Consider the following 144,179-nt stretch of genomic DNA (forward strand, 5'->3'; position numbering starts at 1 on the left):
TTCATCCCATGGAACAGTACGAGGCAGGAAAAGAGAATGAAATCTTGACATTTGCGACGGCATGGATGGACCTAGAGGGTATTATGCTAAGGGAAATATGTCAGATGGGCAAAGATAAAAATCATGTAATTTCACTCATATGTGGAGCATAAAACAAAAAGCAACAAACAAATTGACAGAGCAAACAAAAAGGAACTCACAGTCACAGCCAGAGCTGCCATGATAACCAGAGGGGAAGGAACTGGCGGGGCAAGAAGAGAGGAGAGGGGGTCACATGTGTGGGGATGGAAGGAGACCAGAGGTCAGGTGGAGAGCATTTTTATTTCCCCGCAGGGGTCCACAGCTGGATACTGTATAGAAACCCTAGATGTCCCACCTGCCTGTCTCAGCTTGAACGACCCCTGTACCTAAAGTGAAGGTCCATGTGCTCAGTGCACTGGCCATGGCAGAAGGACTGGAAGAAACAGTGGACTGTGCCCCTTGCCCCCAGTGGTATCTCAGAAGGAAGATTTCAGGCCAGTGAGCTGGCAGGTAGAGCTGGTTTCTAAGATGTGTTTATCAACTGGCATTTCTTACTGTCAATTGAATATTGCAGTGATCAATTTTAATGTTATCGTCCTATATTTCCCCATCATTGCTTGTCCTAATCCCAGTGTGCATGACCAGGAAGGCTTCTCCCCACAGTAATCATCCAGAACATGAGGACAGGCTGGTCCAATGGGAGACTCCAGTATGAGCTCTATGAGTGACAGAGAGGTATTACAGTGTCCTTTAAGTCACATGGACAGAGGGAGACCCCAGGCCCTCAGCAAGGAAATAGTGGCCTCAAGTGCAGGTATTTTCCAGGCTCAACACACCTCAGACTGGTAACAGCAAGCCCTGTGGAACTTGAATGCATAGGAAGACCAGCCAGGGGTCACACAGGATGACCACTGTGAGAGACCTGGGGACAGAAGAAGCAGAAGGCAAGGGCCCAATGGGAAATGCTGTGACTGGAGCTCCTGGTGCAGATTGTCCCTGCACCCCAATGACAACATGACTGTCAGCTCAGATTCTCCCCAAGGGACAAGGGACACTTTTTCTGCCTCCTGCTGGCTGATCCAGAGGGCCAGCTCAGTATTGGCCATCACTGTCTCCAGTCTCTAGACCTGCCTGAGGCTGCCATCTTGTGGTCATATCATGATGTCAGGTTCTTTGTCCTCATGGTCTGGTGCAGCCTCTCCATGGTGCTTCTCCTGCACAGACACCACCAGAGGCTGCAGCACATTCACATCCCACAGCCACCACCAATGCCCTCCAGAGACCAGAGCCACCCACACCGTCCTGATGCTGGGGGACATCTGTGTCACTTCCTATGTGCTGATTTCTGTGTTCACTTTAAAGTTGTTGTGTGAGTGCGCCCCCATCTCTGGTGGGTGCAGACCTCCCCTAGTTGCCTTCCTGTTCTCCTGCTCTTCGCCCCTCACTGTGGCTGCTCAGGGATCCTAGAGCTCCTGGGGTCATGAACTGTTGGAAGTGACTCTTGACAATCTCATCTGTGGATGTCAGTGTTTATAATATTCCTAATTACCTTTTTCACTGATCCCTCTAAATGCCAATGTTGTACATAAATCCACAATGAACTTTATTTTTAAGTTAAAATATAACTGACACACCACCTTGTGTAAGCATAAGGTGTCCAGCGTGTTTATTTGATGCACTTACATTCACTCATGTGCCACCTAATGGTGGTGATCCGCCCTGAGAAACACGTGGTTGTGTGATGTTGTCGTTGTGCAAACAGCACAGAGGCTCTCACACTTGGATGGTCTCCCTACTGCTCACCTGGGCTACAGAGCTCAGCCTGTTGCTTCTGAGATGCAAGCCTGCACAGCACGTAGTTGTACAAAACAACTTGTACAATAAATCAGCGCAACAGAAAACAACACCACCAAGAGACCCAGTAAAGAGACACATATGAGGCTGCTACAGCCATAACAAAGCTACTGTTCTGCAGTAAGCCTTAAAAAAACTCACTAAAGGCAATGTTAACTGATTTGAGAAAGAGAGAGAGAGAGAGAGAGAGTGTGTGTGTGTGTGTGTGTGTGTGTGTGACAGAGAGTCATCAATCAGTTCCTCACCATAGGCACCCTGACCAGATATCAAACCCACAACATTTTTGTATTTGTGATGACCCTCTAACCAATGGAACCACCTGGACAAGGCAGGCATAAATTCTTCCGTGGGATAGCATGTTCAGAATTTTGATAATTTTTATTGTTATTGTTTTCTGATTGTTGAGTTGAGGTTTGCTATGTCTTTTCTAAAAGAATTGAATTGCAAACATTTTCTCCCAGTCTGTGGCCTGAGCTCTTTTTACAGACATAACAACAACATTAATGCACAGATAGGTTTTCCTGGGAGGAGGAATCAGAAGTGACTCACTGTGAAGGTTTCCTGGGAGAGGACTTAGGTGACTGAGGGAGGGAGACATTGTGACTCATTTCTCTTATATATTCTTCAGTGTCTTTTGAAACCTCTTGTATGTGCATGAATAATGTTTTAAAATAAAAAGTTATACTAAAATCCCTTTACTTAGAAAACTCCTGACAGAACATTCTCACATCATGATTTAAGATTCAGATTCTGATCCTCTTCTCTAGGACCAACTGTTTGTCTTAGAAATGCCATGCTCAGAAATCTTGGCTGGACACTGTGGACAAATCCTCCCATGGAAAATAGCTAAAAATGTCATGTGTAGTACAAAAACCAACTTCTTAGAAGCAAGAGAGAGTTGAGGAGATATGAATGACCACACCCCAGAAGAAGGGAAAGACCCAGCTTGGCCTCCACAGAGGGCTGTGCCCCTGGGTGAGGAGTGGGGGAAGGTATGTAAGTACCTTGTCCAGAGTCCAGACATGGAGCCCAGCACTGTCAGCCCTGGGCTGTGCTCTTGACTTTCCTCCCCATCTGCCTTTTCTTTTATACATGTCAACAAAGCTTTTAAATTACTTATGTGGATATAGATAATATGCAATTTATATAATGAATATATATTCACTATAAAAAATTTAAAATGTTAAAAGTTATAAATGAAAAGTATCACTGAACTAAAGGGGTTCATTCATTGTGTGCACATTAAAGCCCAATCCAATGCAAATAGGAGTTTGCAGCAAAGAAAGTAAAGGTTTAGCCCTGGCTGGTGTGGCTCAGTTGGCTGGAACATCATCCCTTAACTGAAAGGTTGCAAGTAGATTCCTGGTCAGGGCACAGCCTCAGTTGTGCATATGATCCCCAGTCCAGGTGCCTATGGAAGGAAATCAGTTGATGTTTCTCACTCACATGAGTGTTTTTCTCTCTTCCTTCCTCTCTCTCTGTAAGCAATGAAAAAATAATGTCAAGTGAGTATTACAAAAAAAGAAAAAGACATAAACAGAAAGTAAATGTTTATTTAAGGGAGTGGCACCAAGTCACAGGTGATTTGTCCCCCTAAGACCTGGTTTTCTGATGGCTTCTAGGGGATGGGTTGCAAAGGGGACTGAGGGACTTAGGGTCGAGGCCTCCATTGATTGGTCATCACTAGGGTAGGGGGTAGTTGGTCATTGCATCTGGTTCAATGTCAGCCATGGGGTTGTTCTGCCAGGTTTCACATATTCATCCCACTGCTCTCCCCAGAGTCTAAATCTTCATGAGTACGTATTTGAACACATCTGATTTCCAACCATTTTCATCTCTGCAGATCTCTGGCTATAGCCCTCAGCCCTGCCACAGGTGGGCTGGGTCCCTGCACACCTGGAGCAGATGGACACCCTGGATGTCTTTTACCTCATCTCAGGCAGCCTTGGCCTCTCTTGTTCTGGCTTCCCTGTCACCTCGATCCCACATGTTCATCTTTTTTAGTTTACTTCCTCATTTTTCCCACTTTGTCTGGTGGTATTTTTCAAAAGAGAACATGGAAAGTTAACTATTAAAACTCTAAACACATGAGGAAATTTTAGTCTGTCCTAGCTCTTATTTACATCTTGACTTGATATAGAGCTCTGTGTTAAAAATACTTTTTCTTCAAAAATTGGAAGGTATTGCGACAATGTCCACTAGTCTCCAGGCCCATATTTGCTGCCTCTTGAAGTTTTCATGGTCTCTCCCACCCCCTTTCTGAACTTACATCATGAAGTGTCCTGGTGTGGACCTGTTTTTATCTGCTGTAGAAGAACATGACTAGGACATTCAAAATGAAACTTTTTAACTGTAAACTTTTAGAAATACTCTTGGAAAATTTTTAAATCATTTCCTTGTCATCATACAATTATTTTTATTTCTTCATACTATTTTAAAACTGTCATTATTAACTTGCTGAAATCTCATGACTGACAGACTAATAGGTTTTTTTTCTCCAGCTCACACAACTTTTCCATTTGAACAACTCAGCAGGAGAACAGCTTGAATCTTGCAGGTCACTACTGAAGTTAGTAGTGAAATTATTAATTTCTATGATGGTATTTTTAATTTCCAAGAGATCTTTCCTATTCTACGCCTGTGTATAATTGTTCTCTTTCAGATGCCATTTTCTTTTACATCTCTCACATAATGTGGAGACCAGTGGAGTGGACCCATAGGTCTCCTGGTTACCTGATTCCATGATATCAGGAAACTTTCCCTCACAGCATTTGGTCATGATTACATTTCTCTGTGTCATTTCTGCTAATGGCTCATCTGCCCCATGACAGTGTCAGAGTCACTACTCTGGCTCTGCATTCTGTCTCCAGACTCTGACTTATCCTGACACAGTGGAGGCCTTGAAACCCATGCTCAATGACGAACTTGGAAACCAAAGGAGTCCCATAAGTTAACTCCTTTGAGTTGGGCTGCACATGGGTTAGTTAGCAGTACCTGGAAAGGTCCCTGCAATGAGGTTGGAAAGAGTCCTTTATCTGATGTCCCTTCCAACAGACTGAATCTTTTAGTTCTAAGCCATGATCTTTGAAATCTGCATTTCCCGAGATCGCAGTGTATAATGAGTGGGTTACCAATTTATTAGTTTCTTTAAGCTGGTTAATAAGTCCCTGACAGCAATGTAGAAAGTCTCCTTCCAGGAAATTGGTCCATGTGCTTCTTCATACAGATGCACAGGGTGGCCAGAGACCAATCCCAAAGGAAAAAAGCTTATGTTCACCAAAGGGCGTGGCTCTCAGGTTGAGTTGCACTCTAGGGAAAGCTTCTGTCCAGGGCAGAGTGAAGGCTTCTGAAGTTCTATCCAGCTGAATTGTGATGGTCCCATTGGTGCACCCCCCAGTCCAGAGGACAGGGGTGAGGGGCACAGTGAAAGTGCTGCAGAAAGGGCCAAAGGTTGCAGCCGGATTTTGTGACTTGCCCAATGAAATGAGTCCCTCAGGCACAATGTCACTCAGAGGGAATTCCCCAATGGGGAGTTATTCTTTCTAACAAGAATTGCCACTCGTTAAGGCTGTCACTCTCCTGCAAGGCAACACCTCAACCCAGTGAGGAAACACACAAGTCATTACTTATGTACATTTGTGTTCCTGACACAGTGGTATTTGGATGAAATGCCAATCTTCATGTGGACCCACAGGGAGTGGGAGATGTCCTTGGGACCCAGGGAGTGGGTTCCTGGGCTGTACTTTGGACAGATAGGACATCTGCTGTGCTCCTCATGAGCTACAGCAGCAGAAGGTCTCCAGTGACATTGTTCACTCCATGAAATCACCTTCCCAGGACCACAGTGTGGTGGCTCATGTACAGGTTCAAGTGCAGTGAGTTGGACTCCTGCAGGTAAGATGGGTTCTGATTGGGTCCAACCCACATTGTTCTGTGTGGGTCAGAGTTTCCCCGTTTTTGTTGCCATATTCTCTTCTCTTTCTCCTTAGTTGTCTGTTGAAACTGTAAAAGATAATATTTTATTGATTTAATAGAAAGCAAGAAACATTCTTGGGTCTGGATAACGTCTCTGTTCAATGCTGTCTGTCTCGGTTCAATGTCAGCAAAATTACTTCCTTTCACTTCCATGGTGGCAGCTTTAGAATGCCCCAGAATTTTTTATAATTGCCCATTGTTTTTGGTTCCTGTGCAGAGTCTAACAATTTTGCAACCACTTTTCCACTTCTTATTGGCTGCTCTGAGGTAGTAGAGAGGCCTCCCTATTTCCATAGCATTCCACAGTCATGAGCTACACCAAGTGCACATTACTCTCAGTGTAAACATTGGCTACTGACCTTCGTCCAGGTGACAAGACTGAGTTAGAGCAATGAGTTCAGCATGCTGGGCAGATTTCATTTCCAGTCGATGAGAGTTCTCGATTATGTCCACCATGGAAGTTACTGCATATCCCTCTCAGTAATGTCCTTGTTCATCCATCAGATAAGATCCCTCTGTAACCAAATTAAAGAAGCAGCACCAATTGGAGTTTCCTGTAAATCATTCCTAGGAATCTGTAGATTGTAATTACACTATTCAGTATCAGGTTTGACAAGTTCTGAACCCGACACATACCTAGGTACCATTGCACATTGGAGGTCTTGCAATCCATCTGGATGATGAACTTGACTGCAGTCTGATTAGCTAAGGTATGCAGCCCCTTGATGTCCTCCTGAGCTCTGAGCCCAGCAGCCTCCTATCACAGAACATTCTAGAACATGGCAACAGTTCACTTGCATGGGTTGCAGAATCATAGTGATGCAGGATAGTAAGAAGCTTAAAAAAAATTCCTAGGCAAGAGGAATGGGGAAACTAAGACAAGAAAATTAAGCAAGCCAAAACAATTGGAACTTAACAGCCAGCTGGTGAATTGCAAGACATTATCTCCCCTAACCAAGGCACTTCAGAACAAGTGGTTGTACCTCGGCTCCCTAAGCAGAGAATACACAACTTAATTCACCCTGATCAGGGAAAATAGACAACAGACACCCAATTAATGCCATTTGTGCCAGACAAACCCAAGGATGGATGACCTCAGGGGAACAAATAGAAAATAAATGCCATTGGAACCAGACAGACTCAAGATAAAAGTAAAACAGCACAGCAGACCAAGAATATTCCCTAAACGCCACTATGCGCTCATGCGACACACTATCATATAAAAAAATACACCTGGGTGGTCTGAACCTTGTCAGCAAGGGGAGCCTGAGCTGATGTAGATGCAGATTTCCTAATGACTTCCATCTTGACTTATACTTTTAAAAACCTTCCCAGTACATCACAATGGGCCTTCAGATTTTCTATCAGATCTCTGAGCTGTTCGCCCCAGCTATGAGCAGCCCCAGCTGCCCAGACTAAATCAAAGAAAACCTTGGAAAACCCAATTTAAGAAATACCGTGGAGGTCGATGGTGTTTGTATTCCATTTTGGCTGTCAGGCACTTTGTATAAAGACCTGGTGCCTCGTGATCTGGCTAGAGTAGCACTTTCGGGTTCATTGACACGCACTAATATCCCAAAGAAAGATGTGGATTATATCACCTTTGGCACAGTTATAGAGGAAGTGAAAACAACCAGGGCAGCTAGAGAGGCTGCCCTCGGCTCGAGCTTCTCTGACAAGACCCCTGCTCAAACTGGCACCACGGCCTGCTCCTCTGCCAATCAAGCCATGGCCACAGGTGTTGGCCTGATTGCTTCTGGCCAGTCTGATGTGGTCATGGCAGGTGACGGAGAGTTAATGTCCAACATCCCTCTTTGTCACTCAAGGAAAATGAGGAAATGATGCCTGATCTCAAGAAGGCCAAGACTCTGGGTCAGCAACTATCTCTAATCTCCAAATTCAGATTGAACTTCCTTGCACCTGAACTCCCTGGGGGGACAGAGGTCTCCACCAATGAGACCATGGGCCACTCTGCAGACCCACCGGCTGCCACCTTTGCTGTTTCTCGGCTGGAACAGGATGACTGTGCACTGTACTTGCTTAGCCTGGCCAAGAAGGCACAGGATCAAGGACTCCTTTCTCACACTGTGCCCTTCAGAGTACCAGGAAAAGGTGCAGTCACCAAAGATAATGGCATTCGTCCTTCCTCCCTGGATCAGATGTACAAACTAAAACTTGCATTCATCAAGCCCTATGGTGCAGTGACAGTGGCAAATTCTTCTTTCCTGACCAATGATGCCTCTGCAATGATGATTACAGCAGAGGAAAAAGCTCTGGCCATGGGTTATAAGCCAAAGGCACATTTGAGGGATTTGGTGTACGTGTCTCAAGATGCAAAGGATCAACTTTCACTTGGACCAACATATGTTACTCCAAAACTTCTAGAGAAGGCAGGATTAACAACAAATGATATCGATGGTTTTAAATTTCACGAAGCTCTCTCAGGTCAGATTTTGGCTAATTTTAAAGCCATGAATTCTGACTGGTTTGTACAAAACCACCTGGGTAGTAAAACCAAGGTTGGAACTCCTGCCTTGGAGAAGTTCAACAACTGGGGTGGGTCACTGTCCCTCGGACACCCTTCTGGAGCCACTGGCTGCCGGTTGGTATGGCAGCTGCCAAGAGATTATGAAAAAAAGGAGGTCAGTTTGGTTTGTGGCTGCGTGTGCAGCTGGAGGTCAGGGCCATACAATCATAGTGGAAACTTTTCCAAAGTAGTGGATCAAAGAATGTTCCTGTGCCACACTCCCACTAGGCAATGCCATTTCAGTGCATTACCAAGTGACACCTATAGCTCCTAGCGCCTCATAGAAAACAAAATCTGTGGTCTTCTGTTAAATACTTTGCAATTAAGCCTTGCCAGTGTTCTGACCTGTCCAGTAGTCAGGGCTTACCGCTCCTTCAGGGATTTCGTAGTCCCCAGAATCTCACACGTGGTATATTGAAGCATTTGTTTTTGTTCTGTATTTTTATTATTAAAGACTAAACAAGTGGTTACAATTTGCAAAAGAGGTTAGCTGGAATTTGGAATCATCTTTGTAACATTTGCAAATTATATTCATTCCTATTTGTGACCTAAAGCTAAGTATTTTCTATACAATACAGACCAATGTGCCTATTAACTTAATTATGGAAAGATAATTCAGAATGTAAAAATCACTGAAAACTTACAGTAAATGTTTAGATACATAAATACTACATTGGTTCACCTTAATAAAGTGGAAATGTAGTAGAGGAAAAAATATGCACCTGGACAGCTGATGAATATTCTGTTGAAACCCTCCCCTAAGTGATGCAGACTCTACCCAGCAGTGTCTGTGGTGATGTGGATGAGACGAGACAAATTCACACAGACTACCGAGTCCTGTGGAGCCAAGGGACAGCATGGCCACTCTCTCAAGAGGAGAGTACCTCAGTTCTCGCCTTGATCGGCTTTTATTGGATTTCTAATAGCATACATCAAAGAACGTTCTCATTCATTATGCTCAGGTTTGCTTTAGGTAATTACTTTTTACAGATAGCAAAGGAAAGGATGTTACTGATTACTTCCTACAGATTAACAAGTAAAAAATGTGGCAAATGCAAGGGAGTGATAAGAGTAATTGGTCTGGTTACACCTCAGTCCTTGGGAGAATTAGCACAGACTCCAGGAAGTTACTTTAAAATATGCTGTAAGTATTTGCTGCTACAGCTCAGGGTGAGGGAGTTTTAGCAAGAGCAAGCCTTAAAGCAGCCTAGCTACAATGCAGGCCTGGTTTCCCACAAGAAAACCGACCCATGGGGTTGGTATCCTGTGTGCTGCCACGCACCCATGGGCTTGCCAATAGGGCTGGGCTACATTTGCCATTCCAGGAGGATAGGTTCCCTGTACCTAAGGTTCTCACCCACAGAAGAGAGATAAAACCCTCAGGACAAAGACTCAGGGCCCCTCTTGCTCTAGAGCACCTGTGCTCCTTCCTGGGCATGCACGTTTCACTTCCTCCCACATTCTATGGCTCCCTAGTAGTGACTTGCAACCAGGAGACCAGTGCCAGTTCCCCCTGGGCAACCCTCCTCATTCTGCCTCCAAGGTCCCCCTACCTTCTGACTTCCCAGTGGCCATAGCGCTTTTTGTAACACTTTCTGATCTTTGCTGCCCAGTAAGCTGGCAGCAGCCTGTCATTATCGTTGTTCTAACTGTTTGTGACCGTTGTTCCCTGGGAGCTGACGGCAGCCCCACCTTGGCTCACCCATTTCTATAACTTCTCTAGGGAACAAAACCAGAGTACAGCTTAGACTGTCCTGTTGCTTTTTCTACCCTAAGTCCTTCCTCAGTGTCACTGTCCCCAGCTTTAATAAACATCCTCTGAAAATCCCCTGGGTCAGGGTGTGAAACCTTCCCTGCATGAAGTCTAGAACCCTGCACTACACAACCCCCACCCCAGGGAGAACTGCTTAGGCCCAGGGACTTCTGTGACAAAGCTGCTCAGGGGCCCAGTGGAAGGGATTGGGCTATAGATATTTTTATATATTGAATTTAAGAAAGAAGGAAAAGCAGCCCCAACATCGGAACTGGTCTGGCACTTAGAGTGAGGTCCAGTGTTGCCAGGAGCCAGCCTGGTGCTCGCTGCTGGGCCAGGCTATTCTCTGGTTGGATATACATGCTCTCACAGATCATCAGCATCAGACGAGGTCATCCTGAGATGACAGCAACTGGACACAAAACACCACCACACTGCATGTTGTCTTTGCACAGACAGAAAGGAGGCATGGTGCAGCTCACACACTAACAAGCATCTCCCAGACCTGTGAACAGAAAAGAAGGCAGTGCCTTTCCTATCACCCTCGCTCCCTTCCACTGCATTCTGAGGTATTTCTGGAAATGCCCAGTCATAGACTTGCCCCCATGTCCTCACAACACCAATCTAGAGGGCTCCTGTGCCCACACATCCTCCTGAGATCACCGTCTAGAGCCCACATCTGGGACACATGGGACACTGTCTCACCCAGTGCCTCCAAGGTGCCTGCACCCCATGGGGGTGCGTTCCCCCTCGCAGCAGCGATGCACATAGCCTGCTGTCTGCCCCAGGCGCTCCTCAGGGTCTTTGGCGGAAGAACACTGACACACCTTACCTTCCTCTGTCAACATTTTTATAAGGTTAATCACATAAAAGCTGCAGCATGTTTTCATCTGCTGACCTGTGATTCTTCCTGTGTCCCCAGGTTCAGGAAAACACTTAATCGCAGATCCGAGTAAGGGGATGCAGTGTACCCCACAACAAGCTACGGTACTGAAAACAATGACAAGAATAAAAACAATGAGTACCTCACTAAGAATAGCGTTTCTAGTAGCCATGAGGTTAGTTTAGACAAATAAGCACCAAAGAACCCCTCTGGTTGTTTTGTCTCAGACACCACTATGTTTACTTGCTATACTTTATGCTCCATGGGCTGTGAATTATCAGGCAGTTTCAAAGAGCAGAGCCCTTTAAATTCTGCCCATCCATGATTATCTTTAAAAGGAGGAAGTCCATACTGGCACAATTCTCTAATACTGCTCCTCTAACTTGTCCCAGTTCTTGACCGAGGACCCTTAAGGCCTGACAGGTGTCACTCAAAGCCTTTGCCACAGCACAGGCTAATCTACATATTTCTATATACAGTGAGGTCGCCATGGCTGGCATTAGAAATATAGTCAAAGACATGTATTCAGTGGAGCTGAAAAGGTGCAAAATGCTGTTACAATCAGGTGCCAGGGACAGTTCCCATTGAGCCCAGGGAGGTGGGGCTTCTGAGGCATAAACACCACCCTTTTCCCATAGAGCGTGGTCCCCCAAAGCTGTTTGCAGGAACATGGGAGTAACAGTCCTTCTGCATATTATTGATAGAAACCATTCTGCAGGGAATTTGACATGGCCAAACCCATAAGATGCATTAGTGGTGGTGATGCAACTCATCTTCATGTCTGCAGAAAGCACAAAACAGTTTCTAGTACAGTTGACAAAAGCTGCACCCTCTCCTGCTGGGGCTGCATTAGTGACTTTTAAGGAAAACATATTCTTGTCCTTTAGAGTGACTGCAGGTCCCTGATTATAAATATCAGATAGGTTATTTTCTTACTGATGATATGCTGAAACAAAGCATGATTTCCATGGCTCTCCAGTGGGGTACAAACACCTACAAGACCTAAAGTGAAGGTCTGTTTGACACAGGTTCCTCCTGCAAGACAAAAGTCGGAGATACTGAGAGCTTTTTTTTTTTTGCTAAATATACCCAAATATTTTAATCTGGTTTGAAAGGATTGTTTACCATAACATGGGGTTAAATAAAAAGTTACGAAAAGAATACAAACCATGGCTTTCCAAAGATGACCTTTAGGTCTCCCTGTGATTCACTACTCCATTCTTATTCCGGTGCCTACTTAAGTCTGGTGTCAGGAGTCCAAGGTTCATTCCTGCTGACATCAATGAGGTGGGGCTGGTAGGAGTATGTCCCAAAATCCAGCCCACTTTTCTTTTAGGGAGCTGTCTGGTGATCCTGTTGTCCAAGGTCTAAGTAGCTCCTTATCTCCAGACTCAGAGGAATGTAGGAAACCTGTGGGGCAGACATCACTAATACAAGCAATGTCATTAGTTACAGCTAAGTTCTGGCTTAAATGTTGTACTTACTTCTTTACCTTCACTTCTTCATCAATATTCATGTCTCCCACCCCAATCATAACCTGAAATGGTCACCCACAAACACTGTTATAAAAACTCAGCTGAACCCCACTTCGAGGAGCCACCCTTATCCTGAGCAGGTCAATAGGCAAAGCTTGATCCCAATGGACATGAGTTTCTTGACACAGCCTGGCTACATTTTTCTCCAAGGTGTGATTCACCTTTTCTACCTTCCCAGAAGCCTGAGCTCTCCATAGTGTGAAGTCTCCACTTGATTCCTAAAAATTTACTAACCTTCTGTGTAATTTCTGAAATGAATGCAGGTCCATTATCACTCTGGATGCTGCCACAGAGGCCAAAGCAAGGGATTATTTCCTTCAATAAGGCTTTTACTGCCTTTGAGGATTTCTCTGTTCTAGCAGGATAGACTTCTACCCATCCTGAAAAGGTGTCAACAAAGGCTAGCAAATATTTCTACCCTTGGACCCTTGGCATCTGGGTAAGGGACTATTTGCCAGTCTTCAAATGGGCTCTGTCCTTGGTATAGTTTCCCTACTTTCTTTGGCTATGGATCTGTCTTGGGGTTGTTCTTCTGGCACACAACACACCCAGCAATTACTTTTTGTATGGCCTTAGAAATTCCAGGACCTGTGAACCACAGCTTGATATAGGTGGTTAATGAGTCACTTCCACAGTGAGTGGCCTCATGCAAATGCTTCATGACTGGCTCTACTGAATGTTCTGGAAGCAGTGACTCCTTTCTTATTCTCTCTCCATCTACTGTCAGGACCTTCTTCATCAAAACCCCAGCTCTTGTCTTTCTCTAAGTCTGTAGTCGAATATTCAAGGTGAAATTCTGACAAGTGTAGAAGAGGTACCAAAGGCATTATAAGTGTTCCTTTAGCAGCCCCTTTTGCTGCTCCATCAGCCAGAATGTTTCCCCTAGCCACTCCAGTGTCCTCTTTCTAATGTCCTGGGCAGTACATGACTGCCACCTGTAAAGGTACCTGAGCAGCCCCTAATAATTTCAAAACTTCTGCTGCATGCTTAATCTCCTTTTAACTGGAAGATAATAGTCATCTTTTTTTTCCAGATGAAACCATGTGCAAGCCAAATCAGGAAAGTGTACCTCGAGTAGGCACACCCATTCACTCTCTTTTCATGTGACAATTCCATCGTCCTCCTCAATGCAATCAGTTCAGGTTTCTGAGCAGATGTTCCTGGCAGCGAGTCCTGGGCCTCCACTCCTTCAAACCTCACTACTGCATACCCAGCCTTTGTGTTTCCTGTGTCCATGTAACTGCTTCCATCTGCACAGAGAGTCCAGCCTGCTTCTTCTACAGGATAGTCCTGTAAATCAATTCTGCTAGAAGACACTTCATCAGTGATCTCAGCTCAGTCATGTATTAGCACAGCCAAGTCAGGCTCTGGGAGAAGAGAGGCAGGGTTTAACTTAGTCACTGTTTTGAGGGAGACATAGGGGTGGTGGAGAGGAATAGTCTGGTACCTGCCCATTCTTCCAGCACTCAGGTGAAAATTTCCCTTTTGCTCCAGCAGGCTCAGCACTTGGTGAGGTCCATACATGGTGAGAGGCTGCCCCAAGGGAAACTCTTCAACATCTGGGTCACCAGACTTGAGACCAGAGGGCAACCGAGTCCAGGGCTCATGCTGTCTGTCACCACCGCTCCGCCAAAAAGAAGAGACAGGGATTATTTAAAATTGTGCCTTTCATATCAGAGGCCAGCAGTCTGAGAAGGTGGTGGATTAAAACCTTGACATCCACCTTATCTTGAGCTTTCAGAAGTAAGTATATATGGGGGAAACGTGGGAATTGGAAGGGGGAAATTCCTGGAGGTGGAGGGGGTTGAGGTGCTGTTTCTCTTGGACCTAAGGGGAGGAGGAGCTGAAAGGGGAGTCCTCAGCATCTTCCCAAGCTCCCTGCCTTTGTTCCACTGCTGCCTCTCTGCAACAGACTCCTCCTCCTGTCTTCCCCTGAGTCCTGTGATTTATGGGCAGGGAGGAGAAAAGAAACCCTTTCCTCTCAGTGTCCTTGGTTAGGGAGATAAGGTCCTGTAAATAACTGGCTGGCTGTGAATTGCTCACACTCTTTGGCCTTGTTTAACTTTCTTGTGTCAGTTTCCTCATCCCACTTGTCCAAGAATTATCCTACCTCCTTACTCTTCTGTCTCACATCTAGTCCTGACAACAAGCCCTTTCAGTCAAACCACTAAGTCTCATTTCAGGAGGTGGAGATGCAGACGGGCTTCTCTAGAGAGGCCTCTAGTGTGGACACAAGCAGCCAGGTAAACAATGTCATTGGCATACGCCCTATGAAAACAAGAAGAAGAACACAGAGGTTAGTGAACACAGAAAAACCTCTCCTGTTTTTGAGTCTGAAAGGCTGTCAGAGGAGAAGACTTCCAAACCAAGGGCTTTGCTGGAATGACAGTGAGCAGTGACAGGGTAATAGATCTTCCTTGTGAGCAGTTTAAATATCTGGTGATGTCATCAGTTGCGCAGGTGAATTCTGTAAGGCGGGCATTACATCAGCGGTTCTCAATAATCCCGAGTCAGAGGATGAGAAAAAAATGAAACATTCATTTGAAAGAAAACTAGAAAAATTCAGGATCCAAGTCAGTTTGTAGGTGAAAAATAAAATTTAACTGGAGCACATGACCCACAATTGAGCACTATGATTTCCATAGAAACACAATTTCCCTCCCTAAAAATGCCCTCTTTTTTTTTTTTTTACCAAAGAGACTGCATTAATTCCAGTGTTAATTTGGCCTAATTATTTGCACAAACACAACAAGAATAGTAATTGAGCCCTGGCCGATGTGGCTCATTGGAATGAGTGCCAGCCTGTGAACTGAATGGTTGCTGGTTCAGTTCCCAGTCAGGGCACATGCCTGGGTTGTGAGCCAGGTGCCTGTTAGGGAGTGCAGGAGAGGTGACCACACATGGATGTTTCTCTCCATCTCTTCCTCCCTTCCCCTCTTTCTAAAAATAAATAAATAAAATCTTTTAAAAAATAGTGATTGATTATATAGGCTTTCTTACATCTGCCTTGCTGGAATGCTACAAGAAAATTCTAGTTTGACCTTGAATTGCTCCTCAGGGCACAGAAGCCAAGCCACACAGTTGCCTCCAGGGAAAATATTAATTATATAAAAGCAATTTTCCTAGCATTCTTTCATCTGTTGACCTATGATTTTTTATTTGTGTCCTGGGTGGTGGCTGTGATTCCCTGGAGCACATGGCTCAGATATGATCTTGATCTCTTGCAGTCCCCCTGGGCCACAAAGATGGAATCCTTCTGTTACCTGGGTTCAGGTGGGTGGTTCCTTCAGTGCCTGAAACAACAGTGTTTTACAGGCCTTCATTACTTATTAACTATTACCTTACACTAAAATTTTCTCAACTCTTACTTCCAGAGTGCAGAGCCTCAAACAAGAGAAATCTAAAGAAGCCCACTCCAACACACATCATAATGAAAATGACAAAGGTTAAAATGAAAAATTTTAAAAAACAATGAAAGAAAATGACAAAGGTTAAAGACAAAGACAGAATCTTAAAAGCACCAAGATGCAAGCACTAAATTATGGACAAGGCAGCTCCCATAAGATGGTAAGATGATTTCTCAGCAAAAACTTTTCAGGTCAAAAAAGATTGACAAGAAATATTCAGAGTAATGAAAACCAAGGAGCTATCATTTTTAATCAAGAGACAAATAAAGAGTGTTCCAGACAAAAAAATCTAACAGAGTTTATCACCACCAAAGCAGTAGTACAAGAAATGTTAAAGGGTCTTCATGAAGAAGAAGAAGAAGAAGAAGAAGAAGAAGAAGAAGAAGAAGAAGAGTAGTATAAATAATAAAATGGCAACAACTACATATCTATTAGAAATTAGTATAAATGCAAATTGATTAATTGCTCTAATCAAAAGACATATGGTGACTGAACTGACAAGAAAATAAGACCCTTAGTTATGCTGCCTCTAAATGACTCAATTCAGATAGAAAGACACACACAGACTGAAAGCACAGGGATGGAAAAAGATATTTCACGAAAATGGAAATAAACAATTAAAGCTGGAGTAGCAATACTTCTACCAGAAAAGACAGACTTTAAAACAAAGGCTATAACAAGAGACAAAGAAGGACCCAGCCATTCCACTTCTGGGTATTTATCTGAAAACAAAACAAAACATGACGTCAAACAGACATACACATCCATATGTTCACTGCAGCATCATTTACAGAGGCCAATATATGGAAGCAACCTAAATGTCCATCAAGAGATGAATGGATGAGGAAGTGGTGATGTGTACAACAGAATATGACTCAGCCATAAAAATGCATGAAAGCTTGCCACTGGCAACTACAGGAATGGAAGGTATTGTGTTGAGTGAAATAAGTGAGACAGAGAAAGACAAATGCCAGATGATTGCACTTCTATGTGGAATGTGAGAAAGGAAGTAATCAAGCAGAACAGAAACAGACTCACAGATTCATGAAACAGATGCTGGTTGCCAAATGGTATGGGACTGAAGGGACTGGGAGAAAAAGGTAAAGGCATTAAGAAGGACAAACTGGTAGTTACAGAACAGTCATGGGGAAGTAAAGTGCAGCACAGGGAATACAGGCATTAATATTGTAATAACTACATGTGGTGTCAGATCGTTACTGGAATTATTGGGGTGATCAGTTTGTAACTTACATAAATATGTAAACACACAGTTGTACAGAACCCAATTTAATATTGTAGATCAACTGTAATTGAAAAATAAAAAATATTTTAAAAGAAGATAAATGTATCTTGAACTCATTTACAAATGAATTAGTTTCTTAACTCTCCTTAATGAAAATGGAGAACGAAAATGTAAAATATCTCCTATCATGACCAGGAAAGTGCACAAACACACTTCTGCTCCATTCATTCCCAAGTACCATGAGCCCAGGAAAGTGACCTGTGAGGGCTGAGCCAGCCTCTTCTTCACAGAACAGCAAGTTCACTTAAGAGAATGAGAGACACAGAAGCTGTGATGACTGAGGTATGGTGAACTGGCGAACACTCTCTCAAATGAATATGAACTTCTCCCTCAAGGAGAGTCAATGGGCAGTTGACACCTGACAGCACTTGTTGTCTGGATGGAATGGAAGCTCTCAGAGGAAAATCAGGGTTCCTGCAAACGTGTGTCTCACCTTGGCAGCCAGACAGCTTCCCAGAGCTGACAACCATCTCCAGTGGGGTCTGCGGTAACGTTAACAGCTGTGATTTTTGATGATGTGTCATTAAATGCATCAACACTGGGAGATCTCTATCAGTTAGTGAAACAATGCATTACTGTCAAATAACCCTGCATCAGTACAAGAGCCACTCAAGCAATGTAACAGAATAGGAGATACTCAATGGTGTAGTTTCAGGTTCCACTTTGCAAAGAGCTTTTCAGGAACTACCACTTGTGTGGCTTTAGTGTATGATCAAAGCTGAATATCCACACTTATCTGAAAAGATTATTAAAAATGCTCCTCGTACATACTTGTGTGAGGCTGTATACTTCTTTATATATCACAGCCGAAATAGCAGATTAAACACAGAAGCAAATATGAAAATCCAGCCGACTTCTAATGATACAGACAAGCACTGAGACTTGCAAAAAGTAAAACTTAAGCAGATCCACTCTTCTCTCTACTTTGTTTATTTGGGAAATAGTTATTTTTCATTAAAAAAATTGTTCTGTTAACATGTGAGGGGTTTTTAATATTATTCTGAACGAATTAATAATTTTCAAGCTGTTTTATTCTTTGTACGCTAAATATTGATAACTATAACCCACACTAACAAAACCGTTTTGGGGGTTCTCCCTATTCTGTGGAAGTGTATAGATGTTCTGATACAAAGTGTTTTGAGAGTCGCTCCCTAAAACAGCACGTGGGTGGGGACTGCAGGACAGAGAGGCCTCCCCCCCAGGAGAAAGGGGCAGGGTGGAGTCCGGTCCCAGGTTCTGAATATTCATGACACTTCCGCAGTTCCCATTCCCATGGGGTGAGAGCAGACTCTAGAGCAGCCAATCAGCGTCATTTTAGTGGTTTAAAATCCTCAAGGGGGAGCGGAACTCATTGTATACTGTACGTCTTGGTTGTTTATGAAGTCGGGAACCCTGATCTTGCTGCTCTCCGGAACCTTGGCGGTGACCGAGGATAGCGTGGGTGAGTGCGGGGTCCAGAGGGAACGGCCTCTGCGGGGCAGGAGCGAGCGGACCCGGCGGGGGCGCAGGACCCGGGAACTGCAAGTCTCCAGCACCCCAGGCCCAGACCCCAGACCCCAGATATCCAACTCCTACATCCGCCCCCTTCCCCCTTCCCCCAACCAGGACCCCTTCCTCCTACCGGAATGACCGCAGACCCAAGACCAGCGCCCTCCCCGCCCCCAGCGCCCCACAGCCTGAGAATCGTCGCCAGCTCCGTGTCCTCACCGGGCACCTGGAAGTCCCGTCGGCTACGTGGACGACACAGAGGTCGCGCGGTTCGACAGCGACGCTGCGAGTCCGAGGCTGAAGCTGGAGGGAGAGATCTTAGATGACCCGCAGAGGGGGCGCCTCACGCGGAAACTCCAGCAACACGAACACAGGAGCAGAGCGAATCTGAACAAGCTGCGTGCCCTCGACAACCAGAGCGACGACGGTGAGCCCCGCGTGCCCGGGTCTGCGCACCACACGCGTCCCCATGGACTCACCGCGGTCGCCCGGACTCTCCGTGTCCCAGCGTCCTCCTGAGACTGCGGGACCTGTCGGGCCCCATCATGAAGGACCCTGCGAGGATGCTGCCCAGTTTCATTTTCCGGTTAGGTTCAGTCACCACGGGTGGGGTCCGGACGGGTTGGGTCGGGGACACACCTGTTCCTCCAGCGGGTTTAAGTAACTGGAGACCACGTCGCGAGAGGTCAGGGTCGCACACCTTCCAGGAAATGACCGGCTGCGTCCTGGGGTCGGACGGGAGCTTCCTCCGCGGGTTCAGTCAGTTCGCCTACTACAGCGCCGACTACGTGGCCCTGAACCAGGACTTGCGCTCCCGGCCCGCCGAGATCCAGGACACAAAGACCGGAACCAGCCCCAGTTACAGATTAGTGCACCTCCCTGACGCGGATGTTCGGAGGGTCTTCCTGGAGGACTCTGCGTGCACTGGTTCCACCTGCTCCTGGAGAAGGGGAAGCAGACGCTGCTCCGAGCAGTTACCGGGACCGAAGCCTCCCCAAGGAGGAGATCTGTGGGCTGGAGCGGCTTCCTCAAGGAGAGGAGGAAAATGGGGCAGTGTCAGAATCCCTCTCCTGCTCGGGAGAGAGAAGAGTCCCCCAGGTACCCCTATTCTGTGACTCACTCATGGGCCCAGCTTTCTGTAAAGGACAATAAAGGACCCACAGTGGTTCCCTCACACCCTGCAGCACCTGGTGCACCAGGGCGCTCTCCCTTATTCTTGGGTTGAGACCTGTCTCTGGAGGCCTGACTCAAGGATTTCTGAATCATCAGCCTCCACTTGAATCTGTGTCTCCCCTTAGACACCTGGACACTCCTACCCTAGGTTTTCACTCTGATTCTGGAACTTTACAAGGAAATAGGAGATTATCTAAAAAAAAAAAAAAAAATAGGAGAACATCCCAGGTGCCTCTGCCCAGGCTGGTGTCTGGGTGGTGCACTCCCTTCCCCCACCCCAGCTGCCCTGTCCACTCTCAGGGTGGTCACATGAGCACTGCTGGAGTGTCCCATGACCATGCAGAGTTCCTGATTTTTCTCATCCTCCCCTCAGACCCCCCAAAGACACATGTGATCCACCACCCCATCTCTGACCATGAGGTCACCCTGAGGTGCTGGGCCCTGGGCTTCTACCCTGCGGACATCACCCTGACCTGGGAGCATAATGGGGAGGACCTGACCCAGGACATGGAGCTTGTGGAGACCAGGCCTGCAGGGGACGGGACCTTCCAGAAGTGGGCAGCTGTGGTCATGCCCCCTGGAGAGGAGCAGAGATACACGTGCCATGTGCAGCACCAGGGGCTGCCTGAGCCCCTGACCCTGAGATGGGGTGAGGAGGGGATATGGGCACAGAGCCTCTCCTCAGGGTGTCCCTAAGCAGGGTCAGGACACAGGCCTGAGGTTGACCTCTCACCTTCCCCTCCCAGACCCCCTCCTCAGACCACCATCATCATCGTGGGCATTGCTGCTGCCCTGGGTCTCCTTGGAGCTGTGGTCACTGGAGCTGTGCGGTGGAGGAGGAAGAACTCAGGTGGGCAAGAGGTGGGGCTAAGGTCCTTTCCCCCTGGGGGTCAAGCCCAAGTGGAAGTGTGCTCTGCCTTATTAATGGACATCATATCCCCACACGGGTGCTTGTCCATCTGGGGCCAATTTCCTAACACTGACTCTTTAATGAGGCCCGTGGGAAAGTGGTAGGCACACATTTATCACCTGATGATTCTAGCTATGGGGACTGATTCCCAGCTGTCCCAGGTCAGAGGGGGAGGTCCCTGCTGAGGACAGATGTCCAGAAGGGCAGTTGGTACAGTCCCCGCACATGTACTGTCCCTGTATTTCATGATCCTACTTTGGGTGTTCAGTCACAGTTCTGGAAATCTCCTTGCACTTCAGGGTTATAGGGTTCTTTTAGAGTCCCAGGACGCAGCCTTCCCCCTGACTTCTCACAGATCATTTTCTTCCCACAGGCAGAGGCAGGAAGAGCTACACTCAGGCTGCCTATAAGTCTGGGTGTTGGGGAGCTGATGTCTGGGACCCTTGAGAGAGTGTGGGCTGGAGTCTGTGAGGGGGACTCCCCGACCCTGTAACTGCTGTTGTGTCTTCCCCAGGCAGTGACAGTGCCCAGATCTCTAATGTGTCTCTCACAGCTCTCAATGGTGAGACCCTGAGGGCAGGAAGTGTGGGGCATTGGGATGTAGGGGTACAGCTGTGTTTTGGGGATTCTCAGAGTGGGACATTCTCAGCATGTGCCAGCTGTGGAAGAATGTGACACTTCTGAGACTGACCTGAGTTTGTTCACAATAACTTTCTTTCCCAACATGACAGAGCTGCTTTCTATGGGACCTGCTGCTAAAACAGTCACTGCAGCCTCCCCTTGGAGCTTTAAGGGTCCCCGACTACTATTTCTGCACCCAGGATCAGAATATGCCTACATTACATTAAAATTGGCTGTATATTTATATACATAATCTAAACAGAAGTGATTTAGATTAAAAATGCCAAGTTGTATGGTTTCCACTAGTGGTTTTCTACCTGTACCTTCACCCCATTTGTTAAGCTGTTCTAGTCACTTTAAGTTCATCAACTTACCATGAGGTATAGAGACAACCTGGGAGGGAAAGATAGTGTGACATGGGCCAAGAGGACCTCTTGGCTCCCCATTGATGTCCCTGTGACCACCTGTGCTCCATGCACTATTCAGGGTTTCTTCCCATACATCCAAGTGTATCCTTTGGAGCCTCTGGCTTTGATGGTATAGTCCCCTGATGCTAACCAATTGCTGCGTTGTTGCCTGGGAGTCACCTCAAGCTTCCAGGACCCACTCTTTTAGCCCTCAGGGGGATCAATTTGGGATACAGAGAGCTGGCCAATCCAAAAATGAGGAACACCTGATTTTATCAGGAACACCTGCTTACAGCAGGAACTGTTCCAGCGCCCACTGTCCTTAATCCACTGCAGACACTGTTATCATTCTGTGGATGCTGAGTCCTGGAAGGTCATGGACAAGGAGCCCATGTCCTTAGTGGCTTCCTCTGAGAGTTCCTCCCCAACAGAGAGCCCTCGGGCCACAGGGTCAGTCTGGCTGCTGGGCTGAGGACAGAATCAGGAGACAAGGGACCAGGGAGGCAGGAAGGAAAGGTGTGGGGAAGCTCCCATGGTTACAGGCTGCAGGTGCTGGGTGTTCTGATGGAGTTGTGAGTGGTAGAAACAGTGGGAAGGGACTGGACACTGAATGCGTTTGGAAGATGGATTTCACAGCATTTCCTACTGATTCAATCTGAGGTGTGGGAAATGAGTCAAGGAGGACACCCCACCTTTGTACTATGCCAGCAGAAAGATGGGGTTATATCAGCAGAGAGGGGGTAGACTCTGGCAGGAGCATGTGTGGGGGAGGGGTGGGCATTTCAAGTGTTCAGCTGAAGAGAAGGTCAAGGTGAGATGTGTGATGGAAACACCAGTGAGGTGCCAGGTTGGACAGATGAGTGTGGGGACCTTGAGGAGAAATGTCTGGGCTGGACACAGATGTGGAGGTGATGCTACAAAAATGACATTTAAAGTCATAAGCGTGGATGAGGCCACCAAGGGAGCCAGGACTGTGGAAGAGGACAGAACAAGGATTGACACCGCACCCACCTGTCCTGACAGTGAGGATGTTCATCCTGGTGACTCCCCAGCCTGGTGACGACCATGTTTCCCCATCACAGACTCACCATTTGGTGTTTGTCATTCATCAGTAATTTACGGGGAGATATTCTGAGATTGTCCTGGTGTGCTCTTCACCACTTCTACACTCACCCTCCTTAGCCCCTCTATTAACTTCCACCCAAGTCAGTGAAAATATGATGGTTGTCCTGTATCAGCCCTGGGCATTTATGAGTAGGGTGTGAAGTACAACTTAGAGAACATAGTCAATAATGTTGTCATAATCACCTATGGTATGAGATGTGTACTAGATTTATCAGGGAGATTAATTAACAAGCTATATAAGTATTTAATCACTGTGCTTTATAGATGGAACTAATAAATACTATATTTGAAATGTTTTGAAAAATAAAAAAAATATTTAAAATTTAAAAGGTGCTAACTTGGACATCATGCCCAATATCCTGGCAGCATTTTGGGGGAGAAATTTGAATATTTTGTAAGAAGCCCACAAGCCAGATTTTGAACCACACAATTCAGTGATGAGCTAGGGCCCACATTAGGGAAAGGACTTAAAACCCCACATAACTGTTTTTCCAAATGACTGGGGATGCCAAGATAGTTCATATACTGGCATATGAGGATGAAAGCTATGTGCTGTTTTCTCTACTGTGGGGTGAAGTCAAGAGGAAGATGGAGAAAGTGGCTCTCAGTTCAACATCGTGAAAATCTCAGAATGCTCGCTCTCTGCAATGATACCCCTTAGTGGTTTCTGGAGCAAATAGTGGAACCCAAAATTTTGTAATTTAAACATATAAAATAATTTATATGCAGATTATTGGGGGCTCATTTCATTTCAGGAAAAGCCACTTAACAGACCTGAGGCTGTGAGCAGGGAGAGCTGTAGGACTAGAACCCACAGGGAGACCATCCCCGGGTCACTCGGGATGAGCAGTGAGGTTCCCTTAGGTCTCTGAGTGTGTAAGGCTGCCACACAGGCCTCCCCTGAGCTTCTCAGGTTACTATGTGTGGCCCCTTTCCTTCCACATGCCCCCCTTTTGGTCATAAACCAATCAAAGCACACATTGCTGACTAACACTTTGAGTGGGTAGAGGTCCCACGGTGCTGGGAAGGCTCAGTCCTGGGCCTTCTCAGAGTCAGGTCTGTCTGGCTGAACAGGGCGGACCCCTGGGAACGGGGCCAGACCCTAACCCAGGATGGCATTAAAGGTCCAACTGTTATTATTCAGAGAAGGCAGGGAAATGGGAGGCAATCAGAGCCTTCACATCCTTGTTTGTGAATGTTCTGGATCTTTTCCAGTTTTTCAGCTGTTGTGACCTGAGTCTTTTCGCTGCTTGTGGTAAGTTGTATTTTTTTGCCTCTAGTGTAACATTTACACATCAGGGACAGGAGTAACTGTACTAAACCTGCAACACCGATTAGGAACACAAAACATCTAATACTAGGCAAGGGAGCGTCTGAGGGGAACTGGTGTCCCAGCCACCAAAACCCTGTGCATGTATCATCAGAAGTTTTATTAACCTAATAACATCTTCCTCCCTCGTCCACTGTCCTTTTTACCTTGTGTGTTATGTTTGGTCAGATGAACTATGACGTTCTACTATTTCATTATCCAGAGGCTCTAATTTTAATTCTGGCCACTTAGTTTCCATAGAAATGACCTCATGGGAGGATTAAGTTCAATTTCCCAGTATATTTGATTTATTTTTAAATATGTTATTGAATATGCTATTACAGTTGTCCCAATTTCCCCCCTTTCCTTCCCCCTCCGCCCTACACCCCCAACCTTCCATCATCCCCCCTTAGTTCATGTCCATGACATGAACATACAAGTTCTTACAAGTACATACAAGTTCTTTGAATTCTCTGTTTCCTATACCATGTTTGACCTCTCCCAGTCTATTTTATGCCTCCCAATTACGCTTCTTCTTCCCTACACCTCCCCATCTCATTTCTCCCCTCTCTCTCCCCCCTGAAAACCCTCCATGTGATCTCCATTTCTCCAATTCTGTTCCTGTTCCAGTTGTTTGCTGAGATTTTGTTTTTGTTGTTTTTCTTTTTTTTTTTAGGTTCATTTGTTGATAATTGTGAGTTTGTTGTCATTTAGCTGTTGATAATTTTTTATCTTTTTCAATTTATTAGGTAAGTCCTTTTAACATTCCTTATAATAACAGCTTGGTGATGATGAACTCCTTTAACTTGACCTTATCTGGGAAGCACTTTATTTGCCCTTCCATTCTAAATGTGAGCTTTGCTGGATAGAGTAATTTTGGATGTAGGTCCTTGCCTTTCATGACTTCAAATACTTCTTCCCTCAGTCTTGCTTAGACACAGGCAGAGGCCTAAAGATGGGATCCTCACCCACTCAGACGTGGCCAATGTCCTGGTTCTTCTCTCCTCTGGGATTCCCCACAGGATGGCAGCTTTGGTTTAGAGGATCTTCCCACCTCCCCAACCCCGGCCAGTCTTGGGTGTGTGTCTGTTATGTACAGAGAGCACCACCTTGTGACCACCTGAGTCCTGAGCACCTGTAAGTTCACAGAACCCTGGGAGAGTGGAAAGGAGGATACTCAGAGAAGTCCCAAGCTCCTGCATCCTTCCTGTTGCATCTGCTGAATGTTCAGCTGGATGTTCAGTTTCTTTCTCTGTTCCCCTCTTTCAAGATTTTATTTATTTATTTTTAGAGAGAGGGGAAGGGAAGGAGAAAGAGAGGGAGAAGGAAAGAAACATTAATGTGTGGTTGACTCTTGCACACCCTCCCACGGGGGACCTGACTTGGCGCAAAACCCAGGGATGTGTCCCCACCAGAAACAGAACTGGAGACCCTTTGATTCACAAGTCCTTGCCCAATCTATTGAGCTACACCAGCCAGGACCAGTTTCTTAATGAATATCTCTGCACTTGTGAAAGTCACTGCTCCACTGAACAGGCAAAAAAATACCAACAGCAAAGGGAAGTGTGAAGTTTCACCCTCAAAACCAGTGCAGGCATTGCCATCTTGTGGTCATGTCCTGATGTCATGTTCACTGTCCTCACCATCTGGCCCAGGGTCTCCATGGTGCTTCACCTGCACAGACACCTCTAGAGGCTACAGCACATTCACACCCCCACAGTCACCACCAATGCCCTCCAGAGATCAGAGTCACCCACACCGTGCTGATGCTGGAGCTCAATTCCATTTTTACTTCCTTACGTCACTCGCTTTGTAGATTCTGGTCTGTGGCTGATGCAGATGTTTCAGGTCTTGGTTTCCTGTTCACCCACTGTCAGCCCCTCCCTGCTGCTCCTCAGGGACCTAGAACTCCTGAGTCTGCTCTTGATGTGGCGAAACCACAGTTGAGAAGGTCAATATATAGAAGACAGCTTCAATAGTAACCATGACTACTCTGTTCAGGAATTATGTCTTCAGTACCATTTACTATGTAAAATCTGTGCTGACCTCAGAAGCTCAATTTGAAATTGGAGCTTTCCTGGAAGATTTTGAAGTCAATCCAGAATATAATGAGCTTGATAAAGATCCATAAAACTGTAGAAGAAATATGTCTCCCCACTGACCACTGCAGCTGTTGAAAGGAATTGCCCTTTTTTCAGGAATATTGAATATTTTCCATAAATTTACCTCAATGTAAATGTGGGTGACACTTGACTTACATTGGCACATAATCCAGTAGTGGTCTAGATTCATATTACTCTTTTGTGGGTGAAGATTTTATTTCATGGATGAAGAGAAAAACTTTGGGAATTGAAAAATTGAGTTAATCATTGTTTTGTATCTTTTCCCTTGATACATCTGCAATGTGCTGTCATGTTACAGAGAAAATCCAGTAGTTTTTTTTGAATTGCTTCCTCTTACATGTGCTGATTTGTTTTACATGGTTGGCCCTCTGAGAACTTTGTTCATTGGATGGTTAAAATCCCATTACAAAGAGATAAAGTGGCCACATATACATTCACCATGCAAGTTTTTGCTTTATCACTGAAATTTGGACCTGAGGTTCTTTTCACACTCGGGTTTTCCTGATTGATTTTTTTTAAAACAAAACACTACTTTGGTTTTGCTCACTTCTCCATTTATTAGAATAACCACATTTGGGGAGGCACAAAGCACTTAAGTTTCACACAATGACAAAGTTATCACAAATCCCAAACAATGTTAGCCACAGATATTTCACTTACTCTGCTTAAAGAAAAACCCTTTGAAACATCGGAGGTAGCCTGATGCACAGAGACCCTGAATATATGGGTATTCACATTTTTAAATGCTTGTATATCCTGCTTTAATAACTTCTCCTTTCCCTGGAATCCCGAGTGAAAGGGATTGAAATGTCTGTGCAGGTGCTTCAGAGATAGTGACACTAATCTGCACAGCATAAAAAGCTGTAGTGTGCACAGTTCTGCCAGGAGTCACTGGTCTTTTGGGTGTCCATGGCTTGTACTGTCCATTCTGGTGCTGTCTGAATAATAATTTTCTCCAAAAGGTTATTTACCTGGAAATGAAGCCACTGGATGTTTGTCCCATGTTAGTGGGACTTCTGGGTATTTCAAAATGAACTATACCACCAATCTGATCAATAAATCTATTCATACATCCTTCTGTTATTCTTTGCGAAGCTAACTTTTCTGCCCTAGCTACAGGGATCTCTAAAGATCCCCAAGCTCTTCAGAGGTAACATTACTTTATAATTTGCTTGCAGACAACATATTGCTTCAGTAACAGCTCTGTTCAAGATGCTAGAACCATCAGCTGAGGTTGCTTTTGGTGAGGTATCAGCAGGGCAGCAAATGCGTTAAGCTGATTTCCTCTGGTGACCCCACCCAGGTACATTTTCTCTAGGATCCCATGAGCAGCAGGTTGCTGGCCCCTTTCACCCTGAAAAAGAGTAGCTAGCATTTGACAGTGCCATCATCCTGCTGATGTTAAGATGTTTCAGTGCCAAGCACGTTTTAATGCCTCTAGTCTTCTGCTTTGATGCCCCGTTGCCTTGTAAGAGAACTCATTGTACCTTTGGGCAGCTTCAGTGAATTTCCTTTCAAATCAAGAACACGTGCATGGCATACCTATCGTGTATCTGTAACTATTCACTGGTTGATTCGTTCTGAAGCAATGAGGCTGGATTTATGGAAACCTCTGCCTGGACTGGATCATTGCCCTGCAGACACAGCCAAGCCATCTGCAGGGATATCTCCAGGTCTCAATCCATACAGTACTGTTTTTGTCCCATTTGCAAAGGAATTCTCACCAGCACTCACTCTGCCTTTCTCCAGTCTTCCTCCTTCTCATATGGGGATGCAAGATCCTCTCTCATGAAAGGCAACTAAAAACACTTTGTTGACTTGTATAAAAGGGAAGGCAGATGGAGAGGAAAGTCAAGAGCTCAGCTCAGGGCTGACAGTGCTGGGCTTCATGTCTGGGCTCTGGACAATGAACTTGCACACCTTCCCCTACTCCTCACTCAGGTCACTGCTCTCTGTGGAGGGCAAGCAGGGCCTTTCCCTTCTTCTGGGGCATGGTCATTAGTATCTAGTCAACTCTTTGTTGCTCTTAAGACATTGCTTTTTGTATTATACATGACATTTTTAGCTATTTTCTGTGGGAAAATTTGTCCACAGAGTCCAGCCAAGTTTTCCAGGAATTGAATTTCTAAGGCAAATGCTTAGTCCCAGAGGACAGGTTCAGAATCTGGATCTTAAACCATGATCTAAGGACGATCTGTCTGGAGTTTTATAAGTGAAGAGATTTTATATAATTTGTTCTTTGAAAACATACAAGAGACCTCAAAACACTCTCAAGAATACGCAAAATAAATGAGTCACATTGTCCCCCTGCTCCCTCAGTCACCAAAGTCTTCTACCAGGAAACCACCAAAATGAGTCACTTCTGATTTCTCTTCCAAGAAAAACATATCTGTGCGTTAGTGTCGGTGTTATGGCTGCAAAAAGAGCTCAGGCCACAGACTGGGAGAAAATGTTTGCATATCACTTGTTTTAGACTATATATAAAAATCATCAAACTCAACAATAAGAAAACAATAACTCAATAAAAAGTGATCAATATTCTAGACAAACATTTCACCAAAGAATCTATGTCAGCCCTGGGTGGTTGACTTGGTAATTTGGAGTATTGTCCCATGCAGCAAAGGCTGTGGGTTTGATTCCTGGTCAGGGCACATACTTGAGTTTAGTGTATGTTCTCCAGTCTGGGCACCCAGAGAAAGCAACCTCTCAAGGTTTCTCTCACACATCAATGTTTCTTTCTCTAAAAGCAATGAAAAAAAAATGTCCTTGGGTCAGGATAAAAAAAAAGAAAAGAGAAAAGAAAAAAAAGGAAACAAAAGGTTTATTTAAGGAAGCAGCACAAACCTGGCATCACAAGTAAATTGTTGCTCTAAGACCTGGCTCCCCAGTGGCTTCTAGGGGATGGGTTGCATAGGGGGCTGAGGGTCTCAGAAGAGACCCTCAATGGAGAGCCAAGGTCTCCATTGATTGGTCAGCACTAGGGTTGGGGGTGGTTGGTCATTGCCTCTGGTCCTATGTCATCCAGTTTGGCTTCACACGTTCATTCCACTGCTCTCCCCAGAGTCTAAATCTTCACGAGTACATATTGGAACACATCAGATTTTCAACCTCTGTCATCTCTGTAGACACCTGTCCACAGCCCTCAGTCCTGCTGCAGGTGGACCAGGTCCTTGCACACCTGGTGCCAGATGGACACTCTGGATGTGTGTCACCTCATCTCAGTCAGCCTTGGCCTCTCTTGTTCTGGCTCCCCTGTCACTGGATACCCACATGTTCTTTTTTGGTTTACTTCCTCATTTTCCCCACTTTTCCTGGTAGTATTTTCCAAAAAAGAACATGGAAAGTTAACTATTAAAGTTCTAAACACATGAAGAAACTGTAGGCTATCCTAGCCCTTACTTACATCTTGACTGGATATAGAACTCTGTGTTGGAAATTTTTTTTCTGCAGAAAGTGGAAGGCATTGCATCAATGTTTTCTAGTCTCCAGGCCCATATTTGCTGCCATTGAAGTTTTCAAGGGCTCTCCCACCTTCTTTCTGAAATTTCATCAAATGTATCATAGTGTGGGTCTGTTTTTATGTGCTGTAACAACACTTTGATTAGGCCATTCAAAATGCAAATTTTTATCTGTAAACTCTGAGAAATATTGTTGAAAATTTTTAAATCATTTCATACTCATCATAATTTTTATTTTGATTTTTCCATACTATTTTAAACTATCATTATCAACTTGTTGGGATCCCTTGACTGACAGACTAATAGGTCCTTTTTCCAGCTTCCCCACACTTTTCCATTTGTATGATTTAGTGGGAGTACAGTTTGAATCTTCCAGTTCACCTATTGAAATATTCACTTTTATGTTGATATTTTTAATTTCCAAGAAATCTTTCCTGTTCTATGATTGTGCATAATTGTCCTGTTTCAGATGCCATTATCTTTTACATCTGTTAGATAATATTGAGACCAGTGGAAGGGGACCTGTAGGTCTCCTGCTTATCCACTTCTGTGATATTAGGAAACTTCCCCTCACAGCACTGGGTCATGATTACATTTCTCTGTGTCATTTCTGCTAATGGTCCATCTCCCCCATGACCGTGCCAGAGTCACAGAGCCAGGGTCCTACTCCGGCTTCGCATTCTGTCTCCACACTCTAACTAATCCTGAGACATGGTGAAGGCTTTGAAACCCATGCTGGGTAATGAACTTGACTTCAGTCTCGACAGCTAAGGTGAAATATCCCTGATGTCCTCCTGGGCTGAGCCCTATCACAGAACATTCTGGAACTTTGCAAACATTCACTTGCATGGTGTACAGTCATAGTGAGGTAGGATAGTAAGGAGCTAGGAAAATTCCTAGGCAAGAGGAATGGGGAAACTGAGGCAAGAAATTTAAGGAAGGCCAAACAGTCTGAACAACTTACAGCCAGCTGGTGAATCACAAGGCCTCATCTTTCCCTAACCAAGGACACTGAGAAGAAATGGCTTGTTCCTCTCCTCCCTAACCAGAGAATACATAGATTAAATCTCCCTGCCTGGAGTGAAAATAAACAACAGACACTCAATTAATGCCATTTGTGCCAGATGAACCCAAGGACAAAAGAAGTCAGGGGAACAAATAACAAAACAAAACAAAACAAAAACCATTAAAGCCAGACAGGACTAAGGGAAAATTAAAACAGTGCAGCTGACGAGAGGATAATCCCCAACCCAACCATGTGCTCGTTTTGATGCATCAGCGTATTAAAATCACCCCTGGAAAGCTGGTGAATATTCTGCAGACAGCCTCTCCTAAGATTTTCACACAGAGAAGAGAGATTAAAAACCCTCCAGACAGAGACCTGGGGCAGCTCGCTCTAGAGCATACCCACGTCCTGTGTCAGACATGAACTTCTTTATGTCCTTCTGAGCTCTAAGGTGCCTTTGAGATTTTCAGCCAGGGGAGTGGGCAGCTAGTACTGGGCTTACCTCCATCCTGTCTCCGTGGCCCCCTTTTCTCAGACTTCCCAATGAGCTGACAGTTGCCCTGCCTAGACTTTCTCCAGTTACTTCTTCTACCCTAAGTCCTTCCTTAGTGTCACTGTCCCCAGCTTTAATAAACATACTTTCAAAACCCCCTGGATTTGGGCTGTGAAATCTTATCCAGAGGAAGCCAAGCACCCACACACCACACACCACACACCACATACCACACACCACACACCACAGTCTGGCCTGAGGCAGAACTGCTCACGCCCAGGCCTGTCTGGTGACAACAGCCAGTAACAGACCCAGTGAAAGTGAGTCATCAAGGCTCAGAGAAAACACCTTGCGCTCAACCGCAGACCCACCACCCCCAATCCTCTCTAAGTCTCCTTTCCTCTGTGCCCCACAAGGATGCTATACCAAGTGTCTCATGGGTTTGCTCTGAAGATTACACTTGACCCTCTATGTAGATCCCATGGTGTCACTGGTTGAGATGTTAAGAGATCTTCTGTCCATCATTACCGTCATTCTATTGATTGGAGCATTTAGAGACATTCCATCATTTTGCTTTTGCAAAAGCACAATATGAAACATTCTTGAATATATATATATATATATATATATATATATATATGGTGTGATTATCTTCTTAGGACACATTTGTGAAGAATTTCTGTGTCAAAATGTCAGCACATTTAAATTTCTGAGACCTTTTACAAAAGCATCCTTCAGGAGTTTTGTCCTGGTTTTCAACCCTTCAACTTTTACAACAGAATGTGTTCCCCACCCTCTGGCTGAAACGCTCATCATGTTCTTTCATCTTTCTCAAACTGATAGATTTTAATTTTCATTCCTATTTTTCTTAATCCACATTTGCATTTTTGTTTACATGTATTATTACAAATAGAGTTGTTTGACATTTGCATTTCTTCTTTTCCCAAATGTTTCTTGCTATTCTTTATGTTTTGACTGAGTTGTAAATACTTTTAAATATTAAATTTAAGAAGGAAGGAAAAGCAGCCCCAACATCAAAATTTGTCTGGCATTACAGTTAGGCCCTGTGTTGCCGGGCTGGTCTGGTGCTCACCACTAGACTGGGTTATTCCCCAGTTGGACATTTATGCTCTCATGGAATATCAGCATCAGACAAGGACATCCAGAGACCACAGCAACAGGAGAAAAAACAATGCCACACTGTGTGTTGTCTCAGCACAGACAGAAAGGAGGCACGGTGCAGCTCATACACCACCAAGCAGCTCCCAAGCCTGCAAACAGAAGGGAAGGCAGCGTCTTTCCTATCACCCCTCACCCTTGCTCCAGTCTGCTGCATCCAGAGGTATTTCCTGAGATGCCCAGTCACAGACTTGCCCCCACGTCCTGGCAATGCCAATCTAGAGGGGCCCCTGCACCCACAGACCCTCCCGAGATCACCGTCCAGAGCCCAGGTCCTGGGCACATCTTGACTCACCTGGTCCCTCGAAGCTGCCCACATCCCTGGGGGTGTACTCCCCTTCGCAGCAGCAATGCACACAGCCAACTGTCTGCCCCAGATGCTCCTCCGGGTCTTTGGTGGAAGAACAGTGACACACGTTACCTTCCTCTGTCAACATTTTTATGTGTCTTTGAGTTTGGTTGTGAGCATGAGTTTATGTCTCTGAAGTGTGTGGTTGACATAGAAAAATATCATGTTTTACTTCATGGTTTTTCACCTTTGGGTCTTACTTAGAGAATTTTTCATCCCACAATTGTAAAAACTTCAGGTAAATTTTCATCTAGAGGTGAGTGGTCCAAGGGTGAAGGGAAACAGAATTGCTTGAATTCTGGAGAAAATATTGGGAGGAGCAATATGTAAGGAATTCTAAGGTGGAATTCCAATGTTTACATCTTCTGTTTTACAATTTTATGAGTATGTAGGAGGCCTGCACATATTTGGTATATGTTGTGTTTAATAAATATTTTCTCATGAGTTAATAAAGACATATGTGCTTGCTGATGTCTCCAGGTTCACAAAAACCACACCAAGGGTCCCAAAGTGATGTGCACCAGGACCAGCTCCAGTGAGGAGTGTTTTTTATCATTTACAACTTTGAGGCATTAAATCACATTTTGGATAATGTCTAAGAGCCTTTCATAGGATATATGAGGTCAAATCAATTGTTATAGGATTAAGGACATCTTTAGCCTTTCCACTGTACCAACATTTGCACTGAGGTAAACTTAGCAAGAATGGAGGCTGGGGCACCCAACTGTTACAGCAGGCATTCTTCATCACCACTTCCTCACAGACTAGAAAAAAAAACCTGTGTCACTTTAGAATGACACAGTCAAAGTTCTAAAAATTATTATTGCTACTTATTAGTCATCCTTAAATCGACATTTTAAAAATACCTTGGTTTTTTGGTAATATGTCTCTGTAGGCAAATGTGGTATTCTCATCACCCAATGACCACATCAAAATTACAACTATGCTACAAACAACCATCACTCAGAACCCCTGAAATATAACTGAATGGAACTCCTACAATTAGTGAATTAAAGAAGCCACATGGAGATTGGTAGGAGGGGTGGAGATGCGATTGGACAGGTCCCACACTCACATGTGGCAGATAAAAATTGGGAGAGATATCTCACTTGTCAAGGTCCACCCTGAGGAGAGAGGTATCCCAACCTCACACTAGGCACCCCCAGACCAGGGTTCCAGTGAAAGGAAGACAGGCATCTACAACTTTGGTTGTAAAAATCAGTGGAGATTGAGGCTAGTCAGACAAAGTGCTTCTGGGGTCCAAGGCATTCCTTTTAAAGGGCCAGCACATGGACTCACTCACATTCACTCTCTCTGAGCTCCAGCCCTGGGACGGCAACTCAAGAGGAACAAGGAACATATGGAAAGGAACTGAATTGCCTGGTATGGGGGCAAGAAATGTGGGGGTGGGTAGATTTTCTCAGACAGAAGAGCTGACGGAGGTCATTGTTCCTTTGATGATCCCTCCCTCACAGAGCTGGTAGGTGTATACTATATCTGAGTTTCATCTACCTGTCTAGCACTATTCAAACCACTCTGGTGATGCCCTGAAACCCTGCCTCACCCAACTTGCAGGCCTACTAAAGCCCTTTCCAGTGACTTTTCCATATAAACAGCTTGCCTGGCTGAAGCTGTAGACTTTCCTAAAAAATGTCCCCAGGCCCAAAACTAACCAGCTTGGGTTTGCAGCTCGGCCTTTCTCAGGCACTCCAAGCCCAGCAAAAGTAGCATCCATGTGCAGATTGCTTTGTAGCTCATGCCGGATAGCTCTGGGCAGGACACACATGGTGGCTGATCTTGGCTTGCACCATCCATGAGTCCTCAGAGCCATCACACCTGTGGACAGCTTCCAATCAAAACAAAGTATCACCCAATCATCTCCACAGCAACACATTCAAGGGGTGGGCTCAGTGCGTACCAGAGCCTCTAGTGGTCACAGCCAGTCCTCCCAACAGATCTGCTTGGGGGTAAATACTTCCCATTGCTAACAGCAATCCTGACTCAGCTACAATAGGAGAGTGCACATAACCAAATTGGGGGGTGCACCTGAAGTGTCCAGGGAAGATGCACCACTGGGCCCTACATGACACCTACTGCATGGGGACACTCTACCAAGACAAGGAGACATAGCATTTCCACCTAATACATAGAAACAAACTTGCAAAGACAACCAAAATGAGGAGATGGCCAAAATGAAAGAACAGAACAAATTCCAGAAAAAGAAGTAAACAAACTGTAGACCAGCAATCTAATAGATAGAGTTCAAAACACTAGTTATAAAAATGTTCAATGAACTAGGAAGAAGAGTTGAACTCAGTGTGAATGTTAACAAAGTTCATATAAGAAACATAAAAATGGAGAAAGAAAACATAAGGAAAACAGTCATAAATAAAGAATTCAAAACTGAAATGAAGAATACATTATAGGGAATCAACAGTGGAGTATATGAAGCACAGGATCAAATCAGAGATTAGGAAGATAAATAAGCAGAAAACACCCAATCAGAACAGCAAAAAATAAATAAGTAAATAAATAAATAAATAAATAAACAACCAAAAAGAATCTTAGAAATGAAGATAGTATGAGGACCTATGGGACAACGTCAAGTATACCAACATTTGCATCATGGGGATGCCAGAAAAAGAAAAGAGAGATCAAGGATTTGAACCCCTATTTTAAAAAATGATTATAGAAAACATCCCTAATCTGGTGAAAGAAGTAGATATATCAATCCAGAAAATGCAGGGTCCCAAACAAGATGAACACAAAAAGATCTGTACCCAAGACACATCATAATCAAAATGCCTGAGATTAAAGACAAAGAGAGAATTTTAAAAAACATCAAGCTACCTACAAGGGAGCTCCCATAAGACTATCACCTGATTTCTCAAGAAAAACTTTTCATGCCAAAGGAGATTGGCAACTAATATTCAAAGTGATAAAAACCAAGGACCTACTCCAATTCTACACCACCCAGCAAGGCTATCATTTAGAATTAAAGTTCAGATAAAGAGCTTCCCATACAAGAAAAAGCTAAAGTAGCTTATCACCAGTAAACCAGTAATATAGGAAATGTCAAAGTGTGTTCTTTAAGAAGAAGGAAAGCAAAAATATATAAATAATCAAATGGCCATAAACACGTATCTATCAAAAATTCCTTTAAATGAAAATGAATGAATTGCTCCAATCAAAAGATATGGTGGCTGAATAGATGAGAGAACAAGACCTTTACATATGCTGTCTACAAGAGACTCAATTCAGATCCAAAGACACACTGACTGAAAGCACAAGGATGAAAATTGAAACAAATAAACCAAAAAAAGCTGGGGTAACAATACTTGTACCAGAAAAAATCTATAAGGTCTATACCAGACTTTAAAACAAAGGTGATATAACAAGAGACAAATAATGACCTGGACATTCCATTTCTGGGTATTTATCTGAAACCAAAACATGAAATCAAAAGGATAAGTGTACATATCCATATGCTCATTGCAACATTATTTACAAAAGGCAACACAAGTGTCCATCCACAGATGGTGAGATAAAGAAGTGGTGCACATGCACAACAAAATCTAACTCAGCCACACACACAAAAACAATGAAATCTCTCCATTGGCAACAACATGGATGGAGGGTCTGGTGCTGAGTGAAATAAGTTAGACAGAGAAAGACAAATGCCAGATCTTTGTGCTTATATGTGGAATCAGAAAAATAAAGTAATCAGCTCTGACTGGTATGGTTCAGTGGGTTGAGCACCAGCTGCAAACAAAAGGGTCACTGGATCAATTCCCAGTCAGGGCACATGCCTGGGTTGTGGGCCAGGTCCCCAGTAGGGGGCAAGGGAAAGGCAACCACACACTGATGTTTCTCTCTCTTCCCCTCTGTCTGAAAATAAATAAATAAAATATTTTTAAAAATAAAATAAAACAATCAAGCTGAGCAGAAACAGACTCATAGACACAAGGAACAGACTGAAGGTAGCCAGATGGGAGGGGGTTTAGTGGGGTGGGTGAAAAGTTGAAGGGATTATTAAGAAGTGCACACTGGTCATTACAGAATAGTCAAGGGGATGTAAAGTACAGCACAGGGAATATAGTCAATACTATTGTAATAACTACATATGGTGTCGGGTGAGTACTGGATTTCTTGGGGGAATCACTTTGTAAGTTATATAAATGTCTAATCACATAGTTATATACCTGAAACTAATATAATATTGTACATCGACTGTAATTGAAAGATGAAAAATATTAAAAAGAATATATATATTAAATTCATTATACAAATGGATTAATTTCTTAACAGTCGTTAATGAAAATAGAGAATAAAATATAAAATATCTCCTATGATGACCGGGAAAGTGCACAAACACACTTCTGCCACATTCCCAAGTACCATGAGCTCATGAAAGTGACCTGTGAGGGCTGAGTCAACCTCCTCTTCACAGAACAGCAAGTTCACTTAAGAGAAGGAGAGACACAGAACCTGTGATGACAAAGGTGTGGTGAACTGGTGAACACTCTCTCAAATGAACATGAGCTTCTCCCTCAAGGAAAGTCAATAGGCAATTGACACCTGACAGCACTTGTTGTCTGGATGGAATGGAAGCTCTCAGGGGAAACCCAGGATTCTGGCAAACATGTGTCTCACCACAGCAGCCAGACAGCTTCCCAGAGCTGACAACCATTTCCAGTGGGATCTGTGGTAACGTTAACAAATGTGATTTTTTTAAAAGATTTTATTTATTTATTTTTAGAAAGGGAAGGGAGGGAGAAAGAGAAACATCAATGTGCGGTTGCTGGGGGCGGTGGCCTGCAACCCAGGCATGTGCCCTACTGGGAATCGAACCTGCAACACTGGTTCGCAGCCCGCGCTCAATCCACTGAGCTATGCCAGCCAGGGCAACCAATGTGATTTTTGATGATGTGTTATTAAATACATCAACACTGGGAGATCTCTATCACTTAGTGAAACGATGCATTATTTTTCAATAATCCTGCATCAGTACAAGAGCCACTGAAGTAATGTAACAGAACAGGAAATACTCAATGGATTTGTTTCAGGTTCCACTTTGCAAAGAGCTTTTCAGGAACTACCACTTGTGTAGCTTTAGTGAACTATCCAAGATGAATATCCACACTTGTCTGAAAAAGTAATTTAAAATGCTTCTCCTACATATCTGTGTGAGGCTATATATGTCTTCATATACTGCAACCAAATAACAGATTAAACTCAGAAGCAAATATGAAATTCCAGCCAACTTCTAATTATACAGACAAGCACTGAGACTTGCAAAAGTCAAATGTAAGGAGATCCACACTGTGTACTATCTCATTCATTTCTGGAATATTTATTTTTCATAAAAACATTATTTCTTTTAACGTATCATTGGTTATTAATATTATTCAAAATGAATTAATTTTTTCAAACTGCTTTATTCCTTGCAGGGTAAATATTGATAGCCATAACCCCCATAAACAAACTTATTTGAAGGATTCGCTGTAGTTTGTAAGACTATAGATGTCCTAAACCCAAAACGTTTGAGAGTCGCTGAATAAAACAGCCCGTGGGCCGGGACTCAGGGAGACAGCGGGACAGAGCTCTCCGTGCAGGAGGCGGGGTCGGGGCAGAGTCCCGGGTCCCCAGGCCTGGCTCCCAGGGTCTCAGACCGAAGACCGCGTCTGGAGCGGGAACTCCCAGTGTTGGGGTGTGCCCTTCTCCCCCGGGTTTCCCTTCTTCTTCTCACGGGTCCTTCTGCCTGGATACTCCTGACGTTCTGCTGCGATTCTGGTTTGTATGTCCCAACTCTGCAGGGGCCAATCGGCGTCACCTAGGATTCCAGTATAAAGTCCTCACGTAGTACCCGAGTTCTTTCTCCGAAGACGCTCAGGGTCCGGATCATGGAACCACGAGCCCTGCTCCTGCTGCTCTCGGGGGCCCTGACTGTGACCGAGACCTGGGCGGGTGAGTGCGGGGTCGGGAGGGACGGCCTGTGCGGGGGCAGGAGGGAGGGGACCCGGCGGCCGCTCAGGACCCGGAGACGCGGAGGGCTCGTCCCCAGACCCCGGACCCTAGACCCCCTTCTCTGTTCTCCCCTCTTCCCGCCCCCACCCCTCTTCTCAATCACCGAATCCTTTGCTGTTCCCCGGGCGTCTGCCGCTACCGGCCCCACCAAATACCCAAGACGTCCGTCCTCCCTGTCCCCAGGCCCACACACCCTGAGACATTTCGGCACCTCCGTGTCCCCACACGGGAAGTTCCGGCACATCGTGGCCATCTACGTGGACGACACGGAGGTCACATGGTTCGACAGTGCTGCCCCGAATCCAAGGGCACAGCCGCGGATGCCGTGGAAGAAGCAGCCGTGGATGGAGCAGGAGGATCCAGATTTTTGGGCGGAACAGACGCGGGTCTGCAAGGACTGCGCACAGTTTTCCCGAGCAAAGCTGAAAAACCTGCGCGCCTACTACAACCACAGCGAGGACGGTGAGCCACGAGCGCCCGGATCCGGGTACGATACCCATCCCCACTGACCCGCAGGTGTCTCCCCGAATCTGTGGGTCTGAACGTTCCCCGCGGGGCTGCGGGATCCGCCTTGCGCCCATCCCAGGAAGAGCCCACGGGGACCCTAACTCAGTCTTATTTTCACTCACTTTACATTTAACCCCCGCGAGTCGGGTCGAGTCTCAACTAGTTGGGTGCGGGCTACCTCTGTCCTCCAGCAGGACTAAGTCCGAGGGGCTGACTTCGGGGCGGGGTCAGGGTCTCACACCTTCCAGGTTACTTTTGGTTGCGTTGTGGGATCGGACCTGGGATTCCTCGGCGCGTACGGTCAAACCGCATACGACGGCACCGAAACCTTCGCGTTGAACTTGGACCTGAGTTCCACCACCGGAGCCAATAAGACCACCCAGATCACCATACTGCGCGATTTGTTGCATCAAGATGTTGTGGAGATATGGAGGGCCTACCTGGAGCACACGTGTCTGAGCTGGCTCCGCATGTTCCTGGAGAAGGGGAAGGAGACACTGCTCCGAGCAGGTACCAGGGCGCGGGCCTCCCTGAGGAGGGGACTTGTGGGCTTGGGTGGCTTCCTACAAGGAGAGGAGGAGAATGGGGCAGTGTCAGAATGTCCCTTCTGCTTGGGAGAGGGAAGAGTCCCCCAGGTGTCATTCTGTGACTCACCTACCGGCCCAACTTTCTCTAAAGGACAATAATGGACCCAGCCTCTCCCTGAAACACCCCACAGCAGTTCCCTCACCTGGTGCACCAGGACGCTCTCCCTGGTGCTCAGGATGAGACCATTTCTGCAGGCCTTACTACTGCTTTTCTGAGTCATTCAACCCCCACCTGAATCTGTGTTTCCTCTTAGACCTGGACACTCCTACCCTAGGTTCTCACTCTGATTCTGGAGCTTTCCAGGAAATAAGTGATTATCCCAAGTGCCTCTGTCCAGGCTGGTGTCTGGGTGGTTCACTCCCTTCCCCCACCCCCAGTGTCTTGTCCACTCTCAGGGTGGTCACATGAGCACTGCTGGAGTGTCCCATGACCATGCAAAGTTTCTGAATTTTCTCACCCTCCCTCAGACCCTCCAAAGACACACTTGACCCACCACCCTATCTCTGACCATAAGGTCACCGTGAAGTGCTGGGCCCTGGGCTTCTACCCTGCGGACATCACCCTGACCTGGCAGCGTGAAGGGGAGGACCTGACCCAGGACATGGAGCTTGTGGAGACCAGGCCTGCGGGGGATGGGACCTTCCAGAAGTGGGCAGCTGTGGTCGTGCCCCCTGGAGAGGAGCAGAGATACACGTGCCATGTGCAGCACCAGGGGCTGCCTGAGCCCCTGACCCTGAGATGGGGTGAGGAGGGGGTGTGGGCACAGAGCCTCTCCTCAGGATGTCCCTGAGCAGGGTCAGGACACAGGCCTGAGGTTGGCCTCTCACCTTCCCCTCACAGACCCCCCTCCTCAGACCACCATCACCATCGTGGGCATCGTTGCTGCCCTGGGTCTCCTTGGAGCTGTGGCCGCTGGAGCTGTGCTGTGGAGGAGGAAGAGCTCAGGTGGGCAAGGGGTGGGGCTGAGTGTCCTGTCCTCCTGGGGGTCGAGCCCAGGTGGAAGTATGCTCTGCCTCCTTAATGGGTATCGTATCCCCACATGGGTGCTTGTCCATCTGGGGCCTGTTCCCTAACACTGACTCTTTAGTGAGGCCTGTGGGAAAGTCTGGGACACATTTATCACCTGATGATTCTAGGGATGGGGACTGATTCCCAGCTGTCACAGGTCAGAGGGGATGGCCCTTCCTGAGGACAGGCGTCCAAACAGGTGGTTGGTCCAGTCCCCACACATGTACTTCCCCATGTTTCCTGATCCTACTCTGGGTGTTCAGGCACAGTTCTGGAACCTTCCCTGTGCTCCAGGAGTGTGGGGTCCTTTAGGGTCACAGGAGCCAGCCTTCCCCCTAACTTCTCATGGAACATTTTCTTCCCACAGGCACAGAGAGGGAGAACTACGCTCAGGCTGCCTGTAAGTCTGGGTATTGGGGAGGTGATGTCTGGGACCCTTGGGAGAGTGTGGACTGGGATCTGTGAAGAGGGACTCCCCCACCCTGTAACTGCTGTTGTGTCTTCCCCAGACAGTGACAGAACCCAGGGCTCTGGGGTGTCTCACAGCTTCTAACTGTGAGACCCTGTGGGGAGGAAGTGGGAGACATTGGAACCAAGGGCACAGATGGGTTTTGGGGACTCCCAGAGTGGGACATTCTGAGCATTCAGTGGCTGTGGGGGAATCTGACACTTCTGAGACTGACCTGAGTTTGTTCATGACAACTTTCTTTCCCAGTGTGACAGAGCTGCCTTGTAGGAGACTTGGTGCTAAAACAGTCATTGCAGCCTCCTCTTGGGACTTTAAGGATACTTGTCTGCTGTTTCTGCAACTGCATCAGAATGTGTCTTCATCCTTATCAGCTTCATTGGAGGAGCTGGTCACATGGCCACCCTCCCCAAAGGGAAAGTGTGACCTGTGTCCTCTCCCCTGGGGACTGACCTGTGCTAGCAGTGTTGGGGTTTTGCCAAACTTTCCTAGTCTTTCCTCAGCTGGGTCTCCTTGTTCCTTTGTTTTTGCTGCTTCAGGAGAACCTTGTCCCACCAGGACCTGGGATCCCAGGGACGTCGGCGTCACCTGGGCCTTGTCATAGCTCCAGGTCTGTGCTCAGTGAGGGCTTCCTGGGTCTGGCCTTCAGCCCCTGTGTTGGGTGCTTGTTGTTTCTTTGTTTTTTTTTAGATATTGTGCCTATTTTTGTTTTCTTAATTGACTTATTAGGGTTTGTTTGTGTTTTTTACTAAGTGTATTGGGCTGGCATTGGTTAATGGGATCACGTAGGTTTCCCTTGTATATTTATTTCTATGATATTGTACAATGAGGAGTCACTCAACCAGTGGTTTTTGAGTCCTGGGTAAATGACCTTCCATTTTTACATCGGAAATCCAGAGATTCCTTGGAGATATTTTGGTTTTGTGTCCAGATGAACTCAGTAAAGCAACTATCACAATAAAGTAAGTCACACAAACGTTTTGGTTTCCCTGAGCTAATCATGTTAGGCTTATGGTATATGTAGTCTACTAAATCTTAAATTGTACTATGTCTAAAAACTAATGTATATGCCTTTATTAAAATATACTTTGTTAATAAAAATGTTACCTATCATCTGACCATTTAGTGAGTTGTAATGCTTTTGCTGGTGGGAAATCATAACTTCAATTTCAAAACAAATAGCTTGGCTTTGGGGCTCGGTTGGAGCATTGCCCACACACCAAAGGTTACAGGTTCGATCCCCATTAAGGGCACATGCCCGGCTAGTGTTGAATTTCTGGTCAGGGCGGGTATGGGAGGCAATCAGTCAGTGTTTCTCTCTCTCTTTCACTCTCCACTTTCTTCTGTAAAATCAGTTACAACAATCCTGGGTGAGGATGAAAATTAAAAATGCAGATCTGTGAAGTGTAGTAGCATGTTGTATACCTGTATGTCAGTGAACCAAGCACAGGCCAAATGGCCGGCCTCACAGGGCCTATGTTGTGTGGCAAAAGGACACACTGTGCCCTGTGACCACAGTCAGTAAGGAAAGAGTTCCCGTGAGCAGGTGGCAGGTGCTGTGGAGAAGGGGATGCATTGGGGTGTGTTAGAAGGGGCAGGAGGCCTGTTAGAATTCGGGTGGTCTGCATGGGCCTCATGGGAAGGTGGCCTTGGAGGAAAGATGAGAAGGACATAAGCCATTGCCCATGAGGATGTTTGGGCCAGGCTCCTTCCAGGTAGGGAGCCTCCCATGCAGACGCCCTGGGGAGGGAGCCTCTGTGTGTGGTTTTGGAACAGCCGGGAGCCAGTGTGGCTGCAGCAGAGTCATTGGGAGGAGTCAGATTCCAGGCACATCTTGCAGACCTGGGGGAGGTTGGGAGAGTTTTGAGCTTGACTGACACAGTTTTGAGCAAAGACAGATGTGGTAGGACTGCCCTTTCATTTTATTTCATTTGTTACAGAAATGTTTATTTTAAAATTAGCCATATATATCAGAAGTGATTTAGATTAAAAGCTCCAAGGTAAGTGGTTACCAGTAAGTATTACTCTATCTACACGTTCGCCCATATATTAAGCCATTTCAAGCCACTTTAACTTCATACACTTACCATGAGGTGTGTAGACAACCCGGAAGGGACAGACTGTGTGCCATGGTACAAGGGGACCAGATGGCTCCCCAGTGATGTTCCCTGTGACCACCTGTGCTCCATGCACAATGCAGGGTTTCTCCCTGCACTTCTGAATGTGACATTTTGAAGCCTCTGTCTGTGGCTGGTTGAGTCCCCTGATTCTACCAGAGTGCTGCTTTGTTGTCTAGGAGTCATCCGAAGCTTCCAGGCCTCCCTCATGTAGACCTCAGAGGTATCAGTGTAGGGGTTCAGAGAGCTGACCAATCAGAAGATGAAGAACACCTGCTTACAGCAGGAACTGTTCCAGGGTCCACTGTCCTTAACCCACTGCAGACACTGCTCTCATTCTACAGATACTGAGTCCTGGAAGGTCATGGCCAAGAAGCTCATGTCCTTTAGTGGCTTCCTCTGAGAGTTCCTCCCCAAGCGAGAGCCCTTGGGCCACAGAGTCAGCCTGGCTGCTGAGCTGAGAACAGAATCAAGAGACAAGGGACCAGTGAGGCAGGAGGGGAAGGTGTAGGGAGGCTCCCATGGTTCTAAGCTGCAGATGCTGGGTGTTCTGATGGGGCTGTAAGTAGTGGAAACAGTGGGAAGGGACTGGACACTGAATGCATTTGGAAGATGGATTTCACAGCATTTCCTAAGGATTCAATTTGGGGCGTGGAAAATGAGTCAAGGAGGGCACCCCACCTTTGTACTGTGCCAGCAGAAAGATGGGGTTACACCAGCAGAGAGGGGGAAGACTCTGGCAGGAGCATGTGTGGGGGAGGGGTGGGCATTTCAAGCATTCAACTGAAGAGAGGGTCAAGGTGAGATGTGTGTTAGAAACACCAGTGAGGTGCCAGGTTGGACAGATGAGTGTGGGGACCTTGAGGAGAAATATCTGGGCTGGAGACATAGGTTTGGAGGTGATGCTACACAAATAACATTTAAATCTGTGAGAGTGGATGAGGCCACCAAGGGAGCAAGGACTGTGGAAGATTACCAGACAAGGACTGGATACTACACCTTCCTGTTCCACAGTGGGACATTCTTCTTGGTGACTCACCCAGGTTGGTGGCAGTCAGATCTCCCCATCATACACTCACCATTTAGTGACTGTCATTCATTAGGTATTTATGGGGAGATATTCCAAGATTATCCTACTGTGCTCTTCACCACTTTTATACTCACCCTCCCTAGCTCCTCTTGCAACTTCTGCCCAAGTCAGGGGAAATATGGTAGTTGTCCTGTGTCAGCCCTGGGCACTTATGAGTAGGGTGTAGAGTACAGCACGGGGAAAGTAGGAAGTAATATTGCTGACTATGTATGGTGTCAGATGGGTACTAAATACATTGAGGATTTTATTTAATAAGAAATATATATATATATGTTTAATCTCTCTGTTTTACAGCTGCAACTAATATAATATTGTATGTTAAGTGTAATTGAAAATTTTTAAAAATTAACTCATGGACACAGACAACAGTGTGGTAATTGCATGGGGGAGGGGGTAGGATGTGAGAAGAGGATAGATGGTGATGGGGAAAATAGAGAAAAAAATAAAATAATTGTTTTAAGTTTTAAAAAAAGTGCTAAGTTGACCAGTGGGAGGTACTCCAGGACAGAGTTTGGACAAGAGAAGGAGCTGAAGGAACCTGCCCAGTGAGAAACACCATGAAGGGAACTCTTGGCTCAGATGTTCATGCACCCCAATGACATGTGACTCTAAGCTCAGCTCCTCCCCAGGGAACAGGGGACACTTTCTCTGGCTCCTGCCTGCTGCTCCTGAGGGCGTCTCAGTAATGGCCATCACTATCCCTAGTCACCAGACGTACCTGAGGGGGATCTGCATGAGACAAGTTTGCTGTAAGTTAGAGATGCCCTGGGCTCCCCACACAGATGATGTCACTGACAGAACAGATGACATGATAGTGGCATCTCTGTCGGGAAGTCAGGACCACACACTCTGTCCCTGTAACTGGGCTCAGAAGCTGCCCTGCCTGACTGGTCCCTGCTCAGACCAGCCAAATAAAGGCTCCCTTGCATCCATTCTCAGGGCAGAACTAGAAGAGGTCAGCCCAGGAGGAACTGGGTGGGACCTGTGGGTGAGCAGCACCCTGGGTGAAACTGTGCTGAGCCTGCCTGGTCCTGAGCTGCCCCTCCTGCCTGGGCTGGGCAGGTGGAAGATGGGAAAGTGCTGGGGGTGTTTCAGGTGAGGCCAGACTCAAGAGGGTCCCTGCAGGTCCCTATGCTCTGGAGTCCCCTTCAGTGAGGGAAAGGGGTTGGTCCCTTGCAACCTGGGTACAGCCTTGTATGGCAGAAACCATGGAGCTCCTCCACCCTGTACAAAATTCCACTTTTCTGAGACCTCCCAGGTTTAGAGTTGGGTGTGAGGACAAGAGTGTGAATTGCCATGCAGTATTCAGCTGTGACTTAAAAATCCTGGATCGTGAAATGAGATCCAATGACAGACACACACACAGCTACAGACAGAAGGCACAGAGAAGTGTCTGCCCTTCAGTGACCCCCATACATGCACTTGTCCTGTTTCAAATCCCCCTGCAGGAGGTGCCAGCCTCTTAGGAATTTCTACTGGGACATTGTCACCCTCCTGTGTGGTTACTGTGTGAGTGACACTCACATTTCTGTCTCTCTAATTGAATGGAAACACCTCTCTGAACCCTCTTATCCCAAGGCAGCAGGGAAGGAAAAAGAATTTGGAGTGAGATGAAGTCTCATTAATTTCCAAGTGTGCCTGAATGGGTGCATGGGGTGAAAATCATTAAATATGACTTTTTAAAAAATAAAATTGTGAACAAGACAATACATTCTGCAGTAATTCAACAGTGTGCTTCATATTTGGAAATATCAATGTTTCTCTCTCACATCAACATTTCTCTCCCTTCCTCTCTCTCTGAAAGCAATGAAAAAAAAAAGTCCTACAGTGAGGATTAAAAAAGCTAAAAAGGGAAGGAAAAGTTGATTTAACGAGGTGGACAAAAACACTGAGTTACAGGTGAGATGATTTCCCAATGCCACTAGGGTATGGGTTGTAGAAGGCACTAAAGAACATAAGCTCGAGGTTTCCATTGACTGGTCAGCACTAGGGTAGGGGGTTGCTGGTCATTGCTTCTGGTCCTAATTCAGCCATGGGGCCATTCTGTCTGGTTCACACATTCATTCCCCTGCTCTCCCCAAAGTCTAAATCTTCATGAGTATGTATTTGAACACATCAGATATTCAACCACTTTCATCTCTGCAGACACCTGTCCACAGCCCTTGGTCCTGCCACAGGTGGACTGGGTCCCTGCACACCTGGAGTTGGGTGGACACACTGGATGTCCTTCACCTCACCTCAAGGAACCATGGCCTCTCCTGTTCTGGATCTCCTGTCACCTGGATCCTACATGTCCCTCTTTTTTTTGTTTACTCCCTCATTTTCTCCACTTTGTCTGGTAGTATTTCCCAAAGACAACGTAAGAAGTTAACTATTAAAACTCTAAATACACAAAGGAACTGTAGGCTACCCTAGCCCTTATTCACATCTTGACTGGATATAGAACTTTGTGTTGGAAATAATTTTTTCTGCAGAAAGTGGGAGGCATTACTTGAACATCTTCTAGTCTCCATGCCCAGATTTCCTGCCTCTTGAAGGTTTCAAGGTCTCTTCCACCCTCTTTCTGAAATTCCACAGTGATGTGTCACAATGTAGGTCTGTTTTTATCTGCTATAGCAAGAATTTGATTAGGCCATTCAAAATGTAATTTGTTATCTGTGAACTTTGAGAAATATTCCTGAAAATGTTAAAAATCATTTCCTACTCATCATTATTTCTAGACAGACATTATAAGCTTGTTGGGATCCCGTGACTAAGAGACTAATAGGTATTTTCTCCAGCTTGTCCACACTTTTCCATTTGTGAGACTCAGTAGAAGAACTACATGAATCTTCCAGTTCATCTACTGAATTATTCATTTCTATGATGACATTTTTAATTTCCAAGAGGTCTTTCCTTTTCTATGACTGTGCATAATTGTTGTGTTTCAGATGTCATTATCTTTTACATCTTTCAAATTAGATGGAGACCAGTGGAGGGGACCCGTAGGTCTCCTGTTTACCTGTTTCCATGATATCAGGAACCTTTCCCCCACTGCACTTGGTCATGATTAAATTTCTGTTTGTCATTTCTCCTAATGGCCCATCTCCCACACAACTGTGCCAGAGTCACAGAACCAGGGTCCTACTCTTGCTCTGCATTCTGTCTCCAGACTCTAATGCGGATGCAGTGGAGACCTTGAAACCCATGCTGGATGATGAACTTGACTGTGGTCTGGATAGCTGAGGTACACAGCCCCTTGATGTCCTCCAAAGCTCTGAGCCAAGCAGCCTCCTATCACAGAACATTTCAGAACATTACAACAGTTCACTTGCATGGAGTGCAGAGTCATAGTGAGGCAGGATGGTAAGAAGAAAGGAAAACTAGGCAAGTGGAATGGGGAAACTGAGGCAAGAAAAACAAAGAAGGCCGAACAGTCTGAACAACTTACAGCCAGCTGGTGACTCTCAAGACCTTATTTCCCCTAACTAAGGACACTTGAGAACAAATTATTTGTACATCTCCTATTTAACAGGGAATGCATAGCATGAATCACCCTGGTTGGAATAAACATAATAGAGACCCAGTTAATGGGTCTCACAACAGTTAATGTCATTTCTGCCAGATGAACCCAGGACCAGATGAAGCCAGGGGAACAAAGAACAAAAAAAAAAAACCATTAGAGCCAGACAGACCTAAGATAAAAGTAAAACAGTGGAGCTGACCAGAGGATAATCCACAACCTAACTATGTGCTCATTTTGATGCATCAGCATATTAAAAACACCCATAGAAAGCTGATGAATATTCTGCTGACAGCCTCCCCTAAGATTCTCACCCACAGAAGAGAGATAAAAACCCTCCAGACAGAGACCTGGGGCATCTCACTCTAGACCTCACCCACATTCTATGTCATACATGAACTTTTTTCTCTCCTGAGCTCTAAGGTGCCCTTGAGATTATCAGCCAGGGGAGCAGTGGTCAGTGACAGCTTGTCTCAGGCTTATCCCCCATCCTGACTTTAAGGCCCCCTTTTCCCCTGACTATCTGGTAAGCTGACAACAGCCTGGCCTTGGCTCACTTCTATGTCCCTGAACTTTACTTCCCAATGAGCTGAAAGCAGCTCTGTCTAGACTCTCTCTTCTACCCTAAGTGGTTTCTTAGCATCAGTGTCCCCAGCTTTAATAAACATACTTTCAAAATCCTCTGGATTTCTATTATGAAATCTTATCCAGAGGAAGTCAAGCATCCACACGCCACTCACCACAAACCACATACCACACACTACCCACCACAGGCTGGCCTGAGGCAGAACCACTCAGGCCCAGGCCTGTCTGGTGACCACAGCTGCTAAGGGACCCAATGAAAGTGAGTCATCAAAGATCTGAGAGAAAACAACTTGTGTTCACCACACCTTCCCCACCCCTGAACTTCTGTGATTCTCCATTCCTCTGTACCCCACAAGGATACCATATTGAGTGCCCAATGGATTTATACTTGACCTTCTATGTAGACCCCATAGTGTTACTGCCTGAGACACATTAAGCAGTCCTCTGTCCATAGTTACCATTGTTCTGTTGATTGGAGCATTTAGAGACATTCCATCCTTTTCCTCTTATAAAACCACAACACAAGAAACGTCTCTGAATATATATTTTTAAAGTATGTGTAATTATCTTCTTAGGACAAATTCCTAAAAAAAGGAATTTCTGTGTCAATATGTAAACACATTTAAGTTACTGAGACCTTTTACAAAGGCATCCTTCAGGAGTTTTGTCCCGGTTTTCAATCCCTTCAACCTTTATACAAAACGTGTTCTCTCCCCTCCAGGTGAAACGCCTATCATGTTCCTTCATCTTTGCCAAACAGATAGACGGTTGGACATTCGTGCTCTCACAGAACATCAGCATCAGACAAGGACATCCTGAGACCACGGAGACAGGAGACAAAACAACACCACGCTGCATGTTGTCTCAGCGCAGACAGAAAGGAGGCACCATGCAGCTCACACACTACCGAGCAGCTCCCGGGCCCAACAAACAGAAGGGAAGGCAATGTCTTTCATATCACCCCTCTCACCCTTGCTTCAGTCCTCTGCATCCCTAAGTATTTCCTGAGATGCCAATCACAGACTTGCCCGCTAGTCCTCACAATGCCAATCTACAGAGGATCCTGCACCCACAGATCCTCCTGAGGTAGCCATCCAGAGCCGACTTCTAGGGCATGTCCTATCTTACCCGGCCCCTCGAATCTGCCCATATCCCTGGGGGGTGCAATCCCACTCCCAGCAGAGGTACACACAGCGGGCTGTCTGCCCCAGGCACTCCTCCAGGTCTTTGGCGGAAGAACACTGACACACCTTACCTTCCTCTGACAACATTTTTATGCATCTTTGAGTTTGGTTATGGGCGTGAGTTTGTATCTCCAGAGTGTGTGGTTCATGTAAGAAAGTTTTATGTTTTCCTTCATGGTTTTTCATCTTTTGGTCTTAGAGAATTTTTCATTCCACAATTGTAGAAACTTCATATATTTTTTCATCTAGGGGAGAGGCATCCAAGGGTGAAGGGAAACAGAATTGCTTGAATTCTGGGGGGAAGAGGAGGAAGACAAATTGGTAAGGAGTCTAAGTTGGAACTCCAACATTTACATCTTCCTCTTGACAACTTTTTAATTACATGTGGGGCCTACAGGAATGTGATACATGTTGTGCTCACACATATTTATTTCTTGAATTAATAAAGACATGTGTGCCTGCTGATGTCTCCAGGTTCACAAAAATGACACCAAGGGTCCCAAAGCAATGTGCACAAGGACCAAATCCAATGAGGAGCATTTTTGATCATTTACAAATTTAGGGCATTACATCACATTTTGGTTAATGTCTGCACACTGTACTTGTAAGCAGATACTAAGTAATCTTTCTTGAATATGCTGTATTTTGAGTGTAGTGTACATCTAAGACCCTCATAGACAAATGAAGACAGCAGAGTTGTACAGAAATTAATATAATATTGGTCATAAATTGTAACTGAAACACTTAAAAAACTTTTAAAAAGAAGATAATTTTGTCTTGAATTCATTATACAAATGGATTGATTCTTAACTACCTGTAATAAAAATAGAGAATAATAGAGAATGAAGAATAAATGCAGAATGGAGAATGAATGAAGAAAAACATAACTGCTTTGATGACCAGGAAAGTGCACAAACACACTTCTGCTACATACATTCCCAAGTACCATGAGCCCAGGAAAGTGACCTGTGAGGGCTGAGTCAACCTCTTCTTCACAGAACAGCAAGTTCACTTAAGAGAAGGAGAGACACAGAACCTGTGATGACTGAGGTGTGGTGAACTGGCAAACACCCTCTCAAATGAACGTGAGCTTCTCCCTCAAGGAAAGTCAATGGGCAGTTGACACCTGAGAGCACTTGTTGTCTGGATGGAATGGAAGCTCTCAGGGGAAAACCAGGATTCTGGCAAACATGTGTCTCCCCATGGCAGCCAGACAGCTTCCCAGAGCTGACAACCATCTCCAGTGGGGTCTGCGGTAATGTTAACAGTTGTGATTTTTGATGATGTGTCATTAAATGCATGAACACTGGAAGATCTCTATCACTTAGTGAAACAATGCATCACTTTAAATAATCCTTCATCAGTACAAGAGCCACTCAAGCAATGTACCAGAATAGGAAGTACTCAATGATGGTGTTTCAGGTTCCACTTTGCAAAGAGTTTTTCAGGAACTACCACTTGTGTAGCTTTAGGGTACAATCAAAGCTGAATATCCACACTTATCTAAAAAGGTAATTAAAAATGCTCCTCCTACATATTTCTCGGGCTGTATATTTCTTCACATATTGCCACCAAAATAACAGATTAAATGCAGAAGCAAATATGAAAATATATCAGACTTGTAATGATACAGACAAGCACTGAGACTTGCAAAAAAGTAAAACTTAAGCAGATCCACTTTTCTCACTACCTCGTTTATTTTGGGAATGGTTATTTTTCATGAAAATAGTTTCTCTTAACATATCACTCAATATTACTCCCAATGAATTAATTTTTCAAACTATTTTACTCCTTATATTGCTAAGCTAATGATAGCTATAACCCACATAAACAAAATTATTTTGGGGGTCGTCCCTATTTTCTAAGACTGTATAAATGGTCTGACACCAAAATGGGAATCGTTGAATAGAACAGCACGTGGGCGGGAGCTCAGGGAGACAGCTGGACAGAGCTCTCCGTGCAGGAGGAGGGTTGGGGCAGATTCCCGGGTCCCCAAGCCAGGCTCTCAGGGTCTCAGCCCAAGGACCGAGTCTGGGGCTGGAACTTTCAGTGTTGGGGTGTGCCCTTCTCCCCCAGGTTTCCCTTCTCCTTCTCATGGGTCCTTCTGCCTAGATACTCATGAGGTTCTGCTGTGATTCTGGTTTGTATGTCCCAACTCTGCATGATCCAGTCGGTGTCACCGTGGTTTCGAGTATGAAGTCCTCATGTAGTACCCGAGTTCTTTCCCCTTAGACGTTCAGGGTGGGTCTGGGTCATAGGGCACCGACCTGTGCTTCTGCTGCTCTCTGGGGCCCTGGCGCTGACCCAGACCTGGGCGGGTGAGTGCGGGGTCGGGGGAAGACCTCTGCGGGGCAAGGAGGGAAGGGGACCAGCAGGGGCTGAGGACCCAGGACAGCGCACCCCAAAACCCCAACTCCAGACCCCCTCCCTCCGCACCCATTGCACCCACCTCTCCTCTCAACCACCTAATCTTTTTCTGTTTCCTGAGCCACCTGCTGCTTCCGCCACCAACACGTACCCAGGACGTGCGTCCTCCCCGTCCCCAGGCCCACACTCCCTGAGATATTTCACCACCTTCCTGTCTGGACTCGATACATCGTCGTCGGCTACGTGGAAGACACGCAGATTTTGTGGTTTGACAGCAAACCCCCGCACCCCAGGGTGCAGTCCCGGGTGCGGTGGGCGGAGCAGCTGTGGGTGGAGTAGGAGGATCCACACTTCTGGGAGGAGATGACGAGGCTCTGCAAGCACTAAGAACAGGCTGCCCGAGCAAAGCCGACCAACCTGCGCGCCCACTACAACCAGAGCGAGGAAGGTGAGCCACGTGTGCCCAGGTCTAGGCACGACCCCCATCCCCACGGACAGGCAAGAATCCCTTCGAATTTCCGGGATGCGCCCTGCCACCATCCCGGGAGGAGCCCAGGGGTTCCCAACCCAGTCTTACTTCCACTCAGTTTACGTTTAAGCCCCGTGGGACGGGTCTCTGCTGCTCGGGTGGGGGGCACATCTGTCCTCCAAGGGGAATAAGTGGACCGGGCTGACTTTAGGGCGCGGTCAGGGTCTCACACCTTGCAGGAAATGATGGGCTGCGTTGTGGGGTCCTACCCACGCTTCCTCAGCGGGTACGGTCAGTACGCCTACGATGGCACCAAATCCTTCACCCTGAACTTGGACCTGCGATCTTCCACCGTGGCCAAAAAGACCACCCAGATCACCGTACAGCACAATTTCCTGCAGGACGAAGATGTGGAGGAATGGAGGGTCTTCCTGGAAGACACGTGCATACGCTGGCTTCACCTGTTCCTAGAGAAGGGGAAGGAGACGCTGCTCCGAGCAGGTACCAAAATGCGGGCCTCCCCAAGGAGGGGATCTGTGGGCTGGGGCGGATTCCTACAAGGAGAGGAGGGAAATGGGGCAGTGTCACAATTCCCCTCAAGGTCCAGAGAGGGAAGAGTTCCCCAGGTTTCCTTGTTCTGTGACTCGCCCACGGGCCCAGCTTTCTCTAAAGGACAGTAAGGGACCCAACCTCTCCCTGAAACACCCCACAGCAGTTCCCTTACTAGGGGTGTCAAACTCATTTTCACCAGGGGCCACATCAGCCTCAACATTGCCTTCAAACAGCCAAAAATAATTTTAGGACTGTATAAATGCCACTACTCTGTAACTGTTAAGGAGTCAGAGTTACATTCAGCCCTTTGAAAGCAATCACAAGGTTGATGTGGCCTCCAGTGAAAGTGAGTTTGACACCCTTGCCTCACACCGTGCAGCACCTGGTGCACCAAGCCACTTTCCCTAGTTCTCAGGCTGAGACGTTCTCTGGAAGCCTGACTCCGGCATTTTCAGCCATTCAGCATCCACCTAAGTCTGTGTCTCCTCTTAGAGTCCTGCATAATCCTACCCTGGGCTCTCACCCTGATTCTAGAACTTTCCAAGAAATAGGAGATTGTTCCACATGTCTCTGTCCAGGCTGGTGTCTGGGTGGTGCACTCCCTTCCCCCACCCCCACTGTCCTGTCCACTCTCAGGGTGGTCACATGAGCACTGCTGAAGTATCCCATGATCATGCAGAGTTCCTGAATTTTCTCACCCTCCCCTCAGACCCTCCAAAGACACATGTGACCCACCAAACCCCATCTCTAGCCATGATGTCACCCTGAGGTGCTGGACCCTGGGCTTCTACCCTGCAGACATTACCCTGACCTGGCAGCATGAAGGGGAGGACCTGACCCAGGACATGGAGCTTGTGGACACCAGGCCTGCAGGGGACGGGACCTTCCAGAAGTGGACAGCTGTGGTTGTGCCCCTTGGAGAGGAGGAAAGATACACATGCCATGTGCAGCACCAGGGGCTGCCTGAGCCCCTGACCCTGAGATGGGGTGAGGAGGGGATGTGGGCACAGATCCTCTCTTCAGGGCATCCCTGAGCAGGGTCAGGACTCAGGCCTGAGGTTGACCTCTCACCTTCCCCTCCCAGACCCCCCTCCTCAGACCACCATCATCATCGTGGGCATCGCTGCTGTCCTGGGTCTCCTTGGAGCTGTGGTCACTGGAGCACAGCTTTGGAGGAGGAAGTGCTCAGGTGGGCAAGGGGCAGGGGCTGAGTTTCCTGTCCCCCTGGGGGTCAAGCCCAGGTGGAAGTGTGCTCTGCCTCCTTAATGGACATCATATCCCCACACAGGTGCTTGTCCATCTGGGGCCTATTTGCTAACACTGACTCTTTAGTGAGGCCTGTGGGAAAGTGAGAGACACATTTATCACCTGATGGTTCTAGTGATAGGGACCAATTTCCAGCTGTCAGAGTCCAGAGGGGAAGGTCCTTGCTGAGGACAGTTGTCCAGAGTGGTGGTAGGTTCAGTACCCACACATGTACTTTCCCTGTCTTTCCTGATCCTAACATGAGTGTTTAGTTGCAGTTCTGGAACATTCCCTGTGCTCCAGAGTATGGGGTTTTTTTTTTTAGGGCCGTGGGTCCCAGCCTACCCGCGACTTCTCACAGAACCTTTCCTTTCCACAGACAGGGGCAAGAAGAGCTACACTCAGGCTGCCTGTGAGTCTGGGTGTTGGGGAGGTGACGTCTAGGAGCCTTGGGAGAGTGTGGGCTGGAGTTTGTGAGGGGGGTCCCCCACCCTGTAACTCTGCTGTTGTGTCTTCCCCAGACAGCAACAGTGCCCAGGGCTCTGATTTGTCTCTCACAGCTCCTGATGGTGAGACCCTCAGGGCAGAAAGCAGGGGGCATTGGGACCAGGGACACAACTGGGTTTTGGGAATTCTCTTAGTGGGACATTCAGAGCATGTGGTGTCTGTGGGAGAATGTAACACTTCTGAGACTGACCTGAATTTGTTCACAATAACTTTCTTTCCAGAGTGACAGAGCTGCTTTCTCCAGGACTTGGTGCTAAAATAGTCACTGCAGCCTCCCCTTGGGACTCTAAGGTTCCCTGTCTGCTGTTTCTGCACCTAACATCAGAACATCATTTAATCATCTCAACATCCCTGCATTAGTTTAAGATTAGTAATATATATATAAATATATATAAATATATAAATATATATAAATTTATATAAATATATAAAATTATATTTTTATATAAATATATATTAATATATATATATTTCAGAAGTGATTTAGATTAAAAGCTCCAAGGCATGTTGTTTCTGGTAGGTGTTATTCTATCTACACCTTCACATCATTTGTTAAGCTGTTCTAGTCACTTTAAGTTCATACACTTAGCATCAGGTGTGGAGACAACCCGGGAGGGACAGACCATGTGCCACGTGACAAGGGGACCACACGACTCCCCAGTGATGTTCTCTGTGACCACCTGTGCCCCATGGGCAATTAAGGGTTCCTTCCCGCACATCTGAATGTACCTTTTGGAGCTTCTGGCCAAGGCTGGTTGAGTCCCCAGATTCTAATAGAGTGCCTCTTTGTAGCCTAGAAGTTACCCTAAGCTTCCAGGCCCCCAACTTGTAGATCTCAAGGGTGTCAATGTGGGATCAGAGAGCTGACCAATCTGAAGGTGAGGACACCTGCTTAAAGCAGGAACTATTCCAGTGTCCACTGTCCTTAATCCACTGCAGACACTGATCTCATTCTGCAGATGCTGAGTCCTGGAAAGTCAAGGCCAAGGAGCGGAATTCCTTAGTGGCTTCCTTTAAGAGATCCTCCTCAAGATAGAGCCCTCAGACCACAGGGTGAGTCTGGCTGCTGGGCTGAGAACAGAATCAGGAGACAAGGGACCAGCGAGGCAGGAGGGAAAGGTATGGGAAAGCTCCCAGGGTTCCAGGCTGCAGGTGCTGGGTGTTCTGAGGGGGCTGTGAGTGGTGGAAACAGTGGGAAGGGACTGGACACTGGATGCATTTGGGAGATGGATTTCACAGCATTCCCTAATGATTAAATCTGGGGTGTGGGAAAGGAGTCAAGGAGGACACCCCACATTTGTACTGTGCCAGCAGAAAGGTAGGGTTATATCAGCAGAGAGGGGGAAGACTCTGGCAGGAGTATGTGTGGGGGAAGGGTGGACATTTCAAGTGTTCAGCTGAAGAGAAGGTCAAGGTGAGATGTCCGTTAGACACACCAATGAGATTTCGGGTTGGACAGATGAGTGTGGGGACCTTGAGGAGAAATGTCTGCACTCGAGACATAGGTGTGCAGGTGATGCTATGAGAATGACATTTAAATCTGTGAGGGTGGATGAAGCCACCAAGGGAGCAAGGACTGCAGAAGAGGAAAGAACAAGGACTGGACTCTGTACCTCCCTGTTCCAACAGTGGGGATGTTCATCCTGGTGGCTCCCCAGGTTGGTGACAGTCAGGTGTCCCTGTCATACATTCAGCATTTGGTGTTTGTCATTCATTAGGAATTTATTGGGAGATATTCTGAGATTGTCCTGCTGTGCTCTTCACCACTTCTACATTCACCCTCCGTAGCTCCTCTTACAACTTCTGCCCAAGTCAATGACAATGTGCTGGTTGTCCCATATCTGTCCTCAACATTTATTTTAGAGTGTAAAGTACAGCTTAGGGAAAATAGTCAATAATATTATCATAATTATGTGTGGTGTCAGATTGGAGCTAGAATTATCAGGGATATTACTGAATAAGCTATACACGTGTTTAATATGTATATATATGTTTTAACTCATGGACACAGACAACATGTAATAATATGGGGGCAAGGGTTGGTACAGGTGAAAAGGGAATGTGGGAATATTGATAAAAAGATAAAAGAAAAGAAAAATAAAATATTTTAAGTTTAAAAAGGTGCTAACTTCGACATCATGCCCAACATTCTGTCAGCAGTTTTTGAGAAATTTGACTAGATTTTGACAAGCCCACAAGCCATCCTGATCTCAGACAGATTTTGAACCACACAATTCTGTGATGTGGTAGGGCCCTGGGTGGGGAAAGGTCATTCATATATTGTCATATGATATGAAAGGCACAGCATTTTCTCTACTGTGGGGTAAAGTCAAGCAGAAGATTGAGAAAGTGGCTCTCAGGTCAACATAATGAAAATCTCAGAATGCACGCTCTCTGGGATTACCCCCTGAGTGATTTCTGAAGCTTAATGGTCCCCGATATTTTCTAATCAAAACATAAAAGGATTTCTACGTGGGATTTGGGGGCTCACTCTGTTTCAGGAAAAGCCACAGAGCAGACCTGAGGTGTTAGCAGCAAGAGCTGTGGGACTAGAATCCACCAGGAGACCAGCCTGGATCACAGGGATGACAGTGTGAGGGACTTGAGGATGGGGTTCTGAGAAGAAAAGCAGTTGAAGGAAAGGGGCCAGTGGGAAACACCATGACATGAGCTCCTGGCCCAGATGTCCCTGCATCCCAGTGACATGTGACTTTAAGCTCAGCTCCTCCTCAGGGAACAGGGGACACTTTCTCTGCTTCCTCCCTGCTGCTCCTCAAGGCATCTCAGTACTGACCATCACTGTCCCCAATCACCAGATGTGCCTGAGGGGGATCTGCACAGGACAAGTTGATGTAATTTACAGACACCCCAGGCTCCTCACCCAGATGGTGTCACTGATGGACAGATGACATGATAGTGACACCTGTGTGGGGAGGTCAGAACCACACACTCTGTCCCTGTAATTGGGGTCAGGAGCCACCCTGCCTGAGAAATCCCTGCACAGAGCTGTGGAGCTCAGACCAGCCAGGTAAGGACTCCCTTGAGTCCACTCTCAGGGCAGAGCCAGGAGGGTTCAGCCCAGGAAGGACTGGGACCTGCAGGTGGGCAGCACCCTGGGTGAAACTGTGCTGAGCCTGCCTAGTCCTGAGCTGCCCCTCCTGCCTGGGCTGGGCAGGTGGGAGATGGGGAAGTGCTGGTGTTGTTTCAAGTGGGGCCAGACTCAGGAGGATCCCTGCAGGTCCTTATGCTCCGGAGTCCCAGTTAGTGAGAGAAAGGGGTTGGCCCCTTGCAACCTGGGTACAGCCTTGTATGGCAGGAGCCATGGAGCTCCTCCACCCTGAACAAAATTCCACTTTTCTGAGACTTCCCAGGTTTACAGTAGGGTGTGAGGACAGGAGTGTGAATTGCCATGCAGTATTCAGTTCTGACTGAAAAATCCCAGATCATGAAATGGGATCCAATGACAGATACACACACAGCTACAGACAGAAGAACACAGAGAAGTGTCTGCCCTTCAGTGACACCCACATACACTTGTCCTCTTTCAAAATCCCCTGCAGGAGGTGCCGGCCTCTCAGGAAGTTCTGCCAGGATGTAGTCACCCTCCCATGTGGTTTCTGTGTGTGTGAGTGTCACTCATGTTTCTGTCTCTCATTGAATGGGGATGCCTCTCTGTCCCCTCTTAACCTGAGGCAGCAGGGAAGGAAAAAGAATTTGGAATGAGATGAAGTCCCATTATTTTCAAAGTCTTCCAGAATTGGTGCATATTATGAAAATAACTAGTATATGGGTTGTTTTTTTTTTAATACAATCATGAATCAGACAATTCCTTCCTCAGTAACTCAACAGTGTGCTTCACATTTGGAAATATGGTGGACTGAATGCACCTTGGGCCATACTGTGGTCTGTATGTTTGTGTCCATAAACCCATGTGCAGAATTTATAACCCCCAGCCCTGGCCGGTAGCTCAGTTGGATATGAATTGGATCCCGGATGCATGAATAAGTTCAACAACAAACCAATGTCTCTCTGTCTGTCTGTCTGTCTCTTTTTTTCTCTTCCCATCTCTGTCTCTTTCATTCCCTCTCTTTCTCTAAAATATATTAATAAATTGCTTTTTAAAAAATTGATGATAAACCCCACACATGTTCTAAGAGGTGGGGCCCTGGTAGGTGCTCAGATCATGAGAGCGAAGCTGTTGTGAGTGGGATGCATTTCTTAGAGAAGAGGCTCCAGAGAGATGTCTTGTCCTTCCCCTCCTGTGAAGTGATGACACAGGAAGGCCCCCACCTGTACGTGGACGTGCAGGAGCCTTGATCCAGGACTCACAGACTGCATAACTGTGAGCCACACATAGTGTTGCCTCCAAGTCACCTGGTAGGAGGAAATTTGTTACAGCCACCCAGAGGGACCAAGACAGGCCAATACTGAAAAGGGCTTGATGCCCAAGTCCAGAGCTCCCTCAGAGGTCACCATGGGGGACAGGAGGGAAGGGTTGTGCAGGTTCACACTAAAGAAATGTCCTTCCACACATCTGCCGGCTCTGACACTACCCCAACATCCAGGGCCCGCCTTCTGTGTCTGTGGCCCTGGGCATAGGATGAACTCTGTAAGCCAGGCTTTTCTGTCCTCCCAAAGACCAGAACACCGTTAGGTTCTTGGCTATAAATGTTATCATTTCCCCTCACCTTCTGGGCAAAGGTAATTGAAATAATCATAAAGAATACTTATAGCCCTGGCAGATGGTTCAGTTGGTTGGAGCATTGTCCCTCAAAGCAAAAGTTGGGGTGTTGAATCGCTGGCCAGGGCACATAGCCAGGTTGCTGGTTTGATCTCCAGTCAGGTGTGTGTAAGAGGCAAATGATCAACTTTCCTCTCTCACATCCATGTTCTCTCCATGTCTCACACTCTCTCTCTCCTTCCCTCTTTCTAAAGCCAACAAAACTTGTCCTCAGGTGAGGACTAATCGTAAAAACAATGAAAGGAAGCAATACAAAATATGAGGATATTTTGTATCATATCTGAAATAAAGAAACTCAGGGCTTCCCCCTCCATCTGCAAGAACCAATCACCAACTTCCAAATGAACCTGTTGGCCACAAATTAGAATTACAGAGTTGTTTTTTTCTTTTTCTCCACCAGGTAAAGAAAAAAAAAGACAAGATTCTGTTGGGTGTCACACAAATTGTTGATCACTGGATGAGAGGAGGTTTGTGGGGCTCGGTGGAAAAGGTGAAGGGAATAAAAAGTACAGATTGGTAGTTACAGAGCAGTCACAGGGATGTAAAGGACAACCTAGGGAATATAGTTGGTAACATTGTAATAGCTATGCCCGGTGCCAGGTGGTAATTAGACCTAATGGGGGGATCTCTTTGTAAATTATATAAATATCTAATCACTGCTACACACCTAACACTCCTATAATATGGTGTGACCACTGTAAAAAAGAAAAGAAAAAGACACTAGGATCTCTTTATTAAAAAATGCTTTAGGCTCTGGCTGGGAAGTTCAGTTGTTTAGAGTGTCATCCCCATACGCCAAGATTGTGGATTTCATCAAAGGTCAGGACACGTACAAGAATCAACCAATGAATGTAAATGAGTGGAACAACTAATCTCTCTTTCTCTCTCTTTCTCCCCCTCCCTCTGCCTTTCTCTGAAATTAGTTCTTTAAAAAGTCTAAAAAAAGAATCAGCTAATGCAGAAAAGAGTTGTCTGGCCAAGATGGAGGCGTAGGTAGACACAGTTTGCCTCCTCCCACAACCAAAAGAAGGAAAACAACAAATTTAAAAACAAAAAAAAAACAGAACTGCCAGAAAATCGAACTGTATGGAATTCCAACAACAAAGGAGTTAAAGAAGAAATATCCATCCAGACCTTAGTGAGGGGCAGAGATAGGTAGCCTGACAGAGAGGACTGGCTGCAAGGCGGGGGCTGAAGGACTTGGGTGGGAGAGACAGATGCAAGCAGACTGTGGGGCGGGGACTGGCACAGCAGGAGTCCCACATTTGCATGTGGATAAATCAGGAGGAATGACTGGGGAGTGAGACAGACCAAGCAACCCAGGATTCCAGTGTGGGGAAATAAAGCCTCAAAACCTCTGACTCTAAAACCTGTGAGGGTTGTGGTAATGGTGGGAGAAACTCCCAGCCTCACAGGAGAGTTTTTGGGGGAGACCTACGGGGTCCCAGAATGTACACAACCCCCCCCCCCAGCTGGCAATCAGCACCTGAAGTGCCCAATTCACTTAAGGGAAGTGGGGGAAGTGACTGAACGTGGGACAAGAGCTGAGCAAACAGCACTGTTCCCTCTTGGACCCCTCCCCCACATGCAGGGCCACAACACAGTGATGGGGGTGGGGGAGCGGTTTTCCGCCCTAGCAAGTACCCGAGGCTCCAACCTTTACTATGTAACAAGTGAGCCCAGATGAAAATATATGGCCCAAAGGAACAAAAAGATCAAACCCCAAAAATAGAACTAAGCAATGAAGAGATAGCCAACCTATCAGATGCACAGTTCAAAGCACTGGTAATCAGGATGCTCACAGAAATGATTGAGTATGGTTGCAAAATAGAGGAAGAACTGAAGGTTATCAAAAGTGAAATAAAGGAAGGTGTACAGGGAACCACTAATGAAGGGAGGAAAATAGGGAATGAAATCAATCATTTGCAGCAGAAGGAAGACATAAACATTCAACCATGAAGCAAAATAAAGAAACAAGAATTCAGAAAATGAGGACAGGCTTAGGAACCTCTGGGACAACTTTAACTGTCCCAACATCCAACGAATAAGGGTGCCAGAAGGAGAAGAGAAAGACAAACTGGAAACTTATCTAAAAACATAATGAAGGAAAACTTCCCTAATCTGGCAAAGGAAATGGACTTTCAGGAAGTCCACGAAGCTCAGAGAGTCTCAAAGAAGCTGGACCCAAAGAAGCACACACCAAGGCACAGCATAATTACATTACCCAAGATTAAAGATAAGGAGACCATCTTAAAACTGCAAGAGAACAGGAGACTGTTACCTACAAAGGAGTTCCCATAAGACTATCAGCTGATTTCTTGAAAAAAAATTGCAGAAAAGAAAGTGCTGGAATGAAGTATTGGAAGTCATGAAAGACAGGGATCTAAATCCAAGATAACTCTATCCAGCAAAGCTATCATTTAGAATGGAAGGGCAGATAAAGTGCTTCCCAGATAACGTCAAGTTAAAGGAGTTCACCATCACCAAGCCCTTATTATATGAAATGTTAAAGGGACTAACTGAAGAAAAAGAAGATGATCAAAAATATCAACAGTGACTTCCGGCAAGATGGAGGAATAGGTGGATGCACCATATCTCCTCGCACAACCAAGATTAGAACAACAATAATTTACAACAATAATTTACAGTCAGAATAACTCCCAGATCCGGCAGAGGATTTATCTGAATGGAAGTCGGGCAGCCAAGAAGTTGAAGTAGACGCGTTCATCTGGACTGGTAGGAGAAGACGAGCCGGGCAGGCGCGGGGCTGGCTTGGGTTGGCGGCATGCGGGATCGGGGAAAGTTTGGTGTGAAATCGGCGCGACAGCCATCCAGGGCGCAAGAATGCAGCGGTGATCCCTGAGTATGTAAGCTGCAGCTGGCAGACCCAGAGGGGTAGCGATTGTGGACCAGGACAGAACTCGCAGCCTGGGAGCCCAGAGAAGGCTCTGAGTCCAGGAGAACGGAGCTACCACCATTGTTTTCTCCTGTCCCGCTCCCGCCCCGCCCCCACATATAACGTCACAATCTAGCGACTGGGGTGCCCAGCCCCGGTGAACACCTAAGGCTCCGCCCCCCACCGTAACAGGAGCAACCAGACCAAAAAAAAAAAAAAAAGGAGAGACAGGGAAAAATATGTTTTCAACAGAGGAGATCAGTCCCCCAGGACTCATCCTTTTGAGCAACCAAGGAATAGCCAATCTATCAGATGCGCAGTTCAAAACACTGGTGATCAGAAAGCTCACGGAACTGGTTGATTTTGAGGGCAATTTAGAAGAAAGGATGCAGGTTACCATAAAAGAGATGCAGGAAGATACGCGGAGGAGAGCCAATAGTGAAAGGAAGGAGTCTGAGTCTCAAAACAATACAGTGGACCAGAAGGAAGATAGAATCAACCAAGCAGGAAAGCATGATGAAATAAGTATTCAAAAAATCGAGGAAAAGATTAAGAACATCCAAGACACCTTTAAACGTTCCAATATCCGAATTATAGGGGTACCAGAATTGGAAGGGGAAAAGCAACAAATTGAGCACGTATTTGAACAAATAATAAAGGAGAACTTCCCCAATCTGGCAAAGGGAACAGTCTTCCAAGAAATCCAAGAAGCTCAGAGAGCCCCAAAGAAGTTGGACCCAAGAAGAAACACACCAAGGCACATCATAATTACATTAGCCAAGGTAAAAACGAAGGAGAGAATCCTAGAAGCAGCAAGAGATAAGGGGACAGTCACCTACAAAGGAGTTCCCATCAGACTGTCAGCTGATTTCTCCAAAGAGACCTTACAGGCAAGAAGGGGCTGGAAAGAAATATTCCAAGTCATGAAAGACAAGGACCTACATCCCAGATTGCTCTATCCAGCAAAGCTCTCATTTAGAATGGAAGGGCAGATAAAGTGCTTCTCAGATAAGGTCAAGTTAAAGGACTTCATCATCACCAAGCCCTTATTTTATGAAATGCTAAAGGGACTTATCTAAGAAAAGAAGATAAAGAAAAGACATGTATAGTAAAAGGACAGCAAACTCACAAATATTAACAACCACACCTAAAGCAAAACCAAAGCAACTAAGTAAACAATTAGAACAGGAACAGAACCACAGAAATGGAGGGCACATGGGGGTTAGCAGCAGGGGGGTGGGAGGAGGAGAGAGGGGGAAAAGGTATAGAGAATAAGTAGCATAGAATGTAGGTTGAAAATAGGGGGAGGGCAAGAATAGTACGGGAAATGTAGAAACTAAAGAACTCCTAAGTATGACACATGGACATGAACTAAAGGGGGAAAATGTGGGTGGGAGGGGGGTACAGGGAGGAGGGGAGAGAAGGGGGAAATGGGACAACTGTAATAACATAATCAATAAAATATATTTTAAAAAATATATCAACAGTACAATGATAAGAAATTCACAACTATCAACCATTGAACCTAAAAAACAAAAACAAAAACAAACTAAGTAAACAACTAGAACAGGAACAGAATGACAGAAATGGAGATCACATGGAGGTTTATCAGTGTGGAGGTGATCGATTGCTATGGGGAGAGTAGGGGAAAAGGCACAGGGAATAAGAAGCATAAATGGTAGGTACAAAATAGAGAGGGGGAGGTTAAGAATACTACAGGGAATGGAGAAGCCAAAAAACTTCTATGTATGACCCATGGATGTAAACTGAGGTAGGGGAATGATGGTGGGGCACATATGGGTGGAGGGGAATAAAAGGAAGAAAAAAGGGGACAACTTTAATAGCATAATCAATAAAATATATTTTTTAAAATTAACAAAATAAAACAAACATAACATTCTTAAAAATACTACGTACATAACAAAAGAGGGCACATTAATGTTTCTGTGTTTATTTTTCAGACAGAGGGGAAGGGAGGGAGAAAGGGAGAGAAACATGGATGTGAGAGAGACACGTCCATCAGTTGCCTCTCTCTGTGACCAGGGATCCAACCGGCATCCTTTTTCTTTGCAGGATGACACCAAACCAACAGAGCCTCACCAGTCAGGACACAAAAGAGGTTTCAAGGGCCAGTTGGGGGCTACAACACCATCTGATCTCACTTATCTGTAGAATCTGATAAACAAAATAGACCACAGGTGGCAAACACAAGGCTCTGGGGCCAAATCCGGTGCTCCACCTTCTTTTATGTGGCCCAGTGCCTTTTTTCTACCTGGAGTCAGCGTGGAGATCCTTGCCCCTAGTTAAGGAGTAGTTACATCTGTACAGTTCTGAAATCATTATCAGCTCTTTGTAGGAAACCACAATGCTGAGGTGGCCCCGGTGAAATCAGTTTGACACCTCTGAAATGGACAGAGGCATGGACACATGGAATAGACTGACAGCTGGAAGAGGGAAGGAGGGGAGGGGATGGAACAAGGTAAAGAGATTAGCCCAGAGACAAGGACAACAGCCTGCTGATGCCCAGAGGGCAGGGAGGTGAGCTGAGGGATGAAGTGAACAAAAGCGGGAAATGGGACACTAGTAATAATGTCAACAATAAAAATAGTTAAAAAATTAAAAATTAAAAAAAACAAGGTAGTATGAGGCCTGGTGTTTCTCAGATGATGCAACTACAATCCACAATCCAGTGATTCCAAACATTTTTAGGCAAATCAGTCACCAACATTCCAAAGGATTACATTTTAGGATTAAGAGAGAAAATTTTCTCATTTTTGATATTCATTTCCCAAGAGAGGACCAGAAATGATATTCAGGATCTAATCTACAAAGATTACATGGCAGTATTTTGTTCACATTCATTTAAAAATAATTTTCATACAAAATTACGTCCTTTTTTCCCCGGTAACCTCTTTGTGGGGTAAGAAAATCTCATTACCAGGGTGGAAATCTGATTGGAATCAGTGGCACAGACAGGAAGTGAGGCAGTTGGGAGGCGGGCCCTCCCTGATAAAAGGGGCTTGCTGGTCCACTTCACTCCAGAGCTGAGTCAACAGGGGAAGCAGCTGGAGACCAGAAGAGGACCTAGTGCACCAGAGGTGAGTCCATGGTTTTGACTTTCCAGTTTCTACAAAAGGTTCAGCAAGTGCTGACTGAGGCCAGCTCAGTGCCAGGCATGGGGTGGACACCTAGGGATGAATGCCTTTGATGGGAAGAGTGGGCAGAACTTAGATGTTTAACACCAGGTAGCAGAAATAACATGATCGTCTTTATGCTGAGTCAGATCCGAGATGGGTGGACCCTGCCAGGTGGTGAGTGGAGTGTCTGCCACTGGCTTACTCCACCTCTCAGGTTCTGCTGTGGGTCTCAGCCACACTCATCTGGGGCAGTTGTAGGATTTCTGGGTCTCAACCAGCACTGTCCACTGGATATAATAAAGTCACACAGAGACATCATCGTAAATGAGGGGTTTTTTAAGTTTTTTTTTAACTTATTGATGTGAAAGAGAAAGAAGCATGAATTTGTTATGATCTCATTGAATTCACTGGTTGTTTCTTCTCTGAGCCCTGATCTGAGACTGAACCTGAACCTTGGGGTATCAGGACAATGCTCTAACCAAGTGAGTTCCCCAGCCAGGGCTAACCTCATTTTCTACAAGACACATATACCAAGTAAAAAAGAAAACAAACAAACAAAAAAAACAAGCCTTTCATTATAACTGGCAGAAGGCAGTGATTCAACATCTCATCAATTTCAGAAGTTCTTTGGGAGGTGGCTTATATTCTCCTGTCCTGTGATGTCTTCAAATTCAAGGGTATATCTTATGCTCAACATCTTTCAAGGTGGATAAGACCTATCCCACAGGCTCAATAGCCACTCCAGACTAGAGGATGTGGCTGAGTTGGCTTGATCGTCATCCCATATTACTGAGGGTTGATAGTTGAGCTCCACTCAGGGTGTGTACAAGAAGCAACCGATCTGTGTGTGTGTGTGTGTGTGTGTGTGTGTGTGTCCCTCTCCCTCTCACTCCACTTCTTCTCTGTCTCTAAAACCAATAAAAACCTGTCCTTGGCTGAGAATTGAAAAAAAAAAATTCACAAGTAGAGTAGAGACCATCTCACCCCCTAAATTACAGCCCCAGGATGAAGCTTGTCTTCATGCTAACTAGCATTTCAAAATCAGAAATTCCGGGCCATGAGCTATTGATGTTTATACTTGGATTGCATTTTGATTGCCTGGGAGCAAGAAGTGCAGGTCGCTATTCACAAAAACAGGGTGGAGTCCCTGGACCATTAAGTCCTTGTCACGCACGATGTTCTAACGACCTGTCTCTTCCCCCACACAGGGGGCATGGCCAAACATTTTAAAGATATTAGACATTGCTACGTTTGCCAGTCCTACATGGAAGACCCCGTGAGCCTGAAATGTGGGTTCATCTGCTACCTCAAGTGTGTCGACTCACTGCCGAGAAACCCCAGGGGACAAGGGATTATGTGTTTCACCTGCCCTGAGGTTTCTCAGAAGAGCGATATCAGGCCCAATCACCAGCTGGCCAGGCTGGTGTCAGAGGTCAGGGTGCTGGAGCCCCAGCTGAGAGCCATCCTGAGGATGAACCCGGGGATGCGCAGGTTCCAAGGTGAGGTCTGGGGCCACCAGCCCCCACCCTGTGGGAAACAGCCGCTTGTCAAAGCCTTCCAGTCAAGGTGCTTTACCTGAGTTCTGGCACCTAAAATGCTTGTTGCTTGTTCTTTCCCAATGTGCCAACCTGGAAGTCTGCATTAAAACCATCTGTAGGTTTTCTTTGTTTTTTTTAAGATTTTATTTATTTTAAGAGGGGGGGAAAGGAAGTGAGAGATGGTCAGAAACACTGATACAAGAGAGAAATATGGATGGATTACCTCTGGTAAGGGCCCGACCTGGAACCCAATTCACAATCACCCTGGTGTCCTAACTAGGAATAAAACCAGCATCCTGTTCTTGGAAGAACGTCTCTCAACCAAGCCCGACAGTCAGAGCCATCTGTCGGTATCCAAGAAAATATTAGACATAGCACTGCCTGGTGTGACTCAGTGGACTCAGTGCCAGCCTTAGGAACCAAAGGGTCTCCGGTTCTATTACTAGTCAGGGCACATGCCTGGGGTGTGAGCCATGTTCCCAGCAGGGGGCCTGTGAGAGGCAACCACACATTGATGTTTCTCTCCCTCTCTTTCTTCATCCCTTCTCCTCTCTCTAAAAATAAAAAACAAAAGAAATCTTTACAAAAATAAAAGTAAAAGTACATAGTCATGCACTTGACCTATACTATCCAGTATTTTCAGTAGCCACATAGGTAGCTGGTGGTCATTTGGAACTGGAGGTTGATGGAGAAGAAATTTGATTGATTGAGTAGAAATCCAAGGCTGCGTGTTACATAGCCTGTATCCCTAAAATCCATCCTTCCTGATTCTTCACTGTTTTTAATGTGTTTGTAAACCATTTTCATTTTTAAATATGTTTGAACATAGCCTGTATCCCTAAAATCCATCCTTCCTGATTCTTCACTGTTTTTAATGTGTTTGTAAACCATTTTCATTTTTAAATATGTTTGAAGTTGATGTTTGAATTACAGTTGCCACACAATATTACAGTAGTTTAAAATTACAGCGTAGTAATTAGATATTCATATACCTGAAGAAGTGATTCCCCTTGATCAGCCTAGTCCCCACCTGACACCATGCACATTACCCCAGTATTACTGACTGTATTCCCTGTGCTTCCCACTATGATCCTGGGCCTGTTCTGTAACTGCCCATCTGTACTTCCCAATCCCTTCCCCTGTTTTACCTCATGCCCCAAACCCCCTCCCATCTGGCAAACATCAATGATTTTTAATGTTTTCAACTCTAGTTGCATTCGATACTATTTTATATTGTACATCAACTGTAACTGAAACTTAAAAAATTGTTTTAAAAATTAAAGAGGCCTGGAGCTGGCGCAGTTGGTTGTAGAGATTCCTGTACACCGCAAGGTTGCAGGTTCGATTCCAGCCAGGGGGCTCATGAGTGAGGCACATGAGTGCCTCACATGAGTGAGGCAAGTGATGGATGACTCTCTCCTTCCCAACACCTCCTTTCCTCCCTGTGCAAAATCACTAAAAACATATCCTCAGGGAAGGATTAAAAAATAAAAATTAAATTAAAAAAGGAAAAAAGAGATAAAAGAAACAAAAACAGGGAGCAAGAAATCATTATTCTGGAAGGTTTCTTTCTAAGGCTGAGCCAACCCCATCTAGGGATCACCTTAGACACAGAGCTCTGGACCCGAATTACAATCCGAGGGTGGTGGTCCCACAGAACAGGGTCCCATGCTCCACGTTCAGGCCCCTCCAGGTGCTGCCTCAATGAGCCGCGGTCCCGGTTCCTGCTAAGGTGTCACACATCCTAATGCCAGGACTGTTAGAAAAAATACATACATACACATATATTTACAAATATATGTACAGATTTATATATTTATATATTTACATGTAAATATATATGTGTATATATAATTTTAATATAATTTAGACAAAGAGAGAGGAAACTGAAAGCTTTGATGTCAATTTTACTCTGCAATAAGTACAATATTCTCTATCCTTTGAAATGCCTAGTTTAGGGGTATGTGTGCAGAGAGTCTGTGATAATTTATATGCTAATTTTGAAAACATGCAGCAATCATGGTCTCTTTTTCCATGCGGGGTCCACACTAAACTGAAGAAACCTCCTTCATCAACTAAGCAAAGAGCTTAATGTAGAGAGAATGGCTCTCATGACCAAGGGTCAGTTCAAATGATGACCGTGTAGTTGTGTCCATGAAATCTGATGTAATCAGGGACCCAGGAAGTTTCCCCAGGAAAATCCGAGGTGTAGAGTAGAAGACTAGAAAGTGAATGAGTCACGTGGACCCCTGAGGTGGCCCTGAGGGGTGGGGACAGAGCTGACGGATTATTTCTCTTTCCACAGTGGACATGACCTTGGATGTGGACACAGCCAACAAGTTCCTCTACATCTCCAAGGACCAGCGGCAAGTCCGCTGCGTGTATGTGGAGCAGAAGCGCAGGACCTGTCCTGAGAGGTTCAGCATCTCCCTCTGTGTGCTGGGCTCCCCGCAGCTCATGTCAGGCCGGCACTACTGGGAGGTGGACGTGGGCACCAGCACAGAGTGGAACCTGGGCGTCTGCAAGGAGTCTGTTCCTCGGCACGAGGAGGTTGACCTTTCTTCAGAACGTGGATTCTGGACCCTGAGCTGCAGGGAGAAAGAAAGGTTCCTGGCCAGCACCACACCAGTGACAGTTCTCATGGTCAGTACCCGCTTACACCAAGTGGGCGTTTTCCTGGACTTGGAAATGGGGACCATTTCCTTTTATCACGTGAATGATGGCTCTCACATTTTTACATTCTCCCCAATTTCTGTGGCAGAGCCCCTCCGTCCATTTTTCGCTCCTGGAATTCCAGCGATGGACCGCGGGAATTTCATGACACTCTGTCCTGGGTTCAGCCCCAGCATGGCCAGTGTAGCTGGGCTCTGAGCATAGCAGGTAAAGATGCACCCTGCGTGCCCACAGCCATGGACACCAGCCCCTCCGCTGCTGGCCCAAAGCCCTGAAAAACATGGGACAGCTGTGAATCCCAAACACAAATTATGGGGAACTTCCACTTCCCATATTAAGTCCTGTTATGGTTGTTTTGAGGAGGGCTTCCTTCTGTAATTGTCCAATAAATACCTTTTGAGCATTCACATCAATTGCCAAATGTTTTCCTTTTTATTTTCTAAAAGATCCACTGAATGTATCAGGGAGGTTGTAGACAAAATAAAAGTAAAGATGTGAGCCAACAGACTGAATGATTTTCTCTGTGATTAGAAACCAGACCTATAGAAACAGATCAAACAGGGATGTGGCCTGGCCAGGGTGGCTGGGTTGATTGCAGTGTCTACCCATGCACCAAAATACCACAGGTTTGATTCCCAGTCAGGGCTTGTGCCTAAGGAATATAAGGAAGGCAACCTGACTGATGTTTCTCTCTCTCAACAATAGGAGATGTGTGTGTGTGAGATTTCTCTCAGTAACAGAAAAACACATTAGTTTCAAGTGCACACAGAATGTTCTGAGACCCTAGAGGAAAGCAGGAGGACTTCAGGAACAGCTGGATACAGGACGTTCATTGGCTCAGAAAGAATCCTTATGTTCATTTATAATGTTTGGAGTTAGTGAGGCTTCACTAGCTTCCAGCTTTGAGTGATGAGAACTAAACAGTCAAGGAGAAAGTGTCTCAGGTGCCACAGAGGCAACTCTGCCACAGTCCCCCCTGGGCCTTTGCCCCTGATTCCTTCCCCTTCATCACAGCAGGGTTGTGTTGCTTAGCTTCCACCAGACAGGTTGTCCTTGGAGTAAAACTGGCAGATTCTTCAGGTGGAGGGTTGGTGGGGCTGCAGGTGCAGCGCATGGGCTGATGTGCGTGGTGGCAGATACAGGGTCATCAGCATCGTGGTGGAGTGAGAACCCCTCTTAAAGGGACAAGTCACACACTGGGACGCTCCCCAAAGGACTCAAGCTGGGAGACCCAAGAGGGAGGGCGTCCTAGGGAAAATCCCCTTGGTCCCCAGCCCAATCTGGCTGTAACACCCCAGCCAGCCAGCAGAGGGTGCAAGCATAGACATGACCTTCAGGCAATAGAGTGCCTACAACCTTGGAGAGATGCAAGGATGCCCAGGTAGTACAGGGGGGCTGGCGGACATGGGGACAAGAGGCACAGAGAACTGCCACAATGAACTAACAGATGGAGAACTCAGGGAAAGTCAACACTGGAGACACAACGCAATGAGAAACCAAAGGTAAAACGAGTGGAGAGAGTCCCCATAGGTCAATAATCACCTGAATGGACGTGGACCGAACTCACCAACCAAAAGGCACAGAGAAGATGAATATATTAGAGCAGAACCCAATTATGCTGCCTGTAGAAGATCCAACTCACATCCAAAGACACAGACCCGCACAGTGAAGGAGCAGATGAACCAGTCTCCCTTTAAAATGGGCAGCCGTGGCCCAGAGGCTCAGTGGGATGGACCCTCCTCCAGTCCACCAAAGGGCTGAGGGTTCTATTCCTCCTGGGGGCTTAGATGAGAGACAACAGATTCATGTAGTTCTCTCACATCTATGTCTCCCTTTCTCTCTCTCTTTCTCACTTTCTCCCTTATTCTATCTCTCTAAAATCAACAAACGTGTCCTCAGGTGAGCATTGAAAAGCAATGGGCAGAAGACCAGAACAGACCCTTACAGACGGCTAATAGAGGACTGACAGATGGCTTACAGATGGCTCATAGTCCTGAAAAAGTGTTCAATGTGTCTCTAAGAGACATGCAAACTAAAACCACAATGAGGTATCAGTTCCTGTCTGCTGGAGAATCTACCTTCAATAAAGCAACAAACCAGTGCTGGCCAGGATGTGAGGAAAAGGGAACTCTCTCACACTCTTGGTGGGAATGCAGACTGGTGCAGCCCCTCTGGAAAACAGTGTGGAGTTCCCTGAAGATAATAAGAATGGAACCGCCTGTGGACCCAACTATCCTACTTCTGGGTATTTACCTGAAGAAATCCAAAACACTTCTTGAAAGAATATACACACCCCTCTGCCCATTGCAGTGTGCTTTGCAGTAGTGAATCTCTGGAAGGAGCTCAGGTGCCCATCAGTGGGTGAGTGGATAAGCAAGCTGTGATGCATTCACACTGGGGAACACCACAAGCCAGGAAAAGAGAATGAAATCTTGCCATTTGGGATGGCGTGGATGGACCTAGAGGGTATCACGCTGAGGGGAATAAGTCAGATGGGAAAAAATTAAAATCATATGATTTCACTCATATGTGGAGCATAAAACAAAAAGCAACAAACAAATTGACAGAGCAAAGGAAAAGGAACTCACAGTCACAGCCAATGCTATCATGGTCACCAGAGGGGAAGGAAGTGGTAGAGGGAGAAGAGAGGAGAGTGGGTCACATGTATGGGGATGGAAGGAGACCAGAGGTGAGATGCAGAGCATTTTTATTTCCCTGCAAGGCGCTACAGCTGGATACTGTATAGAAGCCCTAGATGTCCCACCTGCCTGTCTCAGATTGAATGACCCCTGTACCTAGAGTGACGGGTCCATGTGTCCAGTGCACCAGCCATGGCAGAAGGACTGGGAGAAACAGTGGACTGTGCCCCTTGCCCCCAGTGGTATCTCAGAAGGAAGATTTCAGGCCAGTGAGCTGGCTGGTGGAGCTGGTTTCTAAGATGTGAGTATCAACTGGCATTTCTTACTGTCCATTGAATATTGCAGTGATCAATTTTAATGTTATCTCCCCGTATTTCCACATCATTGCTTTGTCCTAATCCCAGTGTGTATGACCAGGAAGGCTTCTCCCCACAGTCAGCATCCAGAACATGAGGACAGGCTGGTCCAATGGGAGACTCCACTATGAGCTCTATGAGTGATACAGAGGTATTGCAGTGTCCTTTAGGTCATATGGACAGAGGGAGACCCCAGGCCCTGAGCAAGGACACAGTGGCTTCAAGTGGATGTATTTTCCAGACTCAACACACCTCAGGCTGGGAACAGCAAGCCCTGTGGAACTTGAATGCGTAGGAAGACTAGCCAGGGGTCACACAGGATGACCACTATGAGGGGCCTGGGGACAGAAGAAGAAGCTGAAGGCAAGGACCCAGTGGGAAATGCTGTGACTGGAGCTCCTGGTGCAGCATGTCCCTGATCCCCAATGACAATGTGAGTTTCAGATCAGATTCTCCCCAATGGACATGGGACACATTTTCTGCCTCCTGCTCACTGCTCCAGAGGGCCATCTCAGTATTGGCCATTATTGTTCCCAGTCTCTACACCTGCCTAAGGCTGCCATCTTGTGGTCACATCCTGATGTCAGATTCTTTGCCCTTGTCTGGCCCAGGGTCTCCATGGTGCTGCTCCTGCACAGACACCACCAGAGGCTGCAGCACATTCACATCCCAGCAGCCATCACCAATGCCCTCCAGAGACCGGAGCCACCCACACGATCCTGATGCTTGTGGATACCTGTGTCACTTCCTATGTGCTGATTTCTGTGTTCACCTTAAAGTCATAGTGTGAGTGGGTCCCCATCTCTGGTGGGTGCAGACCTTCCCTGGTTGGCTTCTTATTCTCCTGCTCTTCACCCCTCACTGTGGATGCTCAGGGATCCTATAGCTCCTGGGGTCATGAACTGTTGAAAGTGACTGTTGACAATCTAATCTGTTGATGTCAGTGTTTATAATATTCCTAATTACACTGTTTACTAATCCTTCACCAAATGCCAATGTTGTACATAATATCTACTATGAACTTTATTGTATTTATTTATTTTTATTTTTTTTATTTTAGTCACTGTTCAAGTACACTTCTCTGCCTTTTACTGCCTTTCCAGCCCTCCCACCCATCCCTTCCCACCTGCCTCCCATTTTCACCGCCCCCCCACAGTTTTTGTCCATGTTTCCTTTACATTTGTTCCTGTAAACCCTTCCCATTCTCCCCTGAAATTCCCTCTTCTCTCCCCTCTGGTCACTGTCAGCCTGTCCTCTATTTCAGTGTCTTTGACTATGTTTTGTTTGTTTCTTTGTTTGTTGTTCAGGTTCCTGTTAAAGGTGAGATCATATGGTATTTGTCTTTCACTGTCTGGCTTCTTTCACTTAGCATAACGCTTTCCAGCTCCATCCATGCTGTTGCAAAGGGTAGGAGCTCCTTCTTTCCTTCTGCTGCATAGAATTCCATTGTATAAGTGTACCGTAGTTTTTTGATCCATTCATTTACTGATGGGCATCTAGGTTGCTTTCAGCACTTAACTATTGTAAATTGTGCTGCTATGAACATTGGGGTGCAAAGGTTCTTTTGGATTGGTGTTTCAGGGTTCTTAGGATATAGTCCCTGCAGTGGAATTGCTGGCTCAAAAGGCAGATCCATTTTTAGTTTTCTGAGGAAGTTCCGTACTGCTTTCCATAGTGGTTGTACCAGTGTGCAGTCCCACCAACAGTGCACTAGGGTCCCCTTATCTCCACAACCTCTCCAACTCTTATTGTTTGTTGCTTTGTTTATGATGGCCATTCTGAACGGTGTTAAGTGGTATCTCATTGTGGTTTTAATTTGCATCTCTCTGATAGCCAGCAATATTGAACATCTTTTCATGTGTCTCTGGACCCTCTGTATGTCCTCCTTGGAGAAGTGTCTGTTCAAGTCCTCTGCCCATTTTTTAATTGGGTTGCTTGTCTTCTTAGAGTGCAGTCATGTAAGTTCTTTATATGTTTTGGAGATTAAACCCTTGTCTGAGGTATCATTGGCAAATATGTTTTCCCATATGGTTGGTTCTCTTTTTATTTTGATGCTGTTTTCTTTAGCTGTGCAGAAGCTTTTTATTTTGATGAAGTCCCATTTGTTTATTCTTTTCTTTATGTCCCTTGCTCTAGGAAACATGTCAGTAAATATGTTTCTCCATGAATATCTGAGATTTTCCTACCTATGTTCTCCTCTAGGACTTTAATGGTGTCATGGTTTATATTTAAGTCTTTTATCTACCTTGAATTCATTTTTGTGTATGGTGTCAGTTGGTGCTTGAGTTTCATTTTTTTTGCATGGAGCTGCCCAGTTCTCCCAACACCATTTGTTGAAGAGGCTATTTTTACTCCATTTTATGTTGCTGCCCCCTTTGTCAAATAGTAATTGACCATAGACACTTGGGTTTATTTCTGGGCTCTCTGTTCTGTTACATTGATCCACGTGCCTGTTTTTATGCCAGTACCAGGCTGTTTTGATTACAGTGGCCTTGTAGTATAGTTTAGTGTCAGGTATTGTGATCCCTCCTACTTTGCTCTTCTTTCTCAAAATTGCAGCAGCTATTCAGGGTCGTTGATGGTTCCATATACATTTTTGAAGTGTTTGTCCTATGTCTGTGAAATATGCCATTGGTACTTTAATAGGTATTGCATTGAATGTGTAAATTGCTTTGGGTAGTATGGACCTTTTCATGATGTTAATTCTTCCAACCCATGAACACAGTATATGTTTCCATTTGTTTGTGTCTTCCTTGATTTCTTTCCTCAGTGTTATGTAGCTTTCTGAATACAGGTCATTTACTTCTTTGGTTAGGTTTATTCCTAGATATTTTATTTTTCTTTTTGCTATATCAAATGGGATATTTTATTCTTGATTTCTGCTTCTGCTGTTTCATGGTTGGTGTACAGAAATGCCTTTGATTTCTGGATATTGACTTGGTGTCCCGCTGTTTTGCCAAATTTATTTATTAGGTAAAGCAGTTTTTTCAGCCGAGTCTATAGGACTGTCTTTGTACACTATCATGTCATCTGCAAACAGTGACAGTTTTGTTTCCTCCTTTCCAATCTGGATTCCTTTTATTTCTTTTTCTTGTCTCATCGCTGTGGCTAAAACTTCCAGTACTATATTGAATGCAAGTGGTGAAAGTGGACATCCTTGTCTTGTTCCTGATCTTAGTGGAAAAGATTGTAGTTTTTGCCTATTCAGTGTGATGTTGGCTGTAGGTCTCTCATATATGGTATTTATTGTGTTGAGGAATGCTCCCTCTGTTCCCACTTTGCTCAGTGTTTTTATCATAAACAGGTGCTATACCTTATCAAATGCTTTTTCTGCATCTATTGCTATGATCATGTGATTTTTGTTTTCACTTTTGTTTATGTGCTGTATTACATTTACTGATTTGTGAGTATTGTACCATCCTTGCATCCCTGGAATGAATCCCACTTGGTCATGGTGTATGATCTTTTTAATGTATTGTTGGATGCAGTTTGCCAGTATTTTGTTGAGGATTTTAGCGTCTGTGTTCATCAGTGATATTGGCCTGAAGTTTCCTTTCGTTGTCGTGTCTTTATCTGGTTTTGGGATTAGGATGATGTTGGCCTCATAAAAAGTTTGGGAGTCTTCCATTTTTATGGAGTTTTTGGAATAGTCTGCAAAGGATAGGGGTTAGCTCTTCCTTAAATGCTTTGTAGAATTCTCCTGTGAAACCATCTGGCCCAGGACTTTTGTGTGTTGGGAGTTTTTTTATTACTGCTTCAATTTCTTTGGCTGTTATTGGTCTGTTCAGGCTTTCTGCTTCTTCTTCATTGAGTTTTGGAAGATTATATTTTTCTGGTAATTTGTCCATTTCACCTAGGTTTTCAAATTTTTTGGCATACAGTTCTTCATAGTAATTTCTTACCCTCCTCTGTATTTCTGAGGTATCAGCTGTAATCTCTCCTCTTTCATTTCTGATTGTGTTTATTTGGGTCTTCTCTCTTTTTTTCTTGATGAGTCTGCTTAAAGGCTTGTCGATTTTGTTTATCTTTTCAAAGAACCAGCTCCTGGATTCATTGATCCTTAGAATTGTGCTTTTGGTCTCTATGTCATTTAATTCTGCTCTGATCTTGGTTATTTCCTTCCTTCTACTTGCTCTGGGCTGTCTTTGTTGTTGGTCCTCAAGTCCTTGTAGACACAGGGTTAGGTTGTTTGTTTGAAATGTTACTATCTTTTTTAGGTATGCCTGTATCGCTATGAACTTCCCTCTCAGGACTGCCTTAGCTGTGTCCCATAAGTTTTGGGCTGTTGTGAGTTCATTTTCGTTTGTTTCCAGAACCCTTTTGATTTCTTCCCTAATTTCATGCTTGACCCATTCATTGTTTAATAGCATGCTATTTAATCTCCATGATTTTGAGTGTTTGGGGTTTTTTTCCTTGGTGTTGGTTTCTAGTTTCAGTCCCTTGTGATCTGATAAAATGTTTGGTATGATTTCAATTCTCTTGAAATTGTTGAGGCTTGTTTTGTGTCCTATCATGTGGTCTATCTTTGAAATGTTCCATGTACATTTAAAAAGAATGTGTATTTAGCTTCTTAGGGATGGAGGGCTCTGTATATATCATTTAAGTCCATTTCATCTAGGACATTGGTCAATGCCTCAATATCTTTGTTGATATTTTGTTTGGAACATCTGCTCATTTTTGACAGTGGGCTGTTAAATCCCCCACTATAGTTGTGTTGCTATCAATATCTCTTTTGAAGTCCTCTAAGATTTTCTCTATGTATTTGGGTGCTCCTATGTTGGGTGCATATATATTTACAATGTTTATGTCTTCCTGGTGGATTCTTCCCTTGAGTATTATGAAGTGACCTTCTGGATCTCTCTTTATGGCCCTTTTCTGGAAGCCTATTTTGTCTGATACAAGTATTGCTACCCCAACATTTTTTTCCTGTCCATTTGCTTGGAAAATCTATTTCCAGCCCTTCACTCAGCCTGTGTAGGTCTTTTAACCTGAGGTGGGTCTCTTATAGGCAGCATATGTGTGGGTCATGTTTTCTTATCATTCAGCTATTCTATGCCTTTTGATTGGAGTATTTAATCCATTTACGTTTAAGGTTATTATTGATAGGTACTTATTCATTGCCATTTATGCACCTACCTATGTTGCTCCCTCCCTCTCTCTCTCTCTCTCTCTCTCTCTCTCTCTCTCTCTCTCTCCCCCTTCCTTTCCTTAAAGCAGTCCCTTTAGCATCTTTTGCAGAGCTGGTTTGGTGGAGATGTATTCTTTTAGGCTTCTTTGGTCTGGGAAACTTCTTATTTGGCCTTCTATCTTACTGGGTAAACTAGCCTTGGTTGCAGACCTCTGGTTCTCATTACTTGGAATATTTCTTGCCATTCTCTTCTGGATTGGAGTGTTTTCATTGAGAAGTCAACTGCTAGCCTTATTGGGGCTCCCTTGTATGTTACTTCCTGTTTCTCCATGGCTGTCTTTAAGATTCTTTCTTTGTCTTGAAATTTTGTCATTTTAATTATGATGTGTCTTGAGATGGGCCTCTTTGGGTTTCTCTTGATTGGCACTCTCTGTGTTTCCTGGATTTGTGTGACTTTTCCTCTCATCAAATTAGGAAAGTTTTCCATCATTACTTTTTCAAATAGGTTTTCTATCCCTTGCTCTTCTTCTCCTTCCGGTATCCCTATTATAAAAACATTTATTGCATTTCATATTGTCTTGCATTTTTCTTAATCCCTCTTCATTCCTTCTGAGCCTCTTTTCTTTTTCTTGCTCTTTCTGGGTGTTTTATTCTATTCTGTCCTCCAATTTGCTGATCTGATCTTCTGCTTCATCAATCCTGCTTTTCATTCCTTCTACTGTGTTCTTCAGTTCAGAAATTGTACTCTTCATTTCCTCTTGGCCCTTGTTGATAGTTTCTATTTCCTTTTTCATGTTAATATAGTTTGCAGTGAGCTCATTATAGCTTCCCTGTAGTTTCTGGTAGCTCATTGTGAGCTCATTTAGCTTCCTGATTATCATTTCTTTGAACTCAATATCCGATAGTCGAATTACCTCTATTTCATTTAGCATTCTTTCTGAGGCTTCCTCCTTTCCCTTCATTTGGGAATTGTTTCTTTGTCTTCTCATTGTTCATGAGACTCTTTTTTTTTTTTTAGTTTTGATTTCTTTATTGACTTTCTTTTTTAAAATATACTTTATTGATTATGCTATTACAGTTGTCCCATTCTCCCCCTTCACTCCCCTCCCCCCGCCCACCCACCCACATTCCCCCTATAGTTCATGTCCATGTGTCATAAGTTCTTTCACTTCTACATTTCCCACACCATTCCTGCCCTCCCTCTGTTTTCTACCTATTGTCTATGCTACTTATTCTCTATATCTTTTCCCCCTCTCTCCTCTTCCTACTTCCCTGTTGCTAACCCTCCATGTGATCTCCATTTCTGTGGTACCGCTCCTGTTCTCTTTGTTTGCTTAGTTTGCTTTTGTTTTAGGTATGGTTGTTACTAACTGTGATTTGATGTCTTTTTTTACTGTTCATATTTTTTATCTTCTTTTTCTTAGACAAGTCCCTTTAACATTTCATATAATAAGGGCTTGGTGATGATGAACTCCTTTAACTTGGCCTTATCTGAGAAGTACTTTATTTCCCCTTCCATTCTAAATGAAAGCTTTGTTGGATAGAGTATTCTTGGATGTAGGTCCTTGCCTTTCATGACTTGGAATACTTCTTTTCAGCCCCTTCTTGCCTGCAAGGTCTCTTTGGAGAAATCAGCTGACATTCTGATGGGAACTCCTTTGTAGGTAACTGTCCTCTTATCTCATGCTGCTTCTAGAATTCTCTCCTTCATTTTTATCTTGGGTAATGTAATTATGATGTGCCTTGGTGTGTTCCTCCTTGGGTCCAACCTTTTTGGGACTCTCTGAGCTTCCTGGACTTCCTGGAAGTCTATTTCCCTTGCCATATTGGGGAAGTTCTCCTTTATTATTTGTTCAAATAACTTTCCCACTTGTAGTGTTTCCTTTTCCCCTTCTGGTACCCCTATAATTTGGATATTGGAACGTTTAAAGGTGTCCTGGAGGTCCCTAAGCCTCTCCTCATTTTTTTTGAATTCTTGTTTCTTCATTCTTTTCTGTTTCATTGTTCCTTTTCTTCTTCTGGTCCCTTCCATTGATTTGAAACCCAGTTTTCTTTCCATCACTATTGGTTCTGTGTGCATTTTTCTTCATTTCACTTATTGTAATCTGCATTTTTTCATCTAATTTATGACCAAAGTCCACCAATTCTGTGAGCATCCTGATCACCAGTGCTTTGAACTGTGCATCTGATAGGTTGGCTGTATCTTGGTCACTTAAAAAAATTGGCTCTGGGGCTTTTAACTCTGTTTGAGCCATCTTTTTATTTTATTTTATTTTTTTCCTTTGGTCTGGCCGTGCCTGTTACATATGAGGGGTGGAGCCTTAGGTGTTCCCAGGGCAGGGCACCTCAGTCACTAAGTTGTGATGTTGTATGTCGGGGTGGGGTCTGAGAGGGAACAATGGTGCCCACTCCACTCTCACCAGGACTCCAGTCCCCCTTGCCACTTCCCACAAGCAAGTGGGTCCCCTCTGGTGCTGGCTCCCTGGAGGGTGGGCTTGTGAACCCTCTCAGACTCTGTGGGTTTCTCCAAGGAGCCTCCTATGAGGCTGAGAGAATCTCCCAGCCTCAACTTCCACAGGTGTTTTCAATCGGTGCCTTCAGGCTTTGTTTCCCAGTGCTGGGTACCTGGGATGCACAGTCTGTGTCATGCTGACCATTTTTGCTTAGTCCTGCACATGAATGTGCGTCTACAGACAGCCAGCTGTTTTGCACACTTCACTGGGTCTGCTCATTGCCTCCTGTGCCCAGGGTCTGCCACTGGTCCGTCAGCTGTGGTCTGTGGCCTGCACCCTGTGCTCGTGCATCTGCCAGCCACTGATTTTTCCTGCCGGTACCCCTCAACCCCTCTCCATAGGCCTCCGATTCCACCAGACTCAATGTATGGTATTCAGACTTCCATTCAGTTCATTTCTCTCTGTTCTGGTTGTTTTTTGTTTGTAAATTCTTGTTGTCCTTAGTTTTGGTTGCTCGAGGAGGTACAGTGCGACCACCTATGCCTCCATCTTGAATCCTCTCTCATGAGACTCTTTTTATTAGCCTCTGTTTCTTAAATTTATCTGTTCTGGTTCCCTGGGTTTATGGTGTGAACTTCTGTCATAGAATAGCTGTGAGATTCAGTGGTACAGTCTCCTTTGGGTATCCTGGTGTTCACAGCTTCCCCCTACTCTTTTTTGTGATCAGTTGGAGGAATAAGGCAAAATGGTTTAAGACAGCAAGAGAGTATTCTATGATATTTACAGTAGCAGCCAGTAGAGAAGAGATAGGAGATCCTTTGGCTACATATAGTGTTAACCATGATCTTCCACTCCACTCGCCATGTTTTAGAAAGGATGGAAAGAAGATAAGACCCTTATTGAAGAGGAAAGGATTGAGAGTTGGATCTGGAAAGCAGTGAGGCTGTGGGAGGTCAGATTCTGAGGAAGGGTGAGAGTAAAGCATAGTAAATAGGAGTAGTGTGTAAGACAATGGAGTTAACCACTACAGTAATAGCATTTGGGAAACTGTGAAGTGGGCTTGTGGCAGAAAAAAAAAACTCCCATAATAAGCTTCTGTGCTTTGTAACTCCCATGATAAGCTTCTGTGCTCTGCAGCTTCTGCAAATTCCTCGTGCCTTGTTCCTTTGTCTCCCAGATATGGTAGCTAGAACTAACTTCCGCATTTAGCTTCTGTAACCTCCCTTCGCCATGTAGGTAGGAAGCCCAGGGCTATTTAAACCCTGGGAGAACAAAGATAGGGACTCAGAATTTGGAGATTCTCCTCTGAGCCCATGGGCGCGTAATAAAGGATCATGCTCTGCCATCTCTCCCGCGTGTGAGTTACTTTCTGCAACAGGCTGAGATCTGGGAAGGGTGTTGTGTAGTATTTACAGTTGTATGGAATAGGTCTTATTTACAGTAATATTAGAGCAACAATCATATGGCAGAATCTATGAGATCTAGATAACAAGAATAGGGAGTATAGAACCCTGAGTGGTGTACTAATGGAACACAAATGAAGGACAGTAAATTAGCAATATACTATAAATGAGTTAACAGGAGAAACCTATCAAATGATACAGTATAACCAACCAAGCAAAGCAGACTATACAGAAAGAAGAGGGATACCAAAATACTATTAAAATAAAAAATGTAAGAATAATGAAAAAAAGATAATACAAATTTGCAGTAACTTGCAGGTTCAAAAAAAAATGGGAAAAAAAGCAGAAGATGAAATGAAGAAAAGATAAATTTGGAAAGGAAGGAACAACACTAGGATGAAAGGAAGAGAAACATAAGCAATTGAGAGATATAAAAATAATAAGAATTAAAAAATAATAAGTTACTTTAAAAAGATAAAATTAAACAAACCACCAAAAACAAACAAACAAAAACCCTCTTGTTGGTTTCTAACTGGCCAAATTAGTTTTTCCAATCTTTCTGGCTTCAGCAGGCTGAGTGAGGGGCGATTGGAATGCTTTCCACCCTTTCCAGTCAGCACTCAGTCTCTCCAGTACTGTCTCCAGGGCTAGCTGCATGCTCTCCCCAGAGCTGGTCTGATGCCTCTCCACAGGGCCCTGGGTGTGGGTCTGAGCACTCCCGCAGACCACCCAAGTTTTTTTGGGTTCACATTGTAAGCCCTGAGGATCCTGAGGAAACCTGCACCTCCCCCGTGGGCTCCAGGTTCCCACAAGTGCCCATGCCCTTTCCTCGTTCAGGGCTGTGGAGCCTGGGTCTTCCACCAAACCACCCCATCTCCGGGTTGAGGGTGCAGGCTCACAGCCAGGCCGCCCCTGGTCGCACAGGTTGGGGCACTCACTGTTCCCAAGGATATGTGCGGGTGTTCGCAGCCCTTGTGTGATTGTCTCTCAGTCCTCCCTGCTCCCCTCTCTGAGCCTTCAAGCAACAAGTCCTCCTCCCACCATGCTGCTCAATCCTTGTTTGGCCAGGGAGGGAGCTGTTGACCCAGATCTCTCCAGAGTGCCCAGAGGCCGACCCAGGAGCACTGGGCCTGGGGCCTGCAGCCTCCCTTGTCCCCACGCTGATCCCTGGGCCCTTATTATCCTGAAGCAGTCTCCTTATGCTCTGATTTTTCAATGTCCACTATAATTTTTTATCTTTTATTTTCATAAATATTGTGATATTGTTGGCCCCTTGCTCTGTTCCTCTTCAGATTGGCCAGATTCTCTCCTGTGCATAGGAGGAAGGGAAATATGCTCCCTCCTACCACGCCACCATCTTCCTCTCCCCGGACTTTATTTTAAGTTACAACAGAATTGACATACAACCTCCTGTAAGTGTAAGGTGTCCAGGATGTTTATTTCATGCACTTACATTCATTCATGTGCCGCCTAACAGTGGTGATCCACCCTGAGAAACTTGTGGTTGTACAAACAGCAGAGAGGCACTCACGCCTGGATGGTCTCCCTACTGCTCACTTGGACTGCAGGGCTCAGCCTATTACTTCTGGGCTACAAGACTGCACAGTACATTGTTGTACAAAACAACTTGTACAATAAATCAACACAAGAGACAATGATGCCATCAAGAGATCCGATGAACACATGTGTGAGACTGTTGCACCATAACAAAGAATACTGTTCTACTTTAAGCCTTTAAAAAAATCTGTCACCCAAGGCCATGTTAATTCATTTGAGAGAAAGACAGAGTATGTGTGAGAGAGAGACAGAGAAAGTCAGTATTCCGCCCTTAGGCACTCTGACCAGGGATCAAACCCACAACATTTTGGTACTCATGATGACTCTGTAACCAACAGCACCACCTGGACAAGGCAGGCATAAATTCTTTGGTGAGGGTCTGTTTAGAATTGTGATCAAATTTTATTGCGTGATTCTTACCTTATTGTTGAGTTTGAGTATTCTTCTCAATATTCTAAAAGAATCAAATTACACATAATTCTCCTACTCTGTGGCCTGAGCTCTTTTTACACACATAACAGCAACATTAATGCACTGATAGGTTTTCCTGGGAGGAGGAAGCAGAAGTGACTCACTTTGATGGTTTCTTGGTAGACGACTTAGGTGACTGACAAAGCTGGGGGACAACGTGACTCATTTATTTTGTGTATTCTGGAGTGTCTTTTGAATGCTCTTGTATATGTACGAACAGTGTTTTCAAAGAACAAATTACGCAAAATCCCTTTACTTATAAAACTCCTGACAGGCCATCCTCACATCACAATTCAAAATTCACACTCTGATCCTCTTCTCGAGAACCAACCATTTGCCTTAGAAATTCCATTCCTGACAAACTTGGCTGGACTCTATTGACAAATCCTCCCATTTCAGAAAATAGCTAAAAATGCCATGTGTAATACAAAAACTGACTTCTGAAAAGCAACAAGGAGTTGACTAGATACGAATGACCACACCTGAAAAGAAGAGAGACCCAGCTTGGCCTCCACAGAGAGCAGCACCCTGAGTGAGGAGTGGGGGAAGGTGTGCAAGTTCATTGTCCAGAATCCAGACATGAGCCCAGCACTGTCAGCCCTGAGCTGAGCTCTTCACTTTCCTCCCCACCTGCCTTTTCTTTTATACATGTCAACAAAGCTTTTTAAATCAATTATGCATAGGTAGATAATATGCAATTTATATGATAAATGCATATTCACTATAAAAATTATAAAATGTTAAGGTATAAATGACCAATTCTTACTAAATTAAAGGAGTTGACTCACCTGTGCACACTCAAGCCCGATCCAATGCAAACAACAGTTTGCAGCAAGGAAAGTAAAGGGTTAGCCCTGGAAAGTGTGGCTCAGTGGGCTGGAGAATCATCCCATGACTGAAAGGTTGCAAGTAGATTCCTGCTCAGAGCATATACCTCAGTTGTGAGAATGATCCCTGGTCCACGTGCCTGCAGAAGGAAATCAGTTGATGTTTCTCTCTCACATTAATGTTTCTCCCTCTCTCATTTCCTCTCTCTCTGAAAGCAATAGAAAACAAATGTCCTCAGTTCAAGTATAAAAACAAAAAGAAAGAAAGTGAAGGTTTATTTAAGGAAGTGGCACCAAACCCAGAGTCACAGGTGAGTTGTTCCTCTAAGATCTGGCTTCCTGATGGCTTCTAGGGGATGGGTTGCATGGGGGACTGAGGGACTTAGGGTCAAGGTCTCCAGTGATTGGTCAGCAGTAGGGTAGGAGGAGGTCAATCACTGCTTCTGGTCCTATGTCAGTCATAGGGCCATTCTGTCTGGCTTCAAATGTTCATTCCACTACTTTCCCCACAGTCTAAATCTTCATGAGCATGTTTTTGAACATGTCAGATATTCAACCACTTTCACCTCTGCAGACACCTGTCCAGAGCCCTGGCTCCAGACACAGGTGTACTGGGTCTTTGCAGACCAGGAGCTGGGTGTCCTTCACCTCAGCTCAGGCAGCCCTGGCCTCTCTTGTTCTGGCTCCCCTGTCACCTGGATCCCACCTGTTCCCCTAGTTTGGTTTACTTCCTGGTTTTCCCCACTTTTCCTGGTAGTATTTTCCAAAAGAGAACATGCAAACTTAACTACAAAAACTCTAAACACATGAGGAAACTTAGACTTTCTTAGCCCTTATTCACATCTTGACTTGATATAGAAATCTATTTTGGAAATATTTTTCTCTCCAGGAACTGGCAAACATTGCTTCCATGTCTTCTAGCCTCCAGGCCCATATTTGCTGCCTCTTGAAGTTTTCAAGGTCTCTTCCATCCCCTTTCTGCAATTCCATCATGATGTGTCTGGGTGTGGGTCTGTTTTTTTCTGCTGTAGTGAGAATATAGTTAGGCAACTCAAACTGTACATTTTATTCTGTATACATCAAGAAATATTCTTGGAGAATTCTAAAATCTTTCCTACTCAGCATGTTTTATTTTTATTTTCCCATACTATTTTTATACTGTCATTATTGACTTGTTGGAATCTCTTGACAGACAGACTAATAGGTCTTTTCTCCAGCTTGCCCACACCTTTTCATTTATATGGCTCCGTAAGAGTACACCTTCAGTCTTCCAGTTCACCTAATGAATTATTCATTTCTATGATGGTATTTTTTATTTCCAAGTGATCTTTCCTGTTCTGTGATTGTCTATATTGGTTGTGTTTCAGACACCATTATCTTTTAAATCTTTCAGATAATACTGAGACCACAGAAAGGGTACCCGTAGGTCTCCTGGTTATCTGCTTCCACGATATCAGGAAACTTTCCATCACAGCACTGGGTCATGGTGACATTTCTCTGTGTCATTTCTGCTAACAGCACATCTCCACTATGACAGAGCCTGAGCAACAGAGCCAGAGTTCTACTCTAGCTGCGCATTCTGTCTCTAGGCTCTAACTAATCCTGAGAGAGTGGAAGCCTTGAACCCATGCTGGGTGATGAACTTGACTATGGTCTGGATGGCTAAGGTACACAGCCTGGTGATGTCCTCCTCAGCTCTGAGCCTAGCAGCCTCCTATCACAGAACATTCTGGAACATTACAGCAGTTCACTTGCATATACTACAGAGTCACAGCAAGGCAGGAGAGTAAGAAGTTAGGAAAATTCCTGGGACAAAGGAATGGGGAAACTAAAGCAAGAAAATTAAGCAAGGCCAGTCTGAAGAATTTACAACCAGCTGGTGAATTGCAAGATCTTATCTCCCCTAACCAAGGACACTCCAAAACAAAAGGTTTGTACTTCTCATCTCTCACCAGAGAATAGGTAGGTTAAATCACCCTGACTGGGGGAAAATATACAACAGAGACCCAATGGAGCCCATCTGTGCCAGATGAACCCTAGAACAGCTGAACTGGTAACTTAGGAGGAAAATTTAAACAGTAAAATGATAACAAATTCACAACTATCAACAACTGAACCTAAAAACAAAAACTAAAACAAACTAAGCAAACAACTAAAACAGGAAGAGAATCCCAGAAGTAGAGATCACGTGGAGGGTTATGGGTGGGGAGGGTTATCAGTGGGGAGGGAGAAGGGGACAGAATGGGGGAAAAGGTACAGGGAATAAGAACAGTAAATGGTAGGTACAAAATAGACAGGGGAGGTTAAGAATAGTATAGGAAATGGAGAACCCAAAGACCCAAAGAAGCCAATGGCTCATGTCCATGTATGACCCATGGATGTGAACTAAGGTAGGAGAATTATGGTGGGGCAGGTACAGGGTGGAAGGGAATAAAGGGGAGGAAAAATGGGACAACTCTAATAGCATAATGAATAAAATATATTTTTAAAAAATAACAAAATAAAATAAACATAGCACTCTTAAAATAATATGTACATAACAAAAGTGGGGTCATTTATGTTTTTCTTTTTATTTTTCAGAGAGAGAGGAAGGGACGGAGAAAGGGAGAGAAACATCGATGTGAGAGAGAGACACGTCCATCAGTTGCCTCTCTCTGTGACCAGGGATCCAACAGGCATCCTTTGCTTTGCGGGATGACACCCAACCAACTGAGCCTCACCAGTCAGGACACAAGAGAGGTTTAAAAGGCCAATTGGGGGCTACAAACACCATCTAATCTCACTTATATGTAGAATCTGATAAACAAAATAGACCTCCAACCCCAAACACAGGCCCTGGGGCCAAATACCCTCCCAACCTTGTTTTATCCTGCCTGGCACCTTTTTTCTACCTGGTAGCAGTGCTGAGATCCTTGCCTCTAGTTAGGGAGTAGTTACATCTCTACAGAACTAAAATCCCAGTTGGCCCTTTGGAGGCAACAGGAGGCTGATGTGGCCCCTGGTGAAAATGAGTTTGACACTCCTGAAATGGATAGAGGCATGGACACCTGGAGCAGACTGACACCTTGAAGAGGGGAGGAAGGGAGGGGATGGAAGAAGGTGAAGAGATTAGCCCAGAGACACAGACAACCTCCTGCTGAGGCCCAGAGGGCAGGGAGGTGAGCTGAGGGATGAAGTGAACAAAAGCGGGAAATCAGACACCCGAAAAAAAGTAAACAATTAAAGTAGTTTAAAAAACAAAATAAATAAATGTAAAAAAACGAGGTAGTGTAGGCCTGGTGATTCTGAGGTGATGCTACTACCATCCACAATCCAGTGATTCCAAACATTTTTAGGCAAATCGGTCACCAACATTCCAAAGGATCACATTTTAGGATTGAGAGAGAAAATTTTGTCACTTTTGATATTCATCTCCCAAGAAAGGACCAGAAATGATATTCAGGATCTAATCTACAATGATTACATGGCAGTATTTTGTTCACATTCATTTAAAAATAACTTTCATACACAACTATGTCCTTTGTTCCTGGTAACTCCTCTCTGTGGGGTGAGAAAATCTCATTACCTGGGTGGAAATCTGCTTGGAATGAGTGGCACAGACAGGAAGTGAGGCAAGTGGGAGGAGGGGCCTCCCTGATAAAAGGGGTTTGCTGGTCCACCTCACTCCAGAGCTGAGCCAGCAGGGGAAGCAGCTGGAGACCAGAAGAGGACCTAGTGCACAAGAGGTGAGTCCATGGTTTTGACTTTCCTGTTTCTACAAAAGGTTCAGCAAGTGCTGGCTGAGGCCAGCTCAGTGCCAGGCATGGGGAGGACATCTAGAGACGAATGCCTTTGATGGGAAGAGTGGGCAGAACTTAGATGTTTAACACCAGGTGGCAGAAATAACCTGGTCTTTTTATGCTGAATCAGATCCGAGATGGGTGGACCCTGCCAGGTGGTGAGTGGAGTGTCACCCACTGACTTACTGCACCTCTCAGGTTCTTCTCTGGGTCTCAGTGACACTCATCTGGGGCAGTTGTAGGATATTTGAGTCTCAACCACTACTGTCCACTGGATATATAAAGTCACACAGAGATGTCATCATAAATTAGTGTTTTTTAAGCTTTTATTTTAACTTACTGATATGAGGGAGAAAGAAGCATGGATTTGTTATGAACTCATTGATGAATTCCCTGGTTGCATCTTGTCTGAGCCCTGACCAGGGATTGAACTTGCTATCTTTGGGTATCAGGATGATGCTCTAACCAACGGAGTTCCCCAGCCAGGGCTAACCTCATTTTTGAGAAGCCACATACACAAAGTAAAAACAAACAAACAAACAAACAAACAAACAAACAAAAACAAGCCTTTCATTATCACTGGCAGAAGGCAGTGATTTCAACATCTCATTAATTTCAGAAGTTCTTTGGGAGGTAGCTTATGTTCTCCTGTCTTCTGATGTCTTCAAATTCTGGGGTACATCTTATGCTCAACACCTTTCAAGGTGGATAAGCCCCATCCCAGTGGCTCAATAGGAACTCCAGGCTAGAGCCTGCCACAGGAGACATTCAGGTAGCCCTGGCCAGATGGCTCAGTTGGCTTGATCATCATCCTGTATTACTGAAGGTTGAGGGTTGTGCTCCACTCAGGGTGTGTACAAGAAACAACTGATCTCTCTCTCTTTCTTGCTCTCTCTCGCTCTCTTTTTCTCTCTCTCTCCCCTTCTCTCCCTCTCTCCCTCTCTCCCTCCCTCCACTTCCTCTCTGTCTCTAAAACCAATAAAAACCTGTCCTTGGCTGAGAATTGAAAAAAAAATTCACAAGTAGAGTAGAGACCATCTCACCCCCTAACTTACAGCCCCAGAATGAAGCTTGTCTTCATGCTAACTAGCATTTCAAAAATCAGAAATTCCAGGCCATGAGCTATTGATGTTTGTACTTGGATTGCATCTTGATTGCCTGGGAGCAGGGAGTGCAAGTAGCTATTCACAAAAACAGGGTGGAGTCCCAGAACCCATCAGTCCTTGTCACTCACCATGTTCTAACGGTCTGTCCCTTCCACCAGAAAGCAGCCATGGACAAACATTTTAAAAACACAAGCCGTTGCTATGTCTGCGTGACCTACGTGGAAGACCCCGTGAGCCTGAAATGTGGGTTCATCTGCTGCCTCAAGTGTGTTGACTCACTGTCAAGGGACGCCGGGGGACAAGAGATTGTGTGCTTCACCTGCCCTGAAGCTTCTCAGAAGAGTGACCTTAGGCCCAAGCACCAGTTGGCCAGGCTGGTGTCAGAGGTCAGGGCTCTGGAGCCCCAGCTGGGAGCCATCCTGAGGATGAACCCAAGGATACGGAGGTTCCAAGGTGAGGTGTGGGGCCACCAGCCCCCACCCCATGGAAAACAGCCACTTGTCAAAGCCCTCCAGTCAAGGTACTTTACCCGGGTTCTGGCATCTGAAATACTCATTCTTTCCCAAGGTGCCAACCTGGAAGTCTGCATTAAAACCATCTGTAGGTTTTCTTTCCATTTTTAAGATTTTATTTATTTATTTTAAGAGAGGGGGAAAGGAAGTGAGAGATGGTCAGAAACACTGATACAAGAGAGAAAAATCTATGGATTGCCTCTGGTAAAGGTACCAACCTAGAACCCAATGCACAATTGCCCCCATGTCCTAACCAGGAATAAAACCAGTTTCCTGTTCTTGGAAGAACGTCTCTCAACCAAGCCCCACAAGTCAGAGCCATCTGTAGGTATTCGAGAAAACATAAGATTTAGCCCTGCCTGGTGTGACTCAGTGGACTCAGTGCCAGCCTTAGGAACCAAAAGGTGGGCAGTTCTATTCCCAGTCAGAGCACATTCCTGGGGTGTAAGCCAGGTTCCCAGCAGGGGGCCCGGGAGAGGTAACCACACATTGATGTTTCTCTCCCTCTCTTTCTCCATCCCTTCTCCTCTCTCTAAAAACAACAAAAAAAAGAAAATTTTTAAAAAGAAAAGAAAAAGTACATAGTCATGCTCTTAACCTGTCCTATCCAGTATTTTCGGTAGCCACACAGGTAGCTGGTGGTCACTTGGAACTGGAGGTTCATGGAGTAGAAATTTGATTGATTAAGTAGAAATCCGAGGCTGGGTGTTCCATAGCCTGAATCCCTAAAATCCATCCTTCCTGATTCTTAACTGTTTTTAATGTGTTTGTAAACTATTTTCATTTTTAAATATGTTTGAAGTTGATGTTTGAATTACAGTTGCCACACAACATTACAGGAGTTAAAAATTACAGCATAGTAATTAGATACTCATGTACCTCCAGAAGTGATTCCCCATGATCACCTAGTCCCCACCTGGCACCATGCACATCACCCCAGTATTACTGACTGTATTCCCTGTGCTTCCCACTACGACCCTGGGCCTGTTCTGTCACTGCCCATCTGTACTTCCCAATCCCTTCCCCTGTTTTACCTCATGCTCCAAAACCCCTCCCATATGGAAAACATCAATGATTTTTTAATGTTTTCAGCACTAGTTGTATTCAATATTATTTTGTATTGTACACCAACTGTAACTGAAACTTAAAAAACTGTTTTGAAAATTAAAGAGCCCTGGAGCTGGCTCAGTTGGTTAAAGTGGTTCCTGGACACCACAAGGTTGCAGGTTTGATTCCTGCCAGGGGGTGCATGTGAGGCAACCGATGGATGTCTCTCTCCTTCCCACACCTCCTTTCCTCCCTGTGCAAAATCTCTAAAAACATATCCTCAGGGAAGGATAAAGAATAAAAATTAAATTAAAAAAGGGAAAAAGAGATAAAGCAAGCAACACACAGAGGGAGGAGTCTTTATTCCACAAGGTTTCTTTCTGAGGCTGCACCAACCCCATCCAGGGGTCACCTACAAGCACAGCTCAGCTGTGCTGGAATCTGAGTCAGAGTCGCAGGGAGGCAGTAGCCCAGTGCAGGGTCCACTGCTCCGCGTCCAGGCGCTGCCCCGTTGAGATGCAGTCCCAGTTCCTGCTAAGGTGTCAACACGTCCTAATGTCAGGACTCTTAGAAAAAAATACATATATACACATATATTTACAAATATATTTACAAATATTTACATATATAAATAAAGTGTGTGTGTATGTATAATTTTAATATAATTGAGAGAGAGAGGAAACTGAAAGCTTTGATGTCAATTTTACTCTGCAATAAGTATAATATTCTCCGTCCTTTGAAATGCCTAGTTCAGATGTATGTGTGCACAGAATCTGTGATAACTTGTATGCTAATTTTGAACATGCAGCAGTCATGGTCTGTTTTTCCATGCAGAGTCCACACTAAAGGGAAGAAACCTCCTTCATCAACTAAGCAAAGAGCTTAATGTAGAGAGAATGGCTCTCATGACCAAGGGCCAGTTCAAATGATGACCGTCCAGTTGTGTCTATGAAATCTGATGTAATTGGGGACCTGGGAAGTTCCCCCAGGAAAACCCGAGGTGTGCAGTTGAAGAGGAGAAAGTGAATGATTCGCGTGGGCCCCTGAGGTGGCCCCAAGGGGTGGGGACAGAACTAATAGATGATCTTTCTTTCCACAGTGGACGTGACCTTGCATGTGGACACAGCCAACAACCTACATCTCTGAGGACCTGCGACGAGTCCCCTGCGTGTATGTGGATCAGAAGCACAGGGCCTGTCCTGAGAGGTTCAGCGCCTCCCTCTGTGTGCTGGGCTCCCCGAAGCTCACCTCCAGCTGGCATTACTGGGAGGTGGACGTGGGCACCAGCATAGAGTGGAACCTGGGCATCTACAAGGAGTCTGTTTCTTGGCAGGAGAAGGTCAACCTCTCTTCAGAACGTAGCTTTTGGACCGTGAGCTGCAGGGAGCATGTCACCTTCCAGGCGAGCACCAGGCCGGTGACAGAGCTCATGGTCAGTCCCAGCTTACACTGCATTGGTGTTTTCCTGGACTTTGGAATGGGGAACATTTCCTTTTATGACATGGGTAACAGCTCCCACATTTTTACGTCCCCCCCAATTTCTGTGGCAGAGCCCCTGCATCTGTTTTTTGCTCCTGGAATTCCATCGAAGGACGGTGGCAGCTTCATGATGCTCAGTCCCAGGTTCAGTCCCAGCAAGGCCAGTGCAGCTGGGCAAGGCCATGGGGCTCTAGGCACAGCAGGTACAGACGCACCCTATGTGCCCACAGCCATGGATACCAGGCCCTCTGCTGCTGATCCAGAGCCCTGAAAATCATGGGACAGCTGTGAATCCCAAACACAAATTATGGGGAACTCCTACTTCCCATATTAAGTCCTGTTATGGTTGTTTTGGGGGGACTTCCTTGTATAGTTGTCCAATAAATATGTTTTGAGCATTCACATCAATTGCCAAATGTTTTCCTTTTTAGTTTCTAAAAGATCAACTGCATGTATCAGGCAGGTTGTAGACAAAATAAATATATGGGTGTGAGCCACCAGACTGAACGGTTTTCTCTGCAATCTGACCCCGACCTACAGAAACAGTTCAAACAGGGATGTGCCCTAGCCAGGGTAGCTCGGTTGATTGCAGTGTCTGCCCAGGCACCAAAATAACACAGGTTCGATTCCCAGTCAGGTCTTGTGCCTAAGGAATATAAGGAAGGCAACCTGACTGAGCTTTCTCTCTTTCAACAACAGGAGATGTGTGTGTGTGCCATTTCTCAATAAAAGAAAAACATTTGTTTCAAGTGCACATAGAATGTTCTGAGACCCTAGAGGAAAGCAGGAGGACTTTAGGAGCAGCTGCATACAAGAGGTTCATTGGCTCAAAAAGGATCCTTATGTTCATTTATAATGTTTGGAGTTAATGAGGCTTTATTAGCTTCCAGCTTCAAGTGATGAGAACTGAACAGTCAAGGAGAAAGTGTCTCAGGTGCCAAAAGGGCGACTGCCACAGTCCCCCCTGGGCCTTTGCCCCTGATTCCTTCCCCTTCATCACAGCAGGGTTGTGTTGCTCAGCTTCCACCAGACAGGTTGTCCTTGGAGTAAAACTGGCAGATTCTTGAGAGGAACGGTTGGTGGGGCTGCAGGTACAGCACAAGGGCTGATATGCCTATTGGTGGACACAGGGTGGGACATCAGCATCATGGTGGAATGAGGACCCTCTTAAAGAGACAAGTCAGATGCTGAGACACTCCCTGCGCAAGCCTGTCTGTGAGACCCAGGGGGAATGTGTCCCAGGTAAGTCCCAAAGGTCCCAGCCCAATCTGGCTGTAAGACCCCCACCAGCCAGCAGAGGGTGCGAGGGAAGAGGTGACCTTCACGCGATGGAGTGGCTAAAACCTTGGACATGTACAAGGACGCCAAAGTAGTAGGGCAGGGGGGCTGGGGACCATGGGGAAAGGAGGCACAGAGAGCCACCACAATGAACTAACAGACAGGGAACCTGGGGAAGGTAAACACTGGAGACACAACGCAATGAGAAACCAAAGGTAAAACGAGTGGAGAGAGTCCCCATAGGTCAATAATCACCTGAATGGACATGGACCGAACTCACCAACCAAAAGGCACAGAGAAGATGAATATATTAGAGCAGAACCCAATTATACTGCCTGTAGGAGATCCAACTCACATCCAAAGACACACAGACCCGCACAGTGAAGGGGCAGATGAAACAATCTCCCTTTAAACTGTGCAGCCCTGGCCCAGAGGCTCAGTGGATTGGACCCTCCTCCAGTCCACCAAAGGGCTGAGGGTTCTATTCCTCCTGGGGGCTTGGATGAGAGGCAGCAGATTCATGCAGTTCTCTCATGTCTATGTCTCCCTTTCTCTCTCTCTTTCTCACTTTCTCCCTTATTCTATCTCTCTAAAATCAACAATCATGTCCTCAGGTGAGGATTGAAAAGCAATGGGCAGAGGACCAGAACAGACCCTTACAGACGGCTAATAGAGGACTAACAGATGGCTTACAGATGGCTCATAGTCCTGAAAAAGTGCTCAATGTGTCTCTAAGAGACATGCAAACTAAAACCATAATGAGGTATCAGTTCCTGTCTGCTAGAAAATCTACCTTCAATAAAGCAACATACCAGTGCTGGCCAGGATGTGGGGAAAAGGGAACCCTCTTGCACTCTTGGTGGGAATGCAGACTGGTGCAGCCCCTCTGGAAAACAGTGTGGAGTTCCCTGAAGATAATAAGTATGGAACCGCCTGTGACCCAGCTATCCTACTTCTGGGTATTTACCTGAAGAAATCCAAAACATTTCTTGAAAGAATAAACACACCCCTGCCCATTGCAGCATGATTTACAGTAGCCAAGCTCTGGAAGCAGCCCAGGTGCCCATCAGTGGGTGAGTGGATAAGCAAGCTGTGATGCATTCACACCGCAGAACACTATGAGGCAGGAAAAGAGAATGAAATCTTGCCATTGGGATGGCATGGATGGATCTAGAGGGTATTATGCTAAGGGAAATAAGTCACATGGGCATAGATAAAAATCATATTACTGCACTCATATGCGGATCATAAAACAAAAAGCAGCAAACAAATTGACAGAGCAAACAAAAAGGAACTCACAGTCACAGCCAGCCCTGTCTTGGTCACCAGAGGAGAGTGAAGTGGTGGGGGAAGAAGAGAGGAGAGAGGGGGTCACATGTGTGGGGATGGAAGGAGACCAGAGTTCAGGTGCAGAGCATTTTTATTTCCCTGCAAGGGGCTACAGCTGAATACTGTATAAAAGCCCTAGATGTCCCACCTGCCTGTCTCAACTTGAACAATCCCTGTACCTAAAGTGGCAGGTCCATGTGTCCAGTGCGCCGGCCATGGCAGAAGGACTGGAAGAAACAGTGGACTGTGCCCCTTGCCCCCAGTGGTATCTCAGAAGGAAGATTTCAGGCCAGTGAGCTGGCAGGTAGAGCTAGTTTCTAAGAGGTGAGTATCAACTGGCTTTTCTTGTGATCAATTTTAATGCTGTCTCCCTGTAATCCCCCATCATTGCTTTGTCCTAATCCCAGTGTGTATGACCAGGAAGGCTTCTCCCCACAGTTAGCATCCAGAACATGAGGACAGGCTGGTCCAATGGGAGACTCCAGTATGAGCTCTATGAGTGATACAGAGGTATTGCAGTGTCCTTTAGGTCACATGGACAGAGGGAGACCGCAGGCCCTGAGCAAGGACACAGTGGCTTCAAGTGGATGTATTTTCCAGACTCAACACACCTCAGGCTGGGAACAGCAAGCCCTGTGGAACTTGAATGTGTAGGAAGACCAGCCAGGGGTCACACAGGATAACCACTATGAGGGGCCTGGGGACAGAAGAAGAAGAAGTTGAAGGCAAGGACCCAGTGGGAAATGCTATGACTGGAGCTCCTGGTGCAGAGCATCCCTGCCCCACAATGACAACATGAGTCTCAGCTCAGATTCTCCCCAAGGAACATGGGACACTTTTTCTGCCTCCTGCTCACTGCTCCAGAGGGCCATCTCAGTATTGGCCATCACTGTCCCCAGTCTCTACACCTGCCTGAGGCTGCCATCTTGTGGTCATGTCCTGATGTCAGGTTCTTTGCCTTTGTTGTCTGGCCCAGGGTCTCCATGGTGCTGCTCTTGCACAGACACCACCAGAGGCTGCAGCACATTCACATCCCAGCAGCCACCACCAATGCCCTCCAGAGACCAAAGCCACCCACACCATCCTGATGCTGGTGGACACCTGTGTCACTTCCTATGTACTGATTTCTGTGTTCACTTTAAAGTCATAGTGTGAGTGGGCCCCCATCTCTGGTGGGTGCAGACCTCCCCTGGTTAGCTTCTGGTTTTCTTGCTCTTTGCCTCTCACTGAGGATACTCAAGGATCCTAGATCTGCTGGGGTTATGAACTGTTGGAAGTGACTCTTGACAATCTAATCTGTGGATGTCAGTGTTTATAATATTCCTAATTACACTGTTTACTATCCTTCACTGAATGCCAATGTTGTACATAATATATATCATAAACTTTATTTTAAGTTACAATAGAATTGACATACAACCTCGTGTAAGTATAAGATATCCAGTGTGTTTATTTGATGCACTTACATCACTCATGTGCCGTCTAATGGTGGTGATCCATCCTGAGAAACATGTGGTTGTGTGATGCTGTGGTTGTGCAAACAGCCCAGAGGCACTCACACCTGGATGGTCTCCCTACTGCCCCCCTACACTGCAGGGATCAGCCTATTACTTCTGGCCTATAAGTCTCCACAGAACATTCTTGTACAAAACAACTTGTACAATAAATCAAAACAAGACACAATGATGCCATCAAGAGCCTCGATAAACACAGGTATGAGGCTGCTGCAGCCATAACAAAGCATTCTTTTCTACTGTAAGCCTTTAAAAAAACTGTCACCCAAGGCCATGTTAATCTATTTGAGAGAAAGAGAGAGAGTGTGTTTCTCAGAGAGAGAGTCGATATTCTACCCATAGGCACTCTGACCAGGGATCAAACCCACAACATTTTGGTACTCATGATGACACTCTAACTAACAGAACTACCTGGACATGACAGGCATAAATTCTGTGGTGAAGGTCTGTTTAGAAATGTGATCCATTTTTATTGAGTTATTGTTATCTTATTGTTGAGTTTAAGTGTTCTTATCAATATTCTAAAAGAACAGAATAGCAAATAATTCTCTAGTGTGGCCTGAGCTCTTTTTACAGACATAACAACAACATTAATGCACTGATAGGTTTTCCTGGGAGGAGGAAGCAGAAGTGACTCACTGAGATGGTTTCCTGGGAGAGCACTTAGGTGACTGAGAGGGCAGAGGGATAGTATGACTTATTTCTCTTGTGTGTTCTTGAGTGCCTTTTGAATTTTGTTGTATGTGCATGAATAACTTTTTCTAAGAAGTTACAGTAAATCCCTACCATTGTAAAACTCCTGACAGGCCATCCTCACATCACGATTTAAGAGTCACACTCTGATCCTCTTCTCTAGGGCCAACCATTTGCCCTAGAAATTCCATTCCTGACAAACATGGCTGGGCTCTATGAACAAATCCTCCCACTGAAAATAGGTAAAAGTGATGTGTGCAATACGAAAACAGACTTCTGAAAAGCAACAAGGAGTTCACTAGATACTAACGACCATGCCCCAGATGAAAGGAAAGACCCAGCTTGACCTCCACAGAGAGCAGCGTCCTGAGTGAGGAGTGGGGGAAGGTGTGCAAGTTCATTGCCCAGAGTCCAGACATGGAGCCCAGCACTGTCAGTCCTGAGCTGACCTCTTCACTTTCCTCCCCATCTGCCTTTTCTTTTATACATGTCATCAACACTTTTTAACTTAATTTTGTGTATATAGATAATCTGAGATTCATATGATGAATATATACTTACTGTAAAAATCATAAAATGTTAAAAGTTGTAAATGAAAAATTCTCACTAAACTAAAGGAGTTCCTTGACCCGTGCACATTCAAGCCCAATCCAATGCAAACAGCAGTTTACAGCAAAGAAAGCAAAGGGTTGGCCTTGGTAAGTGTGGTTCAGTGGGCTGGAGAATCATCCCATGACTGAAAGGTTGCAAACTGATTCCTGCTCAGAGCACATACCTCAGGTGTGAGAATGATCCCTGGTCTTGTGCCTGTGAAAGGAAATCAGTTGATGTTTCTCTCTCACATTAATGTTTCTCCCTCTCTCATTTCCTCTCTCTCTGAAAGCAATGGGGAAAAAAATCCTCAAGTTAGTATTTAAAAAAAAAAAAGAAATTAATGATTTCTTTAAGGAAGTGGCTCCAAACCCAGAGTCACAGGTGAGTTGTTCCTCTAAGATCTGGCTTCCTGATGGCTTCTAGGGGATGGGTTGCATGGGGAACTGAGGGACTTAGGGTCAAGGTCTCCATTGATTGGTCAGCACTAGGGTAGTGGGTGGTTGGTCATTGATTCTGGTCCTATGTCAGTCATAGGGCCATTCTGTCCAGTTTCACATGTTCATTCCACTACTATCCCCACAGTCTAAATCTTCATGAGCATGTTTTTGAACACGTCAGATATTCAACCACTTTCACCTCTGCAGACACCTGTCCAGAGCCCTGGCTCCAGACACAGGTGTACTGGGTCTTTGCAGACCAGGAGCTGGGTGTCCTTCACCTCAGCTCAGGCAGCCCTGGCCTCTCTTGTTCTGGCTCCCCTGTCACCTGGACCCCACCTGTTCCCCTAGTTTGGTTTACTTCCTGATTTTCCCCACTTTTCCTGGTAGTATTTTCCAAAAGAGAACATGCAAACTTAACTACGAAAACTCTAAACACATGAGGAAACTTAGACTTTCTTAGCCCTTATTTACACCTTGACTTGATATGGAAATCTGTTTTGGAAATATTTTTCTCTCCAGGAACTGGCAAACATTGCTTCCATGTCTTCTAGTCTCCAGGCCCATATTTGCTGCCTCTTGAAGTTTTCAAGGGCTCTTCCATCCCCTTTCTGCAATTCCATCATGATGTGTCTGGGTGTGGGTCTGTTTTTATCTGCTGTAGTGAGAATATAATTAGACCACTCAAAATGTAAATTGTTATCTATACACTTCAAGAAATATTCTTGGAAAATTCTAAAATCATTTCCTACTCAGCATGTTTAATTTTCATTTTCCCATACTATTTTTACTGTTATTATTAATGTGTTGAAATCTCTTGACAAACAGACTAATAGGTCTTTTCTCCAGCTTGCCCACACATTTTCATTTATACCACTCAGTAGGAGTATACCTTGAATCTTCCAGTTCACCTATTGAATTATTCATTTCTATGATGATATTTTTGATTTCCAAGTGATCTTTCCTGTTCTATGATTGGGTATAATGGTTCTGTTTCAGATGCCATTATCTTTTACATCTTTCAGTTAATACTAAGACCACAGGAATGGGACCCGTAGGTCTCCTGGTTATCTGCTTCCATGATATCAGGAAACTTTCCCTCAGAGCATTGGATCATGATTACACTTCTCTGTGTCATTTCTGCTAATGTCACATCTCCCCCGCGACAGTGTCAGAGTCACAGAGCCAGGGTCCTACTCTGGCTGTGCATTCTGTCTCCAGACTCTAACTAATCCTGACACAGTGGGGGCCTTGAAACCCATGCTGGGTGATGAACTTGACTATTGTCTGGATGGCTAAGGTACACAGCCCCTTGATGTCCTCCAGAGCTCTGAGCCGAGCAGCCTCCTATCACAGAACATTCTGGAACATTGCAGCAGTTCATTTGCATGGAGTGCAGAGTCACAGAGAGTCAGGGTAGTAAGAAGTAGGGAAAATGCCTGAGCAACAGGAATGAGGTAATGGAAGCAAGAAAATTAAGGAAGGTCAAACAGTCTGAAGAACTTACAGCCAACTGGTGAATTGCAAGACCTCATCTCCCCTAACCAAGAACACTGCAGAACAAAAGGTTTGTACCTCTCATCCCTCACCAGAGAATAGGTAGGTTAAGTCACCCGAAATGGGGGGAAATATACAACAGAGACCCAGTTGAGTCCATTTGTGCCAAATGAGCCCTAGGAAAGAGGAAGTTAGGAGGACAAATAGAGAAAACATTAGAGCCAGACAGACCTAAGATAGAAGTAAAACAGTGGAGCTGACCAAAGAATAATCCCAGACCCCCCTTGTCCTCATGTTGATGCATCAGCATATTAAAAACACCCCTGGAAACCTGGTGAATGTTCTGCTGACACCCTCCCCTTAGATTTTCACACAGAGACAAGAGATAGAAACCCTCCAGACAGAGACCTGGGGCAGCTCCCTCTAGTGCGCACCCACAGCCTGGTTTCAGACATGAACTGCTTTCTCTCCTTCTGAGCTCTAAGGGTCCACCTGAGATTTTCAACCAGGGGAGCAGTGGGCTGCAGCAGCTTATTTTGGGCTTTTTTCCCCATCCTGCCACCAAGGCCCCCTTTTACTCTGACTCTCCAGTGAGCTGACAGCAACCCCACCTCAGCTCACTTCTGTCTCTGGGAGTTTTACTTTCCAGTGAGCTGACTGCAGCCTGACCTTGACTCACTCCTTTCCTGTAACATTCCTAGGAACCACAGCAGCCCCACCTAGGCTCTCTTCAGTTACTTCTTCTACCCTAAGTCCTTCCTTAGTGTCACTGTCCCCAGCTTTAATAAACATACTTTCAATATCCCCTGACTCGGGCTGTGGAATCTTATCCTAAGAAATCAAGCACCCACACACCCCACACACCCCACACACCACTCAGCACAGAGAGGCCTGAGGCAGAAACACTCAGGCCTGGGTCCTTCTGGGGACAACAGCTGCCAAGGGACCCAGTGAAAGCGAGTCATCGAGGCCCCCAGAGAAAACACCCTGTGTTCACTGCAGCCCCACCACCCCCTATCATCTCTGAGTCTCCTGTCCCCCACAAGGATCCCATATCGATTACCTCATGAGTTTGCTCTGAAGGTTACACTTGACCCTCTAATGTAGATCCCAGGGTGTCACTGCCTGAGACACATTAAGCAATGCTCTGTCCATCGTTACCATCATTCCAGTGATTAGAGCATTTAGGTGCATCCAGTCCTTTTGCATTTATAAAACCAGAATAGAAGAAACATCCATATATACACACACCTGTGATTATCTTCTTAGGATACATTCCTAAGAGAGGAATTTCTGTGTCAAAATGTAAGCACATTTGAATTCCTGAGACCTTTTACAAAAGCATCTTTCAGGAGTTTGGTCCCATTTTTCAATCCCTTCAACGTCTACAGAATGTGTTCCCCACCCTCAGGCTGATATACTCTTCATTTTCTTTCATCTTTGCTGAACTGATAGATTTTAAAATTTTAATTCCTATTTTCCTTATTCTACATTCTTATTTTTGTTTACAAGTATTTATTACAAATATAATTAACACTGGCATTTCTTCTTTTGCAAACTGTTTCTTAATATTCTTTATACTTGACTGAGTTGTAAATATTTATATATATTCAATTTAAGAAGGAAGGAAAAGCAGCCCCAACATGAGAAAGGGTCTGGAGCTTATACCGGGAGGCCCAGTGTTGCCCGGAGCTGGCCTGGCACGCTCACTGCTGGGCCGGGTTACTCTCTGGTTGGACATTCGTGCTCTCACAGAACATCAGCATCAGACAGGAGCATCCCAAGACCACGGGGACATGAGACAAACCCACACCACACTGAGTGTTGTCTCAGCACAGACAGAAAGGAGGCATGGTGTGGCTCACACACTAACAAGCAGCTCCCAGGCTGGCTAACAGAAGGGAAGGCAGCGTCTTTCCTATCACCCCTCACCCTCGCTCCAGTCTGTGGCGTCCGGAGGTATTTCCTGAGATGCCCAGTCACAGACTTGCCCCCACGTCCTGGCAATGCCAATCTAGAGGGGCCCCTGCGCCCACAGACCCTCCTGAGATCGCCATCCAGATCCAATGTCTTGGGCACACTCTGTCTCACCCCGTCCCTCTCAGCTGCCCACGCCCCCAGGGGTGCGCTCCCCCTCACAGGAGCGATGCCCCCGGTGCTCCTCGGGGTCTTTAGCGGAACAACATTGGCACCCATTACTTTTCCTGTGAACATTTTTATGTGTCTTTGAGTTTGGTTGTGGGCATGAGTGTGTATCTCCAGAGCATGTGGTTGACATAGAAAAGTTTTATGTTTTCCTTTATGGTTTTTCATCTTTTGGTCTTGCTTAGAAAAACTTTCATTGCACAATTGTAAAAATTCTAGATATATTTTCATCTAGAGGGGAGAGGGCCAAGGGTGAAGGGAAACAGAATTGTTTGAATTCTGGAGGAAATATTGGGAGGAGTAACATGTAAGGAATTCCGAGGTGGAATTCCAGTGTTTACGTCTTCTGCCTTATAATTTTATGAGTGTGGAGGAGGCCTGCATGTATTTGATATATGTTGTGTTCAACAAATATTTTCTCTTGAAATAAAGATTTATGTGCCTGCTTATGCTCACCAGCATAACACCAACAACACCAAGGGTCCCAAAGTGATGTGCACAAGGACTAACTCCAGCAAGGAGCGTTTTGATCATTTACAACATTAGGGAGTTATATCACATTTTGGTTAATGTCTGCACACTCTAATTGTTAACTACATAAGAAGTAAACTTTCTTGGACAAGCTCTATTCTGAGGGTGCATCTAAGACCCTCACAGACAAAGGAAGACCCATCATTCCATATGAAGATATTGTTAATGTACATCAATCTATGAGTCACACAGTGTCTTTGAGGGGTAGGCATATACTGCAAACTAAAATATTCCAGAAAAGCACTGTTTCATGTGGCAGCTACAGATGATTATGGCTTTTAAATTAAAAGAAATTAAAGTAAAAGTTCAACTGCTCCACACACAGGCTGCACTTCATGTTCTCAACAACCAACTGCAGCCAGTGGCTGCCATGTTGGATGTGCAGACACAGAACAACCCCTTGTTCCAGAACATTCTGTGGCACAGAAATGCTCTTCATGATGTCTAGGCCTCCAGTTAGAGCACTAGACCCATGAAAAATGAAAGGGACAACATCATCTCTCTGACAGATGACACCAGATTTCTGTCTGGATTGTGAATTCATATTAAGATGGTGTATAACAAACACAACTAGGTTACCTGTGGGGTTAGTGCCTTCAGCACACTCTGTTCTCAGTTCCAAAGAAGAAACATCTGTCCCCCACACCTCCCTTCCAAGACCAAGGACAGTCTTGTCTGAAATCTCATTTCTAGGGGGTGAGCTTTCTTCTAGAAGAATCCAGGGGCAATGCTTTCAGCCGGGTGTGGGGAGGCAGGGATCCCACCTCAGGGAGAGGGATTCTAGGAAGTGAGGAGGGTGCAAGACATGGGGCCAGTGGGGAGACTCCCCCCAGTTTATCCAGAACAACCATTCTCAAAGTGTGCTCTGTGGAACCCTTGAAGTTTCTAAGAGCCTTTCATGGGATCTATGAGGTCAAAACTATTCTCATAGGTTAAGGACATCCTTTGCCTTTTCACTTTGCCCAAATTTGCACTGAGGTAAACTCAGCAAGAGTGGAGGCTGGGACACCCAACTGGAACAGCAGGCATTCCTCACCACCACCCCTCACAGACTAGAAAACAAACCAGTGTCACTTTAACAACATGTTTAAAGGATCGAAAAATATTATTGTTAGTAAATCAGCAAATTTAAATCAACATTTAAAAAATATCTTTGCTTCCAGTCAAGATGTTTGTGTAGGTAAATTTAGTAATGTCTTTGCACCACTACCTCATCAAAATTACAACTACATCACAAACACCCATCATTCAGAACTGCCTAAAATCTAGCTGAACAATCATCCTACAACTACAAAATTAAAGAAGCCCCGCTGAGACTGGTAGGAGCGGTGGAGATGCTGAGCAGACTGGTCCCACAACCATGTGTGGTAGATAAAAATTTGGAGAGATATGTCAGCTGTGAGGGTTCTGCCCTAGGAGGGAGCTGTCTCAGCCTGACACTAAGACCCCCAGACAATGCTTCCAACACCAGGAAGACAGGTCTCCCCACAATTTGGGTTGCAAAAACTAGCAGGGACTGAGGCTAGTGATGCAAAGGGCTTCTGCAGTCCCGGGCATTCCTTTTAAAGGGCCAGTGCATGGACTTACTCAGACACACTCCTCTGAGCTCCAGCCCTGGGACAGCAACTCAAAAGGCATGAGGAACATATAGAGAGAAATTGAGTTGTCTGGCATCAGGGCAAGAGCTGGGAGGGGGGCTGCTTTCTCTCAGACAGAAGGGCTGACAGAGGCCATTGTTCCTTTTATGAGCCCTCCCCCCCCAGAGCTGCCAGGTGTGCACTGTGTCTGAGTGTCCATCCCCCTGGCTCACACTGTCCACTCTGCCCTGGTGATTCCCTGAAACCCTGCCTCACCCACCTTTCAGGCTCACTCAAGCCCTTTCCAGTGACTTTCCATGCAAACAGCCTCTCTTGGCTGAAGCCGTGGACTTTCCTAAAATATCTGAAATAAACCTCATCTGGCTGAGGCACACTCCATTTCTACTGCTAAGTGGCCCCAGGCCCAGGACTAGGGGAAGTTGGCCTTGCTTTGCAGCTTGGCCTCTCCCAGGTGCCTCCAAGCCCAGCACAAGAAGTGGCCATGTACAGATTGATTTATAGCTCATGCCAGGTGGTTCTGCATAGGACACATGTGGTGGCTGAAATTGGCCTGCACCTCCCAAGAGACCCCACAGCCAGCACTCCTGTAGATAGCTTCTGATCACAACAAAACACCACCCCACCACCTCCACAGCAACACACTCATGGGGCAGACTCAGCAGGCACCAGAGCCTCCACAGTGGCTGCAGCCAGTCCTCAGAGCTGATCAGCCTAGGGATAAATCCCTTCCCATTGCCAACAGCGATCCTGACTCAACTACAACAGCAAAGTGCACAGGGCCCACAAGGGGGCACACAGGAGTGCCCAGGTTGGGACGTCAGGGAAACCGCACCACTGGGCCCTACATGACACCCACAACACAGGGACACTCTACCAGGACAGGAGACAGCAGCTCTACCTAACACATAGAAACAATCACAGGAAGACTGCCAAAATGAGGAGACACCAAAGTGAAAGGACAGAACAAGACTTCAGAAAAAGAAGTAAACAAAATGTAGACAAGCAATCTAATAGATGCAGAGTTCAAAACATTATAAAAATGCTCAATGAGCTAAGGAGACAAGTAGAAGAACTTAGTGTGAATGTCAACAAAGGTATAAGAAACATAAAAATGGAGAAATAAAACAAAGAAAACAGTCATAAATGAAGGACACAATAACTGAAATAAAGATACATTACAGGGAATCAACAGTGGAGTACACGAAGCACAGGATCAGATCAGAGATTGGGAAGATAAAAAAGCAGAAAACAACCCATCAGAACAGCAGGGAGGGAAAGGAGTCCTAAAAAATGAGGATAGTATAAGGAACATCAGGGACAACTTCTAGTGTACCAACATTTGCATCTTGGGGATGCCAGAAAGAGAAAAGAGAGAGCAAGGAATTGAAACCCTATTTTTTAAAAACAATTATGGAAAATGTCCCTAACCTGGTGCAAGTAGTAGATATAAGAGTCCAGAAAGTGCAGAGTCCAAACCTGATGAACCCAAAAAAGCCCACACACAACACACATCATAATTAAAATGCCAGAGATTAAAGAAAAAAGAGCATTTTAAAAGCATCGAGATAAAAGCAATTAGTTACTCACAAGAGATCTCCCATAAGACTGTCAGCTGATTTCTCAAGATGAACTCTTCAGGCCAAAGGAGATTGGCAAGTCTCATTTTTTAAATTTCTTTTGGCAAGTAATATTCAAAGTGATGAAAACCAAGGATCCACGCCAAGATTACTCCACCCAGCAAAACTATAATTTAGAATCAAAATTCAGACAAAAAGCTTCCCATACAAGAAAAAGCTAAAGGAGTTTATCACCACCAAACTGGTATTACAGGAAATATTAAAGGGTAAGATAAAAGAAATAATATGAAAACTAAAAGGGTAATAAAAGCTTATCTATCAAAAACTACTTTAAATGAAAATGAATTCATTGCTCCAATTGAAAGACATGTGGTAGCTGAATAGATGAGAGAACAAGACCCTCACACATGCTGTCTACAAGAAACTCAGTTCAGATCCAAAGACACACTGACTAAATGTAAAGAGATGAAAAAGACATTTCATGAAAATGGAAACAAATAAACAAAAAGAGCTGTGGTAAAAATACTTATCCTAAACAAAAAAAGACTTTAGAACAGAGCCTATATGACAAGATAGAAAGAAGGACCCAGCCACTGCACTTCTGGGTACTTATCTGAAGAAACCCAAAACACTACATAAAAGAGACAAGACACATTCATATGTTCACTGCAACATTATTTACGAAAGCCAGATAGGGAAGCAGCCTAAGTGTCCATCCACAGATGGTGAGATAAAGAAGTGGTGCACATGCACAACAAAACCTGCCTCAGCCACACACACAACGAATGAAATCTCTCCATTGGCAACAACATGGTGGAGGGTATGGTGCTGAGTGAAATACATCAGACAGAGAAGGACAAATACCAGGTGACTGCACTTACATGCAGAATCTAAAGAACAAAGTATTCAAGCAGAACAGAAACAAACTCATACATTCAGAAAACAGACTGACAGTTGCAAGATAGAGTGGGAGTTTGGAGGCTGGGTGAGAAAGGAGAAGGGATTAAGAAGCACACATTGGTGGTTACAGGATAGTCACGGGGATGTAAAGTGCAGCACAGGGAATACAGTCAATAATATTGTAATAACTACATACGGTGTCAGCTGGGTACTGGATTTATGGGGGGATCACTTTGTAAACATATACATATCTAATCACAGAGTTACACACCAGAAACTAATAGAATAATGTAGATCAACTGTAATTGAAAAATAAAAAATATTTTTTAAAAAGATAAATATATCTTGAATTCATTTACAAATGGATTAATTTCCTGTCATTCATGAAAATGGAGAATAAAATGTAAAATACCTCCTAGGATGACCAGGAAAGTGCACAAACACACTTCTGCTACATTCATTCCCAAGCGTCATGAGCCCAGGAAGTGACCTGTGAGGGCTGAGTCAGCCTCTTCTTCACAGAACAGCAAGTTCACTTAAGAGAATGAGAGACACAGAACCTGTGATGACTGAGGTGTGGTGAACTGGCAAACACTCTCTCAAATGAACCTGAGCTTGTCCCTCAAGGAGAGTCAAGGGGCAGTTGACACCTGACAGCACCTGTTGTCTGGATGGAATGGAAGCTCTCAGAGGAAAACCAGGGTTCCTGCAAACGTGTGTCTCACCACGGCAGCCAGACAGCTTCCCAGAGCTGACAACCATTTCCAGTGGGATCTGCGGTAACGTTAACAAATGTGATTTTTGATGATGTGTCATTAAATGCACCAACACTGGGAGATCTCTATCACTTAGTGAAACAATGCATCACTTTCAAATAACCCTGTGTAAGTACAAGAGCCACTGAAGTAATGTAACAGTAGGAAATAATCAATGGATTTGTTTCAGGTCCCACTTTGCAAAGAGACTTTCAGAACTACCGCTTTGAGGCTTTAGTGTATGATCCAAGGTGAATATCCACACTAACACAGTTTTAAGAATGTTCCTCCTACATATTGGTATGAGGCTGTATATATTTTCATATACCACAACAAAAAAACTTAAATGCAGAAGCAAATATGAAAATCCAGTGGACTTCTAATGATACAGACAAGAACTGAGACTTGCAAAAATGTAAAATGTGAGCAGCTCCACTCTTCTCGCTGCCTTGTGTATTCGGGAAAATATTATTTTTAATAAAAACTTTATTTCTCTTAACATGTCATAGATTATTAATATTAGCCTAAATAATTTTTTAAAATTTCTGTTTTATTCTTTGTATGGTAAATATTAGTAGATGTAACACACACAAACAAAATTATTTGGAGGTTCCTCCCTAATTTGTGAGACTGGATAGATGTTCTGATACAAAATGTTTGAGAGTCGCTGAATAAAACAGCCCGTGGGCCGGGACTCGGGGAGACCATGGGACAGAGAATTCACCCTGCAGGAGGAGGGGACGGGCAGAGTCAGGTGTCCCCAGACTCGCCTCCCAGGTCTCAGTCCAGGGCCATATTTAGAGCGAGGACTCTGTGACTGGGAGTCCCCTTCTCCCTGGGGGTTTTCCTCTTCCCTCTCTCACGTCCTTCTACCTGGATACTCACGATGCTGCCCCGGTTCTCACTCCCATTGGGTGTAGAATTCCACTGAAGCCAATCAGCGTCACCGTGGTTCCGGGTATCAGCCCACTCGAGGAACCGGAACCCATTCTCCGCAGATGCTCAGGGTATCGATCCTGGGGCCCCGAGCGCTGCTCCTGCTGCTCTCGGGGGCTCTGGCGCTGACCGAGACCTGGGCGGGTGAGTGCGGGGTCAGGAGGGAACGGCCTCCGGGGAAAGCACGCCTCCAGCACTCCCGACCCGGACCCCAGACCCGACTCCGGAGTCGCCCCCCTCCCCCTTCCCCGCACCCCATCTCAACCACCGCCCCCTTTTCGGTCTCCAGGGCCCCCGGCCCCTGCAGGAACCACCTCGGACCAAGAACGCGCGTCCTCCCCGCCCCCAGGGCCCCACACCCTGAGATATTCCAGCAACACCGTGTCCGGACCGGGCCGCGGGAAGTCCCGGTACCTCGGCGTCGTCTATGTGGACGACACGGAGGTCGAGCGGTTCGACAGCGACGCCCCGAACCCGAGGATGGAGCCGCGGGCGCCGTGGATGAAGGACCCGTGGGTGGAGCGGGAGATGCCGGGGTATTGGAAAGAGCGGACGGGCAATTGCATGCACAACGCACAGATTAATGGAGGGAAACTGAACAACCTGCGCGGCCGCTTCAACCAGAGCGAGGACGGTGAGCCCCGCGCGCGACCCGCATCATAACAGCGGGGCCCGGGTCCCCCGAGTCTCCAGGTCCGAGCCCTACCCCCGAGGCGCCCGGCCCCCAACTCGGGAGGAGCCCATGGGTACTTTGACGGGTTTGAATTTCTCTGAAGGACCCGACTCTGCTAGGGTTGGGTCCGCACTGGTGGAAACCGGATCCGGGCCAGCGGGGCGAGGGGGATCTCGGGGCGGGGTCAGTGTCCCACACCTTCTAGGAAATGAGGGGCTGCACCGTGGGGTCCGACGGGCGCTTTCTCAGCGGGTACCGTCGGTTCCTCTACGATGGCACCGAATACCTCGCCCTGAACCAGGACCTGAGCTCCTAGACGGCAGCGGACACAGCAGCCCAGGTCACCTGGCGTGAGGTGGTGCGGGTCCCTGCTGCGAAGGACGAGAGGGCTTACCTGGAGGGCGAGTGTCTGCACCGGCTCCACCTGTACCTGGAGAAGGGGAAGGAGACCCTACTGCGAGCAGGTACCAGGATGTGGACCTCCTCGAGAGGGGATCTGTAGGTGGGGTGGCTTCCTGCAAGGAGAGGAGGAAAATGGGACAGTGTCAGAATCCCCCCACCCCCCCCACCACCGCCCTGCTCAGGAGAGGGAAGAGTCCCCCAGGTGTCCTTCTTCTGTGACTCACCCAAAGGCCCAGGTTTCTCTACAAGACAATAAGGGACCCAGCCCCTCCCTGAAACATACCACAGCGGTTCCCTCACACCCTGCAGCACCTGGTGCACCAGGACGCTCTCCCTGGTTCTCAGGCTGAGACCTTCTCTGGAGGCCTCACTCAGAGTTTTCTGAGTCATTCAGCCTCCACCTGAGTCTGTGTCTCCCCTTAGACACCTGGACACTCCTACCCTAAGTTCTCAGCTTTTTTTCTGGAACTTTTCCAGAAATAAGAGATTATCTCAGAAACCTCTGTCCAGGCTGGTGTCTGGGTGTTGCTCTCCCTTCTCCCACCCCCACTGTCCTGTCCACTCTCAGGGTGGTCACATGAGCACTGCTGGAGTGTTCCATGACCATGCAAAGTTCCTGAATTTTCTTACCCTCCCTTCAGACCCTCCAAAGACACACGTGACCCATCACCCCATCTCTCACCATGAGGTCACCCTGAGGTGCTGGGCCCTGGGCTTCTACCCTGCAGACATCACCCTGACCTGGCACCGTGATGGGGAGGACTTGACCCAGGACATGGAGCTTGTAGAGACCTGGCCTGCGGGGGACGGGACCTTCCAGAAGTGGGCAGCTGTGGCCGTGCCCCCTGGAGAAGAGCAGAGATACATGTGCCATGTGCAGCACCAGGGGCTGCCTGAGCCCCTGACCCTGAGATGGGGTGAGGAAGGGATGTGGGCTCAGAGCCTCTCTTCAGGGTATCCCAGAGCAGGGTCAGGACTCAGGCCTGAGGTTGGCCTCTCACCTTCCCCTCGCAGACCCCCCTCCTCAGACCACCATACCATCGTGGGCATTGCTGCTGCCCCTGGTCTCCTTGGAGCTGCAGCTGCTGGAGCTGTGCTATGGAGGAAGAAGTGCTCAGGTGGGCAAGGGGTGGGGCTGAGTTTCCTGTCCCCCTAGGGGTCAAGCTCAGGTGGAAGTGTGTTCTGCCTCCTTAAAGTGCATCATGTCCTCACATGGGTGCTTGTCCATCTGGGGCCTATTTCCTAACACTGACTCTTTAGTGAGGCCCATGGGAAAGTGAAGAACACATTTATCACCTGATGGTTCTAGGGATGGGGACTGATTCCCAGCTGTCACAGGTCAGAGGGGAAGGTCCCTGCTGAGGACAGGTGTCCAGAAGGGCAGTTCGTACAGTCCCCACACATGTACTGTCCCTGTATTTCATGATCCTAACTTGGGTGTTCAGTCACAGTTGTGGAAATCTCCCTGTCCTTCAGGAGTGTGAGGCTCTTTTAGGGTCCTGGAATCCAGCCTTTCCCTGACTTCTCACAGAACATTTTCTTCCCTCAGGCAGAGACAGGAAGAGCTGCACTCAGGCTGCCTGTAAGTCTGGGTGTTGGGAAGCTGACATCTGGAACCATTGGGAGAATGTGAGTTGGAGTCTGTGAGGGGGGCTCTGCTGTTGTGTCTTCCCCAGGCAGCGACAGTGCCCAGGGCTCTGATGTGTCTCTCACAGCTCCTAAGGGTGAGACCCTGAGGGCAGGAATTGGGGGGATTGGGACTGAGACAAACTGGGTTTTGTGGATTCTCAGAGTGGCACATTCTGAGCATGAGGCGGGCTGTGGGAGAATGTGACACTCTGAGACTGACCTGCATTTGCTCATGACAACTTTCTTTCCCAGTGTGACAGATCTGCTTTCTACGGAACCTGCTGCTGAAACAGTCATTGCTGCCTCCCCTTGGGGTCTGAAGGATCCCTGACTGCTGTTTCTGCAACCAGCATCTGAACATGCCTACATTGTGTTAAAATTGGCTATATATTTGTATATATAAACTAAACAGAAGTGATTTAGATTAAAAATGCCAAGTTGTATGGTTTTCACTAGTGGTTATTCTAGCTGTACCTTCACCCCATTTGTTAAGCTGTTCTAGTCACTTTAAGTTCATCAACTTACCATGAGGTGTGGAGACAACCCGGGAGGGACAGACTGTGTGCCATGGGACAAGGGGACCTCACGGCTCCCCAGTGATGTTCCTGTGACCACCTGTACTCCGCAAACAATTAAGGGTTTTTTCCCCCGCACATCTGAATGTACCTTTTGGAACCTCTGGCTTTGATGGTTGAGTCCCCTGATGCTAACCAATTGCCGTTTTGTTGCCTTGGAGTTGCCCCTAGCTTCCAGGACCCCCTCTTGTAGTCCTCAGGGGTGTCTGTGTGGGGTGCAGAGAGCTGACCAATCCAAAAACGAGGAACACCTGATTTTATTAGAAATACCTGCTTACCGCAGGAACTGTTCCAGGGTCCACTGTCCCTAATCCACTGCAGACACTGTCCTCATTCTGTGGATGCTGAGTCCTGGAAGGTCATGGCCAAGAAGCCCATGTCCTTAGTGGTTCTTCTGAGAGTTCCTCCCCAAGGGAGAGCCCTGTGGCCACAGGGTCAGTCTGGCTGCTGAGCTGAGAACAGAATCAGGAGACAAGGGGCCGGCGAGGCAGGAGGGAAAGGTGTGGGGAAGCTCCCATGGTTCCAGGCTGCAGGTACTGGGTGTTCTGATGGGGCTGTGAGTGGTGGAAACAGTGGGAAGGGACAGGACACTGAATGCATTTGGGAGATGGATTTCACAGCATTTCCTAAGGATTCAATCTGGGGTGTGGGAAAGGAGTCAACAAGGGCACCCCACATGTGTCCTCTGCCTGAAGAAAGATGGGGTTGTATCAGCAGAGAGGGGGAAGATGCTGGCAGGAGACTGTGTGGGGGAAGGGTGGGCATTTCAAGCTTTCAGCTGAAGAGAAGGTCAAGGTGAGATGTCTGTTAGAAACACCAGTGAGGTGTTAGGTTGCACACCTGTGTGTGTGGGGACTTTGAGGAGAAATGTCTGGACTGGAGACATAAATGTGGAAGTGATGCTACAAAAATGACATTTAAATCTGTGAGCGAGGTTGAGGCCACCAAGGGAGCCAGGACTATGAAAGAGGAAAGACAAGAACTGGATGCTGTACCTCCCTTTCCCAACAGTGGGGATGTTCACTCTGGTGACTCACCCAGGTTGGTGACAGCCAGTTCTCCCCATTATAAATTCACCATTTGGTTAATGTCATTCATTAGGAATTTACAAGGAGATGTTCTGAGATTGTCCTGCTGTGCTCTTCACCACTTCTACACTCACCCTCCTTAGCCCCTTTCATAACTTCCACCCAAGTGAATGAAAATATGATCATTGTCCTGTGTCATTTCTGGACACCTATGAGTAGGGTGTAGAGTGCAGCACAGGGAAAGTAAGAAGTAATATTGTTGTGAATATGTATGGGGTCAGATGGGTACTAAATATAATGGGGAGGTTATTTAATAAGCTCTATACATATATATATGTTTAATCACTCTGTTTTACAGCTGAAACTAATATAATGTAGTATGTTAAGTGTAATTGAAAAATTAAAAGAATTAACTCATGGACACAGAGAACAGTGTGGTAATTGCATGGGAGAGGGATGGGTGGGGGTGGGAGAGTGTATGGGGGGACAAATGGTGATGGAAAAAGAAATAAATAAAATAATTGTCTTAAGTTAAAAAAAAAAAAGTGCCAAGTTGACCAGTATGAGGTACTTGAGAAGAGTTTGGAGAAGAGAAGGAGCTGAAGGAACATGCCCATCAAGAAACACCATGAAGGGAGCTCCTGGCCCAGATATCCCTGCACCCCAGTGACATGTGATTCTAAGCTCAGCTCATCCCCAAGCACAGGGAACACTTGCTCTGCCTCCTACCTGCTGCTCCTGAGGGCATGTCAGTAATGGTGACCTCTGTCCTGTTACCAGATATGACTGAGGGTGATCTGTATGGCACAAGTTTTCTCTAAGTTAGAGATGCCCTAGGGTCCCCATGCAGATGGTGTCAGTCACAGGAGAGGTGACAGGATAGTGGCATCTCTGACAGGATAGTGTCATCTCTAATAATCAGGACCATGCACTCTGTCCCTGTAACTGGGGTCAGGAGCCTTCTTGCCTAAGGAATCCCTGCACAGAGCTGTGGAGCTCAGACCAGCCAGGTGAGGGCTCCCTCTCATCCACTCTCAGGATAGAACCAGGAGGGGTCAGCCCAGGAGGGCAGTCCAGTGAGCAGTCCCTGGGCAGGATCATGCTTAGCCTGCCTGGTCTTGAGCTGCCCCTCCTGACCGGGCTAGGCAGGTGGGAGGTGGGGAAGTTCTGGGGGTGTTTCAGGGGGGGCTAGACTCAGGAGGGTCCCTGCAGGTTCCTCTGCCCTGGAGTCCCCTTAAGTGAGGGAAAGGGGTTGGTCCCTTTTCAACCTCTGTCCAGACTTGTATGGCCATGGACTTAGGGTTGGGTGTGAGGACAGGAGTGTAAATTAATGTGCAGAGTTTGGGTTATAACTTAAAAATCCCGAATCATGAAATGAGACCCAATGACAGACACACACGCAGCTACAGACAGAAGGACACACAGAAGTGTCTGCCCTTCAGTGACCCCCCCCACACACTTGTCCTGTTTCAAATCCTGCAGGAGGTGCTGGCCTCTCAGGAATTTCTACTGGGACTTCGTCATCCTCCCATGTGGTTACTGTGTGTGTGTGAGTGTGTCACTCGTGTTTCTGTCTGTCATTGAATGAGGACGACCCTCCGACCTCTCTTACCCTGGGGCAGCAGGGAAGGAAAAAGAATTTGGAGTGTGATGAAGGCCCATTCATTTCCAAGTCTGCCAGAACAGGTGCATGTTGTGAAAATAATATATGACTTTCTAAAAATACAGTTAGGAATAAGCCAATTCCTTCTGCCGTAATTCAACAGTGAGGTGAACATTTGGAAATATGGTGGACTGAATGCACCTTGGGCCATGCTGTGGTCTGCATGTTTGTGACCATAAACCCATATTTTGAATTTATAACCCCCAGCCCTGCCCAGTAGCTCAGTTGGATGTGGGTTGGATCCCAGATGCATGAATAAGTTCAACAACCAATCGATGTCTCTCTGTCTGTCTCTCTCTCTCTCTTCACAGCTGTGTCTTCCTCCCTCCCTCTCCCTGTCAAATCAATTAATAAATTGCTTTTTAAAAAAAGAAATTATAACCCCCATGCACATTATAAGAGGTGGGGCCCTGGCAGGTGCTCAGATCTTGAGGGCAGAGCGTTTGTGAGTGGGATGTGTTTCTTCCAGAAGAGGCTCCACAGAGAATTCCTGTCCATTATGCTCTGTGAAGTGAGGACACAGGAAGGCCCCCACCTGTACGTGGACGTGCAGGAGCCTTGATCCAGGACTCACAACGTCCAGAGCTGTCAGCCACACACAGTGTTGCCTCCAAGTCACCTGGTCGATGGTATTTTGTTACAGCGACCCAGAGGGACCAAGACAGGCCTATACTGAAAGGGGCTTGAGGCCCAAGTCCAGAGCTCCCTCAGAGGTCACCATGGGGGACAGCAGGGAAGGGTTGTGCAGGTCCACACTAAAGAAAAGTCCTTCCACACATCTGCTGGCTATGATGCTGCCCCTCCGTCCAGGGCCCACCTTCTGCGTCTCTTGCCCTGGACACAGGATAGACTCTGTAGCTGGGCTTTTCTGTCCTCCCAAAGAGGGGAACATCATTAGGTTCTTGGCTATAAATGTTGTCATTTCCCCTCACCTTCTGGGCAAAGGTAATTAAAATAATCATAAAGAATACTTATAGCCCTGGTGGGATGGCTCAGTTGGTTGGAGCATTGTCCCTCAAAGCAAAAGTTGGGGTGTTGGGTCCCCGGCCAGGGCACACAGCCAGGTTGCTGGTTCAATCCCCAGTTGGGCATGTGTGGGAGGCAAACAACCAACTTTCCTCTCTCACATCCATGTTCTCTCTATGTCTCATTCTCTCTCTCCTCTCCGCTCTCTCTAAAATCAACAAAACTTGTCCTCAGGTGAGGATTAAATGTAAAAACAATGAAAGGAGCAATACAAAATATGAGGATATTTTGTATCATATCTGAAATAAAGATACTTGGTTGGGGCTTCCCCCCTCCATCTGCAAGGACCAATCACCATCTTCCAAATGAACCGGTGGGCCACAAAGTAGAATTACAGAGTTGTTTCTTCTTTTCCCCACCAGGTGAAGAAAAAAAAAAGAGAAAATTCTGTCAAGTATCACACAAATTGCTGATCTCTGGATGGGGGGAGGTTTGTGGGGCTGGGTGGAAAAAGGTGAAAGGATTCAAAAGTACAGATTGGTAGTTACAGAGCAGTCACAGGGATGTGAAGGACAACCTAGGGAATATACTCGGTAACATTGTAATAGCTATGCCTGGTGCCAGGTGGTAATTAGACCTAATGGGGGGATTGCTTTGTAAATTATATAAATATCTAATCACTGCTATACACCTAACACTCCTATAATATGGTGTGACTGCTATAAAAAAAGAAAAGAAAGAAACACTAAGATCCCTTTATTAAAAATGCTTTAGGCCCTGGCTGGGAAGTTCAATTGTTTAGAGTGTCGTCCCCATACGCCAAGATTTGGGATTTGATCCCAGGTCAGAGCATGTACAAGAATCAACCAGTGAATGTAAATGAGTGGAACAACAAATCTCTCTTGCTCTCTCTTTCTCTCTCTCCCTCTGCCTTTCTCTAAAATCAATTAAAAAAAAAAAAAAAAGGTCTAAAAAAAGAATCAGCTAATGGAGAATAGAGTCATCTGGCCAAGATGGAGGCAGAGGTATATAGTTTGCCTCCTCCCACAACCAAAAGAAGGAAAACAACAAATTTAAAAACAAAAAATAACCAGAACTGCAAGAAAACCGAACTGTATGGAATCCCAACAACCAAAGAGTTAAAGAAGAAACATTCATCTAGACCTTAATGAGGGGCAGATATACGCAGCCTGGCAGAGAGAACTCACTGCAAGGTGGGGGTTAAAGGACCTAAGCCTGAGAGAAAGCTGCAAGCAGACCACGTAGGGCAGGGACTGGCAGAGCAGGAGTCCCACATTTGCATGTGAATAAAGCAGGAGGAATGACTGGGGAGTGAGACAGACCAAGCAACCCAGGATTCCAGTGTGGGGAAATAAAGCCTCAAAACCTCTGACTCTAAAACCTTTGAGGGTTATGGTAACAGTGGGAGAAACTCCCAGCCTCACAGGAGAGTTCTTGAGGGGGACTGATGGGGTCACAGAATGTACACAACACCCCTCAACCTGGGAATCAGCACCAGAAGGGCCCAATTTGCTTATGGGAAGCGGGGGAAGTGACTGAACGTGGGGCAAGAGCTGAGCAAACAGCACTGTTCCCTCTCGGACCCCTCCCCCACATGCAGGGCCACAGCACAGTGACGGGGTTCCCCCGCCCTAGCAAGTACCCAAGGCTCCACCCTTTACTATGTAACAAGTGAGCCCAGATGAAAATATATGGCCCAAAGGAATGAAAAGATCAAACTCTGAAAATAGAACTAAGCAATGAACAGATAGCCAACCTATCAGATGCACAGTTCAAAGCACTGGTAATCAGGATGCTCACAGAAATGATTGAGTATGGTTGCAAAATAGAGGAAGAACTGAAGGTTATGAAAAGTGAAATAAAGAAAGGTATACAGGGAACCACTAATGAAGAGAAGAAAATAAGGAATGAAATCAATCATTTGCAGCAGAAGGAAGACATAAACATTCAACCATGAAGCAGAATAAAGAAACAAGAATTCAAAAAATGAGGACAGGCTTAGGAACCTCTGGGACAACTTTAACTGTCCCAACATCCAACGAATAAGGGTGCCAGAAGGAGAAAAGGAAGAGAAAGAATTGAAAACTTATTTAGAAACATAATGAAAGATGACTTCCCTAATCTGGCAAAGGAGATGGACTTTCAGGAAGTCCAGGAACCTCAGAGAGTCTCAAAGAAGCTGGAACCAAAGAAGCCCAGACAAAGGTGCAGCATAATTACATTACCCAAGATTAAAGACAAAGAGATCATCTTAAATACCACTAGAGAAACCAGACTGTTACCTACAAAGGAGTTCCCATAAGACTATCAGCTGATCTCTCCAGAAAAAAAGCCTTGCAGACCTGGAGGTGTTGCAGAACACACAAGGGGGTGGGGGGGGGGGGCCTGGGATGATATACTATTATTAAAAGAAGGCCCTGGGTCCGTTATGTCCGCCGCCAGGGGAAAGACGTCTCTCAATGCCAGAGATTCGTGAAAAGGAAAGGAAACGTTTATTTAATGTTATACTAACTTAAAGTAGTGGCCTAATGTCTTTACCAAAATCCCAAAGTCCCTTAAAACACCCACAAACAGACACAGTCCTTCCTTCCTTCCCCCTTTGCCCAGTCCAGAGTACCGTATCTCAGGAAAGGAAATAGAAGTCCATGGCTTAGGCAGTCCTCTGGTTCTTTCCAGTTAGAACTCCATCTCGACTGGGAGACCTCCCTGGATTCCCGGCACCCTCGGCTGAGTCACCAGGATCTCTGCTAAAACCAGGTGGTGGTTCCCCCTTCTAAACCTGTGGGGGTCCCCACTCTGCCAGGCATGTGGTCCTCTCTCTCTCAGGGCTGCAGGAAGGGAGAGTCCCCACTCTGCCAAAACTGCATGGTTCTCTCCTCCAAGGCTGCCATGTGGTTCTCCCTCTCTCAGGGCTGCAGGAGTCTCCACTCCGTCAAGGCCGCGTGGTTTCTCTCCTCAGGGCTGCGCATGGCTCTCCTTCCTAAAGCAGCATGGTTCTCCTTCTCTCAGGGCTGTGCATACCTCTCCTCCTCTGGGCTGCACATGGCTCTTCTTAAAGCAGCCTGGTTCTCCTCCTCAATGGCTGTACATGGCTCTCCACTCCATCGAGTCTGCGTGGTTCTTCCCTCAATGGCCGCCAAATCTGGGTTTTAAATCCCCGTGGCCAATCTTCCTCTGCAGCCCCATTTCCGACTCCTCCCACACTCGGCTTCACATGCCAGAACTCTTGTTCTTCTAGCTTTACTGGGCTGCCATCATGAGTCTGGGCAGGCGTGGCCCCATGTCCTGGAGCCAATCTTCTCTGAGCTCCCACGCAGGTGCTGTAACTCAGGGGACCTGCCCTCCCCAGCCTGGGTGGGGAAGTTATTTCTGTTCCTCTGGCTTAGAGCTGATCACAGCTACTTAACATATCCATGCAACCAGCCAAAGGCCATAGATATGCTAAATGACCAACCCAGAGGTTAGCTGCAAGGCTGTTGCTATGCAAAACAGCTCTCAATGGCCCTGCTCTTTTTGTCCCTTCCCCCAACCCACACCCTGGGGTGGGGGATGGAGACATCTTAAAATCTCCTGGACACCTTAAGTTCTGGACCCCATTTCAAATGCCTGTTTGGGGCCCCCCTCTTGGCTGCACCCTGTAACAGAGGGGCTGGAAAGAAGTATTAGAAGTCACAGAAGGCAAGGACCTAAATCCAAGATGATTCTATCCAGCAAAACTACCATTTAGAATGGAAGAGCAGATAAAGTGCTTCCCAGATAAGGTCAACTTAAAGGAGTTCATTATCACCAAGCCCTTATTACATGAAATGTTAAAAAGACTAGTTGAAGAAAAAGAAGATGATCAAAAATATCAACAGTAAAATGATAAGAAATCCACAACTATCAATAATTGAACCTAAAAACAAAAACAAACTAAGCAAACAACTAGAACAGAAACAGAATGACAGAAATGGAGATCACATGGAAGGTTATCAGTGGGGAGGGGATTGGGGGAGAATGGGGGAAAAGGCACAGGGAATAAGAAGCATAAATGGTAGGTACAAAATAGACAGGGGGAAGTTAAGAATAGTACAGAAAATGGAGAAGCCAAAGAATTTCTATATGTGACCCATGGACATGAACTAAGGTAGGGGAATGATGGTGGGGCAGGTACAGTGTGGAAGAGAATAAGGGGAGAAAAAAATGGGACAACTCTAATAACATAGTCAATAAAATATATTTTAAAAATTAATAAAATAAAATAAACATAACATTCTTAAAATAATAAGTACATAACAGAAGAGGGGACATTTATGTTTCTGTTTTTATTTTTCAGAGAGAGGGGAAGGGAGGGAGAAAGGGAAAGAAACATTGATGTGAGAGAGACACGTCCATCAATTGCCTCTCTCTGTGACCAAGGATCCAACCGACCTTCTTTTGCTTTGCGGGATGACACCAAACCAACTGAGCCCCACCAGTCAGGGCACAAAAGAGGTTGAAAGGGCCAGTTCACGGCTACGGACACCATCTGATCTCACTTATCTGTGGAATCTAATAAACAAAATAGACCTCAGGCACCAAACACAAGCCCCTGGGGCCAAATCCAGCACTCCACCTTGTCTCATCCAGCTCAGCACCTTTTTTCTACCTGGAGTCAGTGTGGAGATCCTTGCCCCTAGTTAAGGAGTAGTTACATCTATACAGACCTAAAATAGCATTCGGCCCTTTAAAGGCAACCAGGAGGCTGCGGTACCCCTGGGGAAAATGAGTTTGACACCCTGAAATGGACAGAGGCATGGACACATGGAACAGACTGACAGCTGGAAGAGGGGAGGAGGGGAGGGGATGGAAGAAGGTAGAGGGATTATCCCAGAGACAGGGACAATTGTGTGCTGACGCCCAGGGGCAGGGAGTTGAGCTCAGGGGTGAAGTGAACAAAAGCGGGAAATGAGACACCGGTAACAAAGTAAACAATACAAGTAGTTAAAAAATAAAAAAAATAAAACAACAAGATAGTAGGAGTCCTGGTGATTCTCAGGTGATGCTACTACCATCCACAATCCAGTGATTCCAAACATTTTTAGGCAAATCAGTCACCAACATTCCAAAGGATCCCATTTTATGATTGAGAGAGAAAATTTTGTCATTTTTGATATTCATTTCCCAAGAGAGGAACAGAAATGATATCCAGGATCTAATCTACAATGATTACATGGCAGTATTTTGTTCACGTTCGTTTAAAAATAACTTTCATACACAACTATGTCCTTTGTTCCTGGTAAGTTCTCTCTGTGGGGTGAGAAAATCTCATTACCACAGTGGAAATCTGATTGGATTGGTTGGGACAAACCGTGAGTGAGGTGGGAGGAGGGGCCTGCCTGATAAAAGAGGCTTGCTGGTCCACCTCACTCCACAGCTGGGCCAACAAGGGAAGCAGTTGGAGACCAGAAGAGGACCTAGTGCACAAGAGGTGAGTCCATGGTTTTGACTTTCCTGTTTCTACAAAAGGTTAAGCAAGTGCTGACTGAGGCCAGCTCAGTGCCAGGCATGGGGTGGACATCTAGAGACGAATGCCTTTGATGGGAAGAGTGGGCAGAACTTAGATGCTTAACACCAGGTGGCAGAAATAACATGGTCATCTTTATGCTGAGTCAGATCCGAGATGGGTGGACCCTGCCAGGTGGTGAGTGGAGTGTCAGCCACTGACTTACTCCACCTCTCAGGTTTTCCTCTGGGTTCAGCCACACTCAGCTGAGGCAGTGGTAGGATTTCTGAGTCTCAACCAGCACTGTCCACTGGATACATGAAGTTACACAGAAGTGTCATTGTTACCGAGGGGTTTTTTTTAGTGTTTTTTTTTTAACTTATCAATGTGAGTGAGAAAGAAGCATGGATTTGTTGTGAACTCCTTTATGAATTCACTGGTTGTTTCTTGTCTGAGCCCTGACCTGGGACTGAACCTGCAACTTTGGGGTATCAGGACAATGCTCTAACCAAGTGAGCTCCCCAGCCAGGGCCAACCTCATTTTCTACACGACATATATACAAAGTAAAAAAGAAAACAAAAAAAACAAGCCTTTCATTATACCTGGCAAAGAGCAGTCATTTCAACATCCCATCAATTTCAGAAGTTCTTTGGGAGGTGGCTTATATTCTCCTGTCCTGTGATGTCCTCAAATTCCAGAGTATATCTTATTTTCAATACTGTTCAATGTGGATAAGCCCTATCCGAATAGCTCAATAGCCACTCCAGGCTACAGGCTGCCACAGGAGACACTCAGGTAGCCCTGGCCAGGTGGCTCCATTGGTTTGGTCGTCATCCTGTATTATGGAATGTTGAGTGTTGAGCTCCACTCAGGGTGTGTACAAGCAGCAACTGATCTCTTTCTTCCTCTCTCCATCCCTCCATTTCCTGTCTGTTCCAAAACCAATAAAAACCTGTCCTTGGCTGAGGATTGAAAAAAAAATTCACAAGTAGAGTAGAGACCATCTCACCACCTAACTTACAGCCCCAGGATGGATCTTCTCTTCATGCTAACTAGCATTTTAATATCAAAAATTCCAGGCCATGAGCTATTGATGTTTGTACTTGGATTGCATCTTGATTGCCTGGGAGTGGTAAGTGCAGATCCCTATTCATAGAAACAGGGTGAAGTCCCAGGACCCATCATTCCTTGTCACTCACTGTGTTCTAACCGCCTGTCCCTTTCCCCAGACAGTGGCCATGGCCCAACACTTTAAAGACACAAGCAGTTGCTACATCTGTCTGACCTACATGGCAAACCCTGTGAGCTTGAAATGTGGGTTCATTTGCTGCCTCAAGTGTGTCAACTCACTGCCGAGGGGCCCTGGAGGACAAGGTGTTATGTGCCTCACCTGCTCCGAAGTTTCTCAGAAGAGTGACATCAGGCCCAAAAGCCAGCTGGCCAGGCTGGTGTCAGAGGTCAGGGTGCTGGAGCCCCAGCTGAGAGCCATCCTGAGGATGAACCCAAGGATGCGCAGGTTCCAAGGTGAGATCTGGGGCCACCAGCCCCCACCCTGTGGGAAACAGCCGCTTGTCAAAGCCTTCCAGTCAAGGTGCTTTACCTGGGTTCTGGCACCTCAAATGTTCATTCTTTCCCAATGTGCCAACCTGGAAGTCTGCATTAAAACCATCTGTAGGTTTTCTTTGTTTTTTTAAGATTTTATTTATCTATTTGAAGAGAGGGGGAAGGAAGTGAGAGATGGTCAGAAACACTGATACAAGAGAGAAAAATCTATGGATTGCCTCTGGTAAAGGTACTGACACAGAACCCAATCCACAATTGTCCCCATGTCCTGACCAGGAATAAAACCAGTTTCCTGTTCTTGGCAGAACATCTCTCAACCAAGCCCCACAAGTCAGAGCCATCTGTAGGTATTCAAGAAAATGTAAGATTTAGCCCTGCCTGGTGTGACTCAGTGGACTCAGTGCCAGCCTTAGGAACCAAAGGGTCACCAATTCTATTCCCAGTCAGGGCACATTCCTGAGGTGTGGGCCAGGTTCCCAGTAGGGGGCCCGGGAGAGGCAACCACACATTGATGTTTCTCTCCCTCTCTTTCTCCATCCCTTCTCCTCTCTCTAAAAACAACAAAAAAAGAAATTTTTTAAAAAGAAAAAAAAAAGGACATAGTCATGCTCTTGACCTGTCCTATCCAGTATTTTCCATAGCCACACTGGGTAGCTGGTGGTCACTTGGAACTGGAGGTTCATGGAGTAGAAATTTGATTGATTAAGTAGAAATCTGAGGCTGGGTTTTACATAGACTGTACTCCTGAAGTCCATCCTTCTTCATTCTTAACTATTTTTAATGTGTTTGTAAGCCATTTTCATTTTTAAATATGTTTGAATTTGATTACTGAATTACTGTTGCCACACAACATTACAGTAGTTTAAAAGTACAGCGTAGTAATTAGATACTCATATACCTCCAGAAGTGATTCCCCATGATCAGCCTAGTCCCCACCTGGCACCATGCACATTACCCCAGTATTACTGACTGTATCCCTGTGCTTCCCACTACGACCCTGGGCCTGTTCTGTCACTTCCCATCTGTACTTCCCAATCCCTTCCCCTGATTTACCTCATGCTCCAAACCCCTCCCATCTGGCAAACATCAATTATTTTTAATGTTTTCAACTCTAGTTGCATTCAATATTGTTTTCTGTTGTACACCAACTGTAACTGAAACTTAAAAAATTGTTTTAAAAATTAATAGCCCTGGAGCTGGCTGAGTTGGTTAAAGTGGTTCCTGGACACCACAAGGTTGGAGGTTCGATTCCCGCCAGGGGGCGCACGTGAGGCAACCAATGAATGTCTCTCTCCTTCCCAACACCTCCTTCCTTTCCTCCCTGTGCAAAATCATTAAAAACATATCCTCAGGGAAGGATAAAAAATTAAAATTAAATGAAAAACGGAAAAAGAGATAAAGAAACAAAACAGGGAGCGAGGAGTCTTTATTCAGGAAGGTTTCTTTCTGAGGCTGCACCAACCCCATCCAGGGATCACCTTAGACGCGCAGCTCTGCGCCCGATTCAGAGTCGGAGGGAGGCGGAGCTGCTGCACAGGGTCCTGTGCTCCGCGTTTGTGCCCTCCCGGTGCTGCCCCCTGGAGCTGCGGTCCAGGTTCCTACTAAAATGTCAACCCGTCCTAATGTCGGGACTCCTAGAAAAAAAATATATATAAACACATATATTTACAAATATATGTACAGATTTACATATTTATATATTAACATATAAATATATGTATATGCATATATAATCTTAATATAATTTAGAGAGAGAGAGGAAACAAAGCTTTGATGTCAATTTTACTCTGCAGTAAGTACAATATTCTTCGTTCTTTGAAATGCCTAGTTCAGGTGTATGCGTGGACAGAATCTGTGATGACTTTATGCTAATTTTGAAAACATGCAGCAGTCACGGTCTCTTTTTCCATGCGGGGTCCACACTAAAGGGAAGAAAAGTCCTTCATCAACTAAGCAACGAGATTAATGTAGAGAGAATGCCTGTCATGATCAAGGGCCAGTTCCAGTGATGACAGTTCCTTGTGTCCATGAAATCTGATGTAATCGGGAACCCGGGAAGTTCCCCCAGGAAAACCCGAGGTGTGGAGTTGAAGACGAGAAAGTGAATGAGTCACGTGGGCCCCTGACGTGGGCCCGAGGGGTGGCGACAAGGCTGAAGGATGATTTCTCTTCTACAGTGGACGTGACCTTGGATGTGGACACGGCCAACAACCACCTCTACATCTCCGAGGACCGGCGGCAAGTCCGCTGCGTGTACGAGGAGCAGAAGCGCAGGGTCTGTCCTGAGAGGTTCAGCGCCTCCTTCTGTGTGCTGGGCTCCCCGAGGCTCACGTCCGGCCGACACTACTGGGAGGTGGACGTGGGGACCAGCACAGAGTGGAACCTGGGCGTCTGCAAGGAGTCTGTTCCTCGGCACGAGGAGGTCGACCTTTCTTCAGAACGTGGATTCTGGACCATGAGCTGCAGGGAGAAAGAAAGGTTCCTGGCCAGCACGAGGCCGCTGACAGTTCTCATGGTCAGTCCCGGATTAAACCGCGTGGGCGTTTTCCTGGACTTGGAAATGGGGACCATTTCCTTTTATCACGTGGGCGATGGGACCCATATTTTTACGTTCCCCCCAATTTCCGTGGCAGAGCCCCTCCGTCCGTTTTTCGCTCCTGGGACTCCCGCGAAGGATGGTGGGAGCTTCATGACGCTCTGTCCTGGGTTCAGTCCCAGCGTGGCCAGTGCAGCTGGGCAAGGCTACGGGGCTCTGAGCACAGCAGGTACAGATGCACCCTGTGTGCCCACAGCCATGGACACCAGCCCCTCCGATGCTGACCCAGCGCCCTGAAAACATGGGACAGCTGTGAATTCCAAACACAAATTATGGGGAACTTCCACTTCCCATATTAACTCCTCGCATGGTTGTTTGGTGGGAGGCTTCCTTCATAATTGTCCAATAAATATGTTTTGAGCATTCACATCAATTGCCAAATGTTTTCCTTTTCATTTACTAAAAGATCAACTGCATGTATCAGGGAAGTTGTAGACAAAATAAAAATAAGGATGTGAGCCAACAGACTGAATAATTGTCTCTGCGATAAGAAACCAGACCTACAGAAACAGTTCAAACAGGGATGTGGCCTGGCCAGGGTGGCTGGGTTGATTGCAGTGTCTGCCCACGCACCAAAATACCACAGGTTTGATTCCCAGTCAGGGCTTGTGCCTAAGGAACATAAGGAAGGCAACCTGACTGAGCTTTCTCTCTCTCAACAACAGGAGATGTGTATGTGTGCCATTTCCTCAGCTACTGAGAAACACATTAGTTTCAAGTGCACACAGAATGTTCCCAGACCCTAGAGGAAAGCAGGAGGACTTCAGGAGCAGCTGGATACAGGAGGTTCATGAGCTCAAAAAGAATCCTTATGTTCATTTATAATGTTTGGAGTTAGGGAGGCTTCATTAGCTTTCAGCTTCGAGTGATGAGAACTGAACAGTCAAAGAGAAAGTTTGGCAGGTGCCAGAGGGGCGGCTCTGCCACAGTCCCCACTGGGCCTTTGCCCCTGGTTCCTTCCCCTTCATCACAGCAGGGTTGTGTTGCTTAGCTACCACCAGACAGGTTGTCCTTGGAATAAAACTGGCAGATTCTTGAGAGGGAGGGTTGGGTAGGGCTGCAGGTGCAGCGCATGGGCTGATGTGGCCAGTGGCAGATACAGGGTGGGACGTCAACATTGTAGTGGAGTGAGGAAACCTCTTAAAGGGACAAGTCAGACACTGTGACGCTCCCTGCACAAGCTGGTCTGCCAGACCCATTGGGGAGGGCGTCCCACGGAGGTCCCAAAGGTACCCAGCCCAATCCGGCTGTAATGCCCCCGCCAGCCTACAGAGGGCGCAAGAGCAAATGTGACCTTCAGGCCATGGAGTGGTTACAACCTTGAACAGGCGCAAGGACGCCCAGGTAGTACAGCAGGGCTGGTGGCCATGGGTCCTGGAAGCACAGAGAGGTGCCACAATGAGCACAGAGAGGTGCCACTGACAGACGGAGAATGTAGGGAAAGTAAACACTGGAGACACAAGACGAGAAGCCAAAGGTAAATGAGTAAAGAGAGTCCTCATAAGTCAACAGTCACCTGAATGGACATGGGCTGAATTCACCAACGAAAAGGCACAGAGAAGATGAATAGGTTAGAACAGAATCCAATTATGCTGCCTGTAGGAGACCCAATTCACATCCAAAGACACACAGACCCGCACAGTGAAGGGGCAGATGAACCCATCTCCCTTTAAACTGCAGCCCTGGCTCAGAGGCTCAGTGGGATGGACCCTCTTCCAGTCCACCAAAGGGCTAGGGTTCTATTCCTCCTGGGGGCTTGGATGAGAGGCAACACATTCATGTATTTCACTCACGTCTATGTCTCTCTATCTATCTATCTATCTCTATCTCTATCTCCATCTCGTCTCTAAAATCAACAAACATGTCCTCAGGTGAGGATTGAAAAGCAATGGGCAAAGGACCAGAACAGACACTTACAGATTGCTAATAGAGGACTTACAGATGGCTTACAGATGGCTTACAGATGGCTCATAGTCCTGAAAAAGTGCTCGATGTGTCTCTAAGAGACATGCAAACTAAAACCACAATGAGGTATCGTTCATGCCTGTCAGAAAATCTACTTTCAATAAAGCAACAGACCAGTGCTGACCAGGATGTGGGGAAAAGGGAACCCTCTTGCACTCTTGGTGGGAATGCAGACTGGTGCAGCCCCTCTGGAAAGCAGTGTGGAGTTCCCTCAAAATAATAAGTATGGAACTGCCTGTGGACCCAGTGATCCTACTTCTGGGTATTTACCTGAAGAAATCCAAACACTAATTTGAAAGACTATATGCACTCCTCTGTTTTTTGCAGCGTGATTTACAATAGCTGAGCTCTGGAAGCAGCCCAGGTGCCCATCAGTGGGTGAGTAGATAAACAAGCTGTGGTGCATTCACACCGTGGAACACGACGAGGCAGGAAAAAAGAATGAAATCTTGCCATTTGTGATGGCATGGATGGACCTAGAGGGTATTATGCTAAGGGAAATACATCAGATGCTCAGAGATAAAAATTATGTGATTTCACTCATACGTGAAGCATAAAACAAAAAGCAACAAACAAATAGAGCAAACAAAAAGGAACTCACAGTCACAGCCAGCGCTGCCATGGTCACCAGAGGGGAAGAAAGTGGAGGTGGGGGAGAAGAGAAGAGAGGGGTTCACATGTGTGGGGATGGAAGGAGACCAGAGGTCAGGTGGAGAGCATTTTATTTCCCCTCAGGGGTCCACAGCTGGATACTGTATAGAAACCCTAGATGTCCCACCTGCCTGTCTCAGTTTTCACGACCCCTGTACCTAAAGTGACAGGTCCATGTGCCCAGTGCGCTGGCCATGGAGGAAGGACTGGAAGAAACAGTGGACTGTGCCCCTTGCCCCTGGTGGTATCTCAGAAGGAAGATTTCAGGCCAGTGAGCTGGCGGGTAGAGCTGGTTTCTAAGAGGTGAGTATCAACTGGCATTTCTTACTGTCAATTGAATATTGCAGTGATCAATTTTAATGTTATCTCCCTGTATTTACCACATCATTGCTTTGTCCTACTCCCAGTGTGTATGACCAGGAAGGCTTCTCCCCACAGTCAGCATCCAGAACATGAGGACAGGTTGATCCAATGGGAGACTCCAGTATGAGCTCTACGAATGATAGAGAGGTATTACACTGTCTTTTAGGTCACATGGACAGAGGGAGACCCCAAGCCCTGAGCAAGGACACAGTGACTTCAAGTGGATGTATTTTCCAGACTCAACACATCTCAGGCTGGGAACAGCAAGCCCTGTGGAACTTGAATGCATAGGAAGACTGGTCAGGGGTCACACAGGTGACCACTGTGAGACAGTGGTCAGAAGAAGAAGCTGAAAGCAAGGGCCCAGTGGGAAATGCTGTGAGTGGAGCTCCTGGTGCAGAGTGTCCCTGCACCCCAATGATAACGTGACTCTCAGTTCAGCTTCTCCCCAAGGAACATGGGACACTTTTTCTGCCTACTGCTGGCTGCTCCAGAGGGCCATCTCAGTATTGGCCATCACTGTCCCCAGTCTCTACACCTGCCTGAGGCTGCCATCTTGTGGTCATATCCTGATGTGAGGTTCTTTGTGCTCATGGTCTTGCCCAGCGTCTCAATGGTGCTCCTGCTGCACAGACACCACCAGAGGCTGCAGCACATTCACACCCCACAGCTGCCACCAATGCCCTCCAGAGACTAGAGCCACCCATGCCATCCTGATACTGGTGGACACCTGTGTCACTTCCTATGTGCTGATTTCTATGTTCACTTTAAAGTCATTGTGTGAGAGGGCCCCCATCTCTGGTGGGTGCAGACCTCCCCTAGTTGCCTTTCTCTTCTCCTGCTCTTTGCCCCCCACTGAGAATGCTCAGAGATCCTAGAGCTCCTGGGGTCATGAACTGTTGGAAGTGACTCTTGACAATCTAATCTTTGAATGTCAGTGTTTACGATATTCCTAATTACACTGTTTACTAATTCTTCACCAAATGCCAATGTTGTACATATATCTACCATGAACTTTCTTTTATTTCTTTTATTTTTTTATTTTAATCATTGTTCAAGTACAGTTTTCTGCCTTTTACTCCCATTCCAGCCCACCCACCCATTCCTTCCCACTTTCCTCCCATTTCCACACCCCCTACTTTTGGTCCATGGGTCCTTTATATTTGTTCCTGTAAACACTTCCCATTCTCCTCTGAACTTCCCTCTTCTCTCCCCTCTGGTCACTGTCAGCCTGTCCTCTATTTCAGTGTCTTTGACTATATTTTGCTTGTTTCTTTGTTTTGTTGTTTAGGTTCCTGTTAAAGGTGAGATCATATGGTATTTGTCTTTCACTGTCTGGCTTCTTTCGCTTAGCAATAATGCTCTCCAGTTCCATCCATGCTGTTGCAAAGGGTAGGAGCTCCTTCTTTCTTTCTGCTGCATAGAATTCCATTGTGTAGATGTACCATAGTTTTTTGATCCATTCATTTACTTATGAGCATCTAGGTTGCTTCCAGCACTTAGCTATTGTAAATTGTGCTGCTATGAACATTGGGGTGCAAAGGTTCTTTTGGATTGGTGTTTCAGGGTTCTTAGGATATAGTCCCTGCAGTGGAATTGCTGGCTCAAAAGGCAGATCCATTTTTAGTTTTCTGAGGAAGTTCCATACTGCTTTCCATAGTGGTTGTACCAGTCTGCAGTCCCACCAACAGTGCACTAGGGTCCCCTTTTCTCCACAACTTCTCCAACACTTGTTGTTTGTTGCTTTATGATGGCCATTCTGACCAGTGTGAAATGGTCTCTCATTGTGCTTTTAACACATTGTTTACAGGTAGCTTTTATCACACGCTCTACTACCAGTCAACGTAAATCATATAAATACGTTTCCCGCATACAATGTTAATTTGCATCTCTCTGATAGCTAGTGATATTGAACATCTTTTCATGTGTCTCCGGATCCTCTGTATGTCCTCCTTGGAGAAGTGTCTGTTCAAGTCCTTTGCCCATTTTTTAATTGGGTTGCTTGTCTTCTTAGAGTGGAGTCATGTAAGTTCTTTATATGTTTTGGAGATTAAACCCTTGTCTGAGGTATCATTGGCAAATATGTTTTCCCATATGGTTGGTTCTCTTTTTATTTTGATGCTGTTTTCTTTAGCTGTGCAGAAGCTTTTTATTTTGATGAGGTCCCATTTGTTTATTCTTTCCTTCATGTCCCTTGCTCTAAGAAACATGTCAGTAAAAATGTTTCTGCGTGAAATACCTGAGATTTTCCTGCCTATGTTCTCCTCTAGGACTTTAATGGTGTCATGGTTTATATTTAAATCTTTTATCCACCTTGAATTTATTTTTGTATAAGGTGTAAGTTGGTGCTCAAGTTTCATTTTTTTGCATGTAGCTGTCCAGTTCTCACAACACCATTTGTTGAAGAGGCTATTTTTACTCCATTTTATGTTGCTGCCCCCTTTGTCAAATAGTAATTGACCATAGACACTTGGGTTTATTTCTGGGCTCTCTGTTCTGTTTCATTGATCCACATGCCTGTTTTTATGCCAGTACCAGGCTGTTTTGATTACAGTGGCCTTGTAGTATAGTTTAGTGTCAGGTATTGTGATCCCTCCTACTTTGCTCTTCTTTCTCAAAATTGCAGCAGCTATTCAGGGTCGTTTATGGTTCCATATACATTTTTGAAGTGTTTGTCCTATGTCTGTGAAATATGCCATTGGTACTTTAATAGGTATTGCATTGAATGTGTAAATTGCTTTGGGTAGTATGGACCTTTTCATGATGTTAATTCTTCCAATCCATGAACACGGTATATGTTTCCATTTGTTTGTGTCTTCCTTGATTTCTTTCCTGAGTGTTATGTAGTTTTCTGAATACAGGTCATTTACTTCTTTGGTTAGGTTTATTCCTAGGTATTTTATTTTTCTTTTTCCTATGTCAAATGCGACTTTTTTATTTCTGCTTCTGCTGTTTCATGGTTGGTGTACAGAAATGCCTTTGATTTCTGGATATTGACTTTGTATCCCGCTGTTTTGTCAAATTCATTTATTAGGTCAAGCAGTTTTTTGGCTGAGTCTATAGGACTTTCTATGTACACTATCATGTCATCTGCAAACAGTGACAGTTTTGTTTTCTCCTTTCCAATTTGGATGCCTTTGACTTCCTTTTTCTTGTCTGATTGCTGTGGCTAAAACTTCCAGTACTATATTGAACAGAAGTGGTAAAAGTGGACAACCCTCCTCTTGTTCCTGAATTTAGAGGAAAAGATTTTAGCTTTTTGCCATTCAGTATGATGTTGGCTGTAGGTGTATCATATATGACCTTTGTTATATTGAGAAATGCCCCCACTATTCCCACTTTGCTGAGCGTTTTTATCCTAAATGGGTGCTGTACCTTATTAAATGCTTTTTCTGCATCAATTGATATGATCATGTAATTTTTGTCTTTGCTTTTGTTTATGTGATGAATTACATTTGCTGATTTGCGAATATTGTACCATCCTTGCATCCCTGGAATGAATCCCACTTGGTCATGGTGTATGATCTTTTTAATGTATTGTTGGATGCGGTTTGCCAGTATTTTGTTGAGGATTTTAGCGTCAATGTTCATCAGCGATATTGGCCTCAAGTTTTCTTACTTTGTTGTGTCTTTATCTGGTTTTGGGATTAGGATTATGTTGGCTTCATAAAAAGAGTTTGGGAGTCTTCCATCTTTTTGGATTTTTTGGAATAGTCTGTAAAGGATAGGGGTTAGCTCTTCCTTAAATGCTTTGTAGAATTCTCCTGTGAAACCATCTGGTCCAGGGCTTCTGTGTGTCAGGAGTTTTTTGATTACGGTTTCAATTTCTCTTGCTGTTACTGGTCTATTCAGGGTTTCTGCTTCTTCTTCACTGAGTTTTGGAAGATTATATTTTTCTAGAAATTTGTTCATTTCACCTAGGTTTTCAAATTTCTTGGCAAATAGTTCTTCATAGTAATTTCTTACAATGCTTTGTATTTCTGTGGTATCAGTTGTAGTCTCTCCTCTCATTTCTGATTGCGTTTATTTGGGTCTTCTCTCTTTTTTTCTTGATGAGTCTGCTTAAAGGCTTATCGATTTTGTTTATATTTCCAAAGAACCAACTCCTGGATTCATTGATCCTTAGAATTGTGCTTTTGGTCTCTATGTCATTTAATTCTGCTCTGATCTTGGTTATTTCCTTCCTTCTACTTGCTCTGGGCTGTCCTTGTTGTTGGTCCTTGAGTTCTTGTAGACATAGGGTTAGGTTGTTTGTTTGAAATGTTACTATCTTTTTTAGGTATGCCTGTATCTCTATGAACTTCCCTCTCAGGACTGCCTTAGCTGTGTCTCATAAGTTTTGAGTGGTTGTGAGTTCGTTTTCATTTGTTTCCAGAAACCTTTTGATTTCTTCCCTAATTTCATGCTTGACCCATTCATTATTTAATAGCATGCTATTTAATCTCCATGATTTTGAGTGTTTGGGGTTCTTTTCCTTGGGGTCGGTTTCTAGTTTCAGTCCCTTGTGATCTGATAAAATGCTTGGTATGATTTCAATTCTCTTGAATTTGTTGAGGCTTGTTTTGAGTCCTATCATGTGGTCTATTTTTTAAATATTCCATGTACATTTGAAAAGAATGTCTATTTAGCTTCTTAGAAATAGAGGGCCCTGAATATATCAGTTAAGTTCATTTCATCTAGGGCATTGTTCAAAGCCTCAATATCTTTGTTGATATTTTGTTTGGAAGATCTGTTCATTTTTGACAGTGGGCTGTTAAATCCCCCACTATAATTGTGTTGCTGTCAATATCTTTTTTGAAGTCCTCTAAGATTTTCTTTATGTATTTGGGTGCTCCTATGTTGGGTGCATATATATTTATACTGTTTATGTTTTCTTGGTGGATTCTTCCCTTGAGTATTATGAAGTGACCTTCTGGGTCTCTCTTTATGGCCCTTTTCTGGAAGTCTATTTTGTCTGATACAAGTATTGCTACCCCAACATTTTTTTTTCCTGTCCATTTGCTTGGAAAATCTATTTCCAGCCCTTCACTTTCAGCCTGTGTAGGTCTTTTAACCTGAGGTGGGTCTCTTGTAGGCAGCATATGTGTGGGTCATGTTTTCTTTTCCATTCAGCTATTCTATGCCTTTTGATTGGAGCATTTAATCCATTTATGTTTAAGGTTATTATTGATAGGTACTTATTCATTGCCATTTATGTATCTACCTATGTTCCTCCTTCTCTCTCTCTCTCTCGCTTCCTTCCTTTCCTTAAAGCAGTCCCTTTAGCATCTTTTGCAGAGCTGGTTTGGGGAGGTGTATTCTTTTAGACTTCTTTGGTCTGGGAAACTTCTTATTTGGCCTTCTATCTTGATTGAGAGCCTTGCTGGGTAAAGTAGCCTTGGTTGCAGACCTCTGGTTCTCATTACTTGGAATATTTCTTGACATTCTCTTCTGGCTTGTAGTGTTTTCATTGAGAAGTCATCTGCCTTATTGGGGCTCCCTTGTATGTTACTTCCTGTTTCTCCATGGCTGTCTTTAAGATTTTCTCTTTGTCTTGAAATTTTGCCGTTTTAATTATGATGTGTCTTGAGATGGGCCTCTTTGGGTTTCTCTTGATTGGGACTCTCTGTGTTTCCTGGATTTGTGTGACTTTTCCTCTCATCAAATGAGGAAAGTTTTCCATCATTACTTTTTCAAATAGGTTTTCTATCCCTTGCTCTTCTTCTCCTTCCAGTATCCCTATTATATGGATATTATTACGTTTCATATTGTCTTGCATTTTTCTTAATCCCTCTTCATTCCTTCTGAGCCTCTTTTCCTTTTCTTGCTCTTTCTGGGTTTTTTTCTACTCTGTCTTCCAATTCGCTGATCTGATCTTCTGTTTCATCAATCCTGATTTTCATTCCTTCTACTGTGTTCTTCAGTTCAGAAATTGTATTCTTCATTTCCTCTTGGCCCTTGTTGATAGTTTGTATTTCCTTTTTCATGTTGATATAGTTTGCAGTGAGTTTGTTGTAGCTTCCCTGTAGTTTCTGGTAGCTTATTGTGAGCTCATTGAGCTTCCTGACAATCATTGTTTTCAACTCAATATCTGATAGTTGAGTTGCCTCTATTTCATTTAGCATTCTTTCTGAGGCTTCCTCCTTTCCCTTCATTTGGGGATTGTTTCTTTGTCTTCTCATTGTTCGTGAGACCCTTCTTATTAGCCTCTGTTTCTTAAATTGATCTGTTTTGGTTCCCTGGGCTTATGGTGTGAATTTCTGTCATAGAATAGCTGTGAGATCCAGTGGTGCAGTCTCCTTTGGGTATCCTGGTGTTCACAGCTTCCCCCTACTCTTTTTCATGATCAGTTGGAGGAATAAGGCAAAATGGTTTAAGACAGCAAGAGAGTATTCTATGATATTTATGATAGCAGCCAGTAGAGAAGAGATAAGAAATCCTTTTACTACGTATAGTTTTAACCATGATCTTCCACCCCACTAGCCACATTTTAGAAAGGATGGAAAGAAGATAAGACCCTTATTGGGGAGGAAAAAATTGTGATTTGGATCTATAAAGCAGTGAGGCTGTGGGAGGTCAGATTATGAGGAAGGGTGGGAGTAAAGAATAGTAAATAGGAGTAGTGTGTAAGAGAATAGAGTTAACCACTACAGTAATAGCGTTTGGGAAACCATGAAGTGGGCTGAAATCTGGGAGGGGTGTTGTGTAGTACTTACAATTGTATGGAATAGGTCTTATTTACAGTAATAATAGAGCAACAACCATATGGCAGAATCTGTGAGATCTAGATAACAAGAATAGGGAGTATAGAACCGTGAGTGGTGTACTAATGGAACACAAATGAAGGACAGTAAATTAGCAATACACTATGAATGAGTTAACAGGGAAAACCTATCAAACGATACAGTGTAGCTAGCCAAGCAAAGAAGACTATACAGAAAGAAGAGGGATACCAAAGTACCATTAAAATAAAAAATGTAAGAATAATGAAAAAAAGATAATACAAATTTGCAGTAATTGCAGGTTCAAAAAAAAGAAAAGGCAAAAAAGCAGAAGATGGGATGAAAGAGACATAAATTTGGAAAGGAAGGAATAACACTAGGATGAAAGAAGAGAAACATAAGCAATTGAGAGATATAAAAATAATAAGAATTAAAAAATAGAAAGTTACTTAAAAAAGATAAAATTAAACAAACAACAACAGAAACAAAAAAAAACAAATAAACAAACCTCTTGTTGGTTTCTAACTGGCCAAAGTAGTTTTTCTGGTCTTGCTGGCTTCAGCAGGCTGAGGGGTGATTGGAATGTTTTTCACCCTTTCCAGTCAGCACTCAGTCAGTCTCTGGCTTACTGTCCCCAGGGCTAGCTGCGCGCTCTCCCCAGAGCTGGTCTGATGCCTCTCCACAGGGCCCTGGGTATGGGTCAGGGCGCTCCCAAGCACTCTCTCCAGAGCTCACCGGTACTGGCTCCCGGGCTCCAGGGTCCTGCGATCACACACATCTTTTCTGGGTTCACAATGTAAGCCCCGAGAATCACGAGGGGGCATGACTTCACGGTGTAAGCCCCGGGGGTCCAGAGGGGGTGCACACTTCAAAGTGTAAGCTCCCTATCTCTGGGTTGGGGGTGTGGCTGCATGGCCAGGCCACCCTTAATCACGCAGGCTGGGTCACTCACTGTTCCCAGGGCTATGTATGGGTGCTCGCAGCCCCTGTGTGATTGTCTCTCAGTCCTCCCTGCTCCCCTCTCTGTGCCTTCACACAAGTCCCACACCCCCCACCACGCCCCTGCACCCCGCTATTCAATCCTTGTTTGGCCAAGAAGGGAGCAGTTGACCCAGATCTCTCCTGAGTGCCCTGAAGGAGACCCGGGAGCACTGGGCCTGGGGCCTGCAGCCTCCCTTGTCCCCACATGATCTGTGGGAGGCTTATTATCCTGAGGCAGGCTCCTTACTGTCTGCTTTTTCAATGTCCACTATACTTTTTGATCTTCTATTTTCATAAATGCTGTGATATTGTTGGCCCCTTGCTCTCTTCCTGCGCAGATCGGCCAGATTCTCTACCGTGCAAAGGGGGAAGGGAAATACAGTCCCTCCTGCCATGTCACCATCTTCCTCTCCTGATCTTTATTTTAAGTTACAATACAATTGACACACAACCTCCTATAAGTATAAGGTGTCCAGGATGTTTATTTCATGCACTTAAATTCATTCATGTGCTGCCTAACAGTGGTGATCCACCCTGAGAAAGGTGTGGTTGTGTGATGCTGTGGTTGTGCAAACAGCAGAAAGGCACTCACACCTGGATGGTCTCCCTACTGCTCACCTACACTGCAGGGCTCAGCCTATTACTTCTGGGCTACAAGCCTCCACAGAACGTTGTTGTACAAAACAACTTGTACAATAAATCAAAACAAGACACAATGATGCCATCAAGAGCCTCGATAAACACATGTGTGAGGCTGCTGCAACCATAACAAAGCATACTTTTCTACTGTAAGCCTTTAAAAAAAACTATCACCCAAGGCCATGTTAATTTATTTGAGAGAAAGAGAGTGTGTGTATGAGAGAGAGAGAGAGAAAGTCAATATTCCGACCCTAGGCACTTAGACCAGGGATCAAGCCCACAACATTTGGGTGCTCGTGATGACACTCTAACCAACAGCACCACCTGGACAAGGCAGGCATAAATTCTTTGGTGAGGGTCTGTTTAGAATTGTGATTCATTTGTATTGAGTTATTGTTATCTTATTGTTGAGTTTCAGCATTCTTATCAATATTCTAAAAGAATCAAATTACACGTAATTCTCCTAGTCTGTGGCCTGAGCTCTTTTTACACACATAACAGCAACATTAATGCACAGATAGATTTTCCTGGGAAGACAAATTAAAAGTGACTCACTGAGATGGTTTCTCGGTAGAGTACTTAGGTAGACTGACAGAGGCGGGGGACAACGTGACTCATTTATTTTGTGTATTCTAGAGTGTCTTTTGAATATTCTTCTATGTGTATGAGTAATGTTTTCAAAGAACAAATTACATAAAATCCCTTCACTTATAAATCTCCTGACAGACACTCATCACATCACAATTTAAGATTCACACTTTGATCCTCTTCTCAAGAACCAACTATTTGCCTTAGAAATTCCATTTCTGACAAACTTGGCTGGACTCTATCTACAAATCCTCCCATTTCAGAAAATAGCTAAAAATCCCATGTATAATACAAAAACTGACTTCTGAAAAGCAACAATGAGTTGACTAGATACGAATGACCACACCTCAAAAGAAGAGAAAGACCCAGCTTGCCCTCCACAGAGGGCAGCACCCTGAGTGAGGAATGGGGGAAGGTGTGCAGGTTCATGGCCCAGAGCCCAGACATGGAGCCCAGACATGGAGTCCAGCACTGTCAGCCCTGAGCTGAGCTCTTCACTTTCTCCCCATCTGCCTTCTCTTTTATACATGTCAACAATGCTTTTTAAATCAATTATGCGTAGGTGGATAATATGCAATTTATATGATGAATGCACATTCACTATAAAAATTATAAAATGTTGAGGTATAAATGACAAATTCTTACTAAATTAAAGGAGTTGATTCACCTGTGCACATTCAAGCCCGATCCAATGAAAACAGCAGTTTGCAGCAAGGAAAGAAAAGGCTTAGCCCTGCTAAGTGTGGCTCAGTTGGTTGGTGAATCATCCCATGACTGAAAGGTTGCAAACTGATTCCTGCTAAGAGCACACACCTAGGTTGTGAGAATGATCCCTGGTCCACGTGCCTGTGGAAGGAAATCAGTTGATGTTTCTCTCACACATCAATGTTTCCATCTCTCCTTTCCTCTCTCTCTAAAAGCAATAGAAAAAACAAGTCCTCAGTTCAGTATAAGAAACAGAAAGTGAGGGTTTATTTAAGGAAGTGGCACCAAACCTGGAGTCACAGATGAGTTGTTTTTCATAGACCTGATGGCTTCTAGGGGATGTGTTGCATGGGGGATGGAGGGACTTAGGATCCAGGTCTCCACTGATTGGTCAGCACTAGGGTAGGGGGAGGTCGATCACTGCTTCTGGTCCTATGTCAGTCATAGGGCCGTTCTGTCTGGTTTCAAATGTTCATTCCACTACTTTCCCACAGTCTAAATCTTCATGAGCATGTTTTTGAACACATCAGATATTCAACCACTTTCACCTCTGCAGACACCTGTCCAGAGCCTTAGCTCTGGACACAGGTGTACTGGGTCTTTGCAGACCAGGAGCCAGGTGTCCTTCACCTCATCTCAGGCAGCCCTGGCCTCTCTTGTTCTGGCTCCCCTCTCACCTGGATCCCACATATTCCCCTTGTTATATTTACTTCCTGATTTTCTCCACTCTTCCTGGTAGTATTTTCCAAAAGAGAACATGCAAACTTAACTACGAAAACTCTAAACACATGAAGAAACTTTAGACTTTCTTAGCCCTTATTCACACCTTGACTTGATATACAAATCTGTTTTGGAAATATTTTTTTCTCCAGAAATGGCAAATCATTGCTTCCAGGTCTTCTGGTCTCCAGGCCCATATTGGCTGCCTCTTGAAGTTTTCAAGGTCTCTTCCATCCCCTTTCTGCAATTCCATCATGATGTGTCTGGATGTGGGTCTGTTTTTATTGGCTGTAGTGAGAATATAGTTAGGCAACTCAAACTGTAAACTTTATTCTGTAAATGTCAGGAAATATTCTTGGAAAATTCTGAAGTCATTTCCTACTCATCGTGTTTATTTTTATTTTCCCATACTCTTTTAAATCTGTCATTATTAACTTGTTGGAATCCCTTGATTGACAGATTAATAGGTGTTTTCTCCAGATTGCCCACAACTTTCCATTTATATGGTTCAGTAATAGTACACTTCAATCTTCTAGTTCACCTATTGAATTATTCATTTCTATGATGATATTTTTGATTTCCAAGGGATCTTTCCTCTTCTCTGATTGTGTATAATGGTTCTGTTTCAGACGCCATTATCTTTTACTTCTTTCAGATAATACTGAGACCACAGAAAGGGGACCCATAGGTCTCCTGGTTATCTGTTTCTACGATATCAGGAAACTTTCCCTCACAGCACTGGGTCATGATGACATTTCTCTGTGTCATTTATGTTAATGGCACATCTCCACTATAAGAGTCAGAGTCACAGAGCCAGGGTCCTACTCTGGCTCTGAATTCTGTCTCTAGACTCTAACTAATCCTGAGAGAGTGGAGGCCTTGAGCCCATGCTGGGTGATGAACTTGACTGTGGTCTGGATGGCTAAGGTAAACAGCCCCTTGATGTCCTCTTCAGCTCTTAGCCTAGCAGCCTCCTATCACAGAACATTCTGGAACAATTACAACAGTTCACTTGAATGGAGTGCAGAGTCACAGCAAGGCAGGATAGTAAAAAGTTAGGAAAATTCCTGGGCCAAAGGAATGGGGAAACTGAAGCAAGAAAATTAAGCAAGGCCAAAGAGTCTGGAGAACTTACAGCCAACTGGTGAATCACAAGACCTTACCTCCCCTAACGAAGGACACTCCAGAACAAAAGCTTTGTACCACTTCTCCTTCACCAGAAAATGGGTAGGTTAAATCACCTTGATCAGAGAAAAACATACAACAGAGATCCAAATGAGCCCATTTGTGCCAGATGAACCCTAGGACAGCTGAACTGGTAACTTAGGAGGGAAATATGAGCAGTAAAATGATAACAAATTCACAACTATCAACAACTGATCCTAAAAACAAAAACAAAAATGAAGTAAGCAAATAACTAGAACAGGAACAGAATCCCAGAAATGGAGATACATGGAGAATTATGGGTGGGGAGGGTTATCAGTGGGGAGGGAGATGGGGGAAGAATGGTGGAAAAGGTACAGGGAATAAGAAGAGTAAATGGTAAGTACAAAATAGACAGGAGGAGATTAAGAATACTATAGGAAATGGAGAAACCAAAAAACTTCTATGTATGACCCATAGACATGAACTAAGGTAGGGAAATGATGGTGGGGTGGGTACAGGGTGGAGGGGAATAAAGGGGAGAAAAACTGGGACAACTCTAATAGCATAATGAATAAAATATATTTTAAAAACTTAACAAAATAAAATAAATATAGCCTTATTAGAATAATATGTACATAATAAAAGAGGGGTCATTTATGTTTCTGTTTTTATTTTTCAGACAGAGGGGAAGGGAGGGAGAAAGGGAGGGAAACATCGATGTGAGAGAGAGACACGTCCATCAGTTGCCTCTCTCTCTGTGACCAGGGATCCAACCGACCTTCTTTTGCTTTGCGGGATGACACCCAACCAACTGAGCCACACCACTCAGGACACAAAAGAAGTTTAAAAGGCCAGTTGGGGGCTACAACACCATCTAATCTCACTTATATGTAGAATCTGATAAACAAAATAGACCTCTAACCCCAAACACAGGCCCTCGGGCCAAATACCCTCCCAACCTTGTTTTATCCTGCCTGGCACCTTTTTTCTACCTGGTGGCAGTGCTGAGATCCTTGCCCCTAGTTAGGGAGTAGTTACATCTCTACAGTCCTAAAATCACATTCGGCCCTTTGGAGGCAACAGGAGGCTGATGTGGCCCCTGGTGAAAATGAGTTTCACACTCCTGAAATGGATAGAGGCATGGACACATGGAACAGACTGACAGCTGGAAGACTGGAGGAAGGGAGGGGATGGAACAAGGTAAAGGGATTAGCCCAGAGACACAGACAACCTCCTGCTGAGGCCCAGAGGGCAGGGAGTTGAGCTCAGGGCTAAAGTGAGCAAAAGTGGGAAATGAGACGCCCAAAACAAACTAAACAAAGTAGTTAAAAAACCAAAATAAATAAATAAACGAAGTAGTGTGAGTTCCTGGTGATTCTCAGGTGATGTTCCAGTGATTCCACAATCCAGTGATTCCAAACATTTTTAGACAAATCGGTCACCAACATTCCAAAGGATCCCATTTTAGGATTGAGAGAAAAAAATTTGTGAATTTTGATATTCATTTCCCAAGAGAAGACCAGAAATGATATTCAGGATCTAGTCTACAATGATTTCATAGCAGTATTTTGTTCACGTTCGTTTACAAATAACTTTCATACACAACTATGTCCTTTGTTCCTGCTAAGTTCTCTCTGTGGGGTGAGAAAATCTCATTACCTGGGTGGAAATCTGATTGGAATAAGTGGCACAGACAGGAAGTGAGGCAGGTGGGAGGAGGGGCCTGCCTGATAAAAGGGGCTTGTTGGTCCACCTCACTCGAGCTGAGCCAGCAGGGGAAGCAGCTGGAGACCAGAAGAGGACCTAGTGCACTAGAGGTGAGTCCATGGTTTTGACATTCCAGTTTCTGCAAAAGGTTCAGCAAGTGTTGCCTGAGGCCATCTCAATGCCAGGCATGGGGTGGACATCTAGGGACAAATTGCCTTTGATGGGAAGAGTGGGCAGAACTTAGATGTTTAACACCAGGTGACAGAAATAAAACGGTCGTCTTATGCTGAGTCAGATCTGAGATGCGTGGACCCTGCCAGGTAGTGAGTGGAGTGTCAGCCACTGGCTTACTCCACCTCTCAGGTTCTGCTGTGGGTCTCAGCCACACTCACCTGGAGCAGTTGTAGGATTTCTGCGTGTCAACCAGCACTGTCCACTGGATATATAAAGTCACACAGAGATGGCATCATAAATGAGGGTTTTTTTATTTTATTTTTTTAACTTATTGATGTGAAGGAGAAAGAACCACAGATTTGTTGTGAAATCATTGATGAATTCACTGATTGTTTCTTCTCTGCGCCCTGCTCTGGATTTGAACCTGCAATCTTGGGTTAACAGGACAATGCTCTAACCAACTGAGTTCCCCAGCCAAGGCTAACCTCATTTTTGAGAAGCTACATATGCAAAGTAAAAACAAACGTTTGTTTGAAATGAAAAACAAGCCTTTCATTATAAGTGGCAAAAGGCAGTGATTCAACATCTGATCAATTTCAGTTCTTTGGGAGGTGGCTTATATTCTCCTCTCCTGTGATGTCTTTAAATTCGAGGGTATATCTTATGCTCAACACCTTTCAAGGTGGATAAGGCCCATCCCACTGGCTCAATAGCCACTCTAGACTACAGGCTGCCACAGGAGACATACAGGTAGCCCTGGCCAGGTGGCTCTGTTGGCTTGATCGTCATCCCATATTACTGAGGGTTAACAGTTCAGTTCCACTCAGGGTGTGTACAAGAAGCAACTGATCTCACTCTCTCTTTCTCACTCTCACATTCTCTCTCTCACTCTCTCTCTCCCAGCATCCACTTATTCTCTGTCTCTAAAACCAATAAAAACCTGTTCTTGGCTGAGGATTGAAAAACAAATTCACAAGTAGAGTAGAGACCATCTCACTCCCTAACTTACAGCCCCGGGATAAAGCTTATCTTCATGCTAACTAGCATTTCAAAATCAGAAATTCCGGGCCATGAGCTATTGATGTTTGTGCTTGGATTGTATCTTGATTGCCTGGGAGTGGTGAGTACAGGTCGCTATTCACCGAAACAGGGTGGAGTCCCAGAACCCATCAGTCCTTGTCACTCACAGTGTTCTAATGGCATGTCCCTTCCCCCAGACAGCGGGCATGGCCCAACATTTTAAAGACATAAGCAGCTGCTATGTCTGCCTGACCTACCTGAAAGACCCCGTGAGCCTGAAATGTGGGTTTATCTGCTGCCTCAAGTGTGTCAACTCACTGCCGAGGGGCCCTGGAGGACACGGGATTCTGTGCTTCACCTGCCCTGAGGTTTCTCAGAAGAGCGACATCAGGCCCAATCGCCAGCTGGCCAGGCAGGTGTCAGAGGTCAGGGTGCTGGAGCCCCAGCTGAGAGCCATCCTGAGGATGAACCCGAGGATGCGCAGGTTCCAAGGTGAGGTCTGGGGCCACCAGCCCCCACCCCATGGAAAACAGCCACTTGTCAAAGCCCTCCAGTCAAGGTGCTTTACCTGGGTTCTGGCACCTGAAATGTTCGTTCTTTCCCAATGTGCCAACCTGGAAGTCTGCATTAAAACCATCTGTAGGTTTTCTTTCTTTTTTTAAGATTTTATTTATTTATTTTAAGAGAGGAGGGAAGGGAGTGAGATATGGTCAGAAACACTGATACAAGAGAGAAACATCAATGGATTGTTTCTGGTAAGGGCCCCGACCCAGGATCCAATACACAATCGCCCCCATGTCCTGGCCAGGAATAAAACCAGTTTCCTGTCGCTTGGCACAATGTCTCTCAACCAAGGCCCACAGGTCAGAGCCATCTGCAGGTATCAAAGAAAATATAAGATTTAGCCCTGCCTGGTGTGACCCAGTGGACTGAGTGCCAGCCTTGGGAATCAAGGGTAGCCAGTTCTATTCCCAGTCAGGGCACATTCCTGGGGTGTGGGCCAGGTTCCCAGTAGGGGGCCCGGGAAAGGAAACCACACATTGATGTTTCTCTCCCTCTCTTTCTCCATCCCATCTCCTCTCTCTAAAATCATAAAACAAAAGAAAATCTTAAAAAAAAAAAAGAAAAAGGACATAGTCATGCACTTGACCTATCCTATCCTGTGTGTTCGGTAGCCACACAGGTAGCTGGTGGTCACTTGGAACTGGAGGTTCATGGAGTAGAAATTTGATTGATTAAGTAGAAATCGGAGGTTGGGCGTTCCATAGTCTATATCCCTAAAATATACCCTTTCTGATTCTTAATTGTATTTAATGTGTTTGTAAACTATTTCCATTTTAAAATATGTTTGAATTTAATTACTGAATTACAGTTGCCACACAATATTACAGTAGTTTAAAACTACAGCATAGTAATTAGGTATTCATATACCTCAAGAAGTGATTCCCCATGATCAGCCTAGTCCCCACCTGGCACCATGCACATTACCCCAATATTACTGACTATATTCCCTGTTCTTCCCACTATGACCCTGGGCCTGTTCTGTCACTGCCCATCTGTACTTCCCAACCCCTTCCCCTGTTTTACCTCATACCCCAA

General features: G+C 45.4%; 3 protein-coding genes and 3 pseudogenes across 3 annotated transcripts in view; 5 read left to right on the forward strand and 1 right to left on the reverse strand.

Annotated features, from left to right (window-relative positions):
* The window catches only part of LOC114510779 (ret finger protein-like 4A), a 15,562-nt gene extending 6,477 nt beyond the window's left edge, over positions 1-9,085 (forward strand). The window contains exon 3 of the mRNA XM_036012753.1: positions 8,767-9,085. Coding sequence (XP_035868646.1) covers positions 8,767-8,795 — 29 coding nt within the window. The 3' untranslated portion in view covers positions 8,796-9,085. The remainder of the gene's footprint in view (positions 1-8,766) is intronic.
* On the forward strand, positions 7,090-8,573 carry LOC114510911 (annotated as a pseudogene).
* An 18,296-nt stretch (positions 9,086-27,381) lies between the features above and the next one.
* Positions 27,382-28,237, reverse strand: LOC114510781 (annotated as a pseudogene).
* Positions 28,238-38,587: 10,350 nt separating this feature from the next.
* LOC114510783 (patr class I histocompatibility antigen, A-126 alpha chain-like) lies at positions 38,588-111,548 on the forward strand. Its single transcript, XM_036013533.1, has 7 exons — positions 38,588-38,866; positions 39,110-39,388; positions 39,665-39,943; positions 40,489-40,764; positions 40,862-40,966; positions 54,986-55,018; positions 111,391-111,548. The coding sequence occupies exons 1-7, from the start codon at positions 38,803-38,805 to the stop codon at positions 111,546-111,548; spliced, it is 1,194 nt and encodes a 397-aa protein (XP_035869426.1). The 5' UTR covers positions 38,588-38,802.
* On the forward strand, positions 108,701-110,870 carry LOC114510784 (annotated as a pseudogene).
* A 10,689-nt stretch (positions 111,549-122,237) lies between the features above and the next one.
* Positions 122,238-125,547, forward strand: LOC114510785 (ret finger protein-like 4A). The gene is made up of 2 exons (XM_028529270.2): positions 122,238-122,585; positions 124,802-125,547. The coding sequence occupies exons 1-2, from the start codon at positions 122,300-122,302 to the stop codon at positions 125,455-125,457; spliced, it is 942 nt and encodes a 313-aa protein (XP_028385071.1). The 5' UTR covers positions 122,238-122,299; the 3' UTR covers positions 125,458-125,547.
* Positions 125,548-144,179: the final 18,632 nt, after the last annotated feature.

This window comes from Phyllostomus discolor, chromosome 12, assembly GCF_004126475.2.
Source record: "Phyllostomus discolor isolate MPI-MPIP mPhyDis1 chromosome 12, mPhyDis1.pri.v3, whole genome shotgun sequence".
NCBI classification, from domain to species: Eukaryota; Metazoa; Chordata; class Mammalia; order Chiroptera; family Phyllostomidae; genus Phyllostomus; species Phyllostomus discolor.

Excerpts from the sequence above, each read along its gene's own strand:
- LOC114510783 (XM_036013533.1), top strand. The coding sequence starts at position 38,803 with ATGGAACCACGAGCCCTGCTCCTGCTGCTCTCGGGGGCCCTGACTGTG. Across the intron at positions 40,765-40,861 it reads GCCCCTGACCCTGAGATGGG|ACCCCCCTCCTCAGACCACC; the intron begins GTGAGGAGGGGG and ends TTCCCCTCACAG. Across the intron at positions 55,019-111,390 it reads GAGCTACACTCAGGCTGCCT|GCAGCGACAGTGCCCAGGGC; the intron begins GTGAGTCTGGGT and ends TGTCTTCCCCAG.
- LOC114510785 (XM_028529270.2), top strand. The coding sequence starts at position 122,300 with ATGGCCCAACACTTTAAAGACACAAGCAGTTGCTACATCTGTCTGACC. Across the intron at positions 122,586-124,801 it reads AAGGATGCGCAGGTTCCAAG|TGGACGTGACCTTGGATGTG; the intron begins GTGAGATCTGGG and ends TCTCTTCTACAG.